Source organism: Topomyia yanbarensis, chromosome 3, assembly GCF_030247195.1.
Source record: "Topomyia yanbarensis strain Yona2022 chromosome 3, ASM3024719v1, whole genome shotgun sequence".
NCBI lineage: Eukaryota > Metazoa > Arthropoda > Insecta > Diptera > Culicidae > Topomyia > Topomyia yanbarensis.
Window position 1 is genome coordinate 91,189,206 of NC_080672.1, and position 132,614 is coordinate 91,321,819.

At 37.9% G+C, this 132,614-nt stretch overlaps 1 protein-coding gene and 1 non-coding gene across 2 annotated transcripts; one reads left to right on the forward strand and one right to left on the reverse strand.

Moving 5' to 3' along the window:
• Nucleotides 1-630: 630 nt before the first annotated feature.
• LOC131693677 (insulin-like growth factor-binding protein complex acid labile subunit) lies at nt 631-116,635 on the reverse strand. Its single transcript, XM_058981717.1, has 2 exons — nt 115,874-116,635; nt 631-16,451 (listed from the first exon to the last, which is right to left on the reverse strand). The coding sequence occupies exon 2, from the start codon at nt 16,437-16,439 to the stop codon at nt 14,844-14,846; it is 1,596 nt and encodes a 531-aa protein (XP_058837700.1). The 5' UTR covers nt 16,440-16,451; nt 115,874-116,635; the 3' UTR covers nt 631-14,843.
• On the forward strand, nt 92,085-92,156 carry Trnap-ugg (transfer RNA proline (anticodon UGG)). Its single transcript has one exon. It is a non-coding gene; the product is annotated as a tRNA-Pro (tRNA).
• Nucleotides 116,636-132,614: the final 15,979 nt, after the last annotated feature.

The following is a 132,614-nucleotide window of genomic DNA, read 5'->3' on the forward strand; positions in this document are numbered from 1 at the left end:
AGATTTTGTATGCGGATTTAACTTGCTACATTAGTTAGCTAATGTTGCTAACTAGTAGACTTAGTTTGGAAGCTGAATAAAATTTTCACTTCGGATTCAACCAAACAAAATTTAGTAATTTAGATGAACGTATGGTTCTTAGAATCATTGGCAGCTGCACGATTGTGAACTGAGAGAACTTGTCTTCATGCTCCCCTTGACATACAAAATTCAAAACAAAAATATTAACGCTATAGTTGTCATGAAATGGGCTTATTTTGCACGCAAATTGCTGTTATAATGAAAATGTTGATAAAAGTCGTCAAACATTTTGAAAGGACATATATTTAAAATACTTGAAAAACATATGTAATTTTTCATCACCCGGGCGCTTTGTATGGGACGATGGGGAGGGAGTAGGTAAGTGCTACATTATTTACGAGGGGGAGGTTAGAATTTTGTGACCAAATGCTACGAGGGGGGACGGAGGGATCAAAAATCGCCGAAAAAAAGCTACGTAATTTGTGTACGGCCCCCTACCAGTCTTGAGCTCTGCCACTCTAGATCAACAGCTTCCGATTCTTATTACTGCAGCGTTTAAATTTCTATAGGGGTAACATTCGGATTACTCAAACAACAAACCACCAAGAATTGTTCAAACAATATGTTCGTTATATTAAAGATTGATTAAAAACCCCGTGATATACAATTTCGTCTTGCCATAAGTGAAGTGTTTATTTTTACATATTATTCGATCAATACCATTCAATGTAGTTTAAAGTCTTAGTTTAAAACTTCACACACTATTTCAAGTAACACATTTTGTTTTTGCGCTTACTTAATAATTTATACACACTTTTCTTGATAATTTACAGAGATAATATAAATAAAGCCACTTCATTGGTTATTCTTAATGATATAATTATTGTTGTTTTAATAAAAACTCACAAAAACAATAAAACTTGCTTACAGATTAGTTGATACTTTATCGACTATTTTGGTATTCCTACCGGAATGTTCTTATCAGTTTGAGTTCATTTGCTTTATTCGCGATTGTATTGTACCATACTTTTGTTTTTTTTTATTTCTTGGGTTATCTATACACATCCATACACTAAAATGGAATGTAACAAGTGCCTAAAAGACTAAGTTTGATATCTGCTGCTGTTCTGTTCACTAGATTTGAATTGTATTACGTGTTTTTTTTTTGTTCACCTATCTCTATTTCACTTAAGTAGTAAAGTAAAACATTTGGAATGATTCTGGCTGTTTTGAACCGGGAAAAAAGGAACGACTTTTGTGATAAGTAAGATACTACCTCTAATCCGGCTCCCGTCAGCTTTTCTCCATTACTTACGGCCGTGCTGAATAAATATTCATAACTTCCTTCTGATAAAATTACCGCCTCCTGGGCTGAAAAGTGTACAGACACACCCCGACACCGGTGCCATGCCAGGCCGGGTTTTTGTGTGTCTTTTCACCCGAGCACCGAACGCGCGCTCAGATGAAGGTGATAAAATAATAACTCAAGTTAAAAATTTATTCACATTTACATAATTTATCCTAAATGCCACGGCACTAAGGAGCGGGAAATAGCCTTTCTTTTTTCGGATTGTTCTATTATGTTTCTCTATCTCTGACTCTTTTTGTCTTTATCCGTGTTTTTTTTTTGCTTTGTTGTATTTTTTAACTTGTTCCTTGTAAGATGCTCAGCTTATCAAAATCTTCAATTTTCGCAAACGCAATATCCTCACCGATTATTCCACGACGTCGACGGTAGCTCTCCTTCCTTTTTTCGCACTCTGTCTTTGCCGAATATGCTGGTTATAATTGGTCCCGCTGTCGAGGCCTAGGACCAACAAAAATGGACCGGCATTTGAGAATCAAACCCGTAACCAAGAAACCTTCACAAAATTTTAGTTTGGGACAAAGAGGACTGAAGATGCTAGAAACAACCACGACGCCTTCCACACTCAAATTACGGGGGAAAGATATGCAAATCAAAACAGACACCATTTTGAGGGTATTTTGGGAAACGAAAATGACAGCTATTCCAGTTGGTAAGAGTTGCTCTTTTGGAAGGAGGGGCGAACAAAGGTCCAGACCGACAAACGGACAGTAGAGATTAGGTGAAAATGATACAGAGAAAGACGCGGCGCGTTGAGAAAACCAACGTTAAATTTCGTGGTGTGATTTGAACCCTAAAATTAAGATTCAACTGAATAAATATCGAAAATATTTGAGAAAGGAATACTTTTCCCCTGATATTCCATAAATATGCATCAGCTTGTTCAGAATATTGTTAATTGTTGATGACCGATTTAGAAGATTTCTCAATTGAACCTTAATGGCAATTCAAGGTAAAAATCGATCAAATGGAATGACAGCATGACAATGTGTATATTTGAATACTCAACAATGTTCCGTGATTAACTGGTTAAACATAATAAAAATATTTGAAAGCTATTTTAGGATGAAAATAAAACACCGCAACTTAAAGACTTAGAATGATATCTCTCCCAGGATAGATTTGAAACAAAATAAACCGACGGCACTTTGAATTCGTTCAATTCCACCCATAATCATCGTTTCCTCGTTTAAACAAATCTGAAATCCCTATGAAAACCATCCCATCTCGACCGCATACATCGTGGCAATTGCGTCTGAAAAATTCACGAAACACTTGCTGCTAATATTAAAGCTCCACCAACTGTCTGGCGCCGGAACCTGTGGGTGTAAAAATTTCACTCCACCTTCCTATACTTGCCCAAAAGCCTGGTGTGGCAGAACTTCTACTGAAGTCAGAACGAGAATATACATAATTACAAATTCATGTACCTACAACACTGACTGCAGGCGGGGTAGCGAAACCGAACCACGCATAGTGCGACCACAGCCAATCCCCACCGGAAAGGGATTGGGCACACCATCCAGTGCCTAATGGTGAATAAAAGAGCAGTTTTTGGGCAGCCAAACCGTCAGCATGTAGGTACCTATAACAGCCATTATCATTCTGACCGGATGAGTCGGTTGAAAAACAAACGGAAGGTGATCACTCGACAGTTTGTGTATGAGTGAGTCATTCCGAAAGAGTACGCTTGTTTGTACAATAGACCAGTATTTCCAGGTTCAGATTTTGTTTAAAATTCTTTTCAAAATTTAAAGGTTTTAAAGACGCCCTTACCTAAAAAAATGTTTAGAATAGTGCAAAATATATCATATATGATAGCCAACAAACATCAACCGAGGCAAAATGGAAATAAGTAGCTTACATAAAGGGCGAACACGAAATTATTGCGACACATTCAACAGGGCATAACTTTTTTACCATTGGGTAAAAATCAACCAAATTTTGCACACTTTCTCATTGATGTGTATTGTTTACATGCTGTCAAACTCGAAGTCGTGTTTTTCGATTCAACGAAAATGGAAACACCTGGAATTTCCTGACCTGTCGCACCGGCAGTTGGGAAAAATGTTGAACATTCACCATTCAACCGTCTCCAGAGTGTTGAAGCGGTTCCAGGAGCGGTTGACGTTGGACCACGGCAAAGGAGCTGGAAGAAAACTGGGACCGGAGAACAAAAAGATGGAGGGAAAGGTGAAGCGGATGATTAAAGCAAATCCCAACGTCTCAAGCCGTGATTTGGCTAAAAAGATCGGCATGTCGCAGAGCTACGTCCAGAATGCAAAGAAGAGAGCTGGACTACATACATACAAGGTACAGAACTTCCCAAACCACGATGAGCGGCAACAATCGGCGGCTAAAACTCGGGCACGGAAGCTCTACGAGAAGATGCTAACAAAATATGGCTGCTGTGTGATGGACGACGAAACGTAAATAAAAGCCGATATTAAGCAAATTCCGGGGTTGGAGTTTTTCACCGGCAAGAGCAAGTTCTATGTGGACGACAAATTAAAGAAGAAGAAAATGTCGAAGTTCGCCTCCAAATATCTCATTTGGCAGGCCATCTGCTCTTGCGGACTGAGGAGTGAGCCTTTCGTGACAAAAGGCATGAATCCGCCAAACTGTCCGGAGCTGCGCCTGGTGGAGCAGTACTGGGCAATGATGAAGCGGGTACTTCGGAAGAGCAAGAAGACAGTCAAAGACGAGAAGGACATGTTAAGAAAATGGAAAAAACTGAGAAACTGGTACCGGATGACACTGTAAAGACTTTGATGGAGGGCATCAAGCGAAAATGCGTTCAATTTTACACTCAAGGCTCCATCGATTAACTTTTCTTTTGATTTTTGAAGTAAATATATGTATAAAACTACCCTAAAATTTTGGTTTGATTTTAAACATTATAAGAAAATTAAAATAAATTTCGGTGTCGCAATAATTTCGTGTGCGCCCTTTATCCTACAGATTAGCATGATTTTGGATACTTATTATAACTTGTATATCGGTTCGAAGTGTGAGCTTAGAGAACCACGTGTCTTCTATCCATTTAAACCGAATAAATAGTATAATAAACATAATATTTCAAAGGTTTTCTTCCATTTCATTCCACTATGTTTAACATAGTGGAATTAAATGGAAGAAAACCTTTGAAATATTACATATATTCCACTAAGACCTCCGTTTGCGTATATTATAATAAACATATTAAACTGTCCATGTAAATCCTCGCACGCAATTTACCAGTGCGCGCGGAGATTTTTTCGGTACCGGTGCAGCTTATTCAGCCAAAAACGCCAGATTTCTTTTTCTTCCTGCTAGTATCTTGGATATTGCTGATTGCTTTGACTTGTTTCTTCGGATTGCGGATTGCGGATCCCTTGTTTCCTGTTATTCTTCTTTGGGGTGCTGGTAGTTTCTTCTAATGCTCTAGATAACGGTGTTGCTGAATAAACTTTTACTGATAGTTTACTGTTAGGACAATCGCGTCTGTTGAATTTTCTATTTTTGTGTGTTGATGGCTTCCAGTACTGACACGTGAGAGACTGATCGTCATGAGTACACAGCGTGGTCTGAGAATGAACAGATTCAGGTTGCAGGGTCATGAAAGAAGTAATGGAATATTTAAATTCAGGACCGTTGCTTGGTCCTCTGGCGCCCTTGGCGGAGTCTAAGTTTCGCGCCTCTTTGGTGTTTACTTTGTCTTTTTTCAGTTCGACATTCTAAAATGAAATTATTGTAATTTGCGGCTTTTGCCAACACTTGCAGCATTGTCAGCGGTTATGCTAAAATGAATGTGAAGCTGAGTGTACAATTCGAAATAAGTCGTCGAATGTAATGACATTTTATACAGCATTCCAACGTATATTGATAATGACAGTATTTAAGTAAAGCTACATGGCCTGGCACCACGAACTAGGTCCGCCGCTATCAAACAACTAATGTCAAAATACGGAGAGGTGGAGAGTGTTAAGCAAGATACTTGGAGGAATTTCTTCCCAGGACTTCGCAACGGCGTACGAGTAGTAAGAATGCGACCGACAAAACCTATTCCCTGCTACTTGACCATATCAAGCAGATCACCTGAAGGTATTGAATATTCTCAACGAACACTTGTCTTGTATCCAGGGCAGATTCTTATGTGCCAATATTGCGATCAGCCGCTACACCACGGAAAACCTTGCGCAGAAGCTGCTAAGGAAATTCCCTCTGCTACGACCAACGCCGGTATACAGTCGTCGTATGCTAAACCACAACTAGTTGGAAAACCAACAACAGCGAACCAGGCAGTAACAAACTCCAGCTCAACAACGATCGGACCCAGTACCACTAAACCAACTGCCATTACCAACATCGATGTAACAATGATTACAGTAAATGTCTCCAAACCAACAACCAACGTCACTAATAAAGAATCAAACACCGATGAAGAAGGCTTTACAGCAGCGACCCGGAACTACAAGCAAGCTTCGCCAACAAGACCCTATGGACAGTTGAAAATTAATTTTAATTTCTGCATATTCTAAAAATCTTAAAAGACCCACTGCTCAGTTAACCCCGGATGATCGTTAAGGGGTTATATATGTTGAGGTGCTCGTAAACAGGGAAAAGTTTTAATATTTTTAAAGGTATGTAACCATATTTTATTGAATCCTTGTTATATGCCTTGCGTAGCACAATATCAAACTTGTTAAATCAGCTTGAAAATATGATACGTACTTTTAATTATCAAAATTATAACAATTTCCGTAAAAAGCGTTTTTTTTTTCAAAATGAATTTCCGCGATTATGATTCCAGTCCAAATGCTCAACTGAAAGCAAAAACCAATCAAATTACACCAAACAAATTGTATTAGTGTAGGGACTTGTGGTGTCCTTGAACAATTTATAAAATAAAATGTTTTCGCAAGCGGGAGGTTTTTTCAAAAAAAGGCCACTTGTTTCATCTAACGAAAAATATTTATCGAATTCATAGCATCCATATGAAAATTTAAGCAAAAACATGAAATCATTTAAGGACACTGGAAATAAACTTCGAATTACAAACAACTATGAAAGCGGAAAAAACATGGAAAAACATGATTTCAAGATAACCGCGTCAAAAGTTTCAATTATAAGCCTGTAACGGAAAAAACGAAAAAAAACTATAGCTTTGCGTCAACTGCTTGGGTCCTTATAAAAAAATGATATAACATTCTTAGGAACCAATAAGATATATAAAGTATATTATTTCGATGTTTTGACCGACCTCAACTTATATAACCCTGTAAATCTATGCCGAACACGATTCGTCATGAAAGAGTACAATTTTACGTTAAAAATCATACTTATTGATCACGGTCGGACCATAGTTGATCTTCTTTCAGGTCAAAGATGTTTTAAAAATTTCGAAAGAACTAACGCAGATATATTCAGCTGTGACAGATATCTCGAAACGTTGCCCAGCTAAGCTCAGAATAATGATATTCTGCCTAAAGTAAGCAAATAACATTACTATCGGCAATCCTTTTATGAAAAACTACGGCGTTTATATGCCCGCTCACAAAGTTAAGATTGATGGTGAAGTCACCGATTTAAATTTGTCGTGTGTGGGTAGATTTGGGGTGCACTGTTTCAGTGAACAAAACATTTGAATAAAAATCGTTCTGAGCGGGTGTCCCTTAAACTCGGGTCGGGTGCCATTTGACGGGATTGCTTCGCGTTTAATTTTATTTTCTTCGACAAGGATCGTCAGCTTATTCGGCTGTTTGTACCACCATGCATTGCTGGGTTGAAATAATTACAAGCAAATGATCCCCAAGAGGGACATCATTTACTGCTTCCAAGAATATAGGCAAATGAGATTTCTTGAAAGGACTTAAATTTCTATACATATATGACATCAGCCAACTGTAAGGAAGTTTTATAAACCTTAGACAGGTTTTGTGAATTTCTTTAAATGAATTCGAAGAAACAAAGTACTGGTACTACTTTCAGTTACGGGATTCGATTTTTTGGTTCCATAGTCATTTCATAGCATATACAACAATTACAGTGCTAGCGCTATGATTCTATTGAATTTATGCGAATTTCAAATAAATTCGGTGAAGTTCGGGAACATCAGAAAAGTTGATTGAACTGTAGGAAAGCTCTGCTTATTTGGAAAAAAAGTGCAGGGAACTGCAGAGAAGTTCTGCAAACTTCAGTCAGCAAAATTCTGCTAGGATAGTTCTGCAAACTACAAAAAACTTTAGTGAACTCCAGGAAAATTAAATGAACTTTAAGGAAGCTGACCGGGTTTATGGCAAACTCGTCAAAGCTTTGGAAAGTTTTACAAATATCTTACTTACAGTTTGCTAAACTTCTTTAAGATAGCCAAAATATTGCAGAACTTTTCTGAATTTCGTCGAATTTTCCTGATGTTTGTGGTATTTTTCTGAGATGCGCAGAACTTTCGCAAAGGTTGTACAATTTCCTTACATTTCGCAAAGGTTTGCAGTTTTTTCTCTACAGGTCACAGAAACCTCTAGCAATTCATAAAAAAAAACTTCAAGCTTGAAAAACACAAAACTTTACTGAAGTTTGCCTCTAGATATTGGGTCGTAGAATAGTTACCGAAGTTTCTACGAAACTTTCAGAGCTTCATTAAAATTTTTAGAACTTACCTGAGCTCCTTACCTGAAGTTTCAGAATTTCCTTATTGAAGTTCGTCTAAATTTCTCCAAGTTCTCAAAAGCTCTGTGAACATCGAACATTTTTCACAAAATTAGCAGAACTATCTTAAAAATTACAGATCTCCGAGAAAGTTCAGAATAGTGTTTTGCGAATCTAGGGAACTATGTCGAGAACTATAGAAGTTTTCTGATGTTTGCATACGTTTCGCACAACTTTCAAGAAATGCATCAAAATTAGCTATAATTTCATGACATTCGCTTACTGTCCCCAAAACTTGCAGAACGTCTCTGAAATCCGAAAAAGGGTTGAAGTTTATATCTGTTGGTGGATTTCAATACGGCTTACGATTCAGTGAAACAAAACTGTGGCAGATAATACTTGAACATGGCTTTTCGACGAAGCTAGTTAAGCTGATTCGTATGACGCTTGATGAGTCAAAATGAAACATCAAAATAGCTGGAGAAACACATAACTCATTTGTTACGCCTGGATGGATTGAAGCATGACGATACACTTTATAGTCCATTTCAAAATACAGTGCTCGACGGTACGATACGATGCTCTGTTGTGTACAGGAATGTACATGGTTCTTGGCTGCGCGGACGACATCGAAATCATTGACGTTGATCGCAGAGCAGTTGAAGAGGCATACTTTTAAAATAGAAGATGCCAAAATCGGACTGAAGATAACTTCTAATACGGTAACGATAGTGAAACGGAAATTGGCTTGAATGTAGGGTTTAGCTTTCAGATTAATTTTGTCCTACTGGGACTTCGTTTTAAGGTGGTCAAGATGTATCTATTATTTGATATTGATCTTTTATTAGGGCTACCGAATCTGAATCTCTGCCAATACTCAACAAGATGAAAAACCTAAAAATGATTCCGTTTGAATCTTCAGTTTCGCTTATGGAATTGACAAAAGCTATTGAATAATTATTCCAAACACCATGTACCAATTCGAAAAGATAAAACATTGATAAGAAATGTCAGAGACAAAACCGGAGTGAAGTAGAATACAATACTATGGTGTTATTTTGAATTTTGCGATTTCCATTATCTTCCAAAAAATGAATTTAAATAAGTTATCTTGGTAATTCTATAAACCTCGAATTTTAATATAATTTTTGGCAATGGAAAATGTTCGAACCTATGCTATAGATTCGCATATGGAACCCTGAAAAGAATATTTGATGTCTGTAAAACAGCAGATAATGCTACTTTCATCTGACAATCCAAATGGTTTCTGCTATTTACCATTTTGCGTGAAAATTTCAGATTTAATGCTCACTAGAATTATTTTCCTGTCTTGATAAGGGCAGCTTGTTGTTTGTTGTGGAACAATGATGCACGAGATTCGTCCACGAGGAACAAGTATTGTCCCACAGCAAACAACAAACTGCGCTTATGAGCACAATACTATAATTCTAGTGACAATTAAAACTAAAATTTTAATTTTTGAGCGTTTATTTAATTATCATCTGATCTAGGTGGTTTTAATGAATTGGTATGGGGATGGAAAAAAGCCAATTTGAGTGAATTGATTTCTTCCCAATTTGGCATAAAAAGCCGATATTTTTGCAACAATACAAAACTAGAATAAGGTTGGACAGAGAATGGGCAAGAATCGAAAACGAAAGAAGCAGTTTTTTCCACAGCTTGTGTCAGACCTTCATAAAAATCAGCTTATGTAGAATGTTGTCACAGTACTGCTGATTGATTTTTATGAAGATCTAACATACGGCGTGGAAATAAACAGCTTTTTCGATTTTTGCCCATTCTCTGTCCAACCTTAATATCCTTAACGGAATTTCGTTCTCACACGATATGATTAATTTTTTATAAAAATTAACTTAAGTAAGTCTCGAACAGAGGTACCTTGCCTCGTTCCTCACGGTAAGTGCGCAGCTTTTCCTGTCTATGCTATATTGCATATGTTCGAATGAAATGAAATATGCCGAATATAATCTTCAACAGAAGTTGTATAACAAATAAACCCACAGCATTATAATAGCATTATATCGGCTTTATATTTGCTATATAGTGGCACTAAATGCACATGTAAGGCATACATGTTTTAAAGATCCTTAAAGTATATACGACTTATATCAGCTTTATATACGTATACAGAGCAAGCGATAATGCTATATTTCAGCTGTGAATTAATGCATTAATGTTGCTAATATTGAACTTTATTTCATTGTTAATGCTATAATGGAGCTTCAATGTAACATTAGTGCAAATGTATAGCCAATATTGTGCAGTGACTTAATGTATATGGTTACTTGGGGACACTGCCTGAAGGAAGTGTTCAAAGAGTTGTCAACGACTAAATTAACGTATCTGCGCATTTCTTGACAACGCATGAAGGTAGACCGTCTAAACCAGGAGTAACTGAATGGTTCAGCTTGCTGATTGCTGCTATAACCTATTATCATAGCAGATGAAATCGTTTCATTTAATGCGCTTTTCAAGTGAGTGGCAAGTAGGTCACACTTCTCCGAAGCCACACTAGCAGTCTACTCCTTCAAAAATATATCAGTAGGTAATCCGTCCTCCTTCCGCTTGGAGTTCACGAATTTCCAAAATTGTCAGGGATTATTGCACAGATTTTCTTGTGTTTCTTGTGTTTGAATAGAGTAGCGTTTGTACAAGAAATGGTTATAAGATCGATAATTATGCAAAACGATATTTGGCGAAACGACAGTATGTACGGCAATACAATCGAAGTACCTTAGATCTGAGTTGTTTAAGATGTCGGGGATGTGCATTACCCTCACGGTGATTTACGAGCTGGTGCAGAGGAACATAATCAGCCAACAGGTCAATATATTCCGCATGCTCCAGTGAATGCCAATCTATGAAAGAGTGCTGAGTCCCAAGAAATCAGCACGGTGAAAGTCAAACCAAGATCATTCCAAATATTCTCAAAAATAACGGGTTTCGGTAGACAGATAATAACTTCTACGGGAGCATCAGGTTCGTGGATCTGACAGTCGGCTAGTGCTGATTTATTCTCAATAAAACAAAGTCCAGGATACGACCGTAACGATGGTCAATGCTATTAATTTGTTGTGAGCGAGTTAAAGCTGAATCAATCCAATAGCGCCGCGCAAGCAGTAGAAATGTAAGAGCGAAGCACGTTGACTACAGGTGCGAAATTGTCATGTGTGTCCCAAATGAGACCAGACTGTGTTTGAAGTATCCAAAGAACAATGCACAATCATTATTTCCAAGGCAAGAAAAAAAACCGACTCAGGCGAATGGACATGGCTGTTTGCACTGACTAGATCACTCTTACGATGTGATGGTAAACAAAACAAAACGGTCAGGTAGCTTCAGTTTAACGAACAGCTGTTCAAGCGAAACGTCAACAGGTGTCGAAACTATTCAATGCAGTAGATACGGCGATGAGTACGCCACCTCTGCGTGGTTTACGGCTGTTTACAAAACAGTGATCGTTTCTATAAACAGCATTTGTAAGGCCAATAAGCTGATGAAAATGAATCCTATCCTCTAACGCGATCTTGGTGAGAATAATTATGTTGTAATGGGAAGAAGAAATTGCTAGGGAAACTTCATCGATTTTAGTGCGTAGGCCTCGAACACTCTGGTAATAAATAGTCAGTCTACCATTCAAGTCTGCGGCGAGACATAACTCCTCAAAATTCTCCACATCATTTCAAAATTTTCGGCCGGAACGTGAACTAATTAATTATATTTTCGCGCGAATACGGGCCAATAACAATGTGATGATTTCTTAAAATCTCTGTGGCTGAGACAATTTAGCAAACAGCTTTCGTTGCTGATTTCTAAAGGTGATTTTTTTTAAACGGACCATTTATTTTACCTGTGTCCAGTATTATTTGCCAGAAAATGGATGAGTCTAAAAAGGCAACAAAACTATAGCTCTCCGCTTGACCACCAATCAGTGCACAGTTGAGAACTGCCTTGATTTTGTTTTTCATTATTTACAGTTATTGCGCACACTACGGATTTAATTACAAAATTGTGGTGGATATTTTCTATCAGATAGTGTAAACATCTAGTACATTCAGTACAACAGGAGTTATTCACGTTTAAAAATTTGAGCATCATTTCTACAGAAAAAATTTCAGCAAGACCCCTATATTGAGATGCTAGAAGAATTTTACTTCAAAAAAGCTATTTCAGACACCGGTTTTTTTGGCAGGTCTCCGGTTTTACGTCAATTTTTTCGGTCGGTTAAGACGACGAATAGTGTCAACTTTCTAGTAATGAGATTAACTTTCCAGCTTTTACGACTAAATCACCTCAAATTTGTTTTGCTCAACTGACCCTTCGTTTCAAGGTGGCCAGCTATGTCTACTATTTATTTCACATATCGTACGTAAAACAAGTCAACTTAATTGCAATGTTAGAGAAAAATATTTCACTACTAGAGTGGTAATTATACACTCTACTAATTCGCGCAAAATGGTTTAAAAAGGACAATTTGCTTTTATGTTAACTTACCGCTACTGCTTACCGATTTCTTTGTGGGATTGCAGGTGAATCCCACAAACAAATCGCAGCGTTCATCGCATGTGATGCCGATATCCTGTCTGCTAGGCCTCACCTTCTTTGACTATTAGCAGTGTCGGAGAGCAGTGTTCGTTTGGTTTATTCTCCACAGCGCGAGCGCTTGGTGCTTTTTTATTGTTTACGGTTATGCGAGTAAGCGAAATTGTACACGAATCTAAATCATTCACAAGTACGAAAACAATCAACTAAACGACAAAGAACAATGGTGAACATTATGGTTTTCTGAAACATTTCATTTTATGGTGAAAATAAGTAAAATTTAATAGAGATAAGAGATAATGTCTCTTTTTATCCATTAGGTAATAAAAAGTGATGATAGTCTTCCAAAATTTTATCGAACAATCACTTCAATGCGCAATTCTGTCTGGTTTCAGCGTGCATTCATGAAGGTCAACCCCCTCGCCAGAAACAAATTTATAAGTCCAACCATCGATGATAACACAATCCTCATAAGCTTGTAAGCCACTTTATTGAGAAAAAGCATTGAAAGTCGTCTCTCGGGATAAACTTGGTAGAAACGATTTCGAATACACCAACAATTCAGCCTAAAATGAAGGACATGTGAAATCAAATTAAGGAAATGTCCTCTAAAATAAGAACGATTTATGACCCTGTTTTTATTGTTATACCAATACCAGAAATCTATATACACGATTTGTTTAGACTACTATTGGTAATAGCTCTTCGCGTGTTAACGAAGTCCCTGTGGTAGGTGATACTTTGTAATGGCCATTCCCTTCCCACAGGCTTAAGGCTCTTGCGTAAAATATCTATATTGATTAGTGACGGAATTTGCATTTCGACTTCATCTCATCAGAATCCGACAGTAATTTAGTGACAGGAATAAGCTAGCGCCGGATTGATACTAGCTCTAAAAAGCGAAGGCACAGTTTGTGCTTCTGAGTAGCGTCAATCTGGCGCTAGCTTCGCCGTTTGTGTCAAATTCTGATGAGACGAAGTCGAAACACAAATTCCATAACTAAATTAGTTATAGGTTTTGTACTCTTCACGCGTAAAGATTGTTTAAAAAAATAGTCTCTTATGAGGAAAAAATAGTTTTTACCAAAATTTTTCCTCCACTAAGGGAAAATAAAGCATAGTGTATAGATTGGTGAAAATATGCACACTACACACCGAATTAAAATCTGTATTTGAAGAATGAACAAAAAATTTGGAAACAATGTCAATGTTTAATATTTCACCCTCTTGTCCTAAAAAATAGCATCCCCAACTAAGCAAACCGCCTCAATGAATGCTCTTTCAGAATGAAAAACCCCTCCAACTTTTCTCGCCGATTTCGCGGAACTAAACCACCACCAAAGCAAATATTCAACGACCGAAACCACACACATTCGCACCCATCTAACGGGTAAACCGCACATACCTACACAGACACACACACACCCAAACCAGCCAAGAGTCCCGAATGCCCATTTCCCGCATCATCACCTGCCAGTAGTGTGGGGAGGAAAAATTACCAGTGCGCAAGAAGGAAGGAGAACCGGAGCCGGAGAATTTCACCGCTATTTTTCACTAACCTTTAACAATTACAGTTAAAACTTAAATGGTATTGCTATAATTTCCATGGAATTATTACCGCTTCCATACTTCTCCATATAGGGTCACGTATAACTGAGCTGCCTTTCGTAGCCTGTTGTGTTGGACGTTCTACTCTGTTCCATGAGGAACACGGGCCACAGTCTGATGATGGTGGTGGCGGTGGTGGAAGCTGCAACGTTTCTGGTGCTGATCCCCGGTAGGGATTGTACTATGCTCTACCTGGCGCTGTGGTTTCGGAAAACCAAACACCAGAGACAGACCGGAGTATGTAAAAAGTACAGCGCTTGAAACTTTTTCACTTGATCTGGAATTTCTCACCGCGTGCTCCAGCGAACAGTGTTTGCGCTACCTGTTTCATGGTTTAATTTTCAGCACGTCTCGTTTGTTTTAATTGAATAACGAACAGAATTATCCAACTGCTATTATCACAACGACTGGACCATATGCACCGTCAGTGGATATCGTTGGTGCTGAAATGTTCAACCGAGCTCACACGTTTTGCATCCTGATGCATATGACCCCCCTCGAAACTATCATCACCACCAACATTGCCGACGGGTGCAAGTTTGTTATGACGCCACCGGAAAAGCACCCGCCGCTCTCCACCTCCCGAAAAAAAAACCATCCATAAACACCCTCCGGCATTAATTTACACACTGACATCACACTCGACTAGCTTTCAATACTATAACTCGGTAATCGGCAGTGGCTTGTTGTAGTAGACGGTATTCTGCTGCATGTAGGCCGGATAGCCGTTCAGAATCGGTTGTACCTGGTTGCTGTACAGATTGCTCTGCCGGATCACGTAATCATCCTCGGTGATGGCCTTCTCGTAATCCACACTGTTCATGTCCCCGCCGATCACCGGACTTACCCCGGCCGCTCCGTGCGATTTGTTCTTGCATCCGTTGTGGACGTACTCACGCAACAGCCCCCGGAAGCGGTAGAAGGTGAGAGCAATGGCAGTCACGATGGCCACCGCCAGTACCAGCACCGAGATGAGATTCTTGTTCTTGTCCAAAATGTACTCACATTCCCACTGGTCCGGCAGGTGGTGCGGGCAACCGGTTGCATTGTAGTTGATTCTGCTAGACGTTTGCAGTCGGTGCAGCAGCTTCGAATAATAGCAATCACAATTTATCGGATTATCCGAAATGTCCAACGTTCGCAGACTGTTCCAAGAGAGCATATTTTCATCCAACCGTTCGAATCCATTATTCCGCAGGCTCAGATGCTTCAGGTACAGCAGTCCGGAGAATGTTTCCTCCTCCAGCACGGTCAGCGCCTTGTTGGACTCGATGGCAATACTTTCCAGGTTTGTGTTCGTTTGGAATGCAGTTCGTTCGATTCTGTTCAGATAGAGCGATCCCCTCAGCTCGAACCGTTTCAGGTTCGATAATCCTCGGAACGAATTAGCAGGGACGGTTTCAAAATAATTCTGGCCGATTGACAGTTCCTCTAATCTCCGTAGGATTCCCAGCGCCTTCGATGGGATTCTTTGGAATCGATTATCTGCCAAATTTAGACACTTGATGTTTTCAATTCCTGCGAAGGTACCGCTACTAACATTACTCAATAGGGTACTCCTCAGATCCAACAGTGTAAGCTCCGATAACGCAGCAAATGCTCCATCTCGAATGACGCTCAGCGAATTTGTCCCGATGTACAACTCAGCTAGTTTGTCAACGGGCAGGAACGTCTCTTCTGGCGGTACAACCTCCAAACGGTTATCATCCAAATATAAGATTTTCAAATCCATCAATCCCAGCAGTCCCTTGGCCGACAATCCAACGCTAGTTATTCGATTCTGGCCCAGATTCAGTTCCTCCAGTTTCGTTAGCGGTGAAAACGACATCGGTTCGATCAAATCAATCAGATTGCCTCTCAGATTCAGCACCAACAGTTCATTCAACCCAACAAAGGTTCGGTTAGAAACGGCACTGATTTTGTTGTGATTCAAATGCAACTGCTGTAGTTTACTTTGCCGGGCGAACGTTCGATCGGGGATGTTGAACAGATAGTTGAAACTTAGATCCAACAGCGTCAGTTCCGAGTAAAACTGCACCGACGAATCGATGATTCGGATCTTGTTGTTTCGGATCACCAGCCGCTGGATCGAGGGGTTAAGTGCGATCGGTACAACGTCCAGGTGGCCTTCCTCGCAGTTAACGTCCAGCTTCTCGTCGTCGCAGTGACACCGGGATGGACAGTGTAGTAGGCTGGAGGAGAGATCCGGTACGATCAGTACCAGAATGAACAACCAGGATAGGATGAGAGTCATTGTGTTTGTGATCTGGAATAGAAAGAGAGAAATGGGTGACAGTTAGTATACTTCAAAAATAAATTATTATAGGGGTGCAGAAGGGAAAAAATGGCGAATATTTGGTGTCTTAGGAAACCCGGGGTGAAGAAATTTTCGAACAAAATTTGAACAGGGCTTCACAGCTTAATTTTCGTATAATGTCTGTATATAAAATAGTTGGTTTAGTGTGTACCTTAGCCGCGATCGGTCGACTGTTTTGGAGCTCCTCGCTAGTCGGTCCAAAATCGTAGTTTTTCGGTACGGATTATCAAACAAAAGTGTTTTTAAATACGAAGAACGACTCGGTGAACAGTTTTCGTAAATCGGAAGTGGAATTCAGTGATTTTTTTGGAGTTTTTCATCCCGGCGTAAAGTGATTCAAAGCCACACAGCATTAGTGTCAACAATGCTCCCCCCGCAATACGGGCCGTCTATTCCCGATGCGGGGAAGAAAAAAAGTGTTTTAACAACGTAAATAATAATAGTGAAAATCAAAAACTCACAAAAAAGTGTTTTTTCCCAGTGATAAATCTTTCTCAAAAAGTGAAAACTTTTCGGCGTCACTTGGTGAAAAAAGTGGCGATTCCAAATTATCAGCGCGTCACCCGTAGCTATCGCCCGATAGGTGTCGCACCAATTTCTTAGTTCCACATTCGGAAACCTGCAGGTCAGTTTTTCTTTTTCTTCCGACATTTTCCAAACCTTTTTCGGGTCAGGACCACGTGCGTGGCCACTGTAGTCTTCTGTATCTGCTGCATGAATACTGTTGTTGATAAATTGCGCTGTACTTGCAAACGTGAGAAAGAGAAAGGATTGCTCGGGCTGTTTGATGCGTGAGAAAGAAGCTGGAGATTTTGAGGATATCTGGAGGTTTGGAATGGGACGAAAAATGGATAAGCAAGTATCAGTCACTCGCGTAAGTAGGAGATGAGGAAGGAAATAGAAAAACTGGTATATTTTTCTACAGACATTCTAATTTATATATACAAAAATCAAATAAATACACTAAATACGCGTCGATTTCTTACCTCATGTAAGGAATCGAAAGTCTTATTGTAATGTTATAATCCATTTGATACAAACATTACAGTAAGGCGGGGCTGGTTGATGGAACGATGACCTCGGAACATGTCTGGCGCTGTACACGAAATGGGTCATCGGAAAGTCAATTGAGCTAACACCTATCTAAATCCTTGAACCAAGTTATTTGCACGGATATGTTAAAATACATGCAAACATCTTTTTTCTGTAAATCACTACCAGCTAGTGGGAGTTAGGATGGTTAACACACACACACATGTCTGTATATAAAATAGTTCTTGCATCGTAAAAAGGAATCTATGTATTTTCTAGCTCAATCGGATAGCATTAAGGGGGTGCAGCGTTCGAAAATTAATTTTTTAGTATTCGGAAAAAATCGAAGGTAGGATATGAAATGTTGAAAATCGAAAAAATTTGACGGAATATGTCCAAAAATAACATGAAACATCAGCAGCAGTCAGTTCCAAAATCTTCGCACCTTCTGGAGCGTGAGCATTTGAACATTAATTATTTTCGTTTCCTGAACGAACGATTTTGTGTTTCAAAATTTCAGCATTCATTTAATACATTCCAAAATGTACACTAACAACACAATGTTTTTGTTTTTTTGAAATCAGTCGCGCGACTTAACTACAAACCTTCTTGAAATTTGTCTAGTTTTTATTTCTTCTACTTTCTAATTTTTGATTTTACTCAATTTTTTTAATTTTTAGTGTGTATCCTATGTTTTTCACGTTTTCGAAATATTTTCTATTTTTCCATTTTACTTTTCTTACCTTTTTTTTGAATAGTATATTTTTATTTCATTCTCTTGGTTATTTTTTTATTTCTGCCTTTTTTATTTATAGCTGAAGTTTCTCTTCCTGTTCACACTATTCATTAGACTGTCTTAATTTGTTATTCCATAATTCAGTATTTTTTGCAGAGGCAAATTTTATATCCTTCGATTTTTTATTCCATTTTTTTATGCTTCATATTTGAATATTCCACATTTTTTCAATTGCCTGTTTGTTTTATTTATTCCAGTTGGTCGGTGTTAGGTCAGACCGGACTAAGTGACAGCAGCATCCTTTACATTATAATTGGAAAATAATTTTTGCCATATTTCTTGTTTATTGTTTCATATTTCAAATCTGGTAAAAGTGGAATGTAGATGAAGTAATTCTTTATCCAGTGCTATCATTAACTCATTTTTTGATGTTTTGCGACTTAGTCCGGTCTGACTTAACACCGACCAATTGTACCTTTTATATTTCATATTTTTCTTTTCATTTTTCATTTTTGCATTCAAACAAATTTTCTTATTTTGTATAATGCATCTCATTTTATGTCCCAATATTACGTTTTGATAATAAATTTCTGATTTTCCTTTTCTGCTTCTTCGGTCGTTTTGTTTGTTTATTTTTATTTGGTTTTGATTATTTTTTCAATTATTCTTTTATTTGTTTTACATATTCCTTATTTCCTTTTTTTCATTTCTCCATTCAATCCACTTTGGCATTTATTATTCTGTTCGCCATTTTCTATCTTTTTCATTTTTCTTCTTTTCATTTCTTTGTTCTATATTCAGTTTTTTCAACTTTGAAGTTCAGTCTGTTTTTTTTTCATTTGCGTTTTTTTTTCTTGGTCCATGAACGAATTTTATTTTCTATTTCACAACATCTTAATATATTTTTAATTAATCATTTTTTTTTCAATTTTTGTTACTATTTTTTTCATTTTTATTTTTTCGAGCTATTCTCTTCTGAATTTTCTTTCTTTTCATCATTTTTACCATTTATTTATTTCATTCGTTAGTAATTTGTTGAATCCACAACATCCAAATTACTCCTTATTTCCATTTTAGATCATTTTAAAAAAATCTCTGACACTATGTGCAGAGTTGAAATCCAACCCAGGTGAGGTTGCGTCGCGTACAAACTACGTTATGGCCCCTTTTAAACGTGTTTATTATTCTAGATTCATTGAATTTTTAATTTATATCCATTGATTTTTTATAAATCTTTGCTATCTTTGCTGACCTTTTTGTGTTTTTTCCTTTATTTTTATTAGTCTGTTTTTTTCCAACTTTTGGGTTTTTTCTTTTATTTGTTCAATAATATTCAGTTTCTTAAATTTTTCTAGCTTGATATTTTATTTCTACTTTCTTTTGCCTTTTCATGGTTTATCTCTATTATTAATTTCCTATTGGTCATGTTTTCATTTTTTGCTGGTTTTCTTATTTTTTATTTCGTTCATTTTTGTAACTATTTCATTGTTTTAATAATTCCGATTTTCCATTGTTGTAATCCGACGACGAGCCCTTCGAACCCTTTGGAAACGCCGGTCGACAGCCCACTCTGGGCCACCAGGTCCAACCTTTTCCGCCAGCTCCGAAGCGACACATGGAAAGCAGTCGGCGATGCCAAATCCGCAAGTTGGTATACACCCCGACTCGCCAACAGAGAAAACCTGGCGACGAGTAAACGCACTTAGTGCGAAAAGACGCAACACCGGATTGGCGCTAGAAATCGGAGGCGACTAAATTCTTGAGCCCCGTGATATCGCCGATGAACAGGAACGGTATTTTTCTTCCCTCTTTGCGACCGCTTCACTACAATCCGAGTTCCAGATTAGGAAAAGCCTACTCGAAGCTACTCCCGTGACATTCTTCCCCGATTCATCGCCCGTGTGGAACCAGCCCTTCTTCGGACAGTACTGACAGACGCCCTCAGCCAGGAGCGGCCACCGAAGTCGACAACGTCGGACACCCACTTCTATGGAACCTCCCTCAGGCGAGTAAAAGAGCCCTCCTCCAAGCTACAACCGGTTCTAGGAGGGCGGACCTCTCCCGGAGTCGTGGCAAACGGCCCTTGTCGTTTCGATCCCCAAAAGGGTTCAGGATACCCGGAAGGCCAAAAACTTTCGACCCATTAGCTTACTCCCCTGCTCCGGAAAGACCCTCGAACGAACGATCAACGGAAGGCTAATCACATTAATTCTCATGTTCACTTACGCGGATGATATCATACTAGTCGTGACCGGGAGGGCCAAAGACCGTACCGCATACAGTTGCAAACTATGATTAACACCGTATGTAGGTGGGCAACTTCCGTCGGTTTCCGAATATCCTAGATCTGCTACACCCACAAATGCCTATCTTCCCATCAAACCACCAATTGGCCGATCCGGATAGCGAACATCCCGATCTCCGGCAAAAAGGAGACTGGGTCTGAGTCACAGAGGACAGGAAAGCCTCCTTCACTCTCTACTTCCGGAAATTGAAAGCCGACTGCGCCAACTGAAAAAGGCTGGTGCAGACGATATGTGCCCGCACCCGAAGTACAACCAGAATATGACACTCACCATCAACCAAGTGCTAATTCCTAGCCGGATTTATTACATTATTTATATTATGAACAGCATATTGGCCACTCTGTACCACGGAACCAGCCGAAAGCGCCCGCGTCGAGGCTGAGGTCCTTCCATTTCGGTGAAAGATCGCCCTGAAGACTCTCCGGCGGACGCTAGGGATCGTCGAGCGCCCATCAGGAGATGACGACTCGGCAACGATGAGAATAGCCAGAAAAGTGTACGTCGGATTCGTAGGATCCCCCTACCACCCCTAGCCCATTTGCACCGGGTAGAGCCTCGACCATGGAACACCAAATCTCCCCAGATTGTCACAAGCCCAGACGATCAGGGCGGGAGGAGTCTCTTGAATTTTCCGTCAAGCCTACATTCAGCTAGTTGAGCGGCGATTCTTGGATCTACACAGTGGAACCAGGAAGGATGGCGAGATAGGAGTCGGAGTACTCTACGTCGCGACAGGCTTATCCCTCCGCCTCCCGACAGAGTGCTCTGCCTTTTCCACCGAAGCCGCAGCCATCGCCCTGGCGCTGTCTCAAACACCAGTAGACACAGCAACCACGATCTTGACCGAATCCCTCTCGATACTCCGCGTGATTGAGAGCGGACAGCCCCGACACTCCTTTGTCCAAGCCATCGAGCTGAACGCCGATGCACTCATCACACTATGCTGAATCCCCGGGCACTGCAGTATACAGGGAAACACCGAAGCAAACCACCTGTCAGCGCTGGGTCGGAGAACCAGGAGGACTCTAACCAAGGAAGTTCCAGCCGTGGACATCATTCGGCACTTCGGTGAAGTCCTTAACAATAACTTCATCAGTGGTCGGCGTACCGGGGACATCTGCAAAAAATTAAGGGGATACTCGTAAAATGGGACGACCGCCCAGACAGGAAGGAATAGAAAGTCCAGTCCCGATAGCGGACCGGACACACGAAGACCGTGCACGCCCACACAACCTCTATCTCCACCACATGCGGGTCCAGGACAACAGTGGAACACATTCTCTCCAACTGTCTCGAGCTCCACGGCCCCTCGGGTAAGACACGACATCCCGCCCTTAATTCGCGTCCCCCTGGTCAATGACCCCTTAAGGGAATCAATAATTCTAAACTTCCTTAAAGAAGCCGGTCTTTTCGAACACATCTAATCAGGAGCCCACCACGATCACCATCTCGTGAACTGAGCGATTTACGAAAATCGTGACCAAGTTCTTGAAATTTCGGATAAGAATCATCGAATTCAAAAAACTATGTGTGTTTTTAAAAATCCTGTGCGCACAAATATGTCCATGGCGTTACATTGCACGGATTTATTACATTATTATAGTTCCCTGGGCAAGTTAAGTTTTTATTATGATTCTTGTTCATATTTTGGGGATACACTGGTTGGTAGTCTATCATCTAATTTCAGGAGCTTAGACGCGATTTTCGTAATTTCTCATCTCGTTACTGTGATATTTTTTTTATTCATGAGTTTAATATCGGATTTTTCTGGCAGAGTAACAGAGTTCATAATTTCAGGGTTTTAGTCACAATATTTGTAACTTATTCACGTTTTAGTGATAATTTCGTGCTGAATTTTTCTGGCAGAGTACTGTGACTTATGCTCAAGATTTCAGGATTTCAGTCACGATTTCCGTAATTTATATTCACGTTATCATGATATTTTAGTCACGCGTGATTTCAGGATCATAGTCACAATTTTTGATATTTTAATGACGAGTAGTGCAATCAGGATCTTAGTCACGTTTATCGTAATTTATATGCACGTTATCGGGATATTTTATTATTGACCTCATATTCAAATTTGACACGTGCAGTAATGTGACTACTGTTCATGTTTAATTATTATCGGATTTTTTTCTCGGAGTAACGTGACAATATAATTTGGTTCATAAACCATAAATTATTCGCGGTTTCTTGCTTTGTGAACTACCTGACGAACAAGATTCTGGCTCTATAATATATTTTTGATGATCAGTGCAGTTTTCGTTTTCGTTTGTTTAGATTTCTTATATCTGCTGCTCGCACCTATTACTAGTCGCTATAGGCTGTACATATATACAGTGAAGATCTAATTTCATCAGCCCCCAATTTTATCAGCTTCGTGACCCGATTTTATCAGCTTTATTGATGGTTGGTAGTTCAATGGGCCCTAGCAGACGAACCAAATTGAATTCGAGTAAATCCTTTCTTGAGCATATTTTTTTATCTTAGAGATCCGAAACACGAAAAAAAATATTTTTTTTTTAAATTTTGCACTGTCAGACCCCTTAAGGGAAGTTTAAGCTAAATAATCAGGAAAGGTTATGAGGCTATATCTAGGGACAAAAGGAGAATATTTTAAGAATTTTTTTATCCCAGTTTTATAAGCCTAAAATTCACCATGGGGCTGATAAAAACCGGTTCTTCACTGTATATGACATTTCACGACAAAACCCTATTTTTTTAATAGTTCACGTGAAACGTGTCACGTTTCTATGAATAAGATTTCATGATTTTGTAAACATCTTCAAGAGCACGAATGGTCTGTCGCTAGGAATCAGAAATCAGGAATCATTTCTCGTAGACATGAATAAAATTGTGTGATTTTGTGAAATATTTCACGGGTACGGATATAAAATCGTTATTATTATATTTGGAATCATGAACTAGTTCACGATGATTGAAAAGATTCATGCAGCATATTCCGGGTTTCGTGAAACAGTTCACGAGTTATTGTTTTCCAAAAGCTATGAATAAAATCACGATTCAACTTTTGGTTTTATGAATAATGTTCATAAAATTGCGAACAGAAGTACAGAAAATCGGTTTAGTACTGGTATGGAAGAACTTGTGACTGAAACTTACAAAACAAAAAATAATATCTTCACAAATGAAAGCGTTATTTACGCGTTACTGACTGAAAAAGGGATAGAATTATAAAACACATGATTTTTGGTCCTATTTTCGTAACGTAAAATCGTGATTGTTCCAGAATTTATGGCACTATTCACGTTTTTGGGAACAATTTTTTTCCGTGGGTGTTCTAAGAATGTAATAGACATTTCCACATTTATATTGAACATAACCATCCATAGAATCATAATTTATCGAAATGAGGAAAGCGCAATTGTATCACCAGATAGATTAAAACAGGCTTTTCTAGCACATGGAAAAAATATTTCCAAAATCGTGAATAAAGTTCCAAAAATTCTGGTGCAACCACGGTTTTACGTTACCAAAACCGGACCATGAACCAAAATCATGACTTTCATAATCATGTTCAATTTCCCTTCAGTAACGCCCGCGAAACACTTTTATTAGTGGAAATTTTTTTTCATGTTTTCCACCATGTCAATACCAAATCGATTTTCTATACGTGAACTAGTATACAACTTTATGAACATTATTAATAAAACCAAAGCTTGACTTATGATATCATTCATAGATTAGGAACATTAGTTCACAAAATCAAAACAATCCGAATACATTCTCGTGAACTATTTCACGAAACTCGGAATTTTATTCATGAATCGATACAATCCTCGTGAACTAATTCATGATTCTTAATATATTAGTAACTATCCAATATCCATGCTCGAGAAATAGTTTACGAAATCATGAAATATTACTCATGTGCCCGTGAACTAGTTCATGATCCCTAGTATACTAGTCACGATTTACAATTTGGGGGTCGTCAAATATTTCACGAGATCATAGAATATTATTCATGAATTCATGAACTGAAAGTCACGACTTACCATTCGTGTTCGTGAAATAGTTCGCTAAATCATAAAATATGTTTCGGGTCTTCGTGAACTGGTTCATGATTCCTAGTATAATAGTAACGATATACCATTCCTGCTCGTGAAATAGTTCACGAAATCACAAGTATTATTCATGTATTAGTAAACTGGTTCATGATTCCTAGTACAATAGTCACGACATACTATTCGTGCACGTGACATATTTCACAAAATCATGAAATATTATTCATGGATTCGTGAACTAGTTCATGATTCCTAGTACTTGACCTAGGATCTATCTTTCGTGTTTGCGATATTTACAAGATACCCCTAATCATTTTCAATTTCATGCAACATGGTCATGAAATTTTCACGGGAACTATTTCACGAAATCTAGAGTATTATTGGAAGAATCATTTTTGTTCCATGCACTATTCCATGAAATGTCACATATGTTCAGCTGCTAGTGACCAGCTAGAGGCACGAGTAGTAGATATAAGAAAACTATTAGGACGTAGTATATCGTTATTCATTTGATAAATTTCAGTGTGATGTCTCGACAGAAAATACTACGCTGAGTACCAAAAATACATTATAGATTCACAAATCGTGTTCGTGATACAGTTCATGGAACAAGATCCTGCTTATTAGTCACACATTTATGTTCCTGTTTACATTGTCGCGATACTCCGAGTACAAAAACCGATAACAACCAAAAATAACAGATCGCGATAAGGCGATGAGAAATTACTAAAGTAAGCTTTAGAATAAAATATCATGATAACATGCAAATAAATGACGAAAATTGTGACTAGGATCCTGAAATCAAAAACATAAATCATGCTATTGGTGACAAAAATGTTAAAAATTGCGACTAAGATCCTGAAATCATGAACATTAATCACTCTACTCGTGACTAAAATATCAAGATGATGTACATAAAAAATACGAAAATCATGACTAAGATCCTGAAATCATGAATATAACACGCATTACTCGTGATTAAAATATCAAAAACTAAGATCCTGAAATCATGAACATAAATGACTCTATTCGTGACTAAATTATCACGATATCGTGAATAGAAATTATGAAAATCGTGACAATCATCCTAAAATCATAATTATAAATCATATTATTAAAGCAACAATCGTGACTAGTATCCTGAGATCATAAATAAAATACCACGAAATAGAAATTACGAAAATCGTGACCATGATCATGAATCATGAACATAAATCACGCTACTCTGACAAAAAAATCTGATAGCAAACTCATGAATAAAATATCACGGTAACTTGATGAGAAATCACAAAAATCGCGAATAAGCTCCTGCAATCATGAACATCGTTTAACTGTCGTCTGTGTATTCCCAAATTGTGACCAAGGATCACAACAAAAACTAAATATGTCCAGTGAACAACCACAGTAACCCTACCAAACATTCGAATGTAACGCCATGTATATAATCGACGCGAACTAGTTTTAAGAAAACACAAATAGTTTCATGAATACAAGGTTTATTATTCATAATTTCAGGAACTTAGTCACGATTTTCGTAAATCGTTCAGTTCACGAAATCGTGACCTTTCGTTCATGAATTTATGAACGGATTTTTTTCCATGTGCTGCCAGTGTTGTGACCAGTGTTGTGGTTGCTAAAGATAGCTTTGTTTTGTGCAATTTTCTCTTTAGGTAGCAATACAGCAAATCTAAACTAATAGACAAGTGGGGCTTTTCACTTCACTATAAACGAATTTCCACAAAACCAGTGTCTGAGTTTTTTTATGTGATTACATAATGCATATCGCCTATCGAAACAAATCGTGCCTCAGCGATCCGTGCTGTCTAGTTATTACAACAATTCCAACAGCCAAAAGGCCCGAAATAATTTTTGGGGAAAATTTAATTTATGTTTATTTGCTCACGAACCTCCACATAGGCAGTTCGCTTCCCCGCCGTCGCTATATGTTTGGTAGTTTGTTTGGGTCGCCATCTTCCCGCCCATACCGACTCATAGAAACAGAGTTTTTTCAACCCACTAGGATGAGCCACCCTTGAAAAAGTAAAGGACTCGTGTGTCCGTAGCGTGTTGTTTCTTGCCGGGCTGCATATCCTATTGCTGGTGGGTGGATACTTTTCTACCCACTACTGTGTGCCGCCATTGCACTGGGACCGCAACCAGAGGGCTAGCGTTCCGTCAGTGAGTGTAAAAGTTTTGTTGAAGGGTGAGCTACGAGCGCTGAAATTGCTCGACTCGATAATGCAATTAGCTGCTCGGTACAATTTTGTGCAATTGCTGTCGGCCTGTCATACGGCAGCGATGGGCAGGGTGGTGGTGGTACAAAGTTGATGCGCTGTTTAAATTTTTATATTTCATTTTATTTTATTTAGCGCAAATTTGGTGTGAAACGCGGGTGCGGGGTTTTCGGCGAAGGCTGTGCAAAAGGGTGGAGTACATTGATGCTAAATAAACGACTTAACGGAACGAGGAAATTGGCTGGCTCTTGACTGATTGTCCGAAGGGGTCGTTCCTGTCAGAATCATGACTAGAATGGAGGATAAGTTTTATTAGCTGTTCATTTCATTTGCAATACAACAATTTAATAGCTTAGCTGTCATAATAACAGCTTTGAGAATGGAATCATTATGGACGTGTTAGGCTAATGACGTACGGGTGAACATAGCTGGAATAACATTAGATGTTATGCAGTACAGATTGTGGGTTTCTGGAGCTTAATTGGCTGTAATGAGATCTTTTGTTGAAATCTTGTTCGAAAATGTTGTTTAATTTTTTGCTTAAATAATACCTATTATTTGGTGTTCTTTTTGAAGAAAATGATTAACTGTTTTCGTCTGCTGTAAATTTTTTGCATAAGATAAATCCTCTTATTGAAAGCATATCTGAATTGTATACCGGAATGCATGAAAATAACAGCAAAATTATCGAGACGGAGATAGATAATATGCAAACTATACTTACTAGCGATTCTCTATGTTCAAATCCCTTGTTTTAGTGGTTTTAGCTGCACATCAACTGTGCGTTTGCATATCTTGATTAAGAAGAATAATCTTGTCTAAAAGCAAGAAAACTTTTCACTTTCATTAAATCTTTCACCCTCGTGATCTGAATTCCCTAAAAAAGTAGAACAACCAACTTCGTACTCCATTTAAAACTTCCCACCAAGCTGAAAACCGGAGAAAGGCAGCATTCAAACTGAAGTCACTTCAACAACTTACCCCGGCGCAAATAAACAAGGAGGGATGGAAAAGCTCTTATCAAACTCAATTTAAGACGAACGAGATATTGATTAAAGAGGAAGCTTTTTTTTTACTCGATCCCCCATACACATACGTAACACATCGCTTCCGCCTATGACGACGAGTCAACCAACGTAGCCGTAGCATACGCTTTAAAGGGGCTCAACTGCTGTGGCACTTTCTTTTCCGCACCGGGGCGGCATCAGGCACAGATAGCAGCTACTCACGTTCCACGAGAGTGCAAACGTTGTTTTTGTTCGATTTAAATGGCTTAACTTTATCATCTCCACTTAAGAATGTCAGATAGAGTAAATAAAGAAATTATTGGAAAAGTTGTGTTCTCGCAGAGCCGGTACCACCGCGCGCCGCCCCGGATACGGAGGGAGTTGACATCATTCCGAGCTTTAGTCACATATTTTCCGACCAGAGTGGCTGCGGCGGCTGGAAGGAAAAAAAGTCCCTTTAAGTAAACTCTAGGCACTCTACAGCCTTCTCCGGCAGGTAAAAGTTAATCGGCTTCCTCGCTTGATGTGTTCTGCTGGGCGAGGCTGCGAGCGAAGGAACGTCGACCGTTCAACCATCGTCGATTTGCCCTTCGGAGGAAGTATTGAAAGTGACAGTGAATGTGTCGTTTCCGCTCGGCTGGTAATGGTGCTGCTGTCGATTCTTCCTAGGAGTCTAGTGTCGGGCCGCCCCGGTTCCCGCATGGAGTGCTGCGAAAGGTGTTGGAAAATTGAATTTTGATATGATAGGATGTGACACAGGCGGTGCCGAAGGAAAACTTTTTCCACACTTGACTGTTGAAGGGGCGGCTAGCCTAGCGTTGGAACAGTTTAAAGCGAAACTGTAACGGGTCCTGCGAGAGAATCGGAGTATTTTGCAGTAAACGCAGACAATTTGGAGTGAATTTCAAACCACTTCATTGGAAATTTTAATTACATTTGAAGTTTGAGAGCATATTGAAATTTTAACCCATACCAAAGTGTTACTGTGATACGAGTTTTTGTATGAGTTCATTATTCGTCAAATATTCTGAAGTAGAATTCTTCAGACGTTTCGATACAGGGGTCCCGTTTCCTAATTTTTGTCCGAAATAGTTCCTGAGTTTGAACGAGATAAATTTCTGTTTTACTGATCGAAATAATTAGATTTTAGCGCTACCCATTCGGGAATATGCACAATCAACAAATAATGAGAAAAAACAAATCGGATCGGTTATCAGCTCTTTTAAGAGTACCAATGTAAGGGTGTCCTACATGAAATTGCATCACGGAAAAAAAAACACTGTAGAAAAGTACCTAGTGGACCGATCCTTTTCAAAACTTTCAGACTATAGAATATAACCCATTAATAAACTTTTTGCAAATTTATTTCATTCAATTTCAATATTATAATCGTACGCTTAAATCCACTCATTAAATTCTGTACAACATCTGGCCAGGCCCGTATCCACGATTTTGTTTCGCTTTAAATAATTATTGCATAAAGCTTTTAATTCTTATGACTTGATATAGTCACTACAATCAAATTTTGAAAAGTTCTTAATGAAAACAATTCCAAATCTATGACAACCCTAAAAACATGTTCTTTATCACAAGGAAGGCTATAGGAAATCAAAGAATTATTAATGTTAGATTTGATTTTTATTATTTGTTTACAAGTTACAATTTTCTCTCGTTAAACAATGGATATTCTAGAGTTCACAGTATTTATGCGCTAACCGAATATGGCAATCCTTGACGGTGCTGGAAAACGCAAGATGTTCTAGGCTACACGTTTGAAAGGTGTAGAAGACGCTAAATCGAAATGAGTAGAAAAATATCCATAAAATGTTTAAATTTGCACAAAATCTTCTTGTTTAGCAAGCGATTTGTAGATAAACATAAACGGTTCAACTTGTCTTGATCTGGCGCCCCGCAACTATTACCAGTTCTAAGTCATCATGCGAACACATTTTTTATATATTCTATTTTAATGAAACTATTTTCAAGACTGGCCTTGGCCTGGCAGATTAGAGCCCCTGTAAAGAAGGATTTGTGGTAATCAATAGGATGAATAAATATATAACCAATGATTTAATCAATTTAATTTGCTCAGAATTTATCCTATTAAAGAAAATTATCCACAAATCGAATGAAAATCACTTAACACTGATGACTATTACCCTCTAATCTACGTAAAATTTGATAAATGTGTGTCATTGATGACACCACCAAAATAACTAGAAACTATAAATATTAACAATCTCAATAATTTCAGCATCTCTTGATTCCAACACATGGCATGAAATACATCGCACTTACTTCCCCTTTGCCAAAGAGTAACTTAGGTTTAAGGAACACTTTCTTTGATGATTTCGGTTACACTTTCCCAGTCAATTCGTCACCCAGTTAAACAAATTATTGACACTAATCTGTTGAATAATTGGATTGTATTTTTTTAATAAAAATAATTCTCTCAATTTTTTCCACAACAACCATAAATATTGGAAGATGTTCAACTACTTGAACAAAGCTGAAATGTCTATTTTATTACAGGTTAATTTTACTACAATTAGATAAATAGTTTCAATTGTAGCCGTTGCACCTAACGCATCAAATCCCTAGGAATAACGAAGACGGTTTAAATTATTGATTCATTTGGCTCTCTTTCTCCATAATCTTCGATCATCCCACTCATTTTATTCCATAACGAACAGAAATAAGACGAAAGACTGCCATATACTGAAAACATTAAATCGAAACAAAAGTCACAACTTATTGACTTATACGCAACTAGTTACAACATTTTAGTCGCGCCCTGTGATAGACTACTGATATTTGTTCACAGAATCGTCTCGTCGTTTTCAAACTTACGTAGACATTAATTGGAAACAATCAAAAGCGACTCAAATTCTCCTGCTGGTTGCAACATTAAATTTATTATGATTGGTGGACTAATATGTAGTTTAGCATCAATTGATATCTGATGGGAAGTAAAGATAAAATCACGATAAATAGTCGTACTGCTACTGTGTAAGTTTATGCATGTCAACAAAATTAGTGATATACGAGGATATACAATTCGTGGATTCCTGAACACCTCAGCAAAACCGCTGTTTACCACTTTTTAACTTGTTACACGTTGTTATTGTTGGATTGTTTAAAATATCACGCTTTTCCGGACTAACAGTTTTTTTTAATACGGAACGCATTCCTCGCATAAAATGAAATCGAGTGTCAATAGAAACAACGGGTGTTGAATAAAAAATGAGATTTTTTTCAGTCATGTAGTTAAAAAAACACAACAAAATTTCAACGAATTCAGCATTTTTTATTAAAAACATAATGTTTATTCTTCAAAACATAATGTTTATTCTTCAAAAAACGTCAAGAAGGGGCCCTGCACAGTGGCACGACGTCGAACAAAAGGTGAACTACAGTCAAAACTTTGCCGAATCGGTTCAACTAGCACGGTTTTATGTAATTTCGCTACGCTGATTTCGTTTTACATATTAAAATATATTAAAAATAAGCATTTACTAGTCATTAGGGTGTCTCAAAAATATATATTTTTTAAATAGTTCTTAAAATTTTTGTAAATAAGCGTTCTAAATCGTTTTTGATATTAACACTCGTAAAAAAAAATTCATTATGCATTACAAATTTTCATTATAACATTAGGGTGGCTTGAAAACAATTATTTTGTTGTGAAGGTTCAAAAAATGTTTTAAAGAAATTTTTGTTACGCTTAATTTCCTATTTTTAATAAAAATAGAAATTAACTTTACTACCCATGATCGCATGGGACTGATAAGCGATCATAGGCAGCTTACCACTTATTAGAGTGTCTCAAAAATAAGGATTTTGTCTTTTATAATGATTTTTTCAATAGTAATTATGGAATTTATATTTCATATTGAAACGAATTGATTGACATCTCATTATGGTGCTTCAGAAATGATTAATTAATTTTCACGAATCAAATAAATTTGGAACGTTTAATTCATTGGTGGGTAACTTGATGTTAAAACTACATTTTCTTTCATTTCCAATACAAACATTCTGAGCGTCTTAGCGGAATGTTTAATTACATTCACTAATCAACCAGATGGTTGACTTTTTTTTTCGCAGGTGTGTTTTAAACAACTTAGTTTGCTTATTTCATATCTTATATAAATCTAAAATTCTTTTTTCACACAAAATCTTACGAAAATGTCTCTGATGGCTCAGCTGATACGAGAAAAATACTAGTGAGAATATCGCATCACCTTCACATATGGACTTAAGTCCGGGCTCGTTCCACTGTGCCCTGGTCAACCGTACGACGCAACTTAGTCGCGATGCTCTCACGAGAGCGCTGGACGGCACTGACGGCCATCTTCCGGATACAATTCCGGATCCTGGTGGTCAACTGCTTCGTATCCTTGGCCCGCCAATTATTTTTGAACACACGGGCTCTGAGGAAACCGAAAAAATCCTCAATGGGACGGCACTGGGCAAGTTGGTGGGGTTCCTTTCTTTCGGCACGTACGGTATCTTTTTCTTACTCAAGATACTCTAGCGTCTTGAAACTATGTGCTATCTGCTCGTCCTTGTACTCAGGGTACCGAGTCTTCTTCAGATGATGTCCTCCATATTGAGAGTTCGCTGAATCAAGATATGGGAGCAGTGATATTTTCGGCTGGCGTTACCCAAACTCGTTCCGTCCTTGTTGTCACACAGCTTTTTCAACGCTTCCTTCTTCTTCTTCTTCTTCGTCATTATCTTCACCGGATGGTCGCTGCTGGCCTTCCGCTCTACACTCAGGGATGACAGGATCCGGTAAACTATACTCACGGGCACGTTTTCGTCTTGAAAATGTCTACCGTAAACTTTTTTCCACGATGACCATGCGTTTCGTAAAACCGTACAACACGCTCGCGGAGTGCTTGCTGTTTCGACACCATCTTCGATTGTACTGACGAGCGAAAAGGCACATGCTACCTATTTCTAAGGAGTCCAGAGAGCAATTCTCTTGTAGAGAAAAAAATGTACGCTCTTTACTTTAATTATAGAAAGGTATTGAAATCATTCTCATTTTTTGTTGAACACCCGTTACTACTGCATTAAAATGACGCGAAAACAAAAACTTCTTCTAGGCTATATTGTTATTGGCGAATTGAAATATTTTCGTCTAGCACCTTAGAGTGAAATGCCTGATGTTCTACTAAGCGTACAGTGCACTAACCTATTACAGAAATGATGTAAACAATGAGAATGATGAAATATTAATGGTTGTCCAACAGATCTCGTGCGAGCGACTAGCGATTGCGCGTTGATATCTTTCTAAACCAACAGCGTCTTGGTGGTTGTTCATTTCTATCTCGTACACTTCCGGGTCATTATCGTAGAAACTGCCATGTTCATGTTCACGAATATATGATTTCATCTTTGTTTCGTGCCATACAGGTCACGAACGTCGGCTTCCTCAATTATGGTGCTGATTGTTGATTGTGAGATACTAGACACAGTTGTTGTCTTCCTTTTGTTCTTCCGACGAGACACAGAATATGAAAAAAAAAAATTATCACGCTCAGCATACTGAGTAGATATCATGATGGCTGTCTTCCGTGGCTTGTTGAAACCCAACAAGATACAATTTTTTTAAGTCGCTGAAAAATATGTTATTTCTTAAATTTACTTTTGAAAATTTTTCGGGAGAGAGGGATTTAACCCCCTAGCCCCCCTCTGGCTACGTGCCTGCATCTGGCTGCAGCTTCTTCTGTACGGAAACCCACTTTTCTTCATGTCTTCCTTTTGACCTCCTTTGGAGGCTTCATAATTACATAGTATTTGTCGATGGGCCTTAGTTCCGGGATTTCATGTCCTTGGGTACGAAAATGACACCGTTGGCTCGGTACCACTCCAAAAGAAGTGTTGCTTCAACAGAGGAAGCAGACGTTTCTGTAGACACTCCTGAAGGTATATCTCCCCGTTTACAATCCCGGTAGTCACGAACAGCGCACTCCGTTTGCTACATGAGCAGATCACTTATAACCGTGTCCCATTGCAGTCTGCCGTATTTTATCTGTTTAACAAGTCTGTAGTTTTGTATACTTGGTGATTCATGCGTCTGCGCCACACTACGTTTTCGCACATCCCGCTCGCTAAACTTTACGCTCGAAGATTCCGAATGCTCTCCTATCTGCCTCGCCCAACGTCCACGCTCCCGAGCAAATTCTCGTGGGTTCAGGCACCATGCAACCCCTTGCCAAGTTTTACAACCATCGAAACATCATAAAATGGTCTCAATAACCTATAGATATATAATATAAATACTCTAAAATATGGTTTTTATAGGGGATCTCCCGTACCATGGTGATGGTGTTTTCAGACGTTGATCCCACTGAAAACACAGGGAGGATCAGTGTCTTGTATAAGGCGAATTTTTTTGCACGTTGCGGGACCTAAACTGGTTAAGTCGACTTCAAAGTCTTTCGAGACAGAAGGTAAAGTTCCACAACACAATTTAGTACTCAGGCTTGGACCACTTCAAACTCAATTATCACAGGACTACTATACAGCGTGCTGAGTTTTATTCGTGTGATCTTTGTGAATCGGTCTACGGAACTGCATATCATTTGACATGTAACTGTCCTGCAGTGTTAATGCAATTATGTATCCGATTTTCTTGGTTCCCCATACATAAACGAACCTATGTACAGGAAGCCAAAACTCAAAGGTATGTTATTGTTCCTAATCCAGTGTGGTAGAGAACTATAGGCTTAATCAGTAAGGTTCATTATTCCTTCGGAAGTGGAGAATTCAGGTTGCTTACTGTTTTGTGCTGTGCTTTTTGATTTCTCTAACTTGTTTTTGCATCTCCCTTTCCCTATCTACCAGGAAAATGATGAGACTACATGGCAAGGCACGAGTCTCCAAATAACATTACAGTATTACAGCACAGTTCAAAAATACGCTTTCCTTTTTTTAAATTTAAGTTCCACAATACCATCTACTGGTCCCGCGATGCAAGACAAAATGGGCGCACGTAATTCATGGTTATATTAATAGGCTTTCAACTCAAACAGGAAAATATAATCATGCAAGAACCAAGGGGAAAGAAGATTCCGTATATTTAAGCACGGTAGTCGGTGCTAATAGCGGGATCAATTTGTCAGCTACAAGCAGGTTGATGGGTATGCATAGAATAATGTGGCGTGCAGCAAGGTATGTAGTTCTTTCATCCAGATTCGGCATGTTCTTCCATTGCAAGTAGTGATAATCCGTGCTCCCTAGTAGACTACAACCCTCCGTCGACATGCACTTTAAATTCAATACCCCTCCCCGAGAGGAGCGTTTGTGAAACAAGCAGTTTCGTGCTCAATATGAAACTGTTTGCTGGGCTGGGATGGGGGGGCGTGGAATTATGTTGAAGTATCCAAAGTACAAGTCAAGCGAACCCAATTTGCACAGCACTTTTCTTTAAAGTGGGGTTGTATTCCGATCCATCGGTACATATAACACAAAACGATGGTGCGCGAATAGGAGGGGAAAACCCGTGGCCAATGCTTTTCCGAAGCGAACACATGTTTCTGCCGGCTTTATTTCGCATTGCATTTGTAAAAATGTCAATCCAGGAACAGAAAAGAGGCGGTTTGATTTCGCTTCGGAACAGCAGGCAGCAGCAGCAGCGCAGCGTCGGCTGAGTGGTTCGGGGTTCCTGGCTGCTTGCACATGGAACGAATTTTCTTCCGACAGCTCTCATCATTGTGGTACGGGTTTTTAACGCGGCACTCAAGTTGCGCCCTGCTGGCAGCCAGCCAGTGGTGGCAGAGGGTGGCTGGCTGGCTGGTTGATTAAAAGTTCTTCCAGTCTCATCCTCTTCCGAAAAGTGGGCGAAACTGGGATGAGGTGGGAAACTGATTGGCAGTGGTGGCGAGCGTGGGTTATACTCATCATCTTGTCTGCGAATTTTCCGGCACGTGATTAGAGTGCCAGAGTGCAGCACTCTGTCGGGGTGTTCGAGTCGGAAAGTCCTGGCAGGGAGTTGGTTGAACTGAGCATCCATATGAAACCAGTAAAGGGAATTATCACGTAAATCGGGTGTGATTGAGAACTTAAATAATAGTATCGAACAGTATTCAATTTTAATTTCTGGTAGAGAAGAAATTTTTTTTTTTTAAAGAAGAAGATTAAACGCATATTTTAGTTAAACTTATACAATAAAATATATCGTTAGAAAAGCGTAGTTTGTATTGTTTGTAGCATTTCTAAGTCAAAAATCTGATTTTCGATAGAAAAAAGTCAATTATAACTTGTTATTGTAAAAATAACAAAAATAATGATTTTGCAGAAAATTGAAGTTATTTCAAAGCCAATAATACTCAAATATATGATTAAAAACGCTTTTAATCCACCTAACAGTGTGATGAGACATTTCTTATAACTTTCATCACTCTCTTCGGATATTATATCGTTTGAGAACATTTAGAACTTGATGCTTTGCGATGTTTTTGAATACACATACTACATGGGATAGTGGCAGGACTCAGAGAATCGCTCAAATCAGCATAGGACAACATCAGTGCTAGAAATCTCAAACCAAATCAATGGGAAAGCGAAAAAATGACCCATAAAATAGACATACAAACGAATTATTGTTACTGCTCTGTTAATAAAATATCTAAATTGTGGTGGGAAAACTGAATTTTCCTAAAGGGGTTATATATTGTACTGAGCCAAAAAAATCGAAATTTTTTTTGAATCGATTTGAAGCTTATACTTTACTCAAATTTCCAACGCGACTGAGAACTAAGAAATCAACGCTTTTTCTTGAAAAGGGCGATACTAGCAGTAATACCATTCAAAGAAAATCAACAGTGAATATTTCCAGACTTGGTTTTATTTCCTATTTAAGAACTATTGTGTTTTTTGCATCCTAGATTGCATGATTCAGTGATCGAAACCCAAAACTTCATAAAGTATTTGAAATTATTAAATTAAAATTTATTTTTGCTATATAAATCGACAAAATGATAGTATCGCCCCTTTGGCCCACCTATCAACATTGAAGTATCGCCCTTACGTTTTTTACAATAACTACCGTCTTACACCACCGATTTCGTCCGGGTTTTTTCAATAGCGATCATTGTTACTATTTACAGCTGGTATCAGCTTGATAATCCTAAAACAATACGAAGAAAAAAAAACAGTTTCGCCCTGTTTGTTTGCATGGAGCGTGGAGGGTAAAACTTTAAATAAACAAACAAAAATACAGTTTCGCCCGTTGTATTTTTTGCTGTAGTTTAAGAAAGCAATATCGTAGAATCAAAATTTTTAGGTTAATTTGTTGCGTTTCAAAACCCTCATTCGCATGTATGAAAAAGCCTTATGTTTACATTTGTACGTATCGCCCTTTTCACATAAAAGCGTTGAAATGAAATTGCAGCTCCTGATATCACGCTAACTCTGAAGTGCATGCGTGCATAGTTCCAAATTTTACTTCGACATCGACTTTTTCTAAAGGTGACTTCCCAGTAGTATCCTTGATTTGAATTATTATCGCTAATCCTAATGCCAAAGAACAAATGAAAACCTCTCGAAAACGAATTGTTTGGGAAAATCATTACTGAATTTTTCATTTTCACGAATCTTTTCGATAACCTTCCGTCACTTGCGTTAATGCACTGGGTGCACAGTGCTCTGAAAATCTAGCGAAATCGTCTTAGGGCACCAGCGGGTCTAATTCAAAGCTATCTGCGCGGCGAGTTAAATCTGTAAAGAATACTAAAAATTAATTTCTATTCCATAATTTTCAGTTCAGCAATTCGAGAGATCGAGCTCACCGCAAGCCATGAAAAATAGACTACGTTGTGAAGCGATGGTCACTATTTATTAAAAAATCACGGTTAAATAAAAAATTAAACTATTAAAAAAAATTCAAATAGTTTATAATTTTCACAAACTTATTAGGAAAAATTGTTTAATAAGCTTTCGTAATATTGTGTAGGAAAAAGCTGAAAATTTCAGTATTTTCTCTATCTGCAACATATAAACCCTTAAGTATACCAATTAATTGGAATAGGTTCGAGAAATTTTGGAAGAAGTCTATAAAATAACCCCTTGAAAACTACCTAAAAATTGTTGTAGTTCGATGCAATAAAAAAATCTCCAAAAATGAAATGTACCTATTAATGTGAAACACAGTGAATTATACATACAATAAAGACCCAATTTTATCAGTCTCATGGCGTATTTTAGGCTGACAAAATGGGGACATTGACTAAATCGGGCAATTTTTTTTTCTTTTTAATAAACTGAAGCTGTTAAAATATTCTTCCTGTCCCTTGATGTAGTCTGATAACTATTTCTGATTATGATGAACTTTTTATTTTTGCATATTTCCATCTTCATGATAAGGAAAACAAGAAAGGATTTACTCGAATTCAGTCTTGTTTGTCTGCCCATCAAACATATGTTCATATTTGGCTGATAAAATCGGGGTTTCAATGTATTATAATAGATATTCAGCATTGGAAAAAGTTTCTTGTGAACGAGTGTAGAACGACTTTGTTTCTACTTACTTGAAATCAGCGGCGTAGCCAGAAATTCGGTTTGGTGGGGGTTTGGTGAAAATCGATCTTACTGTCCAAACGGCATAATTCCGAAATCGTAATTTTTGAAGTTTTAAAATTATGCAGAATTATTTTTTCAGAAAATAGTAACAGAGTTCGTGTCTTTAGCGAATTTGTTGAGACTTTATTGTAGTCATGAATATTAACCTGAGAAAATTCACCATAAATACTTCTTGGACGATATACCGTCAAAATTATTTTATCAAATGATGCGTTCAATGTTCAATACAATGGTGGAAATGAATATTACATGTTCAGTACGATTTGCACATACATACAATGGATCGACAGCCACGATCTTGAAATACTATGTGATACTGAAACATCACTTGAAACCAGCGGCGGATCATGGAAAAAGATCCGGGAGGTCCAGGTCCTGCCGAAAATTTTGAACTTGTTAAGAAATTTTAAACTAGTTTTAATTTTAAAGTAGCAACCCCTCACTGCATACTCCCTCCGGGCCGGTATGATTGTCGATTTTTAGAGTGATTGCATAACCTTTCTATATGAGAAAGGCAGAAATGTACCAAAGTCCAAAGAAGTCAATTTTTGTCAAACATCTTAATGTTTCATGCATTTTAAAGTCATTTGGCATCAAAAATACAAATTTGATTTTGAAAATTTTTCATTTCAGTTTATATGGGAATTTGCTGTGTGATTGCACTCTTCAACTCGTAACTCCGGAACCGGAAGTCCAATCAATAAAAAATTCAATAGCAGCCGATGGGAAGGTTGTACCTTTCATTTGAGACTAGCTTTGTGCAAATCGGTCTAGCTATCTCTGAGAAACAGAGGTCACATTTTTTTCCACATACACATACATACACACACAGATATTTCCCGATCTCGACGAACTCAGTCGATCATATGACACTCGGCTCTCCGGGTCAGGATTAGATTGACGAATTTTAGAGTGGATGAGGAAGGCAAAAACATTTTTAGCAAATGTTGAAAGTTATGCATTTTTTTGGTGAGCAGTTCTATGTTTCTTAGACATTAAATCAATTTTAACTTCGCTTCCTATTAAATAAAGACCCTTATTACAGTACATTTCTACAAAAACGAGCTCAATTTGAAAATAAATCTGAGGATTATGATTGATTACAGAACGCTGGAATTTTCTATTGGAATGTTTTCAGGCAGGAATTTGATATTGATGCTATTAGACAACTGTGAAATCACGACCAATAGATCAGTTACATTTCATGACCCCATTCCGACAATTTATCAAAAGTCCTCATGACGTTTACAACAACAGGTTATCAATCTACGGATCAGATAGTTGTTATTGTAGTATTGAATTAAATCAGTCTGCATCAATAAATTTTCAACTTCAATCCAATAATTTTTTTTTTTGTGTTGTGGGGGGGGGGTTGTATGGTGTTAAACCCCAAAACCTTCTCTTGGCTACGCCGTTGCTTGGAGTTATTTATTTCGCTTTTCATTTTCCGATATGTTTCAGATCGATCCGATGGTTATAAGTTAGAAAAATTGCAGTCAGAAGGTTCGCACAAATGAACATTTTTGTACTGATAAGTTATCAAGTTCCTTCCAGACAACTTGGAAGTGTTCGGTGATTATTTCTAGCGGTTGTAGATAGTAAAATGAAATACAAAATTCGTTTTATCGAAATAATGTTTAGCTTATTTCAATGGATTATTACTATATTGAACAACATATAGGCGACAAAGAGTAATCAACAAACAACAAGCCATAACTTTTAAAGTATTCAAAATAGATATTTGAAATCTTCAGTAAAGTTATTCGCAAAAGTAAGAGCTACAAATTTGCTGAAGGCATCATTTCGATATAATCACTTCCAAGAAAATTTGTGAAAATATCTCACTCATAGGGGGATTAATCAGCAAAAGTATAATACCAAAAGAAAGGGCATATTACCTCCAGTAAATTCTCCGAAGATACTATTGTTAATCTGTATAGTCAAATTCGGCAGATAATTTAAAAAAACTGCAAAAAACGCCATTTTTACGCATTCAAATATTCATATCTTGAAAACTAAACATCAGAATCAAAAACAAATTAATAGCGTTCATACTGTTTTTTAGTTCTTTCATTTAAAATTGGTTTGGATAAGATCGGTTCAGCCATTACTGAGAAACACGAATGAGAATTTGTCCGTTACATACACACACACACACAGACACACACACACACACACAGACATTGTCCCAAATCGTCGAGCTGAGTCGATTGGTATATAAGACTCGGCCCTCCGGGCCTCGGAAAAAATCTTGAAAGTTTGAGCGAATTCTATACATTTCTTTTATAAGAAATGTAAAACAGTTCTTTTACAAGATCACATGAGAGGCTGAGAGCAAGAGTGGGTTAAAAATTCGCTGCGAGCAAAAGCGGTATACGTTTTATTTAGAGCAAAACCGGTTTAAGTACCAGTCAGAGCAGAAATGGGATAAAAAAACCTTAGCGCAAAAGTGGGTTAAAAAGATATACCACTTTTGCCCTGAGAGGATATATATTCCATTTTTATTCTAAGAATGTTTTCAAAAATGATTTATCACCAATCAGGGAAAACCACCATCAATATGGGTATCATTTGAAAGGAGGTGGTTAGTAGATATGGGAAATCGATAATTACGCCATTTTGAATTCCAAGATGGCGACTTCCGTTACCACAAAATAGTGAGAACCACCATCAATATGGGTGTCATTTGAAAGGAGATGGTGAGCAGACACCGAAAATTGATCATCACCGCCATTTTGAAATCCAAGATGGCGACTTCCGGTTACCACAAAATAGTGAGAACCACCATCAATATGAGTGTCATTTGAAAGGGGATGGTGAGCAGACACCGAAAATTGACCACCACCGCCATTTTGAAATCCAAGATGGCGACTTCCGGTTACCACAAAATAGTGAGAACCACCATCAATATGGGTGTCATTTGAAAGGAGATGGTGAGCAGACACCGAAAATTGACCATCACCGCCATTTTGAAATCCAAGATGGCGACTTCCGGTTACCACAAAATAGCGAGAACCACCATCAATATGGGTGTCATTTGAAAGGAGATAGTGAGCAGACACCGAAAATTGACCATTACCGCCATTTTGAAATCCAAGATGGCGACTTCCGGTCACCACAAAATAATGAGAACCACCATCAATATGGGTGCAATTTGAAAGGGGATGGTGAGCAGACACCGAAAATTGACCTTCACCGCCATTTTGAAATCCAAGATGGCGACTTCCGGTTACCACAAAATAGTGAGAACCACCATCAATATGGGTGTCATTTGAAAGGGAATGGTGAGCAGACATCGAAAATTGACTTTCACCGCCATTTTGAAATCCAAGATGGCGACTTCCGGTTACCACAAAATAGTGAGAACCACCATCAATATGGGTGTCATTTGAAAGGGAATGGTGAGCAGACATCGAAAATTGACCACCACCGCCATTTTGAAATCCAAGATGGCGACTTCCGGTTACCACAAAATAGTGAGAACCACCATCAATATGGGTGTCATTTGAAAGAGGATGATCAGCACACACCGAAAATTGACCATTACCGCCATTTTGAATTCCAAGATGGCGACTTCCGGTTACCACAAAATAGTGAGAACCACCATCAATATGGGTGTCATTTGAAAGGGAATGGTGAGCAGACATCGAAAATTGACCATTACCGCCATTCTGAATTCCAAGATGGCGACTTCCGGTTACCACAAAATAGTGAGAACCACCATCAATATGGGTGTCATTTGAAAGGGAATGATGAGCAGACACCGAAAATTGACCACCACCGCCATTTTGAAATCCAAGATGGCGACTTCCGGTTATCACAAAATAGTGAGAACCACCATCAATATGAGTGTCATTTGAAAGAGGATGATCAGCAGACACCGAAAATTGATCATTACCGCCATTTTGAAATCCAAGATGGCGACTTCCGGTTACCATAATATAGTGAGAACCACCATCAATATGGGTGTCATTTTATAGGGGATGGTCAGCAAACACTAAAAATTCACCATCACCGCCATTTTAAAATCCAAGATGGCGACTTCCGGTTATCACAAAATAGTGAGAACCACCATCAATATGGGTGTCATTTGAAAGGAGGTGGTTAGCAGACACCGAATATTGATCATTATCGCCATTTTGAAATCCAAGATGGCGACTTCCGGTTACCACAATATAGTGAGTACCACCATCAATATGGGTGTCATTTGAAAAGGGGTGTCAGTAGATATCGGAAATTGATTATTACGTAATTTTGAAATCCAAGATGGCGACTTTCAGTTACCACAAAATAGTGAGAACCACCATTAATATGGGTGTCATTTAAAAAGGGTCAGTAGACATCGGAAATCGATTGTTACGCCATTTTGAAATCCAAGATAGCGGCTTCCGGTAACCACAAAGTAGAGAGAACCATCATCAATATGGGTATAATTTGAAAGCGGGTGTCAGTAAATATCGGGAATTGATTATTACGTCATTTTGAAATCCAAGATGGCGATTTCCGGTTACCACAAAATAGTGAGAACCACCATCAATATGGGTGGGGTGGTCAGTAGACATCGGAAATCGACAATTAGGCTATTTTGAAATCCAATATGGTCACTTCCGGTTACCAGAAAATAGTGAGAACCATCATAAACATGGGGTGTTCAGTAGTAGCCGTTTTAGATCCGATTTTCTTTCACTGCAAACATTACATTGCAACAACACGGTTTTATGCCTAAATGATCGACAACGAACAACCTGCTCTCGTTTACAACATATGTACTCGATGGATTTACTGACGGATTGCGAACCGATGCTGTTCACATGGATCGGTTCGGCCTTCGACAAAATCAACCATGATGTCGCAATAGCGAAGCTGGACAAACTCGGTATTCATGGACAACTTCTGCGTTGGTTCCTCGATGGAAGGCAATTCCAAATCAGCATTAAGGACTGCCTATCTGCACCATTCTTCACTACATCCGGCATCTCAATAGGTAGCCATCTCGGTCCATTAATTTTCCTCCTCCACTTTAATGACATCAATATTAAATTACAAGGACCCCGCCTTTCTTTCGCGCATGATATGAAAATTTTTCGACAAATACGGGATAAAACCGATTCCGAGTTTTTTCAGAGTGAACTGGAGAGCTTTAGTACGTGATGTGACCTAAACAGAATGGTTTTACATCCGAGTAAATGCTCAATCGTTACGTTCACTCGGAAACGCTATCCGATTCAGTTTAACTACCATTTATTCGACTCGAGCATTCCAAGACACTCTCACGTCAAGGGTGGTGGAGTCATCATGGATGCAGCACCACACACTTCATGCTTCGTGGATGAGGCATGAAGACAATAAAGATAAAACAACCCAATGTAAGAGCATGGGAGGTATGAGCCTAGAAGCGCAAGAGCATGGGAGATATGAGCCTAGAAGCGACCGGGCCCACTATATGCTGGATACTGTCAACGTCTGTACATCAACATACGGATGCCACCCCCTGGATAAGAATGATCGACCCGCGCGAAATTAAAATTTTGTGATTTGTTTCTCGCATCAATAAAAATATTATATATGCACTTCCATATTAATTTTAATGGTTTTAAAATAGGTTATATGAGGAAAAAAGCGAAAAATGCTAATTTTCAATAAAATTGCTTTTGGTTCACTTCAATCCATTTTTGGGTTTATTAATATTCCTTGGATCTTCAAATTTTAAAGGTGTATGAAATGACACCAATACTGATGGTGGTTCTCACTATTTTGTGGTAACCGGAAGTCGCCATCTTGGAATTCAAAATGGCGGTGAAGGTCAATTTTCGATGTCTGCTCACCATCCTCTTTCAAATGACACCCATATTGATGGTGGTTCTCATTATTTTTTGGTAACCGGAAGTCGCCATCTTGGATTTCAAAATGGCGGTGAAGGTGAATTTTCGGTTTCTGCTGATCATCTTCTTTCAAATGACACCCATATTGATGGTGGTTCTCACTATTTTTTGGTAACCGGAAGTCGCCATCTTGGATTTCAAAATGGCGGTGAAGGTGAATTTTCGGTTTCTGCTGATCATCCTCTTTCAAATGACACCCATATTGATGGTGGTTCTCACTATTTTGTGGTAACCGGAAGTCGCCATCTTGGATTTCAAAATGGCGGTAAAGGTCAATTTTCGCTGTCTGCTCACCATCCTCTTTCAAATGACACCCATATTGATGGTGGTTCTCACTATTTTGTGGTAACCGGAAGTCGCCATCTTGGATTTCAAAATGGCGGTGGTGGTCAATTTTCGATGTCTGCTCACCATTCCCTTTCAAATGACACCCATATTGATGGTGGTTCTCACTATTTTGTGGTAACCGGAAGTCGCCATCTTGGATTTCAAAATGGCGGTGAAAGTCAATTTTCGATGTCTGCTCACCATTCCCTTTCAAATGACACCCATATTGATGGTGGTTCTCACTATTTTGTGGTAACCGGAAGTCGCCATCTTGGATTTCAAAATGGCGGTGAAAGTCAATTTTCGATGTCTGCTCACCATTCCCTTTCAAATGACACCCATATTGATGGTGGTTCTCACTATTTTGTGGTAACCGGAAGTCGCCATCTTGGAATTCAAAATGGCGGTAATGGTCAATTTTCGGTGTGTGCTGATCATCCTCTTTCAAATGACACCCATATTGATGGTGGTTCTCACTATTTTGTGGTAACCGGAAGTCGCCATCTTGGATTTCAAAATGGCGGTGGTGGTCAATTTTCGGTGTCTGCTCACCATCCTCTTTCAAATGACACCCATATTGATGGTGGTTCTCACTATTTTGTGGTAACGGAAGTCGCCATCTTGGATTTCAAAATGGCGGAAATGGTCAATTTTCGGTGTTTGCTGATCATCCTCTTTCAAATGACACCCATATTGATGGTGGTTCTCCCTATTTTATGGTAACAGGAAGTCGCCATCTTGGATTTCAAAATGGCGGTGAAGGTCAATTTTCGATGTCTGCTCACCATCCCCTTTCAAATGACACCCATATTGATGGTGGTTCTCACTACTTTGTGGGAACCGGAAGTCGCCATCTTGGATTTCAAAATGGCGGCAATCGTCAATTTCCGATGCCTATTGACCTATACGGATCCCATATTACACGATTTCTAAGGCATCGAAAAATTTAAAAAAAATTTCATTTCCCACAAGTCCGAATAAGAAAATTCTGATTCTTTTCTTAGCGCAAAAATGGGTTAATAATCTATACCAGTCTTGCCCTGAAAATTTTGTCGAACCATTTTTGCGCGAATTAATATTTGATCCACTTTTGCCTGAGGTGTCATGACTATACCATTTCTGATCTAACAGAATATTTTAACCCACTTTTGCTCTGAACAAAATTTTAACCCACTCTTACTCTCAGCCTCTCACATACTACTTTGGTGAGTTAAACGAAAACAATCATTTGAAAAAGAACCTCCCCAGCGGCAAGATTCGAACCTAAAACCCTTGGGACTCCGGCCCAATGCACAAACCGTATCCCTATCCCTGAACTATGATGATGTCCCAGGAAGAACACATGATTATCGCATTGACGAAAGTGATTTATCTTGTGTCATCATATCTCAGGGATAGGGATAGGGTTTGTGCATTAGGCCGTAGTCCTAAGGGTTGCAGATTCTAATCCTGCCTTTGAGGAGATTTTTATTCGAATGATTGCTTTCGTTTAACTCACCATTTCGATCTGTTTCCCCGATGGATCCCATTAAAAAGTCTTAATTTTGGTAAGTAAAAATGGAGAATTGACTGTTCAAAAATATTACTAACAGATTTTGTGTCTTCAGTAAAGCAATTGAGAATGACATTATAAACAACTGTGCTAAAGTCATGAGAGCTCTATGTATACAGCATTTCGATATATAGAACAGTGTTTAAGAATTTTCATGAAGTCCAGTTCTCTTCAATATAACTTTTAGAGAGTAATACCATTCATCCATGTGTGTTTAATTGATCTAAACAATTTTACAGAAGATTTAAGAAATATCGTTAGATGTCGTAAACATTAACCCTTAAAGGCGCAAATCATTTTTTTTTTCAAATTTTGGAAAACTTATCACATAGTTTCAATACGTTACTGTGACAATTTTGAGATAATTTCGCAATGTTGTTTTAAAGCAACATTGCGCATCTAAGGGTTAATATTAGATCAACCTGTTTTCAAGGGTTTGTTTTCGCAAATAGCCTAATTGTCTCGATACCCTGAAATGATAAAACATTCGTGTCTTCAACAAAGTTGTTCCTATTAACATTCTCAATAACATTACTGAAGACATCAGGTTTCTAAATGGTGGTTTTTTAGAGTTAATTCTTCTATATTACATCGAGAGGGATTAATCTCCATAATTCTTTTTTCAAAAGATGCGCTGTATTATGTTATAAAAATTCTTAAAAAATACTGAACCTCCAAAATTAATGGATTCGGAATTTGCCAAATATTTCAGTTTGAAGTAAGCCATTGAAGGATTGTTGCTTTTTTTGGAGACTGGTCCAACTGAAGCTATAGAGCTTGGTTCTCGGAAGAGCTCTCGTTTAAAATCACTCACTTCAGTTGCAGATGCGTGCGTAGGGCCTTCACGATCGCGTGAGAACGAGCGTTTATTTGTTCACGCTTGAGACCACGTTGATCAAAACTATAACTGCTACTGCGTTCACTAAATCTTTGGGACGTTTATGTGTTTACGAAACTTTGGCGTTGTTGTGCGTGGAGGCGAACATGCAATTGCGATCTTGCTCGCCTTTGTGTATCATCACGAAGGACTCGAGCGTTTGTATGTTAACATGGGGGTTTGCATGTCGCACGTTATTTTTTTTTTTTATTTATGTTTCGTCTTTGGCAAATGGCACCATACTGACTACTCTTTTACTAATTTAGGGCCGATTTCTTCACCCTCGCTTAACTTTTAAACCAGATTCACCAGTACGTTTAAACCTGGCTTAAACGTTAAGCGAGGCATATTGCGTAGGCTGCCATGGAACGCTCTTCTCAAAAAACCCACGAAAACAGATTCCTCTCGGTCAAGTTCGATGGAGAAAATGCAGCATGTTTGAAACACTCGTCTACTTCAACTTTAAACGATACAAAAGGCAACGATTTTCCACCCTGGTACAAGTTTCCGCACAACAGCGGCGTGAGTTCCAAGTGAGTCTGAAACCATTTCGGCAATTTCTTGTTTGGTAACTATATTTTATATACGCGTGAAAAAAATCCAGAAGTACCGCATACAAGCATTTGTAGCTGATGAATGATCTCCTCTCAGATTTTCCTTATGGCCTTGCTTTAATTTGTTTGCGGCTAACGGGGAAGAACGAGCAAAAGGCGAACTTTGAGCTGCTAATCATCCTGCGATTCGAGAATAGTAGTGATCTGTCGTTTCATTCACACATGTTTATAAGTTCGAAACTGCTAAAATGTTTACTTACTCCTCGGTGCGATTTCATGTTTGTGAGATCGCGATCCTAGATGAGTGAGCATGATCGCGAAAGCTCAGATCGATTATATGTAACGTGTTTAATCGCGTTGGCGTTTGCATATCGTGTGTGCTAGCGTGTATGTTACTTTGCTTGTATGAATTCGATTTTGTAACCGTGTGGGCATCCACATATTCGCTTGTGTTCTCGAATGATCGCGAGGACGCTCAATTTTCTGTGAACGGTTCAGATGCTAGAATAGAGCGAGTTACCCTATATTACTACAGTGCCAGGTCATATCACCATGGAACATGTTGCCTAGTTGATATGGGTGTCAGTTTTTGAATAGTCCAACTGAAGGCGTGGACCTAGCCTGCTAGGGTAGAGACTTCCGGAAGTGACCGATTCATGTTCGCACGAATTCGGGTGTTTCTGCGTTCACACATGAGACCGCGTTATAAGATTATATGTACTTAATCACCGGAGCGGCGTTTTCATGTTTGCGAGATCGCGATTCTAGATGTGCGAGGATAATCGCGAAGGATTCGAGCGATTATATGTAACATGTTTGATCGTGTGGGTGTTTGTATGCCGTGTGTGCTAGTGCGTATAAAAATTCGATTGCATAACATGTAGCATGTTATTTGCATATTCGCGTGGGTTCTTGAATATTCGCGCGGATCGCAGATTTAATGCTTAATGTTTAGTGCAGATGTTTGAACAGGAGGCATTGACCTAGAGTGCTGAGATCAAGGGTAAAAGTTTCCGAACGTGACCGATTCATGATCGCGTGGGAACGCGCGTTTGTGCAATCACACTTGAGACCGCGTTCAGGGACCATTCATAAATTACGTAACGCAAAATGGACTCCCGCTCCCCCATTGTAACCAATTATTACAAATTTCTCTTTCCCCCTCCCTTATTACGCAACAAATTCCTCAAAAAAAAATTCTCAGCTTGTTACGTAACGGTCTAGCATACTCCCCCTTCCCAATATGTCACTTATTACAATTTTCTCCCCCCCCCCTATTACGTAACAAATTCCTCAAAAAAAATTTCTTCAGCCTGTTACGTAACGGTCTAGCATACTCCTCCTTCCCAATATGTCACAAAATGTCACAATTTGTCGTATCCCCTCCTCTAAAAGCGTCACATAATTTATGAATGGTCTCTTATAAATTGTACGCGTTAAAACGATCACTTGATCACAAGGGCGTTTGTATGTTTACAAGATCGCGAGCGTGGATGGTCGCAGTTGCACGTTCGGGTTTGTGACTAGGGCTGTATTATCGCGTAAGAGTCGATCGTTGGCATGTGTGTCGATTGTATGTAACTTTGCATTTTTATGTTTGCCAGATCGCAGGCGTAGTTTTGCGGGCATGATCGCAATTACACGTTCGAGTGTGTGACCAGGGCTGTATTATCGCGAAGGACTCGAGTGTTCATATATTAACGGGATTGGTCTCGTGGTAATGCGTGTCGCGTGTATGTAAGTTCGCGTGTATAAGTTCGTTTGTGTGCTCGTGCAACCGCTTGCATATTTACGTTAAATGTTCGCGCAAACCAAGAATTTCAGGGTACGGTTCAGATCTATAAGTTCCTCCATATCACTAGATTACCCTGATACTGTAGATGAGTTTGTTTTTTTTTGAGACAGTTTGAATACCAATTGATTTAGGCTGCTAAGAACAAAGGGAAAGGTTTCCGGACGTGACCAATTCATGTTCGTATACGAACGGGCGTTGGTATGATCACACTTGAGATGGCGTTTATTGATTCTTAAATGCTACCATTTTCACTTGATCACCGAGGCTTATTATTATTATTTGTTATTAATTTATTAAAGCTTTACCCTCAAGGGTCAATTGCCTATTTGAAAATAATTTATAATTCAAAAATACGTTAGATCAAGGTTCATATACACGGGTTTTGACGATTTCATATTCGACGTCGTGTTGCATATCGCTGCTCGCTCCGAAGTTTTCTGCCATGGTGAAGGAGTTGAACATTATTAGTACTGCTTTTCTCGTATGATGCAGCTGTATGTGTCAAACTTCTGTAAGAACAAGTTCCATTTTCACCTTGATCAAGTGTTCCATTTCGCGCACTATAGGTCTAAGGCTGGTCTGCGAAAAGTCAAACGCGATTGTGCTCTCCCATAATGGACAAAATATTTATTTTTGTGGTTCAATCATTTCACTCGCAGTTGAGTGTGATGGAACTTTGCTATGTTACACGTACACATTAGAGCGGAGCAGGGAGTATTTTTGTTTGTATGATGTTCGCAAGCGTTTTGGCTTCTGATCTGTACGAGATGAAGAAGCAAACTAATCGCCGAGGCTTTTCTATGTATGTGAAATCGCGGACATAGGTTATCGCGAAGGAACGAGTGTTTCTATGTTAACGTGTTTCATCTCGCGGGCGTTTGTATGTCGCATATGATAGCGTGTTTATAACTTCACGGTTTTGAATTCGTTATATAACCATATGGCCGTTTGCATGTATGAATGAACTTTTGAATGTGCGCGCAAGCCGTCATTCTGATGTTTAATTTATTTGGAGAGTACGGTTCAAATGAAGGAAGAAAGTGAGCTCCCCCATCTCGGTAGCGTCTACTATGACGCCCTGAGACTTGTTATCTAGTGCAGCTAGATTTTTATATTGATTTTTGTTATATCTGACACGACTCAATGTATGGTAGAACAACTCATCCGTTTTTACATCATGTAAAAATAAAAGAATAGCACGAAGTTACTGAGTATAGGAGGGTCTTGTGAATGCAACTTGCTGCGGCATGTTGAAATCTTTTTTATTGGCGGTGATACATTAGCAGTGTTGTCCACCACAACATTGGCATCAGTCAATTTGCCTTCTCCCGCGTTATCGTTCACGTCAATGTCTTGATCGGTACATCTGTCATAGTGTTCAAATCCATAAGTTCTTATTTATCTCTTGCTATTACGGATCGCTGTTGTAAATCCGTCTATATCGGCATGTAATGTGCTGGTTGTTGGTATGGAGACACTAGACGATTCGTTGTTAGTTTCGTTTTATAAAGCGCATTAATTATTGGTGGGACGATTGATTGTGGTTTATGAACACTGTTTTGGCATTGGTTGTAGTAGGTTGATTTTTCTTAGCGACTTCGGAGCAGTATTTTGCGTAATGTTTCGTCTAGTTACAAAACTGTCATGTAGAAATCTGACCAGGAAATTTGCCAACCGCATTTTAACACCTACAATGCCGCTGGGAACGCCACTGACAAATTTTCCTCAAGTATCGTTTGTAACGAATTCCATTTCTTCGTATTTAAACTTAAATCTTTTAATGTGTTCTGGTCTATGCGCGGCGCTAGGTCATGTAGGAGCACTTTAAATTTTGCGTCATCCATATATTCTGTATTTTAGGTTTGACAATGTCGTATTAGTCACCGTATTGCATGTCGCTCTTTGTAATGAAGTTTTCTGTCTGGGCTAAACTTTTTAGCATCTTCTACGCACAATTTCTTACGTGGTGTAACTGTATGTATGTCACTTCTTTTAGATTAAGATTCGTTGTCGCTTTTAGTAACAGTTCAACGTCATGTACTGTAGGTCAATAAGGATTTCGTTTAAAGTCAATAGAAATTATATTTTCCCGCTTTACAGTCACTTTCATTTTCTCTGGCTGGTTCATTTCATTGCGCAGCCGGAGGCGACGATATAGTACTGTTTGTGCAGATCGATTTTTTTAGTTATCAATACAATATTTTCTGTTTATTGCGAAAAAGCTTTAAACTTCAATATCCAACCGGAAATGATATCCATCCTCGCGGAGCCCCAGAAAACTTTTCACAGCCCTCTAGGCGTCCGCGGACCTCAGAATGAGAATCACTGATCTAGTGTATATAAATTTCATACTTCAGAGTGGCAGCTCCCATGATCGCGCGAGAGCGAGCGTTTGTATGTTGTCATATGATACTGCGTTTATAAATTGGTAAGTGCTACCATGTTAACTTAATCATCAGGATGTTTATATGAGTGCGAGATCGTATGTGTGGATGATCGCGTTTACGACCGGGTTTGTATTATAGCGAGCTTGAGCTTGACTTGAGCATTTGTATGTTATTGTGCGCGTGCTTTTTATCTCATCGGCATTTGTAATGTATTCCCGTGTTCTTCTGTGTGTCGCCGAGAAATAAACAACACATTAATTAGACATTCATTCACTCACAAATACTCATTCAATCATGTTCTAAGTTGGTATGCTATGAACTAATGAAAATGAAAAAGGTGCGAGATTTCTCTATCAAACTTATCTATTATGTTACTACTAATTAAAGGACACCCAAATCATCGACCCTACCAAACCTTCGAACTAAACTTTTCTACCAAGCACGACTCTAGGGAAACGATAAAAAATAGAACCACTTTCAATTAGGCATCGGCACACAACTCCACACTGATGAAAGGCCCCAACGCTGGATGCGATGGGCTACACAGCTCTGTGTTTGGTGTATATTTTTGTAATTAGACGAAATCCTTTAATCAGTGCTACGAACCGGTTTTTCCTGTGGGGTTATGCCTGTCCAGTTACCACACCTGGCATGGCAAGAGCGAGCGGTTCTTTTTTCTCTTCGGTATAGGATGTTTGAAAGAACCGTGACACAAAGTTCGGCTTATCCTTTGAGAGTGTGATGTGCATCCTCTAGGATTTGGTTTCTTTTTTCACACCTTATTGCGAACGGACAGGCCGGAAGAATGTATCTATGTATACGAGAAAGTATACCTCCGCATAATAAGGAAACCTGGTCGGCAGGTTGTAATTTTTATGATCTTGTCCTTCCTTTTTTTGTTTGAAGAAAAAAAAATGAATTATCTTAGCACATAATTAGCATGGATGTGCTGAAAAAGCATTGCTACTTTTTGTCACGTACAAATGCAGTGCTTTCTACAGGGTGGTAAAAAATAATTTGAATTTTGAAGTTAAGGCAAATCGTCTTGAATAAGGATAGAAATAACTAGCTGTCCGGTCACAGCTTTGTCATGAATGGCGTAAGGCATTAGAAAAATTATCCAATATTTTACCCACGAAATTCGAAAGATAAGAAAGCAACCAAGTCGAAACTTTTTCATACAAGCTTGTATACAATAAACCTTTCGTTTCGAGATGCGGAGTGTCACCCCTGGATTATCAGGAATTATAAAAATAACAAAAAAATGTTGGTTTTCACCGAAACCATTTGAATACACATTGAACGAAGGGAAATTTAGCGTGGTGATTCCCCCTTGGCATTTAAAGAGATAAGCGACGCATCAAAATTGCGTTGTGTCTTACATTACCATAAACAAAATTATGAATAAATAAAGCTACCTGCTTTAAAATGAAAACTCCCCTCCAAACATCGTCCACCGCAAAGACAATTACTGAATCCCATGGCTCAAACACAGAGCCGAAGCATGCAAATCATATCATCGTCTTCCCCTCTCGCTCTGTCGGCTAGGAGAACAAACACACTGCAATTACCCTCGCGTGCTGACAATAAACGAGGAATACCTTTATTTTCGTATCATACGGACATGAATATTTATTTTCTTCCAAACGTATCGTAGCTAAACTAAGCCCTGGGCTTAAAAAATCCACCCACGTTAGAATGGAGCATAGAATTCGAACATAGAACGCAATGGATCCCCTCCGAATTTACCTAGCTATGCCTGGGCAATGGCAATGGTCGACAAACATGAACCTGACTCATCCTTCGCGGGAGCACATCTGTCCTGTTTTCACTGCTGATTGGAAGCAAACAGAACGCTTTGGTGAACCTGAGCAGTTCGATGGGCTACATTTCCCCACAACTTGGCAGTGCATCCCCTTTGATGCGTATTTCGGGAAGAGTGGGAACGACAGACTTCATCATTCATGTAATCCGTCCTGTGTAGTATGTAAATGCAAAACGTCATTCGTTTTGGTTCGAAAATGAAATATGGATTAGGGAGGTCATAGCCAATAGTGAGTGGCGTCAACATATTTGAAAATTTATGGAGATATCAAAATTGTCAGCTATAAATCGATTTGTTTTAATTTATTGTATCTCCTACTATTTCCTCGTTGATCATTTGCATCACCTCAGTATTATCCCGTTCTATCTCGCAGTACGATATAATTGACCATATGGTTGGATCGTGCTTCGGGAGGAGCCCTTCTACGATAATTTTAGGTTAACCTGGGCACCATAGGATCTCTGATCTTCTTCATTTCCACCGACGTACGATGAGCACGCAAAATGAAAAGCATCAAGTAATCTCGCAAAAAATAATAAAAAATATTTTTTAAAATTTAAACAACAACGAATAAGGTATCAATTATATTCGCGACGAGAATTTAAAATAATTTCGAGCGGCCCAAAATAAGCATTAACTGTAAGTGAACAGATTACGTTGCATGACGAACATACTTTAGTCATTTCACGCGCGTCGTTTGTTATTTTTCTAACTACCAGAAAGAAAATCAAGCTGGTATATTACAAATAGATAAGAAGAATGATAAGAATTAGAAATGCAGGAAAAGATGAAGAGGGTCCTGTTTTTGTCGCTTCTTATGACGTGCGGGCAGCAAACCAGTGGATCAATTCTTGGCTTCTATCGCCGGATGCTACGCGGCATCTGAACTGGAATTGTTCAGACCAAGAGAACAGTGATATCAACCTCCTGCTGGACACCAACCAGATATCTAATAATCGATAAATTAATATCCAAGTATTTATTGTATTGTGGGAAAATGATATCAAAACAAGATATAATTATTTGATGAATACCCGATGCTCATCACGAGCCATTCGAGAAGAGCCATCGTTGCTGGAAAGAGATGGGGCAAAACAGCAATCGATTAGCATCTTTAATTATTGTAGCAGTTCCGGCTCGGATGCGTTCGCTGTGCCAAGTTGCTTTGCTTCATTTTCTACGCAAGCAAAATGCTTCAAAGGTGAAGAAAGCTTACTTCTGAATGGAGAACGAACGATGCGATTTTTTTCCATGCTTGCGAGAAACGAAATTGTTCCGTCATTGTTACCAAGAAAATGAACAACCCAACCGAAACCCTAAACAACAAACAGCAGTCTAAATCCGAGAGCCCATATGCTGTAGGAGCAGGTGCTGGTCATACTCAATGGATGTGTCTTGGTCAACGGTGAATCATTTGCGAAAGCCGTTTTTAAACAAATCCTGGAGATAAAATTCTACGAGGCTCCTGCTCGCGGCAAGTTTCCTGGCAGATTCAAATTTGTTTTCACGAAAAAGAATTATGGTTTAGCAAGATATCTGCTCCTGTAGCAAGAAAACCAGTGTATTTGTGACGTATAAGGCTACCAATTTGGATAGCTATGGAAAATGATGGACGAGTACGGCTTCCCTGGGAAGCTGACAAGACTTATTAAGGCTACGATGGATGGTGTAAGGTGTTGTGTCAAAATTTCGGGCGGCCTCTCGGGTCCGTTTGAAACACGCAGGGGACTAAGACACGGCGATGGGTTGTCCTGCCTGCTGTTCAATATAGCGCTGGAGGGTGTAATGCGAAGAGCGGGGTTCAACATGCGGGGCACGATTTTCACGAGGTCTGGACAGTTCGTGTGCTTCGCTGACGACGTGAACATAATCGGTAGAAACAAGGAGACGGTAGCAGATCTGTATACCCGACTGAAGCGCGAAGCAGCACAAGTAGGACTGAAGATAAATGTGTCTAAGACGAAGTACATACTGGCTGGCGGAACCGGTCGCGATAGGGAACGTTTGGGCAGTAGTATTACGATCGACGGCGACGAGTTCGAGGTGGTTGACGAGTTCATCTGTTTAGGCTCAATGGTGACTGCGGACAATAACACCAGCCCGGAGATCAGAAGGCGTATTATCTCTGGAAGTCGTACTCACTATGGGCTCCACAAAACTTTGAGATCCAGGAAGCTTCACCACCGCACGAAATGCGCCATGTGCAATACCCCGATTAGACCGGTGGTTCTCTACGGGCACGAAACGTTGACAATGCTCGAGATGGATCTGCAAGCACTCGAAGTCTACGAAAGAAGGGTGCTGAGAACGATCTTCGGTGGTGTGCAGGAGGATGGCGTATGGAGGAGAAGGATGAACCATGAACTTGCGCGACTCAATGGTGAGCCAAGTATCCAGAAAGTAGCTCAAGTTGGAAGGGTACGGTGGGCGGGGCATGTTGTGAGGATGCCGGACAACAACCCCACCAAGTTGGTTTTCACCTCCAACCCGGCAGGTACAAGACGGAGAAGAGCGCAGCGTTTCCGGTGGCTGGACCAAGTGGAGCAGAACCTGGCAAGTATCGGGCACCTGAGACGTTGGAGACAAGCAGCAACTGACCGAGTGACGTGACGGAATATTGTGGAACAGATTAAATCATGTTAATATGATGTATAATCAGGAAATATATATATGGCTACCAATTTGGAAGTGGGGTGCCATAACAAATAAATTTCACTTCTAAATAATTGCTATATCCTTAGTTACGTTTCGGCCAGATCTAGCCAATTGCGATTGTAGCAAGGATGTGCGATAATGGCAATGCATCACAGCTCATTCTAAAAACGCTAAATCCAGGAAATCATTCCCGGCTTCATCCAAGAGACTAGCAATGTACTATAATGAATATTAAGGCAGCAGTCAGCAGCGTTACATTGGTTGGATAAATAATTAGTGTAATCAGCAGGTCAAGACCGTGACTTAAGGCTGATAAGCGGCAACCAAACAAAAGAGCGAGAACTTGTTCGACATAATGAAGAATGATTTATTACTGTTATTTTCTTGAAAAGACATTTCATTTTTCGATTGCAATAAAGGTGTACGCAATCGAAAGGCCCCCTCAAATAAATAAAATAAATAATATGAATAATCTGTAAAAATCGAATCAAAGGATTCAAAGTAAATTCAATGAAATGAAATTAATGAATTGATAAAATAGATTAAATGAACAAAATTGAATCTCTCTTCTATGAAAAGTTAATGTTGGCGTCCTGCGGTAAAATGTGGAACTAAAATTTTTTAACAAAACATAATTCGTATTATGTACAATTCTTTTTGTTTTGTGAACTTCAGTCACGGTTTCCGTAGTAGTAGTAATACTACTAAGCTAAATCTAACCATTATTTCACAAAAATGTGTAGTTCTTCAGAAGCGAGTACTGATACACAACCATGCACTGCTAGGCCCCATGATATGGTAATGACATGGCGGAAACCGTGACTGAAGTTCACAAAACAAAAACAAATATCTCCACCAATGAAGCGTTATGCAAGCGTTACTGGAGGGAAATTGAACATAGTTTTAAACACATGATTTTTGTCCTTGGTTCTGTTTTCGTAAACATGATTGTTCTTGAATTCATTCATGGTTTTAGAAACAATTTGTTCTTGAATTCATTCATGGTTTTAGAAACAATTTTTATCATTGAAAATGTCTTACTCCACTATATGGGGTCACATGTCATTATAAAATCGAAAATCTATTGATGTCACGTTTTTGCGTCGCTATTTTGAACGCTAATGACTCTGGAATTTATGGGTGGGCTTAACCGTCTTTTTTCCACCAAACAATGCGGAAATAACAGAAATAATATTTTATTACTATGTTTTTCATGTATTTCAAAAGCACACTATTGAAAAAAATTAAATTGATCAGGAAAAACGCTTTTAATCCACCTAACAGTGTGATGAGACATTTCTTATAACTCTTATCACTCTCTTCGGATATTATATCGTTTGAGAACATTTATAACTTGATGCTTCGCGATGTTTTTGATTACACATATTACATGGGAAAGTGGCAGGACTCAGAGAATCGCTCAAATCAGCATAGGACAACATCATTGCTAGAAATCTCAAATCAAATCAATGGGAAGCGAAAAAATGGCCCATAAAATAGACATAGCTACGAATTATTGTTAATGCTCTGTTAATAAAATATCTAAATTGTGCTGGGAAAACTGAATTTTCCTAAAGGGGTTATATATTGTACTGAGCCAAAAAAATCGCATTTTTTTTAATAGATTTGAAGTTTATACTTTACTCAAATTACCAACGCGACTGAGAACTAAGAAATCAACGCTTTTTCTTGAAAAGGGCGATACTAGCAGTGACACCATTCAAAGAAAATCAACAGTGAATATTTCCAGATTTATTTCCTATTTAAGAACTATTGTGTTTTTTATATCCTAGATTGCATGATTCAGTGATCGAAACCCAAAACTTCATAAAGTATTTGAAATTATTAACTTAAAATTTGTTTTTGCTATTGAAATTGACAAAATGATAGTATCAAGCGCCCTTTGGCGATTGTTTACTTTTTCGGTCCCACCTATCAGCATTGAAGTATCGCCCTTACGGTTTTTTACAATAACTACCGTTCTACACCACCGATTTCGTCCGTATTTTTTCAATAGCGATCACTGTTACTATTTACAGCTGGTATCAGCTTGATAATCCTCAAAAAAATACGAAAATGACAGTTTCGCTTCTAAACTGCTAGCAAAAAAAGTATCGCCCTGTTTGTTTGCATGGAGCGTGGAGGGCGAAACTTTAAATAAACAAACAAAAATACAGTTTCGCACGTTGTATTTTTTGCTGTAGTTTAAGAAAGCAATATCGTAGAATCAAAATTTTTAGGTTAATTTGTTGCGTTTCAAAGCCCTCATTCGCATGTATGAAAAAAGCCCTATGTTTACATTTATAAGTATCGCCCTTTTCACAAAAAAGCGTTGAAATGAAATCGCAGCTCCGGATATCACGCTATCTCTGAAGTGCATGCGTGCACAGTTCCAAATTTTAATTTTATTAAAAATTAAACTATTAAAAAATTTCAAATAGTTTATAATTTTCACAAACTTATTAGGAAAAATTGTTTAGTAAGCTTTCGTAATATTGTGTAGGAAAAAAGCTGAAAATTTCAGTATTTTCTCTATCTGCAACATATAAACCCTTAAGTATACCAATTAATTGGTATACGAATTGGAATAGGTTCGCCAAATTTTGGAAGAAGTCTATAAAATAACCCCTTGAAAACTACCTAAAAATTGTTGTAGTTCGATGCAATAAAAAAATCTCCAAAAAAGAAATGTACCTATTAATGTGAAACACAGCGAATAATACATACATACAATAAAGACCCATTTTTATCAGTCTCATGGCGTATTTTAGGCTGACAAAATGGGGACATTGACTAAAGCGGGCAATTTTTTTCTTTATAATAAACTGAAGCTGTTAAAGTATTCTTCCCGTCCCTTGATGTAGTCTGATAACTATTTCTGATTATGATGAATTTTTCATTTTTGCATATTTCCATCTTCATGATAAGGAAAACATGCTCAAGAAAGGATTTACTCGAATTCAGTCTTGTTCGTCTGCTAGAGCCCATCAAACATATGTTCATATATGGCTGATAAAATCGGGGTTTCAATGTATTATAATAGATATTCAGCATTCGAAGAAGTTTCTTGTGAACGAGTGTAGAACGACTTTGTTTCTACTTACTTGAAGTCAGCGGCGTAGCCAGAAATTCGGTTTGGTGGGGGTTTGGTGAAAATCGATCATACTGTCCAAACGGCATAATTCCGAAACCGTAATTTTTGAAGTTTTAAAATTAGGCAGAATTAATTTTTCAGAAAATAGTAACAGAGTTCGTGTCTAGCGAATTTGTTGAGAATTTATTGTAGTCATGAATAATAACCTGAGAAAAATCACCATAAATACTTCTTGGACGATATACCGTCAAAATTAACGTTAACGCTGTTTAACGTTTGTAAAACTCATCGAAGATACTAAACCTCCGAAGTTGGCGGTTTCAAAATGATGCTATCTTTACCTTAAATTATCCTGCCGAAAATGTTCAACTTGCTAAGAAATTTTAAAGTAGTTTTAATTTTAAAGTAGCAACCCCTCACTGCATACTCCCTCCGGGCCGGTATGATTGACGATTTTTAGAGTGATTGCATAACCTTTCTATATGAGAAAGACAAAAATTACCAAAGTCCAAAAAAAGTCAATTTTTGTCAAACATCTCAATGTTTCATGCATTTTAAAGTCATTTGGCATCAAAAATACAAATTTGATTTTGAAAATTTTTCATTTCAGTTTATATGGGAATTTGCTGTGTGATTGCACTCTTCAACTCGTAACTCCGGAACCGGAAGTCCAATCAATAAAAAATTCAATAGCAGCCGATGGGAAGGTTGTACCTTTCATTTGAGACTAACTTTGTGCAAATCGGTCCAGCCATCTCTGAGAAACAGAGGTCACATTTTTTCCACATACACACATATATACACACACAGACATTTTCCGATCTCGACGAACTCAGTCGATTGGCATATGACACTCGGCCCTCCGGGTCGGGATTAGGTTGACGAATTTTAGAGTGAATGAGAAAGGCAAGAACATTTTTAGCAAATGTTGAAAGTTATGCATTTTTTTGGTGAGCAGTTCTATGTTTCATAGACATTAAATCAATTTTAACTTCTCTTCCTATTAAATAAAGACCCTTATTACAGTACATCTCTACAAAAACGAGATCAATTTGAAAATAAATCTGAGGACTATGATTGATTACAGAACTCTGTAATTTTCTATTGGAATGTTTTCAGGCAGGAATTTGATATTGATGCTATTAGACAACTGTGAAATCAAGACCAATAGATCAGTTACATATCAGGACCCCATTCCGACAATTTATCAAAAGTCCTCATGATGTTTACAACAACAGGTTATCAATCTACGGATCAGATAATTGTTATTGTAATATTGAATTAAATCAGTCTGCATCAATAAATTTTCAACTTTAATCCAATTTTTTTTTTGGGTGTTGTGGGGGGGGGTGGGGGGCGTTGTATGGTGTTAAACCCCAAAACCTTCTCTGGGCTACGCCGTTGCTTGGAGTTATTTATTTCGCTTTTCATTTTCCGATATGTTTCAGATCGATCCGATGGTCATTAGTTAGAAAAATTGCAGTCAGAAGGTTCGCACAAATGAACATTTTTGCAATGATAAGTTATCAAGTTGCTTCCAGACAACTTGGAAGTGTTCGGTGATTATTTCTAGCGGTTGTAGACAGAAAAATGAAATACAAAATTCGATTTGTCGAAATAATGTTTGGCTTATTTCAATGGATTATTTCTATATTGAACAATAAATAGGCGACAAAGAGTAATCCACAAACAACAAGCCATAACTTTTAAAGTATTCAAAATAGATATTTGAAGTCTTCAGTAAAGTTATTCGCAAAAGTAAGAGCTACAAATTTGTGGAAGGCATAATTTCGATATAATCACTTTCAAGAAAATTTGTGAAAATATCTCACTCATAGGGGATTAATCAGCAAAAGCACAATACCAAAAGAAAGGGCATATTTCCTCCATTAAATTCTCCGAAGATACTATTTACCTAAAATAAGCCGTTTTGGCGTTAATAATAGATTAAATGTTTTTGGTCATATTTCTGGCAATGGGAAATGATAAAAATCTTTCGTTCGCATTTAATGTTAAATATCTCTTTTGATAATAGTCCGATTTCAACAATCTATAACTTGTTCGAAAGGTATTCGTTAAAGCTGTCTAAAAACATATAATTTGTTAATCTATATTGTCAATTTCGGCAGATAATTTAAAAAAACTGCAAAAAACGCCATTTTTACGCATTCAAACATTCATATCTTGGAAACTAAACATCAGATTCAAAAACAAATTAATAGCGTTCATACTGTTTTTTAGTTCTTTCATTAAAAATTGGTTTGGATAAGATCGGTTCAGCCATTGCTGAGAAACACGAATGAGAATTTGTCCGTTACATACACACACACACACAGACACACACACACACACACACACACACAGACATTGTCCCAAATCGTCGAGCTGAGTCGATTGGTATATAGGACTCGGCCCTCCGGGCCTCGGAAAAAATCTTGAAAGTTTGAGCGAATTCTATACATTTCTTTTCTAAGAAATGTAAAACGTGAAAACTCTCATCCATGAGTCAGTCTATTCACGATAGAGCCGCCAATAGGGAGTTTCTAGCGAGTCAATCAAATACCACGAGATTGTAAATAGCGGAACCGCTTGTTTGTTTGAGTTAGTCGATGCTCGCATGCAAAACGAGCAACATCATGACCATATCTTCCGAACGGTACTACAAGCAGTAGACGCAATGGCATTTCTGCAGCCCGCACACAGATAAAGTTGCGATAGGTTCGACTCGTGTATACACATAATGATTTGCAATGCGGGTGAGTAGGGTGTGTACGGATTCAGTTCAACACTGCAGGGTGCGATGTGAGTGTGGTGTTTAAAAATTTGCGCAGTTTTGCGTTGTGATAAATAAATTTATTTTTACGCTTGTGTGTGCGTTGTGTTCACATTCTCATGCCAAAATGGTTCGTGACCGTCCGTGGGTACGTATTGGCGCAAACGTTTCATATTTCGGATATATGTGATGCCTTTTTGACTTTGACAAAGTGTTTGTGGGGGTTTTTATGTATGTAGGCTAATTAGACTATTGGCACACACGTTTCTTTTTTTTTCGGATATACGCGATGCCTTTTTGATCACTAAGCCAACTGGCAATGTTTCTGTTGGTATTTCTAAAGCACGGGCAGACCTAATTAGCTATACTGCCTACTGAAATAGGGGGAGAGTTGAAGAAGTTTGCTGGGTCTGCGGGGGTTTATGTCATGTTAAAGCAGTTCTGGTGTTGACTTTTGTTTTCAAAAAGCTAAACTAAAAAGATGTTTGGTAGTTAACCTAAAAGTAATTCAATCTGACCAAGAAACATCGATTGGTTTTTATTGTTATAACAAGTTTGTAAGCATTAGTATTGAATATCGTAGGGGAAAGTGGTCGATTGCCGGAACTGGTCGGTTGTGGGCACCGCTACGTAACTTTTGACAGAAAGTAGACATGGACATTCTGATAAATATCATTTATGTGTTATATTAGCACGATCTTTTTGTGCCGATTGCTGAAGCAAACAGACTCGAATGTTCTGTTGTACAATACAACCAATATATTTTTTGAACAAGTGAAACTCTAATTAAAAGTTTTTTTATGATTTGCTTAGTGTTATAGAAAAAAGTAAATCGATAGAAAAAGTATGCGCAATAAATATTTATAATGTGAATTTATTCTATTTTATGATTCAACATCGAATGGCACCGTAAAGTTCACCAAAAAAATTTTTGTTCAGTTTTCCAAAAGGTTACTAAAATCGGTTGTCGGCACCCCATTTTTATGGCAAATGCTGAGTTCTCAATAACCTAATCAATATGGGTATTTTTGGAACAGGTTTTACGAATAGATACCAGAAATCGATCATTAGCACCATTCTGAAACCCAGGAAGGTGACTTCCGATTTAGCGTTTTACTTTTACATAAAGAAAACCCACCTGGTCGTGTTTTCGCCGCTGGGTCGTACTGTACATACCAGATTGTCACGACCAAAAAATTTGGGAGTGAGGGGGGGTGTAACGGGGTTACCCCGTAGTCCCCTCCCCCTTTGGTTTCTATCTGAAGCTTTAGTCAAAAAATGGGCTGCCTGAAACACACTCAATTGCAGTGAATGAGATCCGTCAGTGCATTAGCAGTGCGTAATATTCGCAACAGTTTTTCACATACACAGATAGTAGTTCTGATGAAGAATGATGTTCAAAATGTCTTTTTTATTTCGATTATAGAGGTTTTAACCTTATGGTCATTCGCCTCTTCGGGTTAGAAAAATCTCTTATGAAAAATTTCTATCCCTATGTGCGGGGTCGGGACTCGAACCCAGGTGCGCTGCGTACAAGGCAATAGATTTACCAACTACGCTACGCCCACCCCCTTCAAAATATCTTTGATGGTTGTTGAAATGAATAAATTTCCTTTTCCCTTTGAATCTTGATGATTTTCATTCATATTTTTTTCCATTTTTAGTAAATTTTTTAGGGTGCCAACAACCGACCAGATTTTTCAAAATGGTAAAAAATTATCATTCTGCGAAATTGTTAATAATTTTTTTCATATTCAAAGAATTGATTAAATTCTTTCATTAGTTATTAGCTAAGGCCTCTAGCTTTCCATTGGTATGCTTATTCCCATATATTGTGCAATTGTGAGCCAAAAACAAAAGTGTTCCGACAACCGAACACATACCCCTACATATTCATAAGGTTATACTCAACAGTTGTATTTTATGGGTGTACCCCATTAGGCATAAATACGATAGGCATAATGGACGTTAGGTATAATATACGTTAGGCATAATTACGTTAAGCATAATGGATGTTAGGCATAATGGATGTTAGCCATAATGGACGTTAGGCATAATATACATTAGGCATAATGGAATTTAGGCATAATGGACGATTGGCCTAATGGAAGTTAGGCATAAACTATCATGGTGAAGTGTCCTTTAAGGAAATAACTTTTTTGTGATGATAGTCTCGGGTGGTAATAGCGCAAATGTTTGAAATTTGTTGTTGTTGTAGAATTACTCTGGAAGCTGATAAAACTCGATCAATATTTTACTCTATTGTAAATACCTTAAGAATTCTTCACTCAATTAAAAGATGTAAAACGAATGCACGTGAACAATTTGCACATCTCTAAAAGAGGCAAAATACTCCTGTTCAAAATCAGTCTATTTTGTATTAAGGTATGAATAACGCACATCATCCGCTTCATGCCCATGTTGTTTGTAAAAAAACAATGTTTTTAAACTGCTAAAAGTTTTAATTTAAGCAGAATCTACTAACAAAAACCAGTAAGACTAGTAAGTGGGACAATTAAAACTCAGAACTGAAATTATTGCTATTAGACTGATATAACTCTCCTGTAGCTGTACTACCAGAGATATTGACAGTTAGCGTTGATGAATGAAATTTTAATATATCTTCATTATTTTCCATTATCATTGAAAACTGAAAAAATGTATCAATTTGAACCGTCTTCGACTATCTTTTCCTAGCTTATTGAATATTGAAAATTTTCTAGCATTGAGCACCAGAAGGTAAATATTGAGCGACTTCCAGCACTGCAAAAGAAGCATCTTTCAAAGCAGGTTTTTCGTGTTTCATGAACCCTATGAATGCTAGAAAAAAGTTGGGCATATAAGGGTTAACTTATATTAGTTCTTCATGCATGCAAGGTGTAAGTGTCCAAATAAAAAATATATAATCTTGAAGAACAGCTCATGAAATAAAGAATGATGCATTTTATTATTCATTCAACGAATGTACGAATATTGCTGTTCTATATTGATTTTCTCCCATATTCTTAGGCACAATGATTGTATTCTCGAGGCCATTACAAATAGAACTACGGAAACTCTTTGATATGAGAGAGAGTTTATTCCTGGACTGTAATGAGTTACCGAAACGTAAAAGGTATCGTCACGAACGTAGAATCCGTAGCCTAATGTTGATCCTGTACATAACACTGCCAATTTCCATAGGATCCAAAACTTAATGTCTGTTTATTATTTTGCTTTTTTTAAATATTTGGATGCAACTGTATTGGTAACACATCTAAGAAATGTGCTTGTACCAAAACTGCTCATTTAAATGAGGGAATATTTTCTTCATCTCGTCTACAGAAAAACACTACACTTGCAAGGGTTAAATATCTCGCATGGTATTTTTATTTTGGAGACTCTCGCTAAAGTTATACGAAGGTATGGTATAGTAAAGCGTCATTTTTATATTTTTGTGAATTGCGACTAACGTACATTATGCCAATCGTCCATTATGCCCAACGTCCATTATGCCTAACGTATGTATGCCAAACGTCGTGCACCCATATTTTATATAGGAGATACAAAGCAAACTGGAACGGCAACAATCACAGCCCCACCAGAGCGATTTGTTTTATTATTTTGAAATTTTTAAATGGGTATACACTGCCATATCTTTCTTGCGTAATTGAGGAATTCCACGAAGGTCTGTCCGAAAATTTCTAAAATCGTGACCGACCATCTTAGATCTCGATAAAACTTTACAGGTTCAACAGGCATGGAAGACTAAACATTTTCCACAGTCAATTAGATTATTTTGACTCAAGCGCAATTTTTCAAAAGGGTGTAAACGTTTCTACATGCAATAATTTCAATTTTTTTTGTTCGATTGCACTATTTTATACAATAAAACTATTTGAAAACGAGTTACAGCTAATGAATACTTCTGCACGAAAAAAATATACGCTGAAAAAAATGTGTCATTTTTCACAAAAACAAAAATTTATGATAAAAATTTAAGTTACAAAAAAAAACATTTTTTCTAATTTATTATATTTTGTCAACAAAAATCTAAAGAGAAAATAAACATTTTGAATGTGATTTCATGATGGAGAAATTATCAACAAAAAAGTTTTTCTAACAATAACTTTATACATGTTTTTAAATTTCATACTAATTGACATACAAAACTGTAATTTTATTACAGAATATAATTCTAAGTATCATTTTAAATCAAAATGCATTTAACAAATATCTTCCAAAATGCGACAGTTTTCGAGATATTTGGAATTTTTCTCCAACAAAAACAATTAATTCATGTAATTATGTCCTTTTTAAAAGTTATTCGTGTTACCCTATCATAAATTGTCAAAAGTCAAATGTTTATCGTTTTAAAGACATAAAAGAAGCTTTTCCAGTGTATTTGGATCATAGAAAGGCTTTTAATAAATAAGTTTTCCTAACAACAACTTTTGACAAATTTTTATAATTCATACTATTTGCAGTCAAAAGTTTCACAAGTTATTCGCGTTTCGCCAACAACAACAATTAGTTTTTCGTAAGGCCCATAGCATTTCCTATAACTTTCCCATTGACATCAAAGCAATATTGTAAACCATTTGAAAGCTATACAAAAACAACCAAAATATAATTCCACTATATAGTTTAATCATCAGATCCTAACTATAACGTGCTCTATTCAGCAGCAGATTAATATTAATTTTATATTCTAGATTTATATCGGATACCTCGTCCGAATTTCATTCAGCACTATTAAATGTTCCAGATAACATGTTAGATTGTGATAGCTGTTATTGTGTTTTACAAACTCATCTAGAATACCGCAGGGTAGCAATCTCAGCCCTCTATTGTTCGTGTTGTCCTTCAATGATGTAATGCTGTTACTTCCACCAAGGTGCAGACTCACGTACGCTGAAGATCTAAAGCTGTATTTTATTGTGTGTAACATTGATGATTGCGTTCGCCTCCAATCAACATTGGTTCTAAATTAATTATGGAATTTGCGTTTCAACTTCGCCTCATCAGAATCTAACTTCACAATTATTTGTTTCAATTGAACCTTTTAACCTCTGAATGTTGTAACCACACAGTATAACTAATAAATAGTATAAATAAAAAAATATTTCTCTGCAAACTACCCAAGCAAAATGGCAAATCTCCCGGTTGGTCTATTCACTGACCCCCCCTCCTCCTCCCCCTTCCCTCATCCGCAGACTAATCAAAGCGAAACCATATGCAACCGATCGTCTCTGGAGTGGCAAATCCATCCTGACAGCCGGCATCCATGTCGAAGCTCAGTGACACGTGTAGCCAAGAAACACGTAAGGAATACTTCGATATATACGTATCAACAGAATGTGTGCGTCCCATTCCTACACCCGAGACAGGACTGAGGAGACTATGCTATCAATGACAGGCAGGCAGCCACACACGCACACACACACACCCACGAGATTCAAGTTCCAACGAGAAATGGAAGATTTTCCTTTCGATTTGCTAATTGATATCGACATTTAGGTGTAGCAGAGGGTGGACAGTGTAACGTACTCTCGACTCAGTGCCAGTGGGATGTAGGTATACGAAAACTGGGCGAAGGTGGTTGACATTTTCGAAACAGACACGCAAAGTGTGCCCCCACAAACGCAAATGTGAATCGTGTTTGAGCGTTGTACATATCTATATAAAAGTTCCCAGCATAAGCATAACGGATCCTGTACCACCCACGTGTTAGTTGATTGCTATCGACAGCTGCTTGTCGTATAGGCCATCAATACGGTTAAACTCGAAGGAGACAACTTCCACCGTGTCGCACCGCGCGCCGACAGAAATCAACTTTGACAGGCTGATGCCATATTACATCATCTTGCATTTTGAGAATGTTTTCTAGATGTTCTCGTTAACTTTTTTCTTCTCAATTCAAAACTTTAACTCGAAACGAAACCATGCGGAAGCACATCAGAAGCATTTCGGCGCAAGGTTTTCCTCTCGGTTGAGCTTCCCTCCATCTCCGTGGCAAGGTGGGTGTTTTATACGGTGGTGATAGCACGCGTGTTGGTGGTGTCGGTCGGAACGGAGTAGGCACTTTTCACAGCTTCCCGTTAGGTGGCATGGATGATATACCGCCCATCCCATTAGAATGCTGGTCGGAGGAAAAATCATCCCTACGTGCGTTAATGTTACACGTGCGTACACCTCTTTCGCGCGCTCTTCGCTGCCAGATAGCTTCCGACCCCCATGTTGGCGGTACGTGATTCCGGCAAGTCTTTCCAAAGTACTATTTATCTTGACAACAGCTTCAGGTAGATGGTGCTAAGGTGTTGGAACAACGCTGAAAACGAGCCGTTTGTTTGGAATATAAATGTTACGAGTTGAATTAGAGTGTAAATAATGGCGAGATAATATTAGGGTCGTTTGAATACGCTTTATTGCGGCTCGGGCTGAAAATAATGCGACTTTCTTTTGAACTATGTAAGACATCAAGAAGCTCCAAAGCTTGTACTGCATACAGGAGAAGTTGGATAAAGAAAAATCATGGTTACGTGGAAAATCTGATGGTAATTCCATGTACTTTAGAGATTGGTTGCAGGGAACATGAAATTTGTACCTACTGATATCTGCTGCATTGATGATTACCTGAAAGAGAAGAAAACACATAATTATTAAATCTGATAGAATCTTTCCCACATATAAACAATTTAAGGCGATAAGAGTATCACAAACAATCATCGAACCACGAACGAAGGGACTGGCAAAGAAACAACTGCCCTAAATCCTAATGAAAATATAAATAAATACACACACACACACGAAACCCCGAAACTTTCAACCAATCTACAAAACTCTCTGTAGCTTATTGTTCCATCCCCTTTATCCTGCAGCTAGCAGTTAATTTCTGCATTGGGAATAATCTAATTTTTCTCCCGTACAATGACTCAGCATACACACAATCCCCCGTAGGACATGAGCCTGAACAAAACCAGCAACCGAGAGGGTGCCTCGGGGTAGCAGACAATGAACCTTCACAGGACGACAATAGTGCCCCGAAAATCACAATCAATTCGAGCTTCGATCGGAGAACCGGAAAATCTGTTCTTGGAAAACTTCTTATTCTTGCAACTAATTTCTCTCGGACGCAACCGTGCATGCACAACAACAACGGGACCGGTTTGAGCTGTACCTAGCTGGTATCCTTCATGGTTGACAATACACAATTCTTGGTCCTCCAGAAGGTTGCACGATACAAATGCGGACTGAGGTAGACGAACTAGGTGATTGGACAGCGCAGCGGCTGTGCTGGTGGTGGTGGGATTGAATAAAGGATGTTGAAATCCTCTTATCGAGTTGTAGCGTACGTACGGTCGTAGTTACCTTCAAGATTTGTGCTATTATTCAATTTCTTTTGGGTTGGAACCATTCTCACAGGAGAAAAGGAGCAAATCGTTTCTGGACGATTTGGTTTGACTTTTCTTTTTGAAGTAGATATCTGTCTGTGGTTTTGTGGAAATCCGAGCAAGCAGAGTTGCTCAATTATGTCGATATTAATACACATCAGGACAAGAAAATAAATGTTCAAACTCCATTTGCTATACATCGTACATTGTGTAATCGATACAAGAATTGGTGGTATCGGTTTAACCAACTATTTAAAGCATGGTAAATCGAATCACAACCTTCAAACTTTAATTGTTTGTGATCAAGAACTAAACTTTAGAATGTTCTACCAAAGCATTGCGTTTAAAAAATGCATATTGCTTCTGTTCAGGAGATTGATGTTTCACAACCCATCTGACTCCAATGCTTCTCATAACTCAAGTTTGACGTCAATTCTGATTCTAAATCGCAGAAGCTGGTTGATCAAAAGCACTAATTCGTATATAAAAGATATCCAGGGAATCGATTACAGGTAATTAGATTGGATCAATTTTTCCGATTTCACCTCAAATCCAATTTTTTTTTTTCGCGCAGAAAAAATAAATTGACAAAAGATGTGAAAAATGCCGATTTTGATACCTTTTACCCACTTTGTGACATTTTAAAATGATTTCGTATATTTTTCAGGAGTCTCTATTATGAGCTTGAGCTTGTACGACCACATCAATAGAAGCCAAAGTAACACATCATCATTCAATGTTCAACTACTGATAATCTCAAGTTGTTTGCTGATCAATACCGAACCCGATCAGGCCCGAACGTAGATAGCAACAGGTATTGGGGGAAGATTAGTCCAACACATGCTTTTACTAGAGATCGCACTATTGCGCACTAACAAATCACGAGAGGCAGAAGATTGTTCGTAAGAAAAGCAATTAAAAATTATGCTGAAGATCACGCTTCGATTTTAGGAGTATTGGTGCGCCCGGCCACCAGGACACTCATTAGGTGGTTGAAATACGTTGTAGGAAAACGAAGACCGAGAAATATACTCAATTCAAATATTATTTTTATAAATATAAGGATAAGCATAAGCGCCCGTGGTTGCCACCTCGTTATTGACCAGAACCAATTGAGATTGCAAAATTTTCATTGGAACAACATGTTCGGGAATAACATGATAAGCTACATTGTTCAATTTATACTAATTCCTGCATGCTGATCAATACCGACGGCGACCACGTCCGAATGCAGATTTTCTGGGAAAGGGAGGAATGTTAGTCCGCTATATGTCGCTGCTAGAGACCGAGGAATCCTCTGCATCTCCACATGTATCACGAAAAAAGGACCAGTTGTTAATAGGTGTGTTAATGGCGTTATCATGTAATAATTGCTCTGGGCGGCCGGCTGCCGAGAATTTGGGAAATTTATCATTGGTTGTATTAATACAATTGGTCACATAAGCAACTTGAACTCCAGATAGCCGACTATGAGGAGCATTGCTAATATTTAAATGAATCGGTAACGTTCACTTATCTATCATGCGACGATTTTTTCGTGGTTTCTATTGTGTCGGTGCTGATCGTCGATCGTTTCAATAAAATGCGGAATATTAAACAAGAGATATTTGTGTGTGCGTCTTAATTCTTTCTTGTGTCAGGTACTATTCTTGTAGATAGTTGGAGTTGAATATGTATAATGGTTTCGAAGTAAGAGGGGCTTTTATTAATACTAAACTTCAAAAATAATGCGAAAGCTTAGTTATTTCCGTAGCATTAGTAAAACAGATTGCCGATTCTAAGCAATTACTTTCGCTCGCGATCTATTTATTGTTATGATCGCTACTGGTAGCGCCAACTAAGTACTATAGAAGTATAAAACCATGAGATAGTTGACAGTACTACAGTTCTGAGTGAAGTTATGGAATAAAGTTAATTCAGACATTATTCCTACAGAAGACAAACAAGCAAAACGAAATGAAACAAAAACGAACTGGGGCCACAACTAAACAATATCGACCGTTTTTGCGACTGGGATATGAAAAAATTTCTTCGTCCTGATATGACAGAGGAAAACCGATAACAGGCCTTCGACCCCTCACACGAATGACCAATTCTCAACACTCATACATAACTGAACTCATCATTCCACTCAGACAAGACCATGCGCATTCCCCACGCACACCTAATTCTGCATGGATTAAATGCCTAATTGATCAAGCCAGCACCAAATAAACATAGCAATTAGTCTGCTCAATGCAAAGCAATGTCAGCCTGATTGGAATCATCCGGTGGATATGTCCTTCCTTACAATGTCATCAAAACAACGAACATTTAAAATTGCTTCCTACAAAATATGTGCAACTTTGAAAAAAAAAATGAAGACTACTCGACAAACATATGATTACGGCCTAAAAGCCAACTGTCAAAATCCACTTTGAATGCAAATTCCAGACAAACCGTTACACGCCAATCACAGATGTTGATAGTAAACGAAAGAGAAAAGTTTTCTCTTTCATAAACTGTAGTGAACTGTGTTCGACTAGTAACGGTTTGTCTGGAATTTCCATTCAAAGTGGATTTTGACAGTTGGCTTTTAGGCCGTAATCATATTTTTGTCGAGACTACATCTTATTTGCAACCAAATAAAAGCGGAAAAAATAGTTAAATAACCAAGGTGAATCACTGCACTGTTGACGAATCATCCAATAAAAATAGATAACAAGGGGTGCGGACGAAAAAAGATGACCACCGCCCCAATTCCAAGTGAGCATTCACTGTGTTTGGGTAGTTCAAATGCAGATGGAATCAGCACAAATCGTCCTATTTCCAAAAGACCAGCGAAATGTGTGTATTAAGTTGGTGATGCTCGTGGTCTTTGTGACCGAATCTGTTCGACAAAGATGAAGTTCGAATCTTTTGATTTCACTCAACCACCAACGGCAAGGGCCAAGGGTAATTCAAACAGCCTGAGCAACCTTGGGGGATATCTTCCACGGAGAAATATTCTGAAGAACAAGAGAAAATTGTAAGCAAATAATCAGTTGAATAATGGTTGACTTACGCTTCTTTCCAACGAATTATGTTGCAAAAACAGCTAGTCAACAAACGGTGTTGCTCGGGTAATCACAAGGTGATCGGAATGAACTTCAAACAAATACCGGGACTAGTCAAATGGGTTCAAGAAACATCACATACTTGATTGTAGAATTATGGCGTGCCGCTTCTTAATACAATCGACGAAGTATGTCTAGTTCAGCAAATGGCGCTCGTTTGCTTCCGACAAGAACAATCGAGAATGGATCCTATATGCAACGATCCGTTTTTTAACAACAAGAGAATTGATCATCTACACGTGTATTCCAACAACGCGTACAATTCCGTGAAACAAAATAAATCACGATAGATTGCTAGAACAGAAGTATTTATTGTGAATTCCCACAACTGAACTGCGATGATGTGCTCTACGTTCAAACTGGAAATTAATTTATAGTTCAGCCATTTTTGTACAGCATCCGGAAGAGCCCAATCACGTTGTATTATAATCACCATCAGCGGATCAGAATAGTTGAACCTACATGCCCATAACTTCAACCCCAAAGTCTACGAAGAAATAAATATCTATCTCCAAGGAGATTCGCTAACCAGAGAAAGAGCAAAGCCCATAACACCCAGTGGGTCTACTGTTTACTCGAATACTTCGAGAGATTTGAGCGCGTCAGATACCACACGGCTTTTAATTCAAATATTATTTTTACAGAAAACAAACTAGCAAAATGCATATCAAAATTTAAGAAAGAAAAGTGGTGGAAAGTAAATTGAGACTAAAAAACTATCGATTGTTTTAGCGACAAAAATATGAAATAATTTTGAGCGGCCTAACACAAGCATTAACTGCACTGAACAACGCAAAATCTAAAAGATGCAGTAAATGAAGTATAGATAGTCCTGTTTCTGTCGGTTCTTACGACATGGGAGCAGTAAGTCATTGAATCAATTCATGGTTCGTGGTGATATTAACCTCCTAGTGGACAGCGTTCCCTTATAACACGCTCGCGTGATTTTTACTTGTGATTACTAAAAAGACAGGGTCTCTAAAGCGGTATTGTGTTTATTGAGCCAGATGAGGCCAAACTAATGGAGTTTTAGGCACCGACACTAAGGAAATTTGCCAATTGTTCTCCGACAAATTTTCAAGCGTTTTTTTCGACGAGAGCCTTCCACCACAACAAGTCGCCATCAACCGAATTTGTGTCGATAATGCGGCCATTCTTGCAGCAAATTCCAAGCGGAAAGCATCTAGATGGCGTTCCCTCGTTTTTTTGTCAAAAAGTGCATCAGCGGGTTTCTTGACGAGTCTTTGTGCTATCAATCACTCACTACTGGAACATTCCCTTCCTGCTGGAAAGCAGCGCTCACAAAAAAGGAAACAAATCGAAAATGGACAATTATCGGGGAATCTCGTGTTTTAGTGCAGTATCAAAAATACGACAAATATGGGATAAAACCGATGCCGAGTTTCTGCAGAGTGAATTGGAAAGCTTTTGTACGTGGTGTGATCTAAAAAGAATGGTTTTAAACTCGAATAAATGCTCAATCGTTACGTTCACGCGGAAACGCTATCCGATTCAGTTTAACTACCCTCTCTTCGACTCAAGTATTCCAAGACTCTCTCACGTCAAGGATCTCGGAGTCATCATGGATTCGGCACCATCGTTCAAACCACAAACATCATCCATTGTGGAAAAGGCATCAAGACAGCTTGAGCTCATCTTCCGAATAGCGAAAAACTTTAAGGACGTATACTGTTTAAAATCTCTCTATTGCGCGTTGGTTCGCTCAATACTGGAATATTGTTCTGCTGTTTGGAGCCCTTACTAACGGCGTCGACAGAATCGAGGCCGTCCTACGCCGGTTCATACGCTTTGCACTCCGACATCTTCATTGGTAAAACAGATTTCAGCTGCCGAGCTACGAAAACCGTTGTCAGTTAAAACAGCTCGATACTCTAAACATCCGGAGGGACTGCTCTCGAGCCCTGTTCGTCTCAGACTTACTTTCTGCCAGGATGGATTGCCCTGCAATCCTCGGACGCCTCGATCTCCAAGTTCGCGTTCGAGCTGGGCGCAATAACCCTCTTCTGCGAGTTCCGTCCAGGAGAACCAACTATGGGCGCCAGAGCGCTGTTACCGGACTCCAGCGTGTGTTTAACAGTGTGGCAACGGCTTTTGACTTCAACGTGACCAGGAATTCTATAAAAACTAAAATACTGTGTGTTCTGAAATGTAATCAGTTTAAGTAACCACCATTGGAGCCAAGGGGTCTATTGGTGACGGTACAACAAATAAACATAACAAATAAACTATGTCGCCATTCACCTCTGATACAGAACTCCTATCCCATACCTCTCCGCAGTGCCAACCGAGGTACCAGCCGCCTTATGCCCCATTTGCTTCGATCCGGGGCTGGGTCAGGTTCTGGCCCCAATCACTGTCAGTTCGTACATTGTGACAGCGGTTGTGGTTGGAGCCTGACTCAGTTTCGTTTCGGTCCTATGATGACAGGGAGAGGGAACAAACGACGCGCGCGTTGTACTGTGAATGCACCCATCGTACAAAATAAAGCTTTCAGCACGGTTAATGCTCATTTTGGGCCGCTTAAAATTATGTCCTATTCTCTTTACAAATGAAATCGAGTTTTCTCCTATAGCTTCGGATTGTTTACTACCCTCGGTTAATTTTTTCGAGTCTATTTCATTCTTTTCCTTTGCTAATTTTCCTTATGTACAAATATTTGAAAAAACCAACTTAAACCGTCTAATGAGATGGCAGATTTTATACACATATCACTATTAGATAATTAACTAGTTTACAAAACCCATGCAAAGTAAGTACCCACCCCTGGGGTGGGATGATTATTGATATAATTCAAATTAATAGATAAATAAAATAAATTAGTTCAGCTTATTGAGCGCAAAATTAAACAATATAAAAAGTTATGAAAGTAATATAATAATAAATTAAATTTATTGATTGAATTGAATCCAATATTTGGATGAAATGAATAAATTGATAGATTGAATGGAAATTGGAATGGAAATTAATGAAATTAACAAATTATAGAATGAACAAAATAAATAAAAAGAATAAGTTAAAAAATAAAATGAATAAAATAAATCAAATGAATGGAATGAATGAAATGACTAAAAGCAATGAAAGCAATGAAAGCAATGAAAGCAATGAAAGGAATGAAAGGAATGAAAGGAATGAAAGGAATGAAAGGAATGAAAGGAATGAAAGGAATGAAAGGAATGAAAGGAATGAAAGGAATGAAAGGAATGAAAGGAATGAAAGGAATGAAAGGAATGAAAGGAATGAAAGGAATGAAAGGAATGAAAGGAATGAAAGGAATGAAAGGAATGAAAGGAATGAAAGGAATGAAAGGAATGAAAGGAATGAAAGGAATGAAAGGAATGAAAGGAATGAAAGGAATGAAAGGAATGAAAGGAATGAAAGGAATGAAAGGAATGAAAGAAATGAAAGGAATGAAAGGAATGAAAGGAATGAAAGGAATTAAATGAATTTAATGAATCAAACGAATGAAATGAATAAAATGAATAAATTTCATAAAACATCCATTTTATTCAATAACAAAATCAAATAAAAACGAATTAGAAAAAAAGATTATTAAAATCAATGAATGAAATGGTTAAGATGAATCAAATGAATGGATTTAATAAAATTAATAAATTAAAAAATAAATGAATTAGATGATATAAACTGAATGAATAAAATAAATATATCATTAAAACGTAAAATGAAAAATGTGGATGAAAATAACAATTTCAATAAAATGAATAAAATAAACAAAAGAAATTGAATTGCTAAAATAAATACAAAGAACAGGAAAAACAGATTAAAATGAATTCAGTGATTGGAATCCTCACTTTAAGCGATATTTTAACAGTTATAAAATAAATAGAATATTAATAGTAGGATAGCAATTTGTGTCTAATTAATAATTTGGATGAAATGAATAAAATGAATTATATAATTTATTAAAATGAAAAGGCTAAATAAACTGAAAAAAATGAATAAAATGCATAAAATGAACAGCATAACAGACGAAATAAATCAAATGAATAATATGAATAAAATACACGAAATGAATAAACTAATCAGAATGAAACCCAAGAATAAAACCAATAAAAGAGATAAAATAAAATCAGAGGAACAACAAAATAAATAAAAAGAATGCTGAATGAAATAAATGAATAAATATTTAAAATTTGTCATATATTAAAAACGAATAAACTAAACAAAACGAATAAAGTCCATGAAATGAATAAGCGGAAATAAATGAGTATATGGAATGAATAAAAAATAATTTAAACAAATAAATGAGTAAAACTAACTGTAAGAAATTTTGAACCATTGTTTTAGAAAGTTCTGAGATATTTGGTGAAATCCCCTTATTTCAGGAACGACAAATTAATATACAATTGACTGTCTAGTGTTTACACTCTTTTCTGTTTTAACGTTTTCGTTCTTGTGTTCTTGACGGCATTTTTCAAATTTATGCGGCATTTATATTTTACTTATGGACCCCTATTAGTTATCACGAAACTTGAACCTTTCGTTTTAAAATTGAAAGATGTTTTTTGGTTACAGATTTCTAAAAAAAGTATTTTATTCAGAATATAATTCTCAGGTTCAGTTTTTGAACGCGTTATTGGAAATAGTAAATTGAGATGTGGTCACATGTGCTTTCAAGCCCCTTAAAAAGAGAGCGATAGAGCGAATGGAATTGATGAATGAGGCAGGTAAAATATTTCAAAGTATTCATTTGTATTGAAGTAAATAGAAGCACAGAGAACAGACGTATAAGCTATAACAAACTTTCCCGAAAAACTTTTGTAAACATTTAAATGAAAATACGTTGAAAATCACCGTCGCGTACAGGTTCGCATGCGTGAGTCACCATTGTATCCAAGTATGCACACAAGTCGCGTATATCGATTGCTGGCCGATCGAAGCGCCGGCCTATGGCAAGTTGCTACTTTCTGTTGTCATTTAAAAGCGACAGTTTTATTTCTTACACAAGTTGAAAACTTTACGTGTATGTCAGTTCTCAGTGATAGAAGGGAGTGTGAAGTGTCTATTCTATGTTGACGATTATATTATTGGAACGCCTCTTTTCAAAATTTTTATCTTCAAACATCCATATTACCCGATCAAGTCACATATTTTTCTAAGATACACAAGGATTTCCCTAATTCTATTGTAAATAGACGCGCAGTATAGAATTGAATTAAAATGGAGTTGATACAGCTTTCGATTTATTGGTCAAATGCCTTCCCATAGTGCAATGTTTCGAAGTGATTTCTCTTCGTCTTCAGGGAAATGCAGGGATTAAGCATTAAGTAGTAATAGTTTTTTCATAATATGAACATTTTTCAAATTTTCGCTGGACTAAAAATATTTTCTAGATTGTGTTATTAAATTTGTTTCCGTGAGAGACTCCATTGTATACTAAATTGCTAAAACTATTTTTTAGGGAAACAAGACAAAAAATAGTTTTCTTTTCTGAAACCTACACAATTACATCGCAAACATCAAATTAGCTTCAACTTGAACAAATGCTACAGATTAGTAGAAGATCTTACGACACACCATAGAAAATAATAGAGAAATAACAAGATAGATGTAAGTCGTGACAGTAGCCACGAACACGAGCGTCTGTGCTTGGCTTACCGAGACATCACTCGCTACCAGGCAGTTGCTTGAGATATTCACACATGTTGTGTGAAGTGTTTGGATTTAATGTCTAACTATCGTCAATTTGGTGCTAGTTTGGTTATATCGTCTAACTTATAGCAAGTCGATGTCAGTTACTGACGAGTGGTACACGAAACATTCAAATCCAACTTTTTTAAATCATCTATTTTTTGTCTTTAGGAAAAATGAAGATTGCATATCGAAATTTATAAATTGTACCTTAGTACTTGGACATGCCCCCGCACCTTGCCGGTACCCGGGTGCCCTGTCGGTTCGTTATAGGTATTGTTTGTGTTATTTTTGGTTCATATATAATGGTTAAGGTAATTATACAAAGCTGGAAGTATTCTTTCCTCATAAAAACATTCCGTAAATTACTTGATACACTAATGTGTTTCTCACGTCTCATAAATATAAACCAAACTAAAGTAAATTTATGAAGTCAAAAATATTTTCCTAAGCTGCTTTTCAAAGTTCTACTAAACTTTATAACACCTATATGACGTAAGCTACACGCTACCAATTTGCTGTATATATTAAACTACATACACTGCACCGCCAGCTTAACAGGAAAAGCACAAATTTCTCCAGGGAACCATTTGAAAACGGAACCGGACCACATACACCACACCCGGACTCGGCCAAACTCTGCTCTATATTTGAACGATTAGCTCGGTCTCCGGACGGCTGACCTGACCTGCAGCAGCATAACGGGGGCTCGAATTCGGTACCACCTTGTGGCAATAAAATGGCCTTAGGCTACAGCAACGGAACTAACTGACCGCCGGGGCACACACACATATAGATGGATGCGGATGTTGGTTGCTGGTTGGTTGGCTTGGGAATCAATAGTAAATCGAACTGAAATGAAAGAAAGGTCAATGCAAGAAACGAGCCACAGCTTCTGGCTACAATGGCCAATCGATTTCCTTTCGAGCTCGGTTAAATCCAATGTGTGTGTGTTAGTCCATTTTCCGCGTCACATATTTAACAGATTTCCACCGAACCAGCCGCCTGAAACCACGTAGCAGTCAGAAAAGTGCTTTCGAAGGAGCTTTGTGAAATAACGTGTCCATTGTGAACCAACAGGCTTTTTTCTGTGGACAAGCGAAGACTTTCCCACACGTAAAAAAGAATCTATACATTAGAGTGAATCGAAAAGGACATTTTGTGTGCCTTTTCATTATTACCTAGCGTAAATGTACCGCAGCACAACACAGCGAATCCGAATGATTTCGGTCCTTTTCACCATTCAATAAATCCTGGTTCTCTATATTTTCCGTATTTTCGGTCCTCGGCAACTTCTCCTGCAACTGGACCAGGACTCGGCCAAGCATCCTTAGTGCTTCGAGCAATTTCAGTCATGCACTGTGAGAAATGAACCGTAGGGCAATGGATGAGGGAGCACACAAAAGTTGGGATAAAAAATGCTTTACTTCCTTTTTTTTCTTTTTTTGCCTTTGCTGGCTTACGAGGTAATTATAGCTCTTGCGTATTCTGGTGAGCGATTGTCGATTGGGCAATCGGGATCTGAGGGAGCTCTAGCATGACTTGTTCGAAGTGTGCTTGGAACTTATGTTGGCAGTGTTTTCTAACTACACCGACGTTTTTTAGGCGGATTTATACGCAAATTTCTGCATCAACGCTGATTTTACGAGGTTTTCAAAAGTCCGCGTCGCTGATCGATGTGACTCACGAAGATGTATTCCAAGCTACTTTAGATGGGTGAGCGTGGCACAGTGGCGTTACTAGACCAAATGCATGGCCGAAAATTATTTTACATGTTTTTAAGCTTTATCATATATCAAAAAAGAGTAAAAAATACTTTATTACGTTTCTAGACAATATACGAGTAAATCTGCAGAAAATTTAGATTAGTAGTAATAACATTGAGAGCCTCTATTTGTCTTTCGATTATTACAACGTCACTATAACACTGTGCACTAATTTTCCAGTACATATCGAAAGCCAATCTCCAGAAATAATGAAAATGTTAATCCTACTAGCAGTGTAATGCAGCGCTGAAATAAAAATATTCAGTCCATTGCAACTTTGATTTTATTCTAATCTAACGATGAAATTATGGATAACTGGTGTCAGTTAAGTTCTTCCCACTTAGAAGTTTAGACACCACAAATGAAAACATTTTTTTTGCTTTTTATAAATGGTCGATTTGTCCTAAAATGTATCTAGTTTTTTTAGGGCAATTAAATTCCATTTCACAATATTACGAAAAAATCTTACGACGGCCATAATTAAACGATATCATGTAATCAAACTCTTTTTGTCACTTTCTTTTGTACACACCCAACAAAGTATTTGTTTTTATTTTGCCTATTCAGCATAAACATACCATTTTCAAACGGCTGTTCAAACCGTATTGGGATAAATTGGTAATGTTTTCTTCATGAAAGAAAAAAAAGTGGAGGAGATAACTCAAATAAACTTTTTCTTTGAACAGAACTGCCCGACAATGCCCGAAAAGATGCAGTTTTCGATGTATAATTTATATTAACATTGAAAAAAAATGCAAGAAAGGGACAAAATGGGTCTTCTTTGGTTATAGTTGTTGGTGTTGGATATGATAGTCACGATTTGAAAACAAGTAATGACACTGTGTAAATAGTTTTTGAGCAATTTAGAAAATTGTGAAATACTGCATTTGCTAAAATATGCTAAAAAGTTACCATTTACAAATACTTACATATACAAGTTATCATTTGAATCTCCCAATTTTTTAGAGCCATTCACCAGAGTAAGGTTTGAAAACTAATTTAGACGAAGAATAGAAGCAAAAAGACAAAAAACATTTTTTCTATTTTGATCAGGGTTTACGGGGTAGTAGTAGCCTCTGTGCGTCGTCACACAGGTGACTCTCAGATTAACATACACATTGTATTTTCCCATAGTGACAATGGCAAAACCTTCATGTGGGCGTGATCCAAACTTGCCCAAATTATGTGAATTATAGCATCTTAGACTTAGACTTTGGGGCTTTGAGAATCAAAAATAATTCTTCAAATTCATAAATATTGGAATTTTCGAAGAATTTTAAGTTGGTCTACAATAATTGTATTCGTTTGGTGCAGTGGCGTAGCCAGGGGGGGGGTTTTGGGGGTTAAAACCCCCCCCAAACCAAAATTAATTGGATTGAAAAAAAATTAATGCTGACGAATTTAATTTAATATTCCACAAAATATTTTTGGAAAAATATTCTCTGATCACTACATTGAGAACTGTGTTTAAAGCGTCATGAGAACTTTTGGAAAATTATGGGAAGGAGACCTCGTAACTTATTTCTTAGCCAAAATCCCATAGTTGTCAAATTACTTCAATGTAAAATAAAATAACTGTCTGAATTATTATGAGCTCATTTTTGGAAAGATGCTTCAAAATATGGATTAGAGACAATTTTTCGAATAGGAATCTAAATTTGAATAGGTTGATTGCATATAAAACATAAGCTTGTTTACCGAAAACTTACATACATTTCAACATTTGCTGAAAATGTATTTTTTTAGATTGTGTAGAGTTTAGACAACAATTCAATATGGTTAACAACAAGAATAACATTTCAAAAACTAGTTGAAAGCTGATGTAATTTTGTCTCTAGCAGGTCAGGATCGGTTTTATGAGCATTGGATTTTTGTTGTATTATCAACTATATGAATAGCCTCTTAGCAGGATGCAATGAATGGCGTACTAAAATTTTGTGTGCTACGTACTTGTACTGCAAGTTGTGAGATTGACTAATAAAGAAAAGTAAAATTAATGCTCGATAAATTTTTAACGGTCACGATCACATTCATTCGAAACTGCCAAATTTCGATGTTCAGTAACATTGAAGAATTTCAAAACGTAAAACTGTTCATCTGCTGATAGAATAATTTTGACGGTTAATCCTCCTAGAAGTAATTATAGACAAGAATTACTCTTCAACCAAATTTGGGTCGAGACTTAATGTCTCCAGCAAAGTTTTCGAAAGTGCTATTTCAAACAACTTTGTCAAAGACATGAATATCCCACATATTCAGAGTATCGAAATATAGTAGTAGAAAACCTTTACAACAAGCTATTCTGAAATTACTGTATTTAATAAATCTCTTCTGCGGTAATTAAATAATAAATTCACATTGCCTTTGAAGCTTACAAAAAAAATAAGGGAACTGGATATAAAACAAATAATTCCCAGATATTAAAAGGACTCAAAAACACAAAGAGTGATTCCATTTTCAGGAGCTAGCATCAATTCGGCGCAAGCTTAGTCCGCCCACCAAGTTAGTGTCGGATTCTGATGAGATGAAGTCGAAACGCAAATTTCAGTTCCATCCATCCGTAATTTAGTTATAGGTTTTGTGTTCTCAACTCGCAATGATTGTTTCAAACAATTTTATCCGTAGCGCAGAGAAAAATAGTTTTCACCTAAATTTTTCTTCACTAAGAAGAAATATAGCAGGCCCAGTCCATTTAAATCCCTATATGTTGAATTCATGTAGCCTTCATATTTTCAACAAAATTGTTTGAAATGACATTATCAAAAACTTTGCTGAAGGCACCATGTCTCTTAATATTTTTGAAAATTTTATTCGCCATAATTACCTCAATGAGAGTTAATCACTAAAATTTCTATATCAAAGCAGGCGCTGTTTTATGTTGATAACTTCCCGAAGTTGTCAAACCTTCAAAGTCAAGGATTATTATATTAGGTGATCTTGAACGCTGAAAATTTTTTAGATCATTTATCCCACTTTAAAAGATCGCAATTTTTGACTTCATTGACATATTATACAAGAAAATAATCTATAGAGGTTTGAAAACTGTTCCATGTTGATCCTTCTTGTTTGTAGACTGGAATGACATCTGTTAGACTACTTATGTTTTTGAGTTTTCAATAATTTATCAAACTCATATTAAATTTTAGCATTTTTTCAAAAAATTTGCGATTTTCATCAAAACCCCCTCCAAACCAAATTTCTGGCTACGCCACTGGTTTGGTGTATAAGCATATATAGGTCATCACTTCGAATTCATAGTTATGCGAAATCTCTGAAGTGTTACGTATTTCAGTGATTTTTTGAGAATTATCAACGAACTTTAAGAAAAAAAAACTCTTTGAAATCAAAAGTTATAGCCTATAATAATTTCAATCGGTTAATGTGTAGAAACGCATAGGCCATCGCTTTGAATTCAGCGAAATAAGAGAAATATCTGAATTTCTGTGTATCTCGGTGATTTTCTTTGAGAAGTTTCAATGAATTTCTGGAAAATTTGTTCCATAAGTTGTAGCCTTTAACAATTGCAATCGATTGAATTATAAAGATATATAGACCATCGCTTTGAGTTCAAAATTATTTGCTAAATATGTTAAATTCTTGAAGTTTTATATGTTTCCGTGATTTTTTTTTACTTTTTTCACCAAAAAAATTTTTTTTTTAAAGTTTTAACATATAAAAATTACAATCGGTTCATATAAATTGTAACTTTTAATTTAAAGTTGTATGCGAGATAAGAAGAATTTCTTGAAGTTCTACGTGTTTCAGTTAATTTGCCATAGAATTTCAATGAACATGAATATAAAAATTTCAAAAAGTCGTTGCATATAATAAGTGCACTCGATTGGTGTGTGTTTACGATTAGTGTAAAATTAGCGAGAGACGATAACTGTCATGCACACAAGCAGATGGCAACCCGAATAGAAATGTACAGTAACAAAACCATGATTATCACTGTGACAGTACAGTAATTTTACAATAATTTACAGTAAGTTTTAGTGTTATGCTACAATACAAAAACAATAAACTTTAACGTTTTTACAGTAAATTTCAATGTAAAATAGACTTTTACAGTGAAAAAGGGGGGTGGTTATGTATCTTAACATTAAAAAAATCAATTTTTCTCCATACATTTTTTTCTCGAAAACAGTAAAATTTAATGTGAATGCACTGTATCAGATTTTTGCTGAACATTGAAATTCATTGTTACATGAAATTTTGTTGTAAATCTACTGTGAGAACTTGGCATCGAACAATGTTGAAACAGTAATAACTATAATATTTATTGTTTTATGATTGTTTGTAGGGTAAATGCTATTGTAAAATTCTATCCGGGAATCCACATCAAATATGTAGGTAGGCTGAAGTTCAAGTTAGCTCTTGTATGCAAGATTATCTAGGGCCGTACACTTGTAGGTGAAATAGTTGCCATATACATTGCTGTTATCGTCATTCTCTCGCCTTCATTGCGCTAGTTCGGTCACCGGTTAAGCTATAAAATATCCAATTTAGATTAAGTGCGATATATACATAAAAGTAAGTTAGAATAAACCGAAGACGTTCTTAGTTATAAATAAACGGAGTAGTAAAATAAATGGTGTGTACTTACCCGCTGAAAAAGGTCGATCGTCGTCGGTTATATCTGGGAGAAAGAAACGCCAAAGAGGAATTGGAAGGAACCAAAATACCAGCTGTTCATCAATAGGGAGACCCCACGGATTAAGTCACAAAATAATTTCGGTGGAACTCTTCGGTAAGGTCACAACAGTGTGTAAAAACGAAACTGGGTCATTTCGCCGAATGTCTTTTCGCCAAATGTCATTTTGTCGACTGGGCCGTTTCTCCAAATTTGGTTTTAAATGAATGATATCCATGATTTAACCCTTAAAGGAGCAAATCATTTTTTTTTAAATTCCGTGAAAATTGTTTCTTAGCTTCAATTCGTTACTGTGATAATTTTGAGATGATTTTCGCAATGTTGTTTTAAAACAACATTGCGCAGTTAATGACAAATCGGCTGCATATAAAAGATTTTGTTCAGTAATATCATATATTTATAATTAAACTTGACGTAAACCAGATAGTTCATTATTTTTATAATGTAATTGCTATTGCTATTTAGCATCGTGATGCCTAATATAGCTACGCAAAATCGCGTGCTAATTCAAACCTTTAAATTTGAGTAAGGGTGCTTACAGAGTGGCCGCGAGAAGCTGAGCTTGCGCTGGAACTGACATAAGAATGCGAGATGCGAGAAACCTGCTTGCTAATCAACTAAAAGCTCTTTATTATCAGTTTTTTTAATACAATATATATCGTAAGCCTGTGTGACTTTTATCATCGGGGTGGCTTTGATCACTCGAAACTTTTTTTTCGTAGATCGCTTATTAAACCAGAATAGTCTACCGAATCATTTTAATTTGAAATGATTTTTACTCTAAACTCATAAAATACTGATTTGTTATACTTTTTGAGTATATTGTTCAGTTTTTGGGAACAAAAACTACAAAAAACCGAAATTTGACATTACCTGATTTTTACGAAGCTTCGTAAAGTGTCTATTTTTTATAAAACAAATACATTTTTTGTGAAACTAGTTGGCAATTATTGCAAATTATTTTAAGCTAAAATTCTCAACATTTTTTTGTTGTTCAATATTCCAACGTGTTAAGATGGATAAAACTTTTTGTACATTGATAAAACACTGAAACAAAACAATTTTAGCAGTTTTAAAGGTTTTCAGAATCTTTTATTCTAGTTGGACACAAATTATACGAATTTTGCTTACTCGAATTTTACAGTACATTAAAATACTTTGTATAATACCAATTAACATCTATTTAACAATGAGTATCTTTCCAGAATTAGTTTAAACAAACATTTGAATGAAAAACATTGAAATTAATAACTTAATGTGGGTGAACATGCAGGTTATCAAAGTCACCCTAGAACACGAAAACGGCCTTCAACTTGAAATCATTTTTTAAAAAATAGCTGTAAGCGGACTATTTTACGCAAAACCATCCAATCTTGTTCTCCATACATCAGTACATGCACCCAAAACGAATCGTTTGAGAGCGGAATTGATTTTGTTTTTTTCGCTCTCGAACTGTGAGCGAAAAGCTCCCAAACGATGCATTAGTAGTGTTCAACCAACCTCATACTTGTGGAATACAATATCGTACCCCATAGCTACACACTGTTGGCTCATGTAGTGCAGGGATAACTTGAATAACACATACCATCGTCTCCATACTGTCCCATTTGTGATCACTGCTGCAATGATGCGAAGTTTATATAGCCCATTCGAACGATTGCTCATTATGTGTCGTTATGGCATAAGTTGTAAAGCAGGCGTTTTAGCGAGTGGATGTTTGTCGGTTCCAGTCTTGATGCTCCCCGTTAATCTTTTTTTTCTAGTAAGGCTTACTTCCCAACACATACATACAAACAAAATATTAATAACAGCGGGGAAATGGTACAAAGCAAAATGCGTCAATGACGATGCTGAAATACCGACGCGGCGGCGGGATGAAAACGATATTATCTCACTCATCATAAGTGTGAAGCTTTATATACGCCATTATACTACTCTCCACCAGTGTGTCGTCATGGTACGGGCAATAAAGAGGCGTTTTTACCGATTAGAAGTTTGTCGGTTCTAATCTTGAATCAGATTTAAGATTTTTTACTAGAAGTTTCAGGTCACGAGCTATTTATAGCAGCGAAAAAAAGAATGAAACACAACAAAATTCAATGCAGCAGCAATGGTGATGAGATTGCTTGTGGTGGTTGGGTGGGGGGAATGTAAGGTGTAGAAGAAAGATACGAAACTATATACTAACAAAGTTTCCTTGTGTGTGAGTGTGTGTCTCGTTTTTTTTTGCGTGAGCGTTGCGCTCATCCCGAATTGTGCGCGAACAGCTCAATGTTCAAAAAGGATTGCTTTTGGGAATGAGATTGTGAGCCCAAAAACAGAAAATCTGAGCTCACCGTTTTGGGTGTGGTTTAAAAATATTAAACTTAAAAAAATGTGTTGCGTCTAAAAATATGTAATGATTACTTCGAAAAGTGATAAACGTCACCCCGGTTTACGGTAACACGGAAACAATTGTTGTTTGTTTATTTTGGTAGTGCATGACATGCAATTTAATGTTTTAAAATATTTTTATATAAATGTTAATCGCGACTACATTGTGCAAATCCCAATCCGTCTGTTTAATTACACGGTGCTACAAAATAAAAATAATTTAATGTTCTTTTAAAGTGATATAGTAATGGTTGTAGGTCTGGTCAAATACAACACAAAACTACGTTTAGTCAATTTAATATACCCTCAAAAAAATTTTACTCGGTTTCAACCGATTTTAAAATTTTTTAGCGTTTTGGAAAAAAAGGAGAAATCTCACCAACGATATATTATGTTCTTTTGTTAAACGTACTATGCGGTTTTAGGACAACAATGTGAGTTACAACATCATTTTGCAATTTTTTTTATTAAAAATATGGAAATCGCTCAACATTTTTATTAGGAGGCGTCTTTGTTTTAATAAAAATTTAAGGAGAACATTTAATTCCGTATCCAACGACCCATTTATGATCAAAATCGGTTAAAAATGGCAGAGTTGTTAATTTTTTTAAAATTAGAAATTGACTCGCATGAACTTTTAAGGGGACGGTCTCATATAAATATTTCAAAAAAATAATAATTTTTTTTGCTCGATTGCGTATACATTAAGAATATGTGTGTGAACTTTGAACATGAATTTGAATAGAATACCTTAGGATATAACTATAGCATCTTATAGAGCTAAAAATATCTCTCTAACCCCTTAAGAGTTCATGCGATCAGGTTTGTAATTTGGAAAAAAATTATAACTCAGCCATTTTCAACCGATTTTGATCAAAAATAATAACCTGCGAAATTAAATGTTGTCTTTAAATTTTTAATTAAACAAAGAGGTTTTCTAATAACAATGTCGAGCAATTTTTATTTTTAATGAAAAATAGCAAAATAATGGTATCTTTCATATTATTGCCCAAAAACCGCAAAGTACTTTTAACAAAAGAACATAACATAGGATACATTGAGTGTTTTGGAAAGGTAATTTCTTCTTCTTTCCAAAACACTCAATAAATTGAAAATCGGTTGGAAAATGACCGCGCAAAAATTCTGTTAGTGACGAACGTTTCGAAAATTCATTTTTTTGCTATAAATCAAGATTTTGTGGGTATACAACCTTTTTCATACATTGTTTTGTGTTGTATTTGATGAGATCTACAACCTATACTAGGTCTCCTGAATAGTACAAAATCACGGTTACACCGTGTTATGGTCATTTTTGCTTATTTTTTGAGAACGACTGGAGAATATTCGTGAATAACGCACTCAATGTTGACTTCAAGTTGTTTGCTGTTCATCAGTGTAGACGGGAGACTTGACGTAGCCTCATAAAAACACTACAAAGACGTTAAGAGGAAGTTCTCATTTAAATGACCAAAAATTAAGCAAAATTTGGAATTTTTTGTGTGCCAATGAAAAAACATAGGAGGAAACAGTGTTAGGATTCAAAAAGCTTATATTTTCGCCTTCATTTACAATTTTTTTCAAGACCAAAAAATAAAATGGCGCCCGTCATGACATTCTGTCTTAGGTTAGGTGCGCGTGGAATTCCACAAATGCGTACAGACTGCTGCCGCAGGATCGATCTGAAACACAAAACTAATAATAAGGCTCTAAAGTAAACTAAATTTATTGAAAGCATATCCTAAGAACAAGCAAAAAACTTCAAATTTGACGTAATGGTGCGATCTCAAACTTTGAGATCGATTTTTAGCCCTTTTTCCACTTTAAAGCTTCACTAAAAATATTGAATAAAAAAATTTGTAGATTTTATAGGTCTTTTTTTATTATTTCGATTATAGAGGTATTAACCTTAAGGTCATTCGCCTCTTAGGGTTAGAAAAATCACTTATGAAAAATTTATAACCCTATGTGCGGGGTCGGGACTCGAACCCAGGTGTGCTGCGTACAAGGCAATCGATTTACCAACTACGCTACGCCCACCCCCAGGTTTTATAGGTCATTCCTCCAACGAAAAAGGTTCTCTTTCGCGAAATCAAGCGATGAAATCTTTAAATTGAACCGTTTTAAAATGAGATTGCACGCAGTTTTGAAAAATCATGTTTTGAGAAACGCGTTTCAAGTTTTGAGAACATTTTCGTTCAATTATTACATGGAATTACATGGAATTATGGGTTTTGGACATCACTTATTACGAATCTAAAGTCACTTTTCGAAATTCAAAATGGCACATCCAATATGGCGGACCCCCACCAAAAAAATAAGTGGTACTTTAGCCAAAATCCAGAAACAAAAGGTTTTGTGATTTAAAAACATGAATTTGTTTTTAAATCAAATTTAAATTAAAATTAAAATGTAACTTGGGGTAGGCGTAACGTAGATGGTAGATCGATTACCTTGTATGCAGCGCACCTAGATTCGAGTCTAACTCCGGGTTAGAAATTTTTCATAAGAGATTTTTCTAACCCGAAGAGGCGAATGACCTTAAGGTTAAAACCTCTATAATCGAAATAAAAAAATAAAATTTAACTTCAACAATTTTGACCGAAATTTTTCGTTTTTCCCCGTTTTCTAAGTTTGTTTGATAACTCAGTCTGTGGTGCCTCTACAGATCAAGCCGTGAAATACGTTCTCGAGACCTGTAAACATATAATACAATGCGAAGTATTCTGGGAACGTGCATAATGTCATGGATAGGTTTCTAATTGAAGCGCGTCTCGACCCGAGAGCATCCCATGGCGACCAGGACGCTAAATTGATTGTTCAATTGGCCTGTAGAAACTTTTTTGATGCGCGGACCGAAAAACCCGTTTAGCGCAATATAGTACAACTTTCAAAAAATGCAAAGAAAAAAATCATTTTTTAAAACTTTGAATGAGAATGAGAATCCCATTATTTAAAATGACAGTAATGCAATCGAAAACATAAAGACTCGATAAAGTATAAAGTTCAATTTAAAACTTTCCGCAAACCAACCTTTTCAAGAAAAATTATGACTTAACTGCGCCTTGAATATATAAAATACCCTTTTAACACTTTCTCGGAAATGTTAAAATTACCTCAAACCTAACATTTTATTTGGAAACATCAACAACCATATAATTTTATAGACTCTTATAAAAGATTTACGTTCTCGAAACGCCACATGGTCTCGCCAAAGAAATCCCATCTAGCCAAGACCAAAACAGAACGGCACCCCAAAACTCGGCTCGAAATCCTCCGACTATTCGAATGTACCCTTGAAGTAAACACACACACAAACACATACACACAGGTAAAAACCATCGCTCAACAGGTGTACTTTACTACGTTAAATATTCATGAAGGATTCCGAAGGTAGGTTATAAAAGGCAATTTGCATTAAAATTACCGTCCAAGTGAGAAGAAACCCCAAATTTACTCCCACCACCTACAGCAGTATCGATTGCAATACTTTTACTTCCTATAGGCAACAACGAAAGTCCAACCAAATATCAGGAAGGCAATTGTTCCTAGCAGAACAACATCTTTTCCGCCCTGGGCCGATTCTTGATCGCCGTGTCCTTCTCGGTTCTCGTTCGGTACTCCCCCCTTCTCGGAGTTTCAGCAGCATTAGTACCTGAATCTACGCGACAGCGGGAAATGTTTTTATGATTTTTTTGCTTTATTTCGAACAAAAAATTAGAAATAAAAAATAAACAATCAAGCTGCTAGCGTACAATTCTTCGCCTCTCTTCCGTCAGCTAGCTTACATAGTTCGAGTCGTAACGTTTCTGAATTGCTTCTTTTCCCCCGCGTTGTTGCTTGCGACGGTACCCGAAAGGGATTTAAACTCCGGGCGGGCCCGGATTAGCTATGATCTTGTTAAATATTTGAAATTTAAACACCCCTCCGGTCGTTTCGATTCGATTGTTCCAGGTTCAACGACGGAAATGGTGAAAATGGATACCGAACAGAATTGAAATGAGGGGTTTGAATTAAAAATAACTAGAAAAGCTACTGAAAAGAACTGCGCAAGAATATTTTCGGTAAAATTTTAAGACCGTCATAAACGATTGTTCGTAGATTTCATTTCCAAATAAGATCAATCGAGGAACTTGAAAGGGTCTACCAGAGAGACAGAATGAAAATTTGAATGGATTTCAGGATTAATATTTTGACAAATGAAGCAAACAAAGTTCAAAACAAGAAGTATTGGAAACTATGTCGCATAGCGACGCGTAAACTGACGCAGGGTCATGTAGAATTTGAATTGTATCAAAATCGTCTTGATATGACATCGACATCGCTTCAGTCGGAGCATACAGCAGTACATACTTTGGTGGATTTTTCATGTCGGGAGTTGATGCTCCACCAGTCACGTAGCATTCTGTTTGACCCTTAAGTCGCCCACCTTTTCATCTCAGAAATGCATCAAATAAATTTTTATCATTCTATTATACAATAGCACATAATATGAAAATCTTTAACCTCATTTTTTGACAGTTAAGAGTGTTCGTTTACTTGATTTTTTTTATTCCTCCACAGTACAAGATACCCGGTTTCGAGTCGCTTTTAAATTCTAAAACTTGTAAGCAAACTTGCTGAGCTGTCACTTTTTTCCTTTGATAGCATTCATCATACAATGTTCTATATAGGGAATCAATTTACAAAAAATTGCATTTTCCATTCGGGCCTCAACCGGGATTTGAACCCGGGACCTCTCGCACCCAAGGCGAGAATCATACCCCTGGACCTTTGAGCCGCTTCGGTCAACTACTGCAACACGGACGCTAGCTCAGAAGCTACTGTATTTCAAACAATATGTGGCCAACTCGTTCACTAAAGCTAAATCTTTCGGACCGGAAAATTAAATCACAATCACAGCCATTTCGTTGATTTTTTTTTATTTTCTTTCCGGCAAGTGCCGCGCCAGTTCGGAATGAAGCAAGATAAAAATTGTCCATTTGCCAACAACAAGCGGCTCAATGGTCTAGGGGTATGATTCTCGCTTTGGGTGCGAGAGGTCCCGGGTTCAAATCCCGGTTGAGCCCGTCCTTTTTTGCTTGATCGAACGATATTAGAAATGAAATCAAATTGTGTTCTCATCTTACATTTACATCTTGTAATAGAATACACCCAAAACACCTATCTTCCTCATCGTTCAACCCCAAATTTTCTCAGAACCAGGGACAAAAGCAAGGCTTCAGTTCGATCCAATTATGATTTATCACACCCAGTGTGCCAAGAACAATTTCGAAAACAAATTGTCCATTCATCCAACTCGTTGTCGGTCGGCCGCCCGTTATCGCCAAGAGGCAATCATATTTTTTCTAGAATCAGACGTAAATCTACGACCGTTCTGCAGGAACTTTCCAACCGTTGCAATTTGAAACCCGACCGACGACCAATTTGTCCTTCGTTCGTTCGTTCTTACTTCACAATGCGTTCACACACAGACAGAGAGAGAGGTCACACGCCAGGAGTTCAGAGCTAGTTAGATAGCTAGCTGCTAGCTCACTCACAGCCAGCCAAGGTGCGATAAGTCAAACGTTATCCGACATGCCGAGAAGAAGGTGTGTATCTTCATTACATGGACTTTCGTCTTCTTTCTCAGCTTTGAAACCCGAAAACAGCAAAAAAAAGCACAGAATGAAAAATGACCATTGGTCTACAGTTTCAAAAAGATTCTTCGAGTTTGATTCTTCATTTTCTTTCGAAGGTTGCTGGAAGGATCCATCCGCTCCTTGCCGTCTAGGTCTAGGTGTGGGTACAGCCGAACAGGTACCTGACTGGGAAAAATTAATTACTTTCTCAAAGTTTTTTCTTCTTTTCTTCTATTTCGCGCTATGCTGGGTTCGATTTTTGGATGCGTAAATAAGCAGCGATGCTTAGTGCGTGTGAACACCTGTTATTTTCGGTCGTAAATCTCCTTTGTTTTATGGATATCCTTTTTCTGTCTTAATGCTATCAAACCACATGAAGATCACGAAGAAGAAGAAGTAGTAGCAGTTAAGATATTGCAATCTCATTAAATACTATTAACTTTGATGATTTAGATTTTTCCCGTACTGATAGGATAGGGTAAGCCCGGCCAGGGAAGAAAATAATTCTCTGCCAGCTGGAGGAAGGCAGTCCGCCGGGTGAGCTCGGATGATGCAAGGATAATAGTTCGATGATGCAGGTAGTGCATGATTGAGCAGAAGGTATAGCCATGTATAGCTGCTAAGATTTTTTCTGCTTTCCTTCCTGCGAAATATCATTTCATATTTTAACGTTCCGGGAGAACACCAATTCATGGTTCTCTGGCGCAGGCATTTTCGGAATTGGAAGCAACCCAAAGCGTACATCGAACAGGAAACCATTTCTTTCGAGCTTTGAAGTTATTCCCTCTACCGTAAAATAAGCCGCTTTGATGCATAGGTTTTGTGAGTTTCATTTCTCCGTTGGGAATTTCAAGATCTATTGAAATATACAGAAATACGGGAAAATTTATTTAAATGTGTCAAAAAGTGTTGCTAACCTCTATTTCATTACTTAGCCTGCACACAGCTCACGATATTGAATTGAAATTCGCCTTGGATTACAACGAATTTCAAAGAAAGTTTTTCCATAATTTGAAGCCTGCATTAAATGCAATCGATTGATGTATATATAGGGCAATCTGTCTATTATGGCAATAGAGTCCATTGTGGCCTTATTTTGTACCTCTTGATTTCGAACCAAGCATATGAGATAATGACAATATCTGCTTGGCTGAAACAGGTGTGTAAAAATAAGCTCAAGTTAGATTCTTTGTTAGTTGTGCATAATTTTATTTCGAACTATCCTCTAAATCTAAAATTGCACTGATACATACCTTCATTTTAGCTGATTAATTCACTTTAAAAGCACTCGTAAAACCATAGGATAGGCCAAGTGTTATAATAGATTATTCAGAAATACGGTGATACATATCATCGCTATATTTTTTCCGATATAGACGAATTTCGCGATAAATCGTATTCAGAGTTTGCAGCACCCTCTCAGATTTTAATGAAACTTTCTGTACATGAAGACTTTGTCACAAAAAACCACTTTGCATACATTGTTTTTTCCAAAAATGATTTAGACTGTCTTTTGGAAAGGGTCAAACTTTTTTTTATCATTTTTTTTACAAATGGCTATAGTCTAAAAATCATAAATCCTCCAAAGAAATGTTAGGAGTGATAGGAGTGATTTTCACAAAATTAGTCAAATTTTTGAATAAAAATATTGAAAAAATTCTTCATCGACTCCTACAAAGAAAAAAATCGATTTTAAAAATTTAAAGTCGATTTACAAAAAAAAATCTTTTATTTGGATGAAATTTTGTTCCAAGATAAGTAATTATGTTCCTACCTAAAAAGGCATTTGAAAAAAATTTTCCTTGTCCAAACGGATTTTCTTTCAGTGTATTTTTACCGAAAACTAAACCAATGAAAGTCATAATCATCTCAGAATCCAATTTCCCCAAGTATCAGTAACGAATTTGGTATACATTCATAACAAACTTGAATGAGAGCAAAGTTAAGCCATTTAACATTATCGTTATATGCGAGATTTAACTAAATACTCTTTGCCGTGTACAAAGAAGTTTCTTGTCTATGTACCCACCCGGGAAGTAGAGATTGATGGTGTAGTCTCCAACGCAGTATGGGGTTCGCTCAAGAACTCAAGAATCCTTCTCTTCGGCCAGTGAAAAGTTCTGGTTCGCAAGTAATTGCGTTCAGGAAAAATCAGGGAGTATTTGAAAACAACTTATTTTCCGTCAGCCTCAATTCGAACCTTTCGCCGAATCTGCTCTTCCAAACTTTAATCTAATGGACGAGGCTAGTCCACCTGTTCACATTTTCGTGCCGAGACGCATGAACTGCCGTCGTTGCAAACAATTGGGCCTACAACGACTTATTGCAGAAACAAGGCACGCTGTGTAAAATCCGGAGAAAATCATGAAAAGTTTCCCTACTGTGGAGAGACTCCGCATGATCTCTCGATATATCCCGCATATAAATTATGTGGGGACAAAATGAAACATTCTTTTAAGGAACGCTCCGATAAGAAATGCAAAAGAGCGCTACGCCACCGACAACGACTAATTCTACGTTACCTTGTACACATAAGAGCGAGTGTCTTACCATCCCGTTGCGGGAACATCTTCCAATGTGGCTATAAATTTCAGAAAGAGGAAAATCAGTTTTCTCTCCTAAGCTTTCTCGTAAAGGCCTGAGAGTGTTCCTTGAAGGACGCTGTTGCAGAACCGAAGTAAGTGGTTCCTGGTCTCGGTAATCTTAGAAACTAGCAGGAATTTCTACATGGGACATCAAAAACCCCAAGTGTCCCTATATTTCAGTCCCTACAATTTTTCCCCAGGTTTTACACAATGCATTTGCACTACGATTAAAGGTCAGACAAAACGTGTACCCGACGCGAACAACCGTGAACAGTCTCCTACTACATGGTGGGCTGAGATTGCTTAGAATTATACGCGAAAGGGACTTTTGAACGTCGGATCGCCCGAATTTTTCCCAATATACGCGACGCTACAAACGCGAATGGAAAACTTGATGAAAGCTGAAAAACGTGATTATTGGCACCGGTCCGTCGACCGATTAACGGACGGATCATCAGAGAAACAATGTTTCGTCTGATGGCTTGGGCCTACGTTGAACATTTGATTAATGCTGTGATTGGAATACACGGAACATTCGTCATATGATGACAGCTATACATCGCTTTTATGGTAATTATTATGAGAGTAGTGGTGAGTGCAATCATAAAAGAGGCTGTGCTGCCAACATTTTCCCCACAAAACTGATGGTTTTCTATTTACCTATCAACGACAATGCCCACATCGTTACAGTTACAGGAGGCTCTCCGTTTGAAGGAGCATGGAAAGTACTCTTTGTATTTCCTGGAGAAAACATGAGAGTTTTTGAGTACTTTATTTGAAAATCAAAGCAGATTACCTTAGTTTGAATTCTTTCGCAGTGCTCCATTCCGGCTAATAAGAAAGCGGACGGATTAGAATGATAATGAGAAAGTGGACATTTAGTCATTAGAAGATATTTATGGAAGATAGCGTAGCTTCAATGAGATTTTAAATATTTCTTATGACTTCATTCGGGTGATATCTCGGGTCATTTACAATCATCATACGTAGAAGGCCCATCTCCAGCGTATTGAGCTCGTGGAGAGCGATTTCTGCGCTCGTGATGGCGGTTATCGCGATATTAATCACGTTGTCTGGGCGTGCGCTAAGTGTTCTAGTACCAGATCTCTGCCACACCAAATTCGTTACTAATACTTTTGGCATGTATCAGGCAACTAACAGTTGGGAAATTGGATTCTGAGAAGATTATGACCTTCATTGGTTTAGTTTTCGATAAAAATACGCTGAAAAAAAATCAGTTTAGATAAGGAAAAGTTTTTTTCAAATAACTTGTTTTCTTGAATTTTTGACGGTAGGTTGGGAACATAATAACTTATCTTGGAACAAAATTTCATCCAAATCAAAGATGGGTTTTTTGTAAATCAACTTTAAATTTTTAAAAACGATTTTTTTCGACGAAGAATTTTTTCAATATTTTTATTCAAAAATTTAACTAATTTTGTGAAAACCACTCCAACAACATTTTTTGTAGGATTCGTCATTTTTAGAAGCCATTTGAAAAAAATTGGTAAAAAAAGTTTTACCCTTTTCAAAAGACAGTCTAGGTCATTTTTGGAATAACAAAATATGCAAAGTGGCTTTTTGTGACAAAGTTCTCATGTACAGAAAATTTCATTCAAATCTGAGAGGGCGCTGCCAACATTTGTTCGAGTTGGCACGAAATTCGTCTATACGACCACAATCATAACAAACGTTTTGTATCCAGCAGACAGAAAAGAATCAGTCGTGGGACCAAACTAAAACAGAAACTTGAAAATAAATTATAATGGAATTTCATGTATAACCCTCCAGCGCCAAATTTTTTTTTTTTGGCTTGAAAATACTTTTGTAGGTGGGCTTCGTGTTAAGAAAAAAGAAAATAATGTTGATAATTCTTGTAAGTAAGGGTAAAAATAGGTGATAAGGGACGCGAACGAAAATAACTAACCACAACCAATACACGAAAAAAATGTTCCCAAAATCGTGAATAAAATGCCACGTTTTTACGCTAAGAAAAAGGACCATGAACAAAAATCATGTGTTTAATAATTATGTTCAATTTCCCTTTAGTAGTGCTTGCATAACGCTTTTATTAGTGGAAATATTTGTTTTTGTTTTGTGAACTTCAGTAACAGTTTCTGCCATGTCATTACCAAATCGATTTTCTGTACGTGAACTAGTTAATAACTGTATGAACATTATTTATAAAACCAAAGTTTGACTCATGACGTTATTCATAGATTTAGGAACATTAGTTCACAAAATCAAAACATGGTGGATATTTTCTCGTGAACAGAACTTGGAATTTAATTCATGAATCCATTCAATCCTCATAAACTAATTCATGATTCCTAACGTATTGGTCACGATCCATTATCCGAGCTCGTGAAATAGTTCACAAAATCATGAAATATTATTCATGTATTCGTAAACTGTTTCATTATTTCTAGTATAATAGTCACGATTAATCATAGTTTCCCCTAAGGAATATGGTGAAAACTATTTGTGCATACGGACACAAAATCTACTTTGAAATTGTTTTTAACGTTTCGTGTTCCGCTCTTCAGCACATGACAGCCGTCGTGACCGCCATGTAGACGTAAAGTTGAACAAAACAAACATTTCATATGATCACATAAAATGACTGCTAACTGAGAGTTTATAATGAAATCGAATCAAAGTTTCGATTCCATTATAAGCTATCAGAATCAGAACTTCCGCTCTAACGGGACGACCACCGCTATAGAAGTCGTTTTATGCGATCATAAAAAATGTTTGCTTTGTTGGACTTAACGACTGCATGGTGATCACGACGGCTGTCATGTGCTGAAGAGCGGAACGCGAAACGTTAAAAACAATTTCACGATTAACCATGGCAGCCCGTGAAATAAATCACAAAATATAAAATATTCATGTATACGTGTACTAGTTCATGAATCATAGTATGCAATTCACGACTTGCTATTCATACTCGTGAAATAGTTCACAAAATCATCAACTACTACTCTCGTATTCGTGAAATGGTTCTTAATATATTATTCACGATCCAATATTCGTGTTCGTGAAAAAGTTCACAAATTATTTTTCATGTATTTGTGAACGGTTCACGATACCTAGTATAAAAGTCACGACTTACCATTCGTGATCGTGAAATAGTTCACGAAATCATAAACTATGGTTCACGATTCGTAGTACAATAGTCACGTCTAACCATTCGTGCTCGTCAAACAGTTCACAAAATCATGAAAAACTATTCATGTATTCGTGAACTAGTTCATGACTCCTAGTACATGATTCAAAATCTATTTTGTGTGCTTGTAATACTTAGAATATATCCCTAATTTTTTCCATATATGTAGTCACATGTTCCTTTTTAGAGATTACTGGGTAGGGAAAGTTAAAAAAAATTAAAGCCATAGTACTCAAGTGAGAGCAAAGATGTTAAGTATACAGATCGGAAAACTAGTGACAGGGTCATTCGAACAGGCTTAATACCTTACGGACTTAGTTTTTATCTTCTGCTAATGGGGGTCGAGCTTAGGCTGCATAACTACGAATCACTCAAGTCCACCAACATGTCTCCTGGTAAAGACAGATTTAACCGACCGACTAAATTTTCATATCTTTTCCAACCCAGTAAACTCTAGCTAATTGAATATCGTTAAAATATATTTGTAATTAGTTTCAATTTCATGCAACATGGTAATGAAATTTTCAAGTGAACTCTTTCACAAAATTTGGGGTATAATTCGTTTTTGTTGCGGTAATCGGTATAAGAAAACTGTTAGGACCTCGAACATCGTTATTCTTTTGATAAGGTTCAGTGTGATGTATTGACAGAAAACGAAAACTACGTTGATCACGTTGAAATCGTGTTCGTGATATGCTGCCCATAAAAGTATAAGAGTCCCATATGGATTTTTGTCGAAAATGAATAATCTGTTCTGTTGGATGACTCAATGAAAACATAAATCATGAACAGCGTTTTTCTTGGCTTGCTGTTTTTCTATATGGGACTCTTATGCTTTTGTGGGCAGTATAGCTCACAGAATAAAACTGCTAATATCATGAACATTACTCCACGTGGCAAACTCGAGAGTAAGCTCTAGAATAAAATATCACGATAACGTGAACAGAAACTACGAAAATCGTAACTATGATCTTGAAATCATGAACATGAATCACACAACTCGTGACCCAAATGACAAAAATCGTAACTATGATCCTGAAATCAAGAGCGTAAATAAACATAAATCTTTACTCGTGACTCGAATATAACGACAACGTGAATAGAGATAACGAAAATCATGACAAACTTCCTGAAATCATGAACGTAAATCCCACCAGTCTGACAGAAAAAATCCGATAGCAAACTCATGACTAAAGTAACACGGTGGCATGATGATAAATCAGAAAAATCGCGAATAAGCTCCTAAAATCATGAACATCGTTTGTTTGTCGGCTGTGTATTCCCAAATTATGAACAAGAATCATAACAAAAACTAAATATGTCCAGGGAACACCAACAGTAACCCAATAAAACCTATTTTAATCCACCTAGCGGTGCAATTGTGCCTTTCTCAATTATGAATCACGAGAATGTGTGCGTTGTTTATATTCATTAAAAGAGTTCGAGTTCTAAAATTTTGAAAAAAAAACAGCCACGGTAATATTGAACTGAAAAAAAAGGTGCGAAATCGGCAAAGTCCCAAAAAGTCGATTTTTACAAAAAAAATTTTTTTCGAGATAACATAAAATCTCGACGTTTCATGCATTTTAAAGATGTTTGGCATCAAAAATACGAATTCGATTTCTGAAATTTCATGGGGTCCCCCTTTGAAAAAAAAATTGAGTTCTGGCTTATATGGGAATTTCATATGTGACCGGACGATTTAGTCTATATTTCCGGACCCATATAAGCGATCCGTACGAAATTTTATAGACATCTGTGGGGATATTATAGCTATCATTTGGAACTAAGTTTGTTAAAATCGGCCTAACCATTTCAGGGAAACTGATGTGAGTTCGTAAATTTTGAAAGATGGCCGCTTTTCCCGGGCACTTCCGGAACCGTCTATGGTGGTTAATGTAGTCAACGAAAGTTTGGTTGGCCGTCGGTGACCTAGAACAGCAAATTTAAGTTGTTTGAGAGACATTTTAGCGAAATTTTTACCTTTTTTGCTTTCATCGGAGTATCGGTTTGAATCACAATTTGCTATGTGATCGCACGCCACAACCTGTAACTCCGGAACCGGAAGTCGGATCGGGATGAAATTAAATAGCCATTTACGGGGACGCAATACCTTTCATTTGAGGCCAAGTTTAGTCGAATCGGTCTAGCCATCTCCGAGAAACCGATGTGACTGTTATTCTGAATTTAGATACTTCCTCCGGGGCTTCCGGAACCGAGGATGGTGGCCAATGTGGCCAAATTGACTTTGAATGGATGTTAGTGACCTAATACTACAAATCGAAGCAGTTGTGGTCATATTTTGGAAAATTTTTCACCTTTATACATTCATTGCAGAATTTATTAAAATCGACATTTTCTGCGTGTTCGTACTTATCACCCTGTAATTCCGGAACCGGAAGTCGGATCCATTAGAAATTCAATAGCAGCCTATGGGAACGTTGCACCTTTCATTTGAGACTAAGTTTGTCAAAATCGGTTCAGCCATCTCTGAGAAAAATGAGTGACATTTTTGGTCACATACACACACACATACACACACATACATACATACCCACATACACACACAGACATTTGCCGAACTCGACGAACTGAATCGAATGGTATATGTCACTCGGCCCTCCGGGCCTCCGTTAAAAAGTCGGTTTTCAGAGCAATTGCAATACCTTTCTATTGAGAAAGGCAAAAAGGTGCGAAATCGGCAAAGTCCCAAAAAGTCGATTTTTATAAAAAAAAAATTTTCGAGATAACATAAAATCTCGACGTTTCATGCATTTTAAAGATGTATGGCATCAAAAATACGAATACGATTTCTGAAATTTCATGTGGTCCCCCCTTTGAAAAAAAATTTGAGTTCCGGCTTATATGGGAATTTCATATGTGACCGGACGGTTTAGTCTATATTTCCGGAACCATATAAGCGATCCGTACGAAATTTTATAGACATCTATGGGGATATTATAGCTATCATTTGGGACTAAGTTTGTGAAAATTGGCCCAACCATTTCCGGGAAACTGATGTGAGTTCGTAAATTTTGAAAGATGGCCGCTTTTCCCGGGCACTTCCGGAACCGTCTATGGTGGTTAATGTAGTCAACGAAAGTTTGGTTGGCCGACGGTGACCTAGAACAGCAAATTTAAGTTGTTTGAGAGACATTTTAGCGAAATTTTTACCTTTTTTGCTTTCATCGGAGTATCGGTTTGAATCACAATTTGCTATGTGATCGCACGCCACAACCTGTAACTCCGGAACCGGAAGTCGGATCGGGATGAAATTAAATAGCCATTTACGGGGACGCAATACCTTTCATTTGAGGCCAAGTTTAGTCGAATCGGTCTAGCCATCTCCGAGAAACCGATGTGACTGTTATTCTGAATTTAGATACTTCCGCCGGGGCTTCCGGAACCGAGGATGGTGGCCAATGTGGCCAAATAGACTTTGAATGGAGGTTAGTGACCTAATACTACAAATCGAAGCAGTTGTGGTCATATTTTGGAAAATTTTTCACCTTTATACATTCATTGCAGAATTTATTAAAATCGACATTTTCTGCGTGTTCGTACTTATCACCCTGTAATTCCGGAACCGGAAGTCGGATCCATTAGAAATTCAATAGCAGCCTATGGGAACGTTGCACCTTTCATTTGAGACTAAGTTTGTCAAAATCGGTTCAGCCATCTCTGAGAAAAATGAGTGACATTTTTGGTCACATACACACACACATACACACACATACATACATACCCACATACACACACAGACATTTGCCGAACTCGACGAACTGAATCGAATGGTATATGTCACTCGGCCCTCCGGGCCTCCGTTAAAAAGTCGGTTTTCAGAGCAATTGCAATACCTTTCTATTGAGAAAGGCAAAACATTCGAATGTAACGCCGAGAGTAACTAGTAACTTTTTTGGAAACACAAATAGTTTAATGAATACAAGGTTATTCACAATTTCAAGAACTTGGTCAAGATTTTCGTAAATCGTTTAGTTCACGAAATCGTGATCTGTTGTTCGTGCATTTATGAATTTTTTATGTGAAACTAGTCACTGGTACGCTCAGGAAGCGATAATTAGATCGATGAGGTGAGAATAGGTGCGCAGAATAGAATATTTATTTTCCTTTATGCTGTAAATAGTAATCAGGAAAGTCTTTCGTGATAAATAAGCATTATATAGCCGTTTGATCAACAGTACACTGAAAGGTTATAGATAATAGAGCTTTATTTAAAAGTTGTTCAAAAAATTGTGCGGCCCTTTGCCAAATAGTGCTAAAAAAGGGTCATTACCCTATACATCATAGCTTTGAATTGAAAGCTATAGGCTGAACAAATGTTTACCACGCTTCCATTCGTTATCATCCGATAATGCTACAAAATCTACAATAAACATGTTGGTCCATGCGGGGTCACGACATGTTAGTCGTTGTGCAGAATCGACGTTCCGCTTGGAATAACTTAGTTACAAATGGCTAGCAATATTTTTTATTCTCGGCGGCATGTTATATGTAGTGTATGTGTTTTCTACGACCAAAACGATCTTGAAGATTACATTCCGTAGAGGCGCCCCAACCTAAAAAATGAAAAAATTCGATATAGAAGCAAAATGGCGGTCACTTGAAAATAAAATATCGTTTTTTTTCGCATGATTTATCCACTTTGGCCGGCTGTATACAGGAGCGGATCCTGAAAAAAATTTCGGAAGGGCTCCGAAATTTCGATTTTGAATTGTTCATTGTACAATACGTAATACGCAATAACTTTATTTAATTAAATTCATTTTAGTGGTCTCATTTGAATTGGAACAAATTTGAATTTTGAACGAATTAAAATAGAAACTATTTTAAAATTTCTCAACCAGTTAAAAAATTTCTGGAGTGATCCGGACCCCCAGAACCATCCCCCTGGATCCGCCTTTAGCTGTATAAAATCGTTAATGATCATAATATTGCGATTTTGTAGGTTACAGCGCCCGAGAATGTTGTCTTCTTTTAGGCGGGCTGGTTGATTGGTGGAATGTTCAAAAACGAGAATGCCCGCAGATTCGAAAAATCATGTTTCGAGAAAGCCGCCATTTTGGACACTTTACTTTTACACTCAAAAAATTTTATTTTATAGATGAAATCTTAATAAACATTTTGCAGAATAGCACACATGTCAAAGTCATTTTACTGCTTTCAAAAAAAATATTAAACATTAGGTACTGTTTGCCACAATTATATAAGAGGATCCCCTTAAGCATCAATGTATCCAGTAAGGTATTCGAATCATTTAAAGCAGAAGTGGTGTACTCTTTATTTAATATCAATCGATCACCAAAACGTAGCGAGCATTCCATTAATCAATGTCGTAAATTTCATTTTATTCGTGCATTGTCTAGGAATTTTTCGATGTTGGTTAGCAAAAGAATAAAAGCCGATATTATTTGAAAATGCAACGGAAATTCTACAAATTGTTAAAAAATCATTAAACATTACCTCTATTCTTATATCAGACACAGCTGCCATCCTGTCAATTTAGGCCGCAAAGGCTGAATCTCGACATCGAGAAATCCTTCAAAATTGGCTGCTTGTTCCTCAAAATTAAACCGTCACTCGCTAGCTAAGGGTCTATTCTTACCGGGATCGACCAGCATTGACGAACCGATTCATTGCTAGCCGGCAGGCAGAAAAAAGGACCGAAAATCCCAACTAATCCCTCGCCGACAGTGAGCTGGCAGCCATCGTCTCGAGCCTCTTGGAAAAGCAATCATCGTAATTAAAGTTCATCAATTTCCTCCCCAAAACCGGCCGCTCTATGTAGCTATACATATACATCTAGTAGGTACGCAACCTTCGGTGTATGACGGCGATCTGGTGCACGTCCGAAAGATCGATTCGGCACGGCTGATGACTGGACCCAATGTTTCAGCGCGGTAGGGAATAGGACGTGCACTACAGCAGATATGGTGGCTAGGTATTTATCTCTCCGTGAGAATAATCATTCATTAATAATTTATTTTCCTGTTCCGTTCCCGGGGGTTGCTTTCTACTTCCTCTCTCTCTGGTAGTCTAGTCGAGCGGAGGCGGGGTGAGTTCGAACTGTAGCAGAGCAGTACACCGAAACACAACAGCAGTTGCAGTGGTAATTTAGACTGCGGCTGCGGAACCACCGAAAGAAATAAATATATCTGAAACGGCTAAGATAGCACGTTTTTATCGCTAATCTATTTTATGGCTATCGTTGCTCCTACTAGGCAACTTCGGGATAGGGATGTTTTTACCGGTTCGGGTGAAGTTACGGAACATACGGAAACGAGGTGCGGTAGCTCAGAAGGGGCATGGTGATCGTCATGGATAGAACAATTACGATAATTAACAGTCGACGGTGCAATCGTAAATTATGATTGTGTTTATGACTAACGGGATAAAATAAATTCATCATGCGAACGAACGGAAGTGCTTGTGATGGATGGTAAGATTCTGTAGGTGATGAGCAGATCGAAGTCTAAACTGGGGCATACTAGAAGTTTCGTTTGTGGTGGACGTTTCGCAATAAATTGAGAGATCTTTCTTACTATTTTAAGTTTATCATAAATCATTCGATGGTGAACTGCATTCTTCCTCTGGATACACATTGCCAATTTCTCCAAGTGCTCTCAGTGACTCGTCATTTAATGATATTCAATGTGTAAAGAAGAACTCAGTTTTGAGTTGAACACACTTCAGATATACATTTAAAAAAATCGCCCAATCAAATGATAGTTATTGGCAAAAAGATAATCAGATTAATTCATTTAACGGTATTACAAATACATTAGAGGGGCATAGGAGTTGTTTATAGAAAAAAACGATTTTTTTTTCTTTTTGAGTATTTTTAACCATTGACATTTTAAGAATATATAGAAGATATTCTATATATATATATATTCTGACAAAATTTGAAAAATTCAAAAAATTACAGCTTCTGGTACCAAGGCCCGCGTAGGCGAATATGGCTGAGCGGCACAAGTAGAAGCATCGAATCCGATGTTGATCGCCTGGGCATTGCAAAAACTACTCAATTTTTAATACTCAAACTAACCCCCGCTCCTCTCCATACTGTGACAAATGTCAAAGTTAGATGACGAATTCCACGTCGTTTGAATAGCTTTTGATCCCCATCCACTTCGATTGAAGATTTTAGAATTTACGCTATGGAAAAATATAAGGGAAAATTATATTAAATGCTATAACTTTGAACTAGCTTTTGGCAGTTTCTTCCGCCTGCAGATGAGATCTCAACGAATGTTCTGAAACATTTTTCGTCCAACATTTCAACCCGTGTTTCGTATCTCTTCAATGACTCTTTGCGTTCAGAGATTTTTCTTGATTGTTGCAAGCGATTCTATGTTTTCCCAGCATTCAAAAAAGTTATCGAAATCGTCTTACTTAATCATCGCGTAATAGCTGCTTTGTGCGCTACATCCAAGCTATTCAAGTAAATCGTCCTGGACTTTGTCTTTCACAACTCACTTAACATAATCGCTATAAAACAACATGGATTCATTACTAAGCAATACAACAACACAAACTTTGTTTCATACATTTACTTTGTCACTCATGCCCTCCAACTAAGAAATCTTGTTGACGCAGTTTGCGCAAACCTTACTACACATTTCGATAAGATCAACCATTTTCTCAGTTGGTTACATTTTTGCCCAATTGGTCATCAAATAAGCGTTAAAATTGAAAATACTGTTTCCCAGCCAATTCCTACTATCTGTGGAGTACCACAGGGCGGCCATTTGGGACTCATGATTTTACTATTATACATGAACGATGTCCACTATTCTCTAAGCATTTCTATGCCGACGACTTTAAGCTTAAATCAAATTTTGATGACGCAAGACTTGGATCTTGGTATATAATCTTATTTAAAACTCGTAAAACACTTGATCGTCAGTACAACAATCCAGAATACAACTAACAGTTTCAGAAATGTGCACTGTTTCGCATTGCTTTATTGCTACCTAGTATGCTCCTTATTAAAATATGCATCGCTGGTCTGGGCATCAACCGCACCAAGGCCATTCAACGTATGTTTTTTCGACGTGCTTTGTGCAATATTCCTCTGAATAACCCACCAAATTCGTCCGCATATGAAGTCATCGATCGACCTAGACCTGCTCAGCTGTCATCGTCAAAATGTCGCAAAAGCTTTGATTGTTTCCTGATGATATTCAATATGGACAAACAGTTAAGATAGTGCGAAATGATAAAGATCAAGAAAATTATTCCCTTTTCATCATATCGAATTGTTTGTAGAATACGTGTATACGAGAGACTGATAATAATAATAATAGGTCCATAAGGTAATAATAATAATAATAATAATAGGTAGGGTTCGAAGAAATAAACCTTACCCCTCATACCGAGAATAACTATTGCTGGCATTGAGATCGAGGTGATCGACCAGTTCGTGTATTTCGGAGCACTGGTAATCGCCAAAAATGACACCAGCATAAAAATTCGGAGACGTGTTTTGCTAGTCACTCGCACCTACTTTAGGCTCCGAATAACCTCTCGGTCGAAAGCATTACACCGCCACACGAAGTTAACCATCTACAAAAGCACATTAGACCAGTCGGCGAGTACGACCCCGTATAGACGGCGCATTAATCGCGTATTACAACGGCTACTTGGAAACCACCTGTCAATTTAGGTGGCTGTGATTATTCGCTTTTGTGTATCATCGCGAAGGTCTCGAGCGTTTGTACGTGAAGATGTTAGATCACGAGGGCGTTTATATGTCGCGTGTTCTTCACGTGTATAAATTCGATTTTATAACCGTGATGCCATTCGCATATTCGCGTATGTATTTGAATGACCGCGCTGATCGGGAATCTGATACTTAATTTTCAGTGTACGATTACGATGCTAGAAGAGAGGATATAAACGTCATTTTTTTACTGGACCAACAGACTGCATGGATAGGAACGTCCGGACGTGACCTGTTAATAATCGCGCAAACACGGGCATTTGTCACAGCATTTACAAGTTTATAGGCATTAAAACGTTTACTTGATCACCGGGGTGTAATGATGTTTGCGAGATCGTGGGCGTAGATGTGGATGATTGCGAAGAGCTCAAGCGCTTGATTGTTAACGTGTTTGTCATGTGTTCTAGCGTGTATGAAACTTCGCGTGTATAAATTTGGTCCATTCTCATATTCACGAGTGTTCTTAGATGATCGCGCGGACCCTGAATATGATGCTTAATTTGGGTGTACGATTCAAAAACTAAAAACGAGCAAATTCCTTCATACGAATAACGGACCAATGAGTGCGTGGGAACGCGCGTTGGTATAATCGTACATGAGATCGCATTTATAAATTCGTAAATGTTGAAAGGTTCACTTAATTAGAGGAATGTTTTTATGTTTGTGAGATCACGGTTATCGGTTTGTGTAGATGATCGCAATAGCATCTTCGCGTTTGTGACCAATATGGTACTATCGCGCAGAGCTCGGGCATTTGTATGATAAGGAGTTTAATCGCGTGGGCGTGTGTGTGGATGTGGCATAACTTGGCTTATATAAATTCGTTTGTACAACCGTGTCCCTTTTAACGTTCACGCGATCTACGATGTGAGTTTCTCGAGTTTCTCCATATTATTAAACTATCAAGGCGCCCTGAAAAAAGTCAATGGTTGTGTGTGTGTGTGTGTGTGTGTGTGTGTAATTTATGAACCCCCGAACGGCTTAACCGACTGCCGTAAAAAATATACGTAGTAGACATTTGTTATGGGACGTGTTTGTGTGCTATTGGTTTGGGATTATCTTCTTGCCAGATGGCGCTTCGGAACAAATTGTGTTTTTACTCCTATTTCGTTGAAAGTCGCAGCAACGGGCGACGGGTATAAACTGGTATAGCAAATCCCCGACTATATACGGGGAACGTGCCATTTGAGCCAATATATTCTGATTCCTGAAGCCCTACATTAGCATCACAAATGCATACAGGCACAGCCGGAATATAGCAATACTACTTGCTCTCTATACATTTATAATGCTGACATATCGGCCCCCGCCAAGGGCGTAAGCCGTAGAGGGTTGTTGAAATATTTATTGGCTTTATAAAATAAGTTTGAATAAGTCAAAAATGAGTAAGGATTTAAGTGTACCATTTCCAGGTACACACTAAATTACTGTTCGAAAGTCGAACTGGAAAAGTAAACACAAAAGGGTCGCTAAACTACTCTACTAAAGACGTCAGAAGAGCCCTGTCAGTCCCATTCATTCCCAGTGTTTCACAATAAATAGCGTTGTTATCAAATCTAAATAATTGCAAACTTCGTTTTAACAATTTCATAGCAACACAAACGAATCAGAAAAGTGGTCATGGGCAGTGACCTCCTTAAAGCTGTAGCGAAGATCAACCCGATGCCGTACAAAGTTGCCGGAGCCCAACCACTTCCTGCACTAAGTTGAACATTTGGTTGAAATACGGAAGTGCAGGAAATTCATTGTGGATCTTAAATTTCCAAGACCTGGAGCTATATGCTTCGACTTTGTGTCAGTACTTTCTCGAGCTGTTGAATTTGGCGGCCTCTCAAGAGAAAATTTTAAACCTTTATAAGGAATCTCATCTGCTTATAATTTTTAAATGCAATAACAGATTTCCCCGTAAAGGTTTGGCATAGTGACATACAATTTTGTCCCGTTCTAGGCGATTGCCATTACTCACTGGAGAAAGGGGTCCTTGAAACACACCACGCATGATCAATTCGAATCGGTGACCACACCATCGATTTCAACTATATGAACGGGCATGTAGACACAGCAATTGTTCATAAAAGACCTGACTTTTAGAAATCTTTAGAATACCATGCGAATTATCTTTAATCCGAAAGAAGATCAAATATTATTTGATAGATCAATATGTATGATTTTGAAAGGAAAGTCAGAGACTTCGATAACGCAGGTTTTCGACATTCATTCAACGATAAGCTGGGTCTTTTTCAGAAGAATTCGGGCCTAGAACCCAGTGCAAAGTGAAAACATAAAGAATACGAAGAAAGAGATATAAATTATGGGAGATATAGTAAGTTGAAAGACGAATCAGGGGATAGTAGAGCAAAAATGTGATTACCTATCATTACTCGATGTAAGGCTGGTTGCTGCCGATTTTCGTAGTAACTGGCTCAAAGAAGGTGGAAAAACCTTTATCAGCATCTGATTGTTAACAGCATATTTGGTTCACTCGCATGTGCAAAAAGATGGATCAGTAATGTTTGGGACATAACTGGAATGTCGTGACTGCATTTGGGCTGGTAATTCAAATTGCATAATAATATGCACCGTTTTAAGCAATCCACCAACCAGCTAACAGCTCCTAAAACTTGTTCTTATCTTGTGTCAACGGATTTTACAAAATAAGGGTTTTTGGTGTTTTTATGAGTTGCCTACCATCGAAAATAAATATGACTCTCGAAAAATGAATATTCAATTCTCCAACAAATCGGTTGCATAGTAAACCGATCTACACGTACAGAGTCCCGAAAAAATGCGCAATCTGTCACCTTCAAACACCTAGCATGAACTGATTTCATAAAGCCTTCTATCGTCCATCGCCTTCAAATACCTGAATGATTTCTTTTATTTCGATTATAGAGGTTTTAACCGTTTTAATCCACCTCTTCAGGTTAGCAAAATCTCTTAAGAAAAAGCTCTAATCCTATGTACGGGGTGGGTTGGGATTCGAACCCAGGTGAGCAGCGTACAAGGCAATCGATTTACCAACTACACTATGCCAATACCTGAACGACTACAGACTATTTTTTTTTTTTTGAGAATGTGAGCTTTTCGACTGTAAGGGCTGAATACACGAATGGAGTTTTTCAGCTTTGCAGTCTATGGTAGTAGTAAAAACAATGTATCGCTTTATCTCCGACGTTTCGGCGGTTTATTCTACTTTTTTCAAGAACTTGTCAAACAAAAACGAAATAGCCCCTAGGAGGCCACGATGGCTGATTGGGCATTTTTTATGTTTGAGGTTTCGTCCTACTCTCACCAGCCCAAAACAAAGTTCAGTTATTAGTTAGTGTTTGTACTATTTCCATGGTGATCAATACTACTACAATACTAATATTCTTTTCCCACGTACTGTATGGTTTTGCCTCAGTCATCTTTCACTTCCATTTTGTTTTTGCAGTTCTGCTCTCGATTGTTATAATATCTAATGTGTTTTTCTAATATATTGTAGTGGGGGCGGGTCATTTTGCCGAAGGTCATTTCGCCGAATGCCGTTTCGCCGAAGGTCATTTTACCGAAAGTCATTTCGCCGAATGGGTCATTTCGCCGAATGGGTCATTTCATCGAATTAGCCATGTCGTACCAAAAGTAATTTCAATGGTTAAATAATATTAAGGGTATGTCACAGAGGAATGAATACGCTCAGAAGAATGAAAGACTCCGCAAAGTTAACAATTTTAATACCTAAGCAATTAAGGATTATATTACTGCTATTGTAGCAAATTTATTCAATTGAATAATCATTCCCGAAATTAAATATAAAGTTCTATTTACGATGTTTACTACAATCAGATGGAGTCCAACGTGGTTGTAAAACTTTTTGCCAAAACATTCTCTAGAAAAAATAAAGTTAAAAAAATTTCCCTAGAAATTATAATTACCACACAAAACTATTCTGCTAACAATTTCAATATCCGGAAATAATTCTTCAGAATGTACCTTTCACCAGAAAATCAACCCCAAAGTATATTGCCCTTGATTGATATTTTAAAATTAATCAGTTTGGCTTAACCATTTTTCGGTTATTACACTGCCCTTGCATGTGCATGTTGCATGCGGCGAAGCCAGTGTGATGCGGCCCAGCCGCATAACCGAGGACAAGGATCCGAAGCGGCACAAAGCCGCTGAGGATCCGCAGGACGAGGACGCCATCGGAAGCGGCGGCCTCTCGCAAGCAAACCTGTGATCCACTCGTTTGCCCGGATTACTCAAACATAGATTTTTTTTTAGTTTAAGTCCGACGGAGCGGAGCGATGTCGGACAGCACTTGACTTGAAGCGATGTGGCGTAGCCACATTAGGCGTAGCTGTTATTTATTTATTCCATTACAGCGGCAAATATGCAACGAAAAAGCTGTCATAAATATTCCAAACAAGAATATTTTTAACTTTTTGCAAACCAGGTAATTCATTACGCCTACGCCACATCGCTTTTATTGGTAAAATATCAGTCAATTAAAATTTAAATCGGCGAAATGACCTTCGGCGAATGACCTTCGGCGAAACGACCTATTCGGCGAAATGACCTTCGGCGAAATGACCTTCGGCGAAATGGCTTTCGGCGAAATGACCCAGATCCATTGTAGTATACGAGTCGTGCGTGTATCTAACCTATACTGAATATGTGTCTAAGGGACCGTTCATAAATTACGTAACGCGAAAATTGTCCAAAGTTGACTCCCCCATGTAACAAATTGTCACAAATTTCTCTATCCCCCCCCCTGCCCCATTACGTAACAAATTCTTAGAAAAATAATTTTTGTTCAGTGAAAACATGTTACGTAACGATCTAGCTTACTCCCCTCCCCCATATGTCACAGCTTGTCGAACCCCCTCTCCCTAAACGCGTTACGTAATTTATAATGGTCCCTAATTATTGTGTTGTTTCTTCCTTTGCTGTTTCTTTCTCGGCGGCACTCAAAACCACATGGGAATATGCAAACGACCACACGGTTATAGAAAGGCATTAATACACACGAAATTACAAACGTGCTCACACGATAAAAGGAAAGCACACAATAACATACAAACGCTCGAGTCTTTCGCGATAATACAAAACCGGTAGTACACGCGATCAATCGTGTATACCTACGCCCATGATCTCGCAATCATAGAATCCTCAAAATACAAACGCCCGCTCTCACGAAATCATGAATCGTACTCGTGCGGGAGTTCCTACTGCAAAACACGGAACACACAAAAATTTTTCGCCGAATGACAGCAAAATTTTGCTGAATTTTCATCAGCTGAAAGCTTCAGTAATCTAAGATGCCGAAAGTTCAGTAATTTGTATTGAATTCAGAAATTTGAATTTAGTCTATTTGAAAGATTCACTTTGCCGAAAATCAGCAATTGAGTTGGTCAAATTGACAGCGCAATCACCAACTTCTCAGTATTTCAGGCTGGATTACTGTGAATTCGGTACTTGCGCTGTCAATTTGACAATTTGAATTTCTGAATTTTCAGCAAAGTGAATCTGTCAAATAGATTAAATTCAAATTTCTGAAGTTTCAGCATATTAAATTACTAAAGCTTTTACCTGGTGAAAATTCGGTAAAATTTTGCTGAAAGCGACAACCAGATTTTAATGTGTAGATAACAAGCTTCAGGGCGCCATAACTGAGGACTTCAGTGAGAACAGAGAGCTCAGTTTCTCAGAACCGTACGAAGATTCAAAAGTCCACACGGATATGCAAACAACTTCACGGTTATATAAACAAAATGAAAACGCGAAGTTATTCACACGCTAGCATCCGCGACATAAAAACATCCAAGCGATTAAACTCGTTAATCTAAAATCGCTTGTGCCTTTCGCGACAATACAAATCTAGACATGCAGTCGTGATTATCCGCACACACCTACGCCCGCCACATCGCATACATATACGTATGTTGGCACTTACGAATTCATCAACACGGTCTCAAGTGCGAATATATCAAGATCCGTTTCCATGTGAACATGAATCATTCACGTTCGGAAGCCTTCAGCTCCACCTCAAAAAAAACTAACTCATGTATAGACTACTCCTTAATGGAGAAAATTTTACGTAAACACTATTTTTCTCCACTAAGGAGAAAATTATTTTAAACCACGTTTGCACATTAAGTGCACAAAACCGATCGTCATATGGTGAGATAATATAGCTCCCACAAGTCTCCTATCTCATGCTTCCAGGCGAGTCTAAGTATATTGGTGACATTTGGTTTTAGATCGGCGACGACTGGGTGCTATCAGGCTTCTGCCGATAGTAGCAGAATGAGAGGGTGCGAACAGATCTAGTCGAGAAAACATTACCGTAAAAATAAATAGTTGATCGGAAATCAGCCCCAGTAAGACTTTAATCTGACTAGTATCGATGACCACGGATCAATACATATTGAGAATTCGCCGCGTCTGTTTTTATGAATTTCTAATTTCAAGTTCCGTTATTATTAACAAGCCCGTATATAAGGTTAACAATCCTTTGTATTTTTTTGTAATGGTCCTTATTATCCGTATTATCGTATGCGTGTATTTTACAAACAATCTGATATAGGAATTAGAAAAATTGTCTGTATAACGTGTTATCACTCGGTAGTTTTGAACCCAATAAATATATCGTAGAGAAGAAATAACAAAATTTATCTAAATATTGTTGCAATAAATAGTGATCCGGCTCATTACGCAGATAAGATCAACTTTTCTAGGAAGTACTCCCACGGTCGGCTGTGTGGAGTTGAAATTGCTTTTTTATGAAACATAGGTTACTCTCGGCAGCCGGCTACCCAGAATTTAAAAAGAACCGAACACTAAACAAGATCACAAACAATCGTTTCCCAATGATCGTGTACTCAAAGATTAACTGAACAACTACCTAATAAATTATGCTTTACAGGTCGCATCGCATGCTCGGAGCGAATCCTAGACCTTATACCCTTTTAAATCTCCAACTCCGCGACACCTATAGAAGAGTTTTATGAATCGTAATTGTTAGTAACTTACTTTTAATTAGAATATAAAAAGTACTGTAAAGCTAGAGAAGGTGTAAATTCTCTTGGCGTATTCCAATATAGCACAAAACCCGAGAAAAATCTACTTCCAGACGGTACAGCCTAGCAAAAATCTCACGCCGCAATCAACCTCAATTCAAGCGAAGTTCCAAAGTCCCGAACCACCTGCATTCAACAGACACACAGAATGAAACTTGATCTTTTTTCATACCCGCACGCGACAAATCACCCCCGATTTACGCACCCTGCCAAGCCAAGCGGGACACTCTGCCACCCCCCAGAAGCAAACACTTCATTGATTCCCACATGGCGCGTCATGACAGTCAAATATATCAACATAAAATTTAATTTACACTACCCTTGTCACCCAAAGACCAATTTCTGGTGAACGACTCGTCTTCACAACTCACAGACGACGCCCCATCTCTTCATTCTCACATACAAAACGAAGTACGATGATGACTTTATTTCGGAGGTCTTTTGAAAATATATTCCAATCAAAAACATTAAATCGAATTTATTTATTCGCGGTAGATATTGATTCAAAGCGGCATGTTTTTCAGGGCATTTTTTGCCCCAACGACATCGTCGTGGTGGAGTGAGGATTCCTCGTCTCAGACGTCATCGGTGATAAATCTTTGAACCTACTCTTATAAAGATAAATCCCTCCCCAGGCTCCCGGACACCGACCCGCATTCAGGCGCATCAGTCGAGCGTAGAAAAAATCAGTCAATAAAATTTTCGCAAATCTCAATATCAATGTCATCGCATTGCGAACCCCGCAAACCGCCCACTATCCGGAAAGACTACCAAACCGAAAAACATTGCCTATATTTATCACGACCGTTCCTTCCGATCCCTGAATGGAAGGGAAAAAACGTTCCTTAAAGCTTCCATCCGAGAAGAATCCTGCGAGAATTCAAATTTCAGGGCGTGACACGGGAAACGATTCTCTTCATTCCAATCTAGGAACGGATGGTGGGTTTCGACATTGTCGAAAAAAGCCATCATCCATCTACCAGAAAAACCCCTGCCCCTAATGCGCTCGATGTGGGCTGTGGATAATTTAAGGTCACCTTAAATTCGGCCACGGGTTGTGAGTTGCTGAAATATTAAGTCATTTGAAAGGTCCAGTTTTGTGCCATCAGTTCGCCAGAAGTCTGTTGGTTGACCCAAACTATATTGCGTGGGTTTTTAAAAGGCGCAGACTTTGCCGGAGGATATGACCGAACACTGTTTGCCGAACGGAGGACAGAAGTCATTACGGCCTTTTTCGTTCAGACACCCACCCACAGACTCCTTCGATACACAAACGGGCCTCCACCAGCCATTGACTTTTTTCCACTGGTAACTGATGCCCTAACCTATCGTCCAGACAAGCGCCAGGGTGGACCTAAGCAAATATGTTCACGAGTGTAAATCGAAACCATCTCTACACGACTCAAGCACCCTCTTGCAGAATCATCGACACCGTCTAACGAGTAGGTAGCTGTACGCACCGACCCACCAACACCATTGCTCCGAACAGCTCCTGGGAAAATGCGGAATGATGGAATCGTAATGTTCCGTTATAAATAATTCATGACTTCAACAAAGAAATGGACGGAAGGCATGAGAAGTATTTAAAGAATGTAATAACTACGAACCTGTGTTTGTTTGGCGTACTTTCCTGGCTCTTGGGCCTCTTTTTTGCTCGTCCCCCGCCGACCGCTTTCTTCCACAGAGAAATCCTTTTCTATTTTGCACGGCTCCAAATTCGCATACTTGTTTTACCCCCTTCAGTGTGCGTTTGCTTCGTTTCACAAACGAATCACGCCCATCCACGCAGACGGAGTTTTTCGTATCTTTGCAATGGCACTGAAATTAGCCTTCTGACCCAAACTGGAATCTCTAAACCGCAAACATTCTTTCTGTTTCCACCATCACGAACCCAGTCCTTTGAGATTGTTCCTTCATCCGAACAAACCACAAAGTTTCGGTTGTAACCTTTTAATTAGCCTATTTATCCGGTCTACTTGAGCACGTCTCCTTTTCCTCAGCCAGCCCCCACTTCACGAAGCCAAAATTCAAATGACTCAATACCACACGAAATTCACGTTCTTTCACCTCAATCAAATCACTTGAGGAAAAAATCACCTCTTACAATCAAGAATCGAACACACAGCGCACCACCTCCCAGTGTGTCAGTTGGTGTCAGTGGGAACAACTTTTCTGCAAATTCGATACATAAGCGACTATAGCGCACACACGGTTCTCCAGCACGACCCAATGTTATGAAACATCCAGCTCCGACTAATCTCTTCTCTCACGGCAGCATAAATTTCTAGCATCCTTTTGCTTCACTCCCCTACCGAACACGGTGACCCACAACAAACAACACACGCACGCAATTCCCGTCGAAGCAAGCCAGCAGGAGCCTTTTTCGCCCCGCTCTCTCACATACTCTCGCTTATCATATTTTCTCTCACTCACGCACCCTCCTTTAGCGGAAAACATAACCTGATCGTAGCAGTCTTCTTGCAATAGGGGTGCGATTTTCCCGTTTGCATCATTGCTCTCTCTCAAAACGCAGCGCGTAGATATTTTCCGTTCAAAATTTTGGTAGCATGTCTCATGGATCAAATCGGGCGAAATTTCTCTCTCTGTTCTCGGGTGGTGAAGTCAGCTTGTGAGGGAAAACAACTCACTATGGCGAGTTGGTTTCGTTAAGTTTTTGTTTCCTTCGACGAACGAAAGCGGAGAGCGTGCAGGACGACAGGACACCCGGATGCCTCTCGGAGAATGGAAACTATGCTGAAGGATATTGGGAGACACATACATGAGACGGGTGAAATATTTCATCCTCGAAAAGGGAAATACGTTAGGTTGGTGGTTGTCTAGGACCAATTTCGAGCAGTTGAAGCGTGTTGCACTTGTATCCCTGTCCGAAGGTTGTAACATTTTTGATGTCACATACTCACGTGAATTGTGGATTGTTTCATTTTAAATCGGATTATTTAATGTACTGGGAAAATCACCAAAAATCAAAAATCACCAGTTATCACTGCTGATCATGCTGTGCTATGATCACAACCATTAAAAAATATAAAAATATATAATATGGTTATTTTACATCGGATCAAGTCGTTTTATATACTAAATTAAAGGTTAGACTTCTGGACAACTTTCTATGTATTGCATTTTATTCGTATTTTGGGAAAATTTTGAGATACAAGCGTTTTACCAAAAAGTTCATTTTCGTTGTTTTCAAAGATGGTGGGGTAAACCCGACCGCTTATGTTTTTGGTTGATTTAGTACAGATATTACCCAAATGGAATTCAATTTCAATCGTGGGATGTCAAAATCACGAGTAGTAACACGTAAAGATATTCCCATTTGCATCGAAGCAATTGCTCGACTAACACTATAGTCATCACGGTTTTGTGTCTTTCGTTTGTAATTCTGAACCATCGTGCAAAAATAATAAAATCAACAAATAATAAAAATATGTTCCCATTTGATAAATAAACATTTTCTTAGCAAGAAAGCGATCGGATATAGCCCATTACTTAGAGGTCGGATTTGCCCCACCGCGTTATTTTTCATTACGATGCATTTAAAAAAAATAATGAAAAAAGTTGGACTATCATCTATGCACAATATAGGACTTCAATCAAAGAATTTAAATCCACTTACATTTTTTAAACAATCACTTTAAGGGAGTCTTCTACTCTCATGGTTTCAAAAAATCCATTTTTTTAATTTCATTCTATTCGTATCTGAGAATACGCCACAAAAATGATTTGGTGAAAATCATATTCCTTGGCATGTTTCTGGGAACCGAAAAGTCCGGTCTCCGGTCGCTTCTAAGATACTAAGCGCGGCGCACCACGATGGCGCTTGTCTATGGAAAAATCATTGTTTAAACAATTCACCGGTCCATTCTTGACGGTTTATGAATGCGTGAGCATCTGTGAATGGTTTCTTGTTTTTTTTTTTTTTTTTGATGAGAAAATCGTACGGAAGAAAAAATGCGTCGGACATGTTGAGAAGCTTATGGGTACGAGATCACGAAAACTGAAGAAAGAAAACAAAGGTATCAGTGGGAAAGGAAAGGGAAAGTTGAAGGACAAATCAATCGGCCAGCTAACAAAATTTTATGGGCTGGCGATCTGGAGAAACTCAAATTCGATAGAACATATGCGAAATCGTCGCTGTTGTGCTATCTTATGACAAGCGCCATTTTGCACATTTCGAGAAAAGCGATTTTTAAAGTTTGAGATTGAATATCATGAAACTTATAAATGGTAGAAACAATTCAGAGAAGACAATTGATGCTTCTACCTATTCTGTCTAATCTCTCAAATATTACGAAGATCGATTGACTATGTTGCGAGTTGTCACTAAAAATGTAAACAAAAGTCGCACTCACACATGTCATAGATGTGTATTGATGACAAAATTTGTATGATGTGTCATAATCGTGCATGAAAAATTTTCCATAGAAAAACTTCCCCAATTATGAAATTTTATTCATATCTTTGGTTTAATTTGGGCTATAAACAATCGGTGAAATGCATTTTGAAGGAAATGAGTCAGGGAACCTAGAAAAAATAGTTATTTTTGGTTACAGTGTTGCCAAATACGCAATATTTCCAGTTTAAAGCTAAAACAGCGTTTTTCTCCCAATGCATGTATTTTTCTTTTGAAAATTATTTTGCCATTGTGTTCCTATGGCATTTTTACACATAAAAGCAACTAAAACTTCATTATAACTTGAGCCAATCCCAAGATATAATGATTCGAGGCAAAAAACTCACAATTTCTAATAGCTTTTCTCATTATATTTCAGTAACCAAGCAAAATTTCAAAATTCTGAGAACGCCATCTTGTAGAGATTCGTTAGACGAGTAATGTGGCATATCTAACTCAGTTTACCCCAAAATGGCGTTTGTCATAAGATAGCACAACAGCGACGAAATGCAATCTGGGCTTCCCTCAAACATTGTGTTCACCTGGCGAGGACAGTTGGTGCAAGTGGCGTCAGGCTGAAGTAAAAGGAACTTTAGAAACTTTCGAACATTTCAGAATTTACGAAAGTCTTTCATCCAATGATTTATTAGAAAGATGTGTAGGAGCTCACATCATGTCCTGGTAGACGGCCGACACTTCTCGGATGTTATTGATGTGAGGCCCTTCAGAGGACCAAACATCGACTATGATCACTATCTCAGTAAGATTCGAGCACGGGTATCAACCGTAGCGAACTCAAGAACTCAGCGACCATTACGTTTCAATATGTGGCGCTGGACTCAGCAGAAAGTGTGACGGACGAGTACCGCCAGAAGCTTGATGAGCGGATAAGGGGAATCAACGTAGACGACAACCCGTAGACTGCATATCTAGAAGACTGGCAACTCTGTCCAAAATTTGGAGACAGTAACAGCCACGCCACTTACGGGTAAAGGTGGTACTTCCCATGGTGATGCATACACACATATACACTTTTACATTAAGCTGTCCCTCTGTCGCTTCTCGTTTGTATGGGGGAAGGAAAGAGATATCAGTCTTCTTAATATGTAGTCTTCGCGACAACCTCAACAATCTGTGGGAGTCAATCCACGGAGCAGTGAGCACAGCAGTGCGAGAAGTAATAGGTACTGCTCAGAGACGACCCAGAAACGGTTAGTTCGATGAGGAGTGCCAGAGAGTGACGGATGAGAAAAATGCTGCCAGAAGCCGGATGTTAGTGTTTGGTACCCGGCAGAACAGAGAGCGGCACAAGGAAGCAAGAGGAGCCGAAAAAAGAATTCACCGCAGAAAGAAAAAGCAGTATGAGGAGAACGTCATTACTGAGGCGTAAAACAGTATGGAACAAAACGATATGCGGAAATTTTACGAAACTGTCAATGGCGTACGGAAAAAAGCGCCGGCTCCCGTCATGTGCAATGACCGTGAAGGTAACTTACTGACAGATAAAACTATGGTAGCAGCCAGGTGAAGAGAGCACTTCGAGACATTGTTGAATGGGTAGAATGTTAGCGCGTCAACGAACAGAATAAGGATAAATGACGATGGACAAGCTGTGGATCCTCCGACGCTAGAAGAGGTGAAAAAGACAATCAAAGAGCTGAAAAACTGCAAGGCTGCTGGAAAAGAACGAGCTCCCGGCCGAACTTTTCACACACGGTAATGAGCAGCTGCACGAAATACTTCACCGTACTCTTTTGAAGGTATGGGAAGAAGAAGAACTACCTGCTGACAGGCTAGAGGGCCTCATTTGTCCCTTTTACAAAAAGGGACACAGACTGGAGTGCGCCGATTATCGAGGAATATCGCTCCTCAATTCGGCGTACAAAATTATGTCACGTATTCTGTTCAACAGATTGAGGCCGTTGGAGGAGTCTTTCGTCGGCGAATACCAAGTTGGTTTTCGTGAAGGCCGATCAACAACGGATCAAATGTTTACCCTGCGACAGATCCTAGATAAATTCCGGGAATACAGCTTGCAGACACACCATCTGTTTATTGATTTCGAAGCGGCATACGATTCAGTGAAAAGAAACGAGTTATGGCAGATAATGGTAGAACATGGTTTTCCGACGAAACTGATTAGGCTGATTCGTGCAACGCTGGATGGATCGAAATCAAGTGTTCGGGTTGCGGATGAGATTTCGACGTCCTTCGTAACCTTAGACGGATTGAAGTAGTGGAAGAATTTGTGTACCTTGGAACTCTAGTGACGTACGATAATGATGTAACCCGCGAGGTGAAAAAGCGTCTTGCAGCTGCAAATAGGGCTTTTTACGGACTTCGTAGCCAGCTGAAGTCCCGTAGTTTGCACACGAAGACAAAATTCGCGTTGTACAAGACATTGATAGTTCCGGTTGAATTGTACGGCCATGAGACGTGGACGTTAAAGAAAGTTGATCGTAGAGCGTTCGGTGTCTTCGAACGAAAGGTGCTGCGAACAATACTCGGCGGCGGCGGAGGAAAATGGCATCGGGCGGCGTCGCATGAATCACGAGTTATACCAAGTATATAAAGGAGTGGATATTGTCAAGCTAATAAAACTACAAGGGGCAGCCCTATGGGGTTGCACGAACTGTAGACGTAGGACTATACTACTTAATGTAAAATATTTATTTTCTTAGTACTTAGTGTGTGGGAAAAAAACACCCGGACCGGTGAAGAAAAATCAAATTTTAGACAATATAATCATATCTCATGTGTAGAACAAGCTTTCTAGTTGCTCTCAAACAGATCCTAAAAGTTCAAACACCCATGGATAACCTTAAGTTTGTAGATGTGTTTCGATGTCACAGGATTGTAAAATGGTTAATATTACGTCATGAAAATTCAATTCTTCCGTGACAATTTTTTTGCCTGCAAAATGACCTGTGTGTATGCAAAGCTCATGATTTGTTGGGATATTAGCATTGATCGGAAAATGCTTTCCAACGCTGCGCATTGCATACATACAGGACATTTTGCAGGTCACCAGAAGCTGTTCATTTTAACACCGCCAGATGTTCATTTTACCCACTCGCTATAAACATGTCTCATTTTTGGACATGTTTAGAAATCAAGAATCATGTTTGAAAAAATGTGTTTATGACGAAGTATTTCTACCAGATATGTACAAAACATGTCTAACAAGAAACATAAGGTGATTGTAATATCTCATTCACTTATTAGTTAGAAAATAATGACTTTGCTTAACGTGTTCATTTTACCGCCAGTTCCCCTACCTACCAACACATTGACGCCAAACATTGAACCCAAGCGTACAATGCAAAATGAGTCAACGCTGATGATGATGGGTAGAACGAAAGAGACAACTAGTACCACCACTATTAGCGCATTTCACCAAAATTCTACGCGGCCTTTCCCGATTGAAAGGAACGGCCACGCTTAGCCTATCTGTCATAATACCGTGATTTTGCATAGCGAAGGGCTGAATGATAACACATAATTTTGTTCCAAAGAACAGCCCTGCGTTATGCAACACTTTGTGCAGGTTGATTATATCAGTTGCAAGTGGGGCCAAATTCACCAAGTTCCGTAAAATTCCTTTTAAATTACAGAATTGATAAAATTGCTTAGATGAGCTAAACTAATTAATCAAATCCTGTTTTAAAAACTGTCCTTGCGTTTAAACCAAAATGGGAAGCTTATTACTACCACTACATTACTTAATTTCAAGCGCAAATAGCAAATACATGTGCTAGTTAAACCAAAAATTTACTGGCAACATTACAGCGGCATTTAGGAAGCAGTTGGAGCGGTCGCCTGTTGGACGACACAGGGCAGCGTCCCTCCACAGCCAGTGTAACGGACTTCCAGCTCAGCTACACTGGTTGTAAAAAACAGAGCGCAGTGATCTGCTTCGCCAGCCGTTCAACAGGGAACTGAGCGTGTCTGGCCAAGTCCGTTCTTTAAATAGTCGATGATGACGTCATTCATAGAAGCGTTGCGCGCTAGGTATACCAATCCGTCGTACAGGGCTTGGGAAGCGCTATCTTCTGTGTGTTAATGCGCGATATTTTGACAAGGTTGTATATTATTTAATTTTTTAATGCTATGATATCAAAAATCTTTGGGTTTATCTATTGGAATCTATTCTTAGAAGTATTTCGGGGCGATTTGTGCAAAAAAATTGAAAATTTATCGTGAGATGGCTGAATTATATGCGTTTAAAATTGGACCACTTTTCGTTACATACCATTTTTGTAGAATTTGCAGAGTGCACCCCCATATCGAAAACAAAGACGTAGTCCTACGTCAAAAAACGGCAGGCTATGGTGGGCTGGTCATGTGGCACGAATGTCGGAAGAACGACAGGCGAAGATAATATTCAGTAGAGAACCCGGGAACCGGGGCCGACGACTCCGTGGCAGGCCGCGTACACGATGGCTGTTTGCATTCTTCTCTCGGCGTAGATTCAACGAAGCGAATTGTTGCCCATCAAGTATCAAGTAAGTTAGGAGCTCACACCCAAAACATCAATGAGTCTCTGAATAGTGAAATCTGTTCCTTAGCGCCAAAACACATGCACAAATTCTGGCCGGCAGGTGGTCAATGTTGTGACTTATTTGGCAGTCAGTATCTTCAACTAAGGATTTTCATCGATCTTACAAGCTATGGAGGCGATGGGAATTACCTTGGGGACCAAAGCTGAAATATGTGCTACTCGACTCGACAGTGAACGTATAACTCGTTCTGAACGCAAAGTGGGTGTCGCGGAAAACAGGCCCGAATTTAACAGACAGAGCAAAATGTGCAAAAGCAAGAACATTTTCGTGATGAGGAAGGTAAGCTCTGCGGATGCGGTATAGTAGATTATCTAGTAAGTTACTACTATCAAGTTATACACCGTACTTTATCTTTCAACGCGTTTTCCCGAAAGTAGTGGTTTTTAAGCGGTCAAGTAAGACTTTTCATAGAAGTATTGATCTGATTTCAATAATTTTTTCACCAATTGTTCAGAAAACATACCGCTATGTTTGGTGGGGAGGGATTAGCAAAATGTCAATTTGTTCCATTTTTATGGCCCCTAATAGGCCAAATATAACGTAAATACTGTAAATTTTCACAAATTGTTACATAACTTTTACAAATTATAAAATAAAAAGAATACCTCCCGTCTAAACATAGCCAACGCGACTATGATTATAAAAAATATGAGTTTTCTGATTACAGATTACCCAATTTGTCACAACTTTACTTAAGCGGGACCCACGCAGTTTCAACATCAATGTCATCAATTAAGTTTCAGGGTCGCGAGAAATTTTTCTTCTCGTCTTCAAAAGTAAAATTGAAAAGCCAAAACATATATCTTCAAAATAGACAAAAAGTTTCCAAATCCATTGAGTGGATGCTTTACAACTTTTTCCCAAAAAAGTGCTCAATTTTAGGCCTCGCGAGTAGAAGACCCCAATCCAATCAGAAATATCCTGTAGTCAATGAGGCACAAAAATCAAATCAAAAGTTGTAAAAATACACTTATTGTCGTTTGTAGTCTAATAAAATGCTGTCATGCCACAATTATGATTATTATTGCTGTATGTTGTCGTATTTCAATACTTTTCCATCATAATTCCCCTGCACATCGAACTTATTCATATATACAACGAAACCCTGCTTTTATAAGCCCCTAGGTGATTTTTAGGCTGACAAAATCGGTACATTTTTTTTTCTTTTTTATAAAATGAAGCTGTTAATGTGTTCTTCTATAGTCCCGGAACACAGCCTTATAACTTTTTTCTGATTTGGTATAAATTTCACTTCCAGCTTAAAATATAAAAAATGACCTTAACAAGAAAAATGCCCCAGAAAAAATTTACGCGAATTTGACTTGTTTCGTCTGCTAGAGCTCATCAAACATATTTTAATATAAGGCTGAAAAATCGGGTTAAAAATCTGATAAAATCGAGGGCTGACAAAATCGGGTCAAAAAGCTGATAAAATCGAGGGTAGAAAAAATGGGGGCTGAAAAAACAGGTCTTCACTGTATTAACTTTTCTAAGTAACACCTTGAACAATTTTGAATTGCTCGAAAAATAAAAAATGGATAATGCAATCACAACCTTTTATTATTGTGGACACAGAAAAGTCCCGATTTTATCACCCCACGATTTTGTTTACCCCCAATTTTGTCAGAATTTGACTCGATTTAGTCAGCCTCACATTTATCAAAAATAAAGAAATAAACAAAATACCTTCCCAAAAAGTTGAAAAAATTTCCATTTTGACACATCGGTGGAACCCTTGTACATTGAAAATGTCCAAAACTATTGATTTTCAACAGCCCTCAACTTGCCCTTCAATATAAAACACTTTCCAGAAAAGTTAAAAAAAATCCATTTTGACACATCGGCGCACCCCCCCCCCCCCCCTGCGCGTTGGGAATGTCCAAAACTATTGATTTTTAACTTCCGACAATTTTTCCTTCAATCTAAAAAATATTCCCGAAAAGTTGAAAAAGTTGAACATTGGCGGACCCCCTTTTGAAGTCCTTTTGAATGATTTTCGGAAAGAACGGGTCCGGAAGACTCCTTATGGCCCGCACCTCAACAATATGGGTATTTGCGGAATGGTGTTGACAAGTGGATGCCATAAATTGATTGTTGACGCCATTTTGAAATCCAAGATGGCGATTTCCGGTTTAACAAAATTCAGTATAACTATCTCTTCTCACTTCAGTTCCCTCTCTACTGGATGAACACAACAAAATATTTTGCGCATCGCTGGTTTATGATAAGATACAATATTCGAGGAAGTTTTGGATGATCACCCAGGTTTTTTATGCGGAAGTCAATTGAAAAATTCATATTGCTTAGTTCATTGAGAATTTCGGCGAATCGGAAGTCGCCATCTTGAATTTCAAAATGGCATCGATTTCTGGCATCTACTCGTCAAGACCTTTCCGAAAGTACCCATATTAATTGGGTTATACTTAAGCTGAACAACTCTGACGAAAAAATCCGTACACCATACCGCAACGAAGCGAAATCGTTCACCATGCTCAGGCAAACAGTCCGCACAGCGTATGGATTTTTTCGTCAGAGTTGGTCAGCTTAAAAAGAAGGATATGGTGTGAGTTGTGAGTTTGAATTGATTCAAATTAAACACATTGCTAAAATTCAAGTAAATTCAACTGTTTAATCAATTTTTTTTTGTTCTTTAACATCAATTTCATATTTATACATATCATAACGTTAACAAATCAAAACTTAATTCAATTCTCTTGAGTAAATTTTATGTAAGCGACCTCGTAACGTATAATCGCTATCTTAAATAGCGCAGGATCGTTTCAGCAGGTTGCCATCTGCCTTTGGCTTCTCGTTGTCAAGCTGTAAATCATCGGATCCTTTGATTCCAGCGTTTACCAGCTCTGTATAACGAAGTAAATAGTACTTTTGATCGTTACGGAAAGAAACTGCTCATTCGACGCAGTTATCATGAGTCAAAAAGATATTCTCACCGCACTCTTCTGCATGAACACATAAAAATATTTTGCGTTTCGCTGGTTTAAGTTAGGTGTTTTGGAAGATCACCCAGGTTTTCTATGCGAAAATGTTGCCGCAGATTTAACGAAGCTTCATCTGTGTTTGATTTTAATATTTCCAAGCATAGATATAAGTTATTAATAAGAAATATATAGTTTTTTAAAAGGTGTTTGTACGGTGTCTACCGAAAATAAGAAATATAAAAAAACAAAATAAATAACTAAATCGACTTTGTACCGAGGCCCAGAGGGTCGTGTGTCATATACCATTCGACTCAGTTCGTCAAGATCGGAAAATGTCTGTGTGTATGTATGTGTGTATAGGCCAAGTTTTGTGCACGTCTGTAGGTTACGAGGCTTTAGCTGACTTTGTAAACCATAGTTAGTCCCATGCGCCACCACAACAGGCCTTTTAACCTTACGAGTAACGTTGTACTGGCATGCCACTAGTGTTCCAAGATGTACTAATCTATCGACAAACTCGCACAGTACCAGCTACGATATACTTTATCATTTCATAGTATAGAGGAGGACTCACTATATCCAACTCTCGCAGCGTCCCTTTTAAAAAGCAAAAATGCCTACTCCACTGCTCTGCGATCAACGCCATTGATGTCGAAGTCGTACGCGAATCCAAGAAGCATGTGTGATCTCGTCATGATGGTTCCGTTCCTTTGCACATCAGTTCATCGTATCGCATCGTATTCTCCATCTCTTGAAACAGCTAAATTACAATCAGCATTTTTCCCAGAACGCGAAGGATCAACGGATTTTTCATGTGAGCGCACATTTTTTTTCACTTAATTTTTTAATTCAGGCGATGTAACTAATACAATTCAAAGAGAAACTGTGCAAAATTCGGTAAATTTCTGTGCAGTGTACATCTAGTTGTAAGTGTTTTGTTTTCAACGTGTTAATGTATTAATATTCCCGCGAAATCGATTTTTTATATGCGATTCAATTCCGAGGAAAAGATTTCAATAAAAAAACTGAGATTTCATTTCGATTCGGGAGCACGAACTATTTCCCATGAAAGCTTATCTCTTCATATTAAAAGCGGCCTCTTCCTTGGAATCGTTCAATTCCGGTTATAGAATCAGAGCGCTAAGAGAACTTCGTTAGATGTGAAATACTCAAAAACAAATAATATTGACGGATCGTCGGTTTCCCGCAAATATAATGCAAACAAAAAACACAGATTCATGAGAATAGAGGCTGGCGCACACAAAGACAAAAGTTTGTAATCAGTGTGATATTTTAAAATCACAACTCATGAACGCTGCCAGCAACTGGTTTCAGGTCGTTATCATTCCATAGACGTTTCTCCTGTCAACGTCTTTCTCATTAAAACGAATAAATATTGTAAATTGTGTGCTATTATTATACCAATTATCGCCATATTATTATAGACGAAGTAATGTACATAAATCAATGACTGACAATGCGACATAAACTGAAAACTTTTTTGCTTCATAGTTAATATGACATTTGGAAAAGTTCAGTTTTCCCAGAGTTCTAGCAATCTCTAATTATTCAATAAATACCGAACCACTTCAATAAGATAGTCTATAAGTCCTTATCAATCTTATAATGCTTTCAAGCAGGCTTCTTTCCAAAATAGTAATAGTGAAGTAAAATTAATTTGTTAAAAATGAAATGAGCTATAGCAAGTTCCAGGTACCAACTCGGTGAATGAAAGATTCATGTATGCATTTGATTCGCCGTGAGAAAATATTTCCTACTGCAACCGGGAACATTATAAATGTGCGCTTTCCGGGAAATAGTGAGTAATTCTCGTATATATTAATTTGATATATGACACATAAATTGAAGAAAGTATAGTCATAGGTTAAAGTGTTCGCAACCACGCCTTCTATGATAAAGATCATGTATCACTACGAAGTGCGTAGACAATAAAAACAGCAATTAATATTGTATCGGTCGCTTATTCAGAGCAGCCATTGTATCACAGTTAGAAATATATTAATTCCATAGACAAACATACCTAGTACTCATTAGTTTTAAATTGTTTCGAAAACTGTATCTGTCCTTGTACGAACTTTAAACCAAGTGATCTCACATATTTTTGGGATGATATTCTCAACATGTCTTTACCCAAGTAACACCTCAGGTTTTACGGTACTCTTGAAGTCGCTCTTAAAACTTAGAATACACTTGTAGTGTGCTATATAACTTTCACGGTGTCTTTTTTTAACAACTTTATGCAAAAAAATTCAGCATCTCTGAAACTTCAGAATATGATAGAATGGGCTTTCCCCTTTCATTTGAAATCAAAATCAAAATAATCCGTCGGGGGGTCTAGAGCAACTTTTTTTTTTGAAGTTTTTTTTCGTGAAAACATAGATTGTACAATGGAACTAGTTCATATTACGGCCCCTAGATGGTGCTTTAGACATTCGGACAACACTAAAAGTAATAATCTAATAGATTATTTAATTGTCTACAACTTTGTTACAAACTAAAAACCGATTTGAAATTATCCCGAAAAGTAGTTTAATATTTTAACGAATTCTAAGTCTAAGTTAGTTTCACAGAAGACCTAGTGGTTTGTCAATTCACAAGCACTTTTTTTATTTGCCAAATAGTTGTGTTTAGTTCAATAGTGAATTCAGCGGAATTTAAGAGCTTGGAAAGTCTCATCTTTTAGCTGAAAATTATAATTCCCTGATACAGGGTACATTCATATTTTTGGGATGAGAAGTTTTAAATAAGTGTTGACCAAACTAGTATGATATTAATATTCTTTTTCATTATGATAAGTGATTCCTCCCGCAGAAACAGCCTTTTCAATTATGTATGTCTTCTTTTTCATTTTTTCGATTGTTCTTAGGGATGACTGATAACTATTGTTGCATGAATCTCCTACTCTGTTAGCATCTTCGTATAAAATTGACTTGTCCTGAACTTCAACCTTTATATTTGAACAAACTCAATGAAACTTTTAACGCACCATTGCAATATTTCGCGGATTTCATTGCAACGCTTGGTTAAAAACGCTGATTATCCGTTTTCTAAATTAACTCAATGTGACAAACAGTGAACAAAAAACTTTGAGATTTTGGATCAAGATATTTTTTTTTGGGATATATTCGAGGGCATCTATGTATATAAGGTTATTGTTGTACTCAAATCATATTTTGTTTTCAAAAGTAATACATATCGCATAATCTAGGATCAATTTAGTAACGATATCTCGCATAATTGATAGGAAATGGCCGTAAAATCCAACTGCCACAATATGCTTTGCGGAGAAAATTTGAATAAATCGTTTCACCCTAACCACTAATTTGGACAGTTACTGCTGTGGTTTACGTTAAATTAGAAACGGTGTGTCCCAACATTTCGTCTTGAACGGAATTATAATAGCTGACTTAAGCGATCATAACCTAAATTATACGACGTATGGTCCTTTCTAAAACATAAATGTAAGCAAACCCTTGTAACCAAGCAATACCTTCCGATGAATGGTAGTCCCTTCGAACCTATCGGGAAAGATTACAAACCAACAGCACAAATAGTTTTCTGACTCTGCCAAACATTCTTATTTTCAGAAGTTCAATTAGAAACCATTAAATTAAACCCAATTATTTTTTTGGTATTGTAATAAGTGCGAGAAAACGTATTTCCAAACCACTAGGCCTCGTGTGAAACTATCTTAGATATAACTTTGTTAAAATCTTAAACAACTTTTCCGGGTGATTTCAGATCAATTTTTAGTAGTCAACAAACTTGTAGACAATTAAATTTTCTATCAAATTCTCACTTTTAGTGTTGTTCGAATGTATAAAGCGCCATCTAGGGACAGAAATATGAACTATCTCCAGTAGTAAAACCTATATTGTTATGAAAAAACTTCAAAAACAAAAGTTGCTCTGGACCCCCCGACGGATTATTTTGAACTTAGTTTCAAATGAATGGGGAAAGCCCATTCTTTCATATTCCGAAGTTTCAGAGATGCTGAATTTTTTTGCATAAAATTGTTCTATTAAATACACCGTGACTTTAAATGTTACTTGGGAAATCTCTTTAACTATAAGATGATCAGCGAAGACAATCCCAGAATAGAACAGCACTAACTTCATTATAGTCATAATCGAACAACAACAATACTTCCCACGTACCAGAGAGGGGTTGTTTATTTAACTCAAAAAGTGGTCGTTTGGCATTGGCTTTATTCTTTGCGAAAGGTATCATTACAAACTTTGGACAATACAACGACGAAGTTATTTAAGATGGCTGCACAAATGCAAAGCGCCCTAAGAAGTGTTAGTTTTAGTAGTATAAAATGCTTTATTTTTATCACGAATTAATTCGGCAACGTTTCTTTTTCATTGGATATAGACTGCCATATATTAGAAAGACATGCAACGTCTGCTTACCTGTGATTTCGCGACGTCCAGAATCGACCGTTATTCGATTCTACTCCGTTAAGCATCACTGATCAAGAAAAGACGAATAGAATTAAACTCATGTTTATTACTATTTTCGCTGTTTATTTTCCCCTAGCCGAGAAGCCTATCAGCGACCGGCGTAGTTGTGCTAGCCGATTCGTAGATGTTTGTTTTATCAACAAGACCCAAGAGCTAATTGCTATAAATTGACTTCGTTCGACTTCAGTCTGAACGGAGAAACCGATCGAGGCGGTTGTGTTCGCAGGCGCGAGAGAAAGTGTTCCATAAATACATATAACGGTGAGTGTCCGGTAAACGATCATAACTATGCTGTGCTAGGTGAGGTTCGTGTTTGCTGTGAACTGTTACACCATAGGGTCTGAGGTCTAGTTCATAAACTATGAGAGCTATCAGAAACTCAACTGAAGTGACTTAAAGCCTGTTTTTTGGGAGAATGGTTTGTGTTGGTGTAAACCATGCGTCATCTAAGAAGTATTTGATTTGAGAATTACTACAAATACGTAATCAATGCAATCGTGCCAGTGCAAAATACATTTAAGTGATTCTTTTTTCATATTTATGCAGTAAAAAAAACAAGTGACGCGAACAGCTTGTCTGTATAGCCATACGTAAGAGGCCTTGAAGAAATGCTAAAGCTTTGAGAGAGTAATTGCAGTGATGACCTCTGATGTCACGCGGTCGCTTGGGTTTTGTACACAGAAGCATCGCGTAATCCGCATTTACTGATAACCAAGGAGTTTCGGTTTGCGATGATTTTGAATACTCTTTTAAAACAATGTGATCAGGTGACTAATTTAAATATTGAAAAACTTTACGTTTCTAAAGACAAGTTCAACGTAGAATATTGAATGGTGGTGAATTTAGTCATCAGTTGAAAACCATAACAAAAGTCGTTGTTTACCGTAATAGTCCATAAAATTGATCGTAAAGCACCTGCTTACAGTTGTAGACATGCGGCACGAAACAACTGCATTTCTCTAAACTCTATACAATCAGGCATCACTACAAATTAACTTGAAAGGCATGATCCTCAAAATTATGACTATTTTTTGTTTCACACGAACATTGAAGAACTGAAAACTTATTTTAGGAAATAACATTGAAATGCCATCAAAATAGCCTCCGGATTTTACCCCAATTTCTCCGGTTGTGGTGGGAAGAAGCATAATTTCATCTCTTTGAAATTAATTGATTCCTTGCAAAATATTTAAAAAGTGTAAGTTTACTATTACTTATTACTCTGGATTAGATTTAATTTGCCCGACTAAACCTTCGTTTCAAGATGGCGTAGACCAAATATAGCTGATATAGTTAGCAAAACAATGAAAATTAAATTTACTACAAAGAGTAGTATTTCGCTATATACTGCAATTGATGTTTTGCATCCCACAAAGTTGCTCAAAATCGTACAAAAAAGTTATTTTGCCTCCATTTTATTAAATCACTTCACTGTTGATGTTGCTTATCTGCAGCTTACCAAGGTATGATGAATTTTCTCTAATCTGGTGATGAATAACCGACATCATATAGTGCTCCCTATATGATGCCGCTGCCCTGCCTCCTTTGCTCTCCTTTTCCTGTTGGTTGTGGAGGAGAGCAATGGTCGTTCGACTTATCCTCCACAGCGAGAGTAGCTGGTGTTTTTGTATGTTTAGCATTTAACCCGGGGAAGAGACTTACTACACTTGATTAAACCGACAAAACCGCTCTCAAACGTTAAAACTTTACAGCTTTATTTTAACGCCGTGGAAGAGCGCTTTGCACTAAGCGTTGTTAAAATATAACACTACGGTGATTGTGAGATAATTCTGGTAATTTTCTAATCATCCAGCTCTAAAATCCAAGACGACTTACAGAAGGGATACCTACTTGTCTCTTTTTTTGCTCAATAAGTTATGAAAAGCGATAAAAGTGCTATAAAATGTCGAGTAATCGCTTTAATCCAATTTCCTTCTAGTTCTACT

What these genes read in the sequence shown, in the direction of transcription:
- LOC131693677 (XM_058981717.1), bottom strand. Translation starts at nt 16,439, where the DNA reads ATGACTCTCATCCTATCCTGGTTGTTCATTCTGGTACTGATCGTACCG.